Source organism: Sturnus vulgaris, chromosome 2 (assembly GCF_052056855.1).
Source record: "Sturnus vulgaris isolate bStuVul1 chromosome 2, bStuVul1.hap1, whole genome shotgun sequence".
Lineage (NCBI taxonomy): Eukaryota > Metazoa > Chordata > Aves > Passeriformes > Sturnidae > Sturnus > Sturnus vulgaris.
This window is the reverse complement of record NC_142244.1, coordinates 57,047,330-57,167,520: the sequence shown is the minus strand read 5'-3', so window position 1 is coordinate 57,167,520 and position 120,191 is coordinate 57,047,330. Positions and strand designations below refer to the sequence as shown.

Below are 120,191 nucleotides of genomic sequence, written 5' to 3'. Positions count from 1 at the left end.
TTCATCTACTGGAAACATAAGGTATTCCTTTATGTGCTTTAATGGGTACTTATATTTATTGTATGCTGGCTTTACCATTACTTCAGGAAACATCTTAGGAAAAGAATATGGAACATGCAAGGAACTGCACGGTTAGTCCAATAAAAGCAAATTCCACTACCCTTTGAAATCCTACCTGCAGCTTTCTTTCATCTGCTAACAGCAATAGTTATCACTGCCAACAACCTTTGAACAAAATTGTTATGTGACTTTTTTGCGCATATCCTTGATTTAACAAGAAAGATGGGGAACATCTGTGGGCAACTTCCACTGGGTATTTTTTCAGAAGCAGGAGATGTGAACTTCAATCTCAGGCTTCTAATACCCAGGTTTTCTGTTTCATGGAAGAGTCCCCTTACCTTGAGATTGTTTCAGCTAGTTTCTTAAAACTCTTCTGAGGGATTTTAGCAAGTTGACAGTATTAGACCAGCATTGTTCTGTCCCCATTTTTCCCATTCCCCCTTTTCAATAATAGTATGTAGCCTTACCCTCTTGTTTCTGCCAGCTGTTCCAAGACATCTGATCACTAATTTTTTTAATGTGTTCTAAGAGTGAGAAAAAGTCCTCCACAGCAGTCTGGCTTTCTTGGCATCATGCTAGTTTTCTGTGCTGTAGTAGAAAACTAATTGTCACATCAGTTTGTCTAGCACTGTTACAGCTATGGATTTTCATCCACAAATTCAATTCCTTAAATGAAGATGAGGTGTTATAACCTTGGCCATACCTGATGCAGAAAGAGATAACTTCTATATTGTTTATCTCAGAGCAGAAGATCCTGTACCACTGTGACAGAGTTCCTTCTGGAATCCTTGTGTCACCCAATACTACATTTCATACAGTACCTACAGCATTCCATCACTACATAGATATACAGTGACCATTACAAGGGAGATTTTAGGTTCTCTTTACAAACTCTTTGAAAAGAACCAAACCGCCTAATAAGTGTCCTGCAATTATCAGCATGAGACATTAATTTCATTTTGAATAAGAACTTCTTCCATTTCTCAACATATGAGAAAACACAGACTGGAAGTATGCAGCTAGTTACATTGGTAGCAACTTAAAATACATACAAAAAAATCTTAAAGCAAAGCAAATATGATTAAAAATCACCCACGACTCTTGGTAAAACGGTACCTTGTTAAATAGCAGAAGCTTGTGTAGATGTGCCTGCAAGAGAGTCCTAGTCATTAAATAAGGCTGTACCTGGTTAGTTCACTGCCATCTTACAAACTTTAATGTTTTAAACCCCTGCATTCTTGACAGAACTTCATCTAAATTCTTTGCCTTAGTCAGGCTGTAAATGTGATATTCAAACATGCTAGTCTTAAGTTTTATCACAAGGATAAAGTACTGCTCTACATTTTTACTACAGCAATTTAAAAATAAATTTCTATAAAGGCATTAAGAAACTGTGTGCAGGCACTCTATTTAACCAAGCATTAAAATTTCTTATACATAAGAGATAAAACTTGATTCAAAGGTAATTTTTACAAGCACACACATTTTTCTTCTTCCCCCACTTTCTCTATTTGAGACATGGGATTGAAAAAAATTGCTTGCTGAATGCAACGAACAGCTGAATTCAAGCACAATTCCTTTCCAGAACCTCCACAGCAATTCAACCAACAGGGGGCTGTCTGGCTACACGATGTTATCAAATCTATAGTGAAATCCTTTTCCTGACTGTACAACCTACCATTCATGCACACTTCCTAAAATTAGTTGAAGAGCAAGTCATTTAACAGATTTCATACTTCCAAAACATTAGAGTTCTTGTCCATCTTTGTCTCACACTACTGAAAATCTCATATTTTTGATCTGAGAGTTCTAGTATAGATGGATAATATAGCTTTATTTATTGATGTGTCTGAAAACAGATATTGTTTGTTGGAAAAGGGAGAGACTTTCACATTGCCTTGATAATAAGAGGCGTATCACAGCTGCTTCCAGATGCTAAGAAGCTATATCTATATGAGCTTTCTTGTACTGGTTTCGTATGTTGATCTTTTGTACAAGAAACAAAATAGACCAAAATGTTTTTAGACCCTTTGATATTGCCTGTCTGTTCCCTAAATCAAAGTATGAGTGTAGTAGTGCCAAGAAAGGAAGAATAAGGTCCTGAATATTCCTTACAGTGATTTAAGCAATGTAAATGGACTTTAAAACTGGAGTGCCAGTCTCGGGAGTGAAGGGTATTTTCTCAGTGCTTACAGCAAGAACGTTCAGCTGGCTGAGCTTACCAAAAATGAACCTAAAGTCATTCAGTGAAACCATCAAACACATATGAGTGCTGGGGTAATAGTGAAGGAAACAACAAGACTCATTCCCAAACTTGTCTGGCTCAAGAATCACAAGCCTGTAGAACCACAGTCTTACATTATTGTTGACTATTGTAGCTGGTCAAATATAACTCCCGAAGCTCTTCCTTTGCCTTTATTTCAATAAAACATTAACAATTTATACATTTGAGACTATCTATGCTCTAATTTATGCCTTATATACTTCAAATTTTATAATACTTAAGGGTTTTTTGAGTATTTGTTGAGAGATTCCAAAATGTTTTGCTTTTAAAACCACTTAGAAACATAAAAGCTGCTGACAGAAGGTTCTTTTATGGGCAATAAAGCCACACACTTGCCCTGCAGAAGCATTGGGAAATGTGAAGCTTGCTATCCATGTCTGACTCCTATGGCTATAAACAGCAGAAGAAAACACCAGATATATTATTCCTATCTCTCAAGAGAAACTAAGCCTCTAACTACTATGCACTGTATACTTTAGATTGAAGATACAAACTAGATAAATGCTGCTATAATTAATATGTTAATTTCAGAACAATTTTGAACATATGGCTCAAATTTTACATTAAGCGGCAGAAGCAATACAAGTAATTTTATTTATTGACAAATACAGAGCAATTATAAGTGAATAAAACGTGGAAAAAAGTGACTTGCACCTGACAACCACTAAATAGCTTCTAACAAACCATTTAGAGTGAAAAAGAAGTGCTCCAATGATTATTATCCCCCTCACAGAAAGACAATCGATGTCACTCATGCCATTGCCTTTCCCTATCATTTTTTTCTTATTTCTCTTTATAGTTGAATATTTTATTGTGATACATACAACCGCCACCTTAGAAAGGAGATTTGCATATATCTCAGACATAAATTTTACTTCAAATACATTTAAAATGTTGTTTTTTACGTGAAGAGTTGCTGCTGCTGTTACACTGGTTCAATAGCAGCTCACCCCTTTGGACATATTTCTATCATTTGTTGCAACTTCTGTGACAGTAGGTTGCAATGAAGATAAAGGGAGTCAAAACACTTCAAATTCAACCATTACTGCTAATGTGACTACCTGATTAGAAGACACTTCCTCCAACACTTAAAAAGATACCATGACTAAGGGAAAAGCTGAAACACTTTCAGATTATTTTATCCAAATTTCTAGCACAGACCACTCTTTTAGCAAAGTGTGCCATAGGCAGTACCAAGAAAATTGCCTTTGAAATTTGAAGAAAATGGCTGTAGAAGTCCTAAATATTTAGGTCACTTTACACTTAAATCACTTACTTAGGTCACTTAAGTCACTTTACATTTTTAGAGATGCAGTGCTTACCACTGTACATTAAGAAATTGTTACAATTTAACTGGATCATCCTTTCCAGAAAAGAGATCTTCACAGGTAAATTTATTGTCAAATATGCTGAAGTTCAAACATGTACATTACCTTTAGCATATAGAAGATTTTGCAGAATGTTGATGAAACATACAAAGATGACAAGCAAAAAATGGCACACACAAGTCTTTAATAATGAATTATATTTGCAAAATGAATCGGTGACAAGACAGGACACAAATCAGAGTATTTTGGAGTTCACAGGACTGCAGAAATAGATCATGAACCAACAGCATGGAAACTCTGTTTCCCACTCTGAGCTGGTAACAAGGAAAGTTGATTGCAGATCTAGTCTTTAAAAGATGCATAGTACTCACCTCTTCCTCCGAAATCAGAATTAATAAATGCCATAGAAAATTCCATGAGGAAATGCATTACTGCAGTACAGCTACTAAACAAAAGTAGCCAACAGCCATCAATATATGTGCCCATTACCCCTATTATAAATGTGACACGGAGGCACAGAAACTATCATAGTATGCAACAGTTTGAAGTTCCCTTTAAGAAGACAGGAGACTGTCGGACATAACTTTACAGAGTATTTTAATTCAAATGACAACTTCTAAGAAGCTCAGCTACCAATGTGAAGCACAATGTTTCTTTCAGACATGAGTCTTAAATCAGACAACTCTAAAGTAAAGCACAATATACACACTACAGAACTAAGGGCCTGGTTACCTGTCCAGCATCACATGAGAATAAAGGCAGAAAAATAAACATCACATCCAATTCTTAGGAATTCTTACTTGGCATAACCATGAAGACATACGTGGTTTCCTGTACTTGCAGCCATTTGTTCCACTGCCTACAGAATTTTTTACTAATTTCTTATTAGCAGCACTTATAGCAACATCAGGTTTCTTCTTGCACAGTCCACAAACATCTTCCCTGGCCCAGCACCCCAACAGGCTGAACCTATCAATAGATTAAACATTCTGTGTGATCATGAAGATTGCTTCATAGTATACTGACACAAGGGGGCAAATGAAGATTGCAGAATCTTAGAGCTGGAGTTACCTAACTTCTTAATGTTTCATTTTGTGACCTTCTTGTTCTTTTTACAGTTATTAGCTTGTGCTTTCCCCCCGCCCTCAAAAAAATGTTTCCTCCTTTGAATTCTAATTTCCCTTATTAGAGGAAGCATTTTATTTACTTCCACAGAAACGATGACAGAACTGAAGAATCTTTCACATGAAGAAAGGCTGAGTGATCTGAGACTCCAGCCTGGAGAAGAAAAGGCTTGTGTTTGTGTGATCTCAGCAATGGTTCTAAATGCCTGCTGGTGGGGGTACGGGAGAGTAAAGAAGACATAGCCAGGCTCTTCTCAGCTGTGTCCAGAGATAGGGAAAGAGGCAACAAGTAAGAAATTAAGTGCATGAAATTCTAGCTGAACAGGACAGGCTGCAGAGTCTCCATCCTTGAATCTATTCAAAATTGACTGCACATAGCCTTAAAGAAATTACCATGTTTGAATTAGGGATCTCCCTTACAACCTCAACTACTATTACTTTGGGATTTCTTTTCAGGACCAAAATCCATGAAGTAGCTGAGGGTACTAACAGGCTTGCCCTCTTCTCTGTGGAATATGATGACAGAGATGAAATTGACCGTGATTTCCTATATGACAGCAAAAGCTACTACTTAACAGTCTGCATTCCCTTCTAGATCTGAAGTGCAGAGCACCCCAGTGAATGTTAGGAATCATGTGAGGAGCACAATCCCCTTTCCCTAAGCCTGACTCATTCTCTTTGCCTCAAGCTATATACCCTCATCAGGCTGCTGCTTCTTCCAATTGCAATAAACAAACAAACCCCCAAATCTTTGCCCAGTGTATTTCAATCCTTCTGATTTTCCAGTTAATCAAGTCTGTCCTTCCTGTATCTGTTCTCAACGCCAACCTTTTAACATCACATTTTTAGACATGCTCCTAACACTAGTTGTCTTCACTCATATAAAGCTACTAGTCTGGGTTTATTTTCAAGCAGGCCCATCTTTTCTTGCTTTTTTATGTGTACTAAGTATCTTTTCCCCATACAGTTCCTAAGCCTAGCAGAAAATAAGCACTTGAACTGAAAACAGTGAGCCTTCCTTTCTTACATCAGGCACCGTCCTTAGGACCCCAGAGCTGCAACACAAAGCGAGTTCTATCCAGCCATAGTCTCCGGCACCACCCATAGAGGCAAACCTCTGGACAATATAACCGCTAACATTAAATCACCTGTGAACCATGTGAGAAATGTAACATTCTTTTCAAAGGTTTAGGAACTGAATCATTTGCGTAGGGCCTTCATAAGCACTTGAAGTAGTATTCTTAATCCAGACTGGTTCCTCAGTTGAACTCTGGTTCTGCAAATGCTCAAACTGTGTTTTCACCATGTCACTGAACTATTCTAAGCCGCTAGGGCCACAAAACAAGGCACTCCAACCTTTGCCCTTCTGCTTCTTCCTGCTCCCTGCTATTTCCTGCCCTTGTGCCAGTGATAGGAGTTTGCATGGTGAACCAGAAGGAAGCACAGTCTGTTTCACTCTTTGCACAAAGGCTAACACGAGCACAATGAAGTAGTCAGGAACAGTTTGGCCACTGGACTTTGACAAAGCCATGCAAATAGACTTATTTGTTGTATACTCAAGTCTCTGATGAGCTCTTTAGATTCACATCTACTCATAGAAGTCCCTGGGAAAAATCCTGGGTACATTAAAATACTAGATCTACAAGAGCAACTGGATGGATGGCCTGCTGCAAGAACCAGTCTGGAGCATGCTGAAAAAAATATCAGTGACCTTAAAGGTCTTTCCAAGCATTTCTAGGTCTTCAAATGGCTGAAGTGTATGTGTAGGTCTTTAATATTTAGCAGTTACATAGTGCTATTTGAAGAAACTCAATGAGAAAGCTATACAACTTTGAGCCAGCTAAGAAATTTTTTCTAAGCAGACCACCTCGTTTTGGTCATGTACCTTAAGAGAAACGTAGTAGGTAAATGTGCACACATGTGTTCTTTATGAAAAGTTGTAGGCTATCTAATTCTGCATAGCTGTGCCATTGAAAATTGCTCAGGTCTGAACTAAATCAGAAATTTTAGCCATTAATAATTTTGCCAGTTCAAATCCATAGCAGTAGTAGACAGAGTGTGATTTTAACCAGTCTGAACTTCTGAAATATGGTCAAATCATGCAAAACTATGAATTGTAACAACTTGGATTCATATTTGTCTACATCGTGTTTGTACCTGTGCAACTGCACCAGCAGCAGGCCTGTGAAGGCTAAAATAAAAATAAATCTTGAGTGCAAGTAAGTTTTTTTTCCTCCTTTTAAAACATCTATATGATATATTAACTTGACTCTGTGAGCACCTATTTGAATAAGGTATGTGTATTTTAAATGGTAAAATACAACAGGGCTAATAAAATTAGATTAGCAAGTGATACTGAGTCATGATAGTGAAGAAAATAAATTCTTAAAAGGAAACACACTTTCAGATCTGTATCTAAAATTAGTGACATTTACATAACCATTAGTCTACATTTGACTCACCACACAGTTCTTGCATGCAGCTTTTAAAAGGAAAGGAGCCCAAGTAATTTCCATTCTCACTGCAGCAATTTCAATCATCTCAATGAAAGATTCTCCTGCAAGAGAAAAATCTTAGTGGAAGATGAGAAAAAAATTAGTAAATTCACAGTCAGACATACAGTTTAAACTTCTAACCATAGAACTGTTACCTGTATCTAGCCCAGTCGTTTAAGAAATGAAGTGGTTAATAAGTTTTGTTTAAAAAATTGGAAGGCACTTCTTTTTTATGAGTTCTCTTTGCTAAAATCATGACTAAAAACTTCTCAGTTCCACTAATTTAGAAAAGGTTGTAAAAATGAACACAATTTTAAGAGTTTTAATAAAGAAACGTGCTGACAATTAAAGTAATAATTTTTATAGTTTTTAAATATATAAACAAACACACTTACCAAAGCATTGTTAGACAGGTGTAGCTTGAGATGGCTCCTTTAAAAAGTTCAGTTTTCACATAAACCAAAGCAAAATTATATTTATATCTATTCTATATTTACCATCAGATACTATGAAGCTCTAAATACAGTTTCTGAATAAATGAAAATAAAAAAAAAAGCTAAGAAAGTGTTCATATACAAAGAAAATATAAATTATAGCAACAAAAAGGCATAGGAAACACATGCAATGTCCTGTTCCATGACTCGCGTGCAGAAGTGACTAGCCTTACTTCAGCAGCACAGTTAATACTGGAGATATTTACAGTCTTAACACCAATATTTACGTGCTGCTAAAGTATGACAGACATCAGCATCACAAGATTGACTAATTCATAAGTGGTATGTCTCTTCAGGGTGATGAAATCCTTGTATTTTTGAGGCAGCACAATATGGCCTGCACCTTTTCAAAACCCACAAACCATTATGTGCTGCTACGTTATGCCAAGGTGTCTACCATGCTTCAAGGAAACAGAAACATCCTCTCAGTGCTGAATGAAGAATTTTCTTATTGAACTTTAGCTTCCATTTAGTAAAATCAGTTGTATTAATGAACTACAAAATGTTTAGAAAACATCTGTCCATTGCCAAGCTGACTGTTTATTTACAGTGAAGCTCTAGTGTTATGTGCATAACACCTTAATGGGACATGAACCACAAACTGGACAACTGTGTGTCTGATTAGAGGAGCTAAAGATTATGCAGATGTTTCTTTCAAAAGAAAACAAAAAAATCTGGGCTATTTTCTAATCTAACCTTTTGTCATCTAGAAACTCAGATGTGAAAAGAAAACCCCAACAACGTTCATATGTAAGAGAGCAAGAATCTAATTTCAAAATAAGCTTCTGTCAACTATTCTATCAGTCCTCAAGCCATTTGTTAGATCTGCAGCTTACTCTTAATGCAATTTTTGGGCAGATGGACTCAAGAGAGTCTTAATTTCTGAGTGGAAAAAAATTTAAAAACCCACAACAGCTGTTAGCAAGAATAGTAACTTATCTGTTACTATGAGCAGGAGTTCATCTGCCCACAGCCTAAAATGACCATGCTGCTTTACTTGAAGTAGGCAAGAGATGTGAAGCTCACATCCCTGCTAGGTATCATTTTCTTAGACTAAAGAATTCCAGAGATTTAAGTGTGTGCAGCCCTTTCACTAGATATCTAGGCTGCCTAGATAACATGAATTACACTTTTTTATACTAAACTGTTAGGACAAAAGCTACTTACACAGCACAGACCCAAGCACGCCACTCCATTGCAATATGCCTTCTAGTCAGGTCATGACAGACAACTTCTGGAAATTAACAGGGCTATCTGGAAGCACAAAAAGAGATTTGGCAGGCCATGTTGGGGAAAGATTGGGGAGTTTTTCTTTTCTCCCTTCCTATTTTTGTTCTTACAGTAATACAGCAGGGCAGTATCTGCTAGAAGAGTCCATTGCCAAAAATGTGCCAATTAAAGTGAGATTGCTAGTGTAAATTTACAAGGTAACAGTAGCAACACGTTTTATGCAGTTTATCCAGGTAGGAATGCTAACTTTAGGAACTGCATCAAAGAGCCAATTCCAGTATATTTTATACATTCACAGCCATATTTACACTTATCCCCATCCCACCTCTTACTACCTATGTTTGTTTTTAAATCAGCTAAAATAGGCAAACTAAATTAAATAGGCACGACTTACCCAACTTACCATGGTGAATTAAAGCAGGAGTGCAAAGTCAAAATAAAACTATACTGTGAACGTATGCTCTGACAGTTGGTCTCTCCCCTGAAGAAACTGTGCTAGGCATAAACCAAGGGAAGAAAAGGACAAAATCTCCACCGTATATATATATATACACACATACATACATATATATGTGTAATATGGAAAGTTATATATAAAGATAGATGTGAGCAAAAATACTAGCCAGCAGTAAAGGATTTACTTCAATTTTTCTGGGAAAAGAGTATGAAAAATGTTCTCTAGCAAGAAAAAGATACTGCTTTGAACTTCTAGATTTACCTTAAAAGCCTGAAAGAAAATTACTTAAATAAGACAGCTGCAACATTTAATACCTTTGGAAGTGCATTTCTCATTCTTACATTCAGGCCAAATTCTTCATTTGAAACTCCATATGTTTAACTGATACTATTCTTTCAATTGCCTGGTTGATTTCAAATTCTAGCTTAAGTATGGAAGGTTTTTTTTTCCTGTTGCATAACTAAATCCCTCTGAAATTAACCTATACACACCATGAAATGAAGACTGCATGAATTACAGGATTCTGAGCTGTTTGAGTTTTTTTTGTTTGGTTGGTTTTTTTTTTTGTTTGTTTGTTTTAATGGTTTTGGAAGGTGATCTGTTGCCAGGTTTTTTTTAAACTTTACTACAAAATGCCCTGAAAGAAACCAACCAATCCAAGATTCAACACAATGTGACTGTATGTTTTCTACACTGCTATTAAAATAGATATAATCTTCAAAGAGAATAAGCAAATTATCACATAAAATTGAAGGCAGTGTATTTGAGAGAAGGGGTTGTGGAACAGGAAAAGGATGAAAGGAGGAAGTCTAAGATAAGCGTGCTCATAACTGAGCCAGGAATCTACTGAAATTCAGGAGTGTCTGTACAAAGCTATGTACCATGATGTTTTGGTGATAAAGTCAATATAGTTGTTGCTAAGAGTGCTTCTCTTACCTCCATCCTTGTGTCTTAAGTCTGTGGATGAGAAACAGACAAACAAAGGAGACCTCAACAAAAGCTAGGAATCATGTATGCAAGCAGCTCCACTATATTTCCCAAGTCCCTAAAAGCAAGAAGGATTCTGAAGATGTAAAACTGAAATTCCACAGAAGCAGCTCATATACACAAGTCAGGAATGGTCTTTGAAAAAAAATACTGGAACTGTTAAAAAAAAAAAAAGAGAAAGGAAAAAAGAGAGTGTGTATGTGTACATGTATTTGTGCTTGTTTTAGCAATTGGAGTGCTCCCAAGCAATGAAGGAGCCTTTCTTTGATTTCAGTATTTCTTAGCTAATTTATCAAAGACCAAGCCCAATATAAAATATCATTTTCGGTTTTTATTGTTTATACTTAGGAGTCTATGACAATACCAAGCTAAACTCGGCCTTTTCTGACCCTATGAACACCAGCTACAGGTCAATTTCTGGCTACTATACATACTAATAAACTCCTTAAATACTACTATAACTACTAATAAGCTCCTTAAACTTGTATGAAACTTGTATATCCAAAAAGTTACCACTAGGCCTGCAATCTGATAGGTCAGTGACTTGAAGTACACTACACCAATGCCTTTGTATTAAACACTGTATGCTGTCTCTAATACCCAAGAACATGATGCAAAATTAAACACTTACCCTGTGCCTTTTGGTCATACAAAAAAAGCACTCTCTTGATACTTCTTGGCCAAAACCTCTTCCTTATCAAGAATGTTATACACCATTGCTCACAACCATATTCCATTGCTTTTGTTCCTTACTCATTAATGCAAAACACAGATCCAATATGAAAGCAAGGCTATTGCTTCACTGTTTATTGTGACCCTTTCCCAATCTTATTTCAGATTAAAATTAGAAAACTGAATGTGAATCTGAAAGACTTAAGTGTTCTACACTGTAAATGCATTACATTTGTCCACCACAGCCCTGACATCAGCAATTACATGTCCATATCTCAGTTTTCCCAGGTTAGCTTAGTTTAACCAGAAATGAGACAGGGTTTGCACTGAGATGGCACAGCATGAAGTGTGGCATCTTTGACAAGTGTGTCCTGCTCTGTGCATTCCATTAATGGAGTAAGTTACTTCTATGTTAGACAGGACATTTTGCAGTGCAGCTTTTTGGACAACTGTTAGTGAATTTGCCAAATTTGCCATGCTCTCCTCTCACAGTTCAGCGCCACTAACATACCACTAAATATGAATAAACACCATGGCAGTTCAACACTGGAAAATACTTTTAGGTTTTATTGAATTAATCTGGGAAAAATAATTAGAGATAATCTCACTGTTCACTACCAAGGAAACACTTCCATTCTCTAAGATTTTAAAATCTAAAAGTGTATGTAGCTGTATCTTTCTCATACACTGTTTACACCCCTCCCTCCAAGTTAAAACAATAGTTTCATTTTACTTTTGTCATATGCTTACTCAACACTGCAGTATTTATACTGCAAACATAAATTTATAACTCTTGTTCATTCTTGCATCTAAGATTTAGAAATATATTATTTTACTCCTGCCTTCTAGTTTCTTTGTTAATGAACCATCTTTCCATCTAATTTGTGAGGTCAGCAGCCTTTAAAGTGATATGCATTTATTTTTTAAAAGAAGACGAGACTCCACTGAAATATATCAAAACATTAACTTTAAAGGCATCAGTGTATTTTCAGCTACTATTCCATTATTATTTGGTTCAGGCATAACCTACAAACTCAATTCTTCTTCCTCTGACCAGAAAGTAACCTTAATTAAGTTGAGTGAATTAACTAGGAGAATAAACTATATACCCTGATTGCTCTTCTACCAAAGTAACAGTGAGATTTTAAATTACTGTTTAAGACTGCAGTTCTAAAAATTAAAGAATTAAATAATTTTTAAAGAATCTGTCGCTAAACTAGCAATTTCATTGCACATGGGTTGTTTTTTACAATTAAATAACTAACACAATAAATTTGCCTCACTTCACCTCAAAGAGGTACAGTAATCTAGGACCAAGCTTATACACTCTCTCCATCTATAATAGATCCTCCCATACCTTCTAGCAAGCAGCTGAATATTTCTAAGACTATCAAAAAGTTGTGTAAAAAAAGAAAATCACAAATAATGCTTTAAACAATTCTCTGAACAAAAAGATTAATATTTGAAGAGATAACTAGCACTATTTTAGTTTTGGTAGCACAAACTTTGACTAAAAAAAAAAAATTTGCGTGTTCACTATTTCCTGATTATGCCAGCAATACTCCCCATATAACCATGGCAAAAGACTGGGAGAATTACATATTTTGCAACGTGAAGTATTAATAACTAAAGTAAAGCAGATGACTGCCGATTACTGAAATTTACTGCTACTAAATTTGGAGAATCTATATCATGTGTCCAGCCATTTCTCCAAGGATCATGAACAAACAGATTTAGACTAGCTGGAGAACTACTGCATAAGATAAACATGAAATAACAAAGCCAGCTAAAAATAAAAACCAGGAAGTAAAACCATTGAGAAATTCAGAAGTATAAAAATACCTGGAAATTTAGAAGTGCAGTTAAGGACTCTCAGCATCAAATTCTGTTTTACACCGTTTTTACTTAATCCAAGACTCCAACTACTGCTTGTACTAGCTAGACTCATGTACTAATTTGTATGAGGTGCACCCCCCCACCAACTGCACTCAGGAAGACAAACCAAAGTGAAGACTTTGCAATTTGATGCTTCTGCTGGAGTGATGAATAGCAAACAGAATGCAGTAGATTTCTGTGAAAGGCAACAAACCAAAGGTAGTCAGTTCTGACTTGAACAAGTCCAGTATGTCAAATTTTATAGCTTGTTAGCTAAAAAAGCACAATTATGGGAAGCTGATATAGCACACAAAAATTGTATCAATGTATAGTTTGGTATATTATCAGTGTACTTTAGAAACAACTGTAGCTTAAAAAAAAACCTGATAAGACCGACCCCTTCCACCTCTTTTCCCAGCTTCTAAAAAGTGTTTTGTCAGAAGCTGATGCATTAACTAGATTGCTATATGAAACACTTTACAGGGAACTTGTAAAGTGTATCAAGCTCCAAGTTCTAGCAGAGTTTGTAGAAGTTGCATTTCAGAAAAACTTTCCAGATCCCTCTTGATTGCACTGGTACAGCCTGCACACAACTTTTAAAAATCTGACTTTTCTGCACCTTTGGCAAGCACACAGGAAGAAAAACTGTGTGAACACTTTCAATCTGTACCAGCATTCTTTCTGCTTGAAAGAACACACACAAAATTAAGAAAAACGAAGAAGCTATTTTCTAAGTTCTACAAAGTAAGATGTTATATTTCATTACAGTAGTAATTAAAATGTTCTTTCCCCCCCCAGTTTTATCACAAAAAATATTAAAACTAAATATGGTGGATACATCAAAAAGAAAGCCAGATCTGTATTAAAATATAATCTTCAGTTTCTATATGAGTATTAAAAAAAATTTCTAACACCTTTTCAGATTAAAAAAAATTATTAAATAAGATAAATATTTTCAAGTTCTTCAATAAACATAGACGTAGGTTATTACACTATTATATTCAGAAAAGATTATCCTATTACTATAGCTAAAATTTCCAAAACCCGAAGTATATAGAATCATTGGTGACAAACCAGCTACATAATGTTAAAGTTATTAAGACAGGCAAACAGGTTCTCCTTTTAAATATATTGAATAAAAAAAAAACCCTTTAAAATCTATCAACTATTGGTTCTCTATTATATTCATTAATTTCTGTTTTTCTTACAAAAAAAAATTAGTTTTATGAAGTTCTCAGAAGACTCACTCATGTAACAGTCACAGGCCTCATGTAAAATTTTGTGCTCCCCTAAGCTGGCACAGCCTTTCATAAAAGAAAGCCATGCCAATATTGCTGTTTAAATCTTCTAACTATAGAAAACACAGCAAAGCATTTCTTTTCCTCAACAGAATATTCCAGTCACTTTTGCAGAAACCCTGGTGGTCTGTGCACAGGACCAATTTCCAAAGTACTTCTAGGAAATGGAAAAATATATTGGTCAGTATTAGCCAGACTGCCTTCCTAGTTGCTGTCTATCTCAAATTGGTAAATAATTACAAATCATAGGCCAATAACAGAGAAACATAATTTTTTTAATTGCCTTATATATAATAATTTAAACTATGCCAAACCACAAATTTTAAAATTGAGATTTTGTTACATCTCAGTATTGTATGGGACTATAATACCTAAAGATAAAAATCAGGCCCATAGCTCAGAACGAAACCCCACTTGTAAAGGGCTAAATTTGCTGCTTGTCTGCTTTCAAAGATTTAAGGTCAGAGCAACAATGCTATAAAATAAGGGTCAAAGCACAAAAAGACCAAGGCCACAGAACAAAGAGCTTTTCGTGTCCTGAAAGAAGTTGCTTTTTGTAAGCTTGCCTTCTGGCTCAGGCAGTAAATTTGTCTTTTTCTTAACATCATTACTACATGACTTCTATAAAATGCCAGACAACAGCATGACTTCTGAAAGGTGAGACTGACCTGTTTGAAGAAATCAACTCAACTGTTAAGGGAATCTACTAGTTAATAGCAGAGGAAGAGCTCCTAATATCTGCTACTTTTCCCGTCATTAGCTGTATTTCTATAACTTCAGTATTTAATTAGTCACTTCAGCAGAAGTTTCAGGTGTCCATAGCACCTTTGGGGTACAGATTCCTGGTTATATTATCTTATTGTTTATTCAGTGGTAGCTGGAGCAGCAATCTTTCCCCCATCTCTCCATGAAGCATTAATAGAATACTACAAATTTTAATAGATACAATCTAACACACACGTCTGTGTACTGCCTTTCAAAAACATTTCTTGATTGGTTCCCCCCCCACTTTCCATCAATGAGCCCCACTACTCACAGAACTGAGCTAATACAAAATAAAATGGTACTTTCTAAGGCTGACACAGATCAACAAGCAGTGAATTTCATTTTTCCAGCTAGAAAACAAACTTCATTTAGAATGTACTTTTCCAAAACAATAACAATGGTTTTGACAAATGAAAGCAACTTTACCGAGAAAAAAAAAAAAGACAAGAGATAAGGATGCTGGGTGCTTCTTATGGCTTTATATTAAGCTAGATTTTCAATATTTCACTAACAAGCTTAAAGAAAAACCATGCTGAATTAACTAGATGTTAATATATTAAGAAAAAAGATTTATAATCCAATACTTAACGTACACAAATAGTTAAAGAAAATATAATTGCACTCTCAAGCTAATAAATACCCACAAACTTAAAAGATGCTAAATCTCTGAAAACTAGCATCTGAATTTTTTTAAAGAAAAAGGTTACTTGACAGTATGCTCTTTGAGAAATATCAGTATTACAAGAAGTGCCTCTGCATCATACTCCAAAACTATATGAAAGAACAAGAATTATCTGCATTGTCTTTTATAGCAGGTCTAAAATAACACATTTTGAAAATACAGATCTTCCATACTTATTATTTTCCCCTTCAAAATAGATGGCTTCTGTCTTCAAAGTTACTATTATTTTCAGTCCTACTAACTTGCTTAAAAGCTGGAACTAGAGAGTCAGATATATGGAATTATATTAAAAAAATACACAAAAAAACCCCTTACCTTTTGACTCTGGAGATCTCTAACAGCCGAGTTTCAGTGCTAAAAAACCAGAAGTTTCATGAAACAAATTGCTTTGCTTTTGATCTACCTTAAGCTACAAATATCTGATTCCTACATTAATAATTAAATTTAACATTTAGTAAAATTATATTTTCTTTCTAAAAATTTAATATCATGAAAAATAGCTTAATATAGGAAAAGCCTAGTGTAACATACGAAAGGCCTACTCCAATCATCCTACACTCTTTTAAGGAAATTATTACTCCTCATCTCTCAAGAAGCACTGGTGCGAGTATACTGATTTTTCTTGTGGTGAATAGCAGCCCACAAGTTAAGGAACTGATGCAAACTGGCAGATTTCCCCTTCTAATTCTGAGTCATATGCGTCATCTTTTTGTCAAAAGCTGGGAAGAAAAAGAGTCTCTCTTCCAGCTTGCCACATGAAACCACCTGCTTAAAGACAGAACAGACCAATATTGCAATACTGGTCTGCACATTGCTGGTACTTACACATTTGTTCTTGCTTTGTTCAAATAAAATTCTGAAGACAGCTTTAATGTTAATGACAGAACTTATGTCTTTGATTTAGGGCAAAAAATCAAGCTGGTAAAAGGAAAAAAAAAAAGAGAAGAGTCATATTGGCATGAAAGTGGTTATTCTTAAAATTGTAGTGTCTCACTTGCAAAAGACTAAGGGTTCTGTTCCTTAAAAGCTTACATGCATGCTTGGTTTAATCACCTAGAATCAGATTTTGTAGAAATGCATTCCAAAACCAAGAGTTCATGTGTGTGATTAAGACCTCTGTATCACTGTACATGGCTGCCAACTGATTCCTCAAACCCACTCCCCCAATTAAACCAAAAGTCTCCCCTAAACCCCAGAGAACCTAACAATTTCTGTAGGTTAAATTTCACATGCTCCTTTCTTCCCCCCTGTTGGAGATTTTGCAAATCAAGAACCAAGTAAACGATTTTCTTCTTGAACAGACTGATTAAGGTCAGTCATTGTTGGACTATATATACTGTGTTATGACACAATATCTCTCTTTCAAAGGCACCAGCACCAGTTAAGGTTGGGCACATCATTGCCAGCAGATTACATATTTTCAAATTGAACAGAGTTGCTGATCAGACCTGCAGAAAACAGGTGTAAATATTTACTGCAACAATGCACTGCAGTATTTGTATTCATCTGTGGCACTGCCAGAGTGACTGCAAGTAAATTTTATTAAAAAAAACTTAAAAGCAGCTAAAGTAAATTTTAGACATTAATAGTAAGTTGTGAAAAAGAAGGCAATGAAAAAACAACTTGACAAACTGATCCAGAGTGTAGAAATAAACATGCCATTTTAATCATAGATCAACTTTTTTATATACAAGTACACAAAATATATATTATATATGTATGCACAAAGTTAGATAGAAAGACAGGTATAAACTTGCACACACACTCTGATATAAAATGCCCTTTGTTTTCAAATTTGTACTGTGCCACAAGCATTTACACGGCTGGGTGCATACATTTCAATATAATGAGAAAATTTGCATTGCTAAAATAAGAATACTAGAGTGCTTTTCAAGAACCACGACACCATCATTTGCATTACAGGTTATTATTTACAAGTATTTAAGATGTTCTGTAAATCTATAATGAACATTGCAACAGTGAAAACTGAAATTTATTATGTAATGCCTTGTTATATAAATTGTTTAAATTGTGTACAATATACACAGATGATCTCTTCCACTCAGTTAAATATTAAATACAACACTTGATTGCTCATCTTTAGCTATGTTTTTCTGTATTCTATATATTTTACTTGATAAAATTATAGCACAAAGTACCTGTCTGATGCCTTATCCTGGTTATGGTTGTGGTTTGGTTTTTGTATGTATTTTTTTAATATTAAATTATTTATTCATACTGCTGTCTTAATTCTACTAACTTTGCAGTACTTTGTAAGAAAATATTTTACTCACCATATATTCCATTTTCCTTGGTACTTAACAAAAGACATTTAAGCTTTTCTGCAACGTTACCTTACCCCCCAAAACCCAGTATCTTTCCAAGAGTTTGATGTAGCACGTGACAGCAAATAGAACCAAACCAAATCCACTGAGAAAAAACTGAGAAACTGAGAAAGTTATGCCTTTTTGAAAATGGCAAGAGTGAACAAGGCAAGACAATATGGAAGATGTTTCTTAACTTGTAATTCAGCAAAGCATAAGAACTGGCTTAACTTCTTTCTCATTCAGTGGAGCACTCTAAGATATGAAAAGTGAGTTAAATAAGTCATTTAGGAGGGTAATCACAAAGACCAGCTTTTGCCTGGGGGAGACCCTGGCAAAGTCTCCACTGGCTCCCTCTTTTTCATCGCAGGCACCCAGAACTGTTCTGGGGCAGGCTGCTCCTTTGAATTGCCCTCTAGTGTTAGCCGTCATTAATTCCTACCTCAATGACAAATCCTGTTCAGGTTTTTAATAACAGAAACTGGGTCAGCAACGTAAGTGATATTAAGCTAAAAAAATTAAACAAAAAATTTTGAACAGTGTTTAAAATTCATTTTGAGGTCAGAAGACTGTGAGGTTGACAAATTTAGTATTATATACCAAAGATACAGGAAGTCTATATACCTAAATGGCCAACCAAAAAAAACCCAAACCACAAGGACAACAAATTTATGAGAAAACTTATGAACATTGTATTTTACATTTCAGTCAGTTTCTTATGCAGTTTCACAAAAATATCAATTTCTGAAGCAAATACTCAATATTCACAGCCAAATTCACTGTCATTATGGTAGGATCAAAACATAAAAAAACCCCAAAAAACCAGAGGAGGTGCTGGTGTAAACAGAACACAGTTTAGCAGTACCAATACCCTGGAAGGAATTATTTTTTCACAACTAATTCAAGAGTCTCCTTGTTATACCCTAAACCCAGATGCAAGACAGGCATCATGAAGATCCAGATTTTAAACCTGGTAATACTAGGAAGAGAAGGCAAGCATTTGCCTCTGATTTTATTTCAAACCATGTTTTATCTGCTCTCAAATTGTTTAGAGAGGTCATGAATCTGGGACTTAAAGAAGTATGGAGAATATATTAGTAACACTTGCATGTCATACAAGCTATGGATTTCCACAAAGAATTAAAGATGAGCATAGGACCCTTTGTTTCAAAAATATTTTGGTCATACAGAACTACAATCCCTCAGTCTGAGAGCTGAAAAATATTTTTAGAATTAGGTGTTAACACATAAAGAAAAGTACAGATCTGAGTGCTGCTTTTATAACTCCTGTGCTTGGCATTAAAAGCAGCATTTTCCCTTCTCCTGAGAACCTGGAAAAATCTTTTGGTTTTAGGGAGTATAGGGACAGGGTAACCAGAACATAATCATTCTTTTGGATCAGGAGTTCTTTTTGCCTATGGAAAATGCTGACAATAAACTGTTACCATATCAAAAGGCAACTCTGTTCCACAACAAACTCTTCAATACATTTTCACTTAAAAAAGGACTTTCTTATAAGAGCCATTACAATGTTTCACAACAGATGGAGCATCTTCTTTGTTTAATTTTTGAGCTTGGCTAAAACATGGACTAACTTGCAATAAGAGAAAGCAAGGTGTTTTCAGAATAAAATTATAACATTCATAAGACCACAGTATTGACCCATTCTACCAAGAGAAAATTTTGCTCCAAAAGAATACAGAAATTATAAAACAAATATTTTCATTTATCAGATATACTGGAAGTCCTGTTAGATCTAGAAGTGACTTATATGATGTTATATCTATTTTGAAGTAGGAAATGATCAGTTAAATTTGGGAAGATCATAGTCATATTCATAACTACAATACTTTCTAAATATCTAAGTTAACTTCCACATGAGTACTAAAATCCATTTCCTTCTGTGGGAAGAAAAGGCAGTTTTTAAATTAAAAAAATTTTAAAAAATTTAATTGTTCTTCATGTCAACTAGGAAGTGGAAGCATAAAATCACAAAAATCTTTGATCAAGGGCTTATAAAAAAACCACCAACAAACCAAAGCAAATCAAACCATCCACAAAACAAAAAGCCCCATAGGACACTCACAGGAAGTAAAAAGCAAGCTCTTAAAATTTAGCGGGTTAAAGAAAAGATGCAAATATTGCAGATGTATTTGCACATTATTAAGATTTTTAAGTACCTCAAAAATTAAAAACAGTTATTGCTGACATCTAGCTTTGACTAGATTATCTTGATAATGTGTTTCAATAAAAAGGACTAATTCTCTTATAATAATGGTCTAAAATTTAGAATAACAAAACCCCCTTGTTTTCTGGGAAAAAAAAAGTAAAAATCACCATGAATATCCATGTGTTTGAAATAAATTCAAAATTAACAAAATTAACAAAGAGAGAAACAATGATTTATTCAAACACACTACTCAGTTAGCAACTGCATCTTCATACATGCTCTGCTTTTAGAGTGCAAACAGCAGTCTAAACCAACCAGGTCTATTAACAAGCCATCAATACACAATCATATGAACATTTAACAGCTTTGATTACATTTCTCTCTCGCCCACTGAAACCTTCAATGTATGGGTCTACATAAATTCCTCCTTAGACTTCTGTTGAAATTAAACAAAAATAACAATAAAAAAGGGAGCAATACCTTACTTATATATATTTGCATTTGAGTGAGTAGAAAAAGCATGTAAATATCCCAGTTAGCATATTTTAGCTATTTTTCCTAAACAATTTGCATGCCATTTACTTCTCTTTTTCTACTGCCTAGCAAGAACATTTTATCAACAGACAAGGAAAAACGATGTGTAAGTATGCCAGTCTTAAATCCCTCCTATATACATGCTTCATTGAATGTCTGAAGTAATAATAAAATTAATGTCTATTTAAATCTAATAGTATACAAAACTCCATTTTAAAATAATGTAGGGCTGGATTTAGTTTAAAGTAACATAGTCCAGAAAATTCAGTTGCTTCAGATTTAAAACTTAAAAGAGTCATGCCTAAGATATCAAACAATGGTTGATTTTACATGTGTTGTAATAACTAGGAATGGGTTGCATTTATAGCTACAGATCCCTTTCATGAAAATTACTTCAGTTGCCTTTGTAAAGCAAGAGAAGCCCTTAAAGAAATCATAAATTAATTGTAAAAATAATCTGCAACAGTTCCTTTTGGATGAGCAAAAAGCATGCAGTGTCAGCTTTCAAATTATGATTTAGTTAACAAGACTTGTAGAGCCTCAAGTGTTATACCTACAAAAAAAAGTAAAAGTGGCTGTGAAAAGTTCCACATCTGAAACACTTCAGTAGAGGAGTCTGCACATTTTTATCTTTTCAACCTCATTACAATTAGATATTGCAAAACAGTTTACAAAGTCAAGCACACAGTCTGCAATAGCCACACCAGCAATTTTTAAGGGGCAAGCACTGCAGTCCCTTAATTCAGGCCGAACTCCGAACAAAATCAGTGATTGTTTTGCTATGTAAGAACTATAACAGGAGAAGCTAACAGCAGGAAAATAAAACAAATGCACCCCACCACCTTTCTTGCAAGTTTCACCTACTCTTTAAGTCAAGAAACATTCATGTTGGCTACCAAATACAAAACAGCTCTAGAAAAAAAAAATAAAAATTAATATGGGCCAAAATTCAGCACAAAAATGTTCTAGAGCAAATCAACACCTTAAGTGGACTCTAATCACAACTGACAACTGCAGCACTCTTAAAAGATACTAGAGCTTGTAAATGGGTAAGTCTTAATTACTATATTACTGCAAAACACTTTGCACTTTCTAAAAAAACATATAGACTTGTCTTAAAGTTCTAAATACTTTAATATATACTAAATTTGTAAATGGAAAGTAAGTGGGCATCTAATGAGAATACCATTCTGCAAATCCTTATTCATGGTTGTGAGTCATTAGAACTACTTGTGTATATTAAAGTTTGTAGGATTAGGCCCTAAATGTAAAATCCCTTTGATTTACAGTTGTGAACCAGAAACCACTTTTTTTGCTGAATAAGAATCTATGAGAAATACTCTGAACCTGTGTCAGACCAAGGAACACTCCATCAAACTTTCACCTTTTAAATATCTCACAAGGGAGCCTTAGATACCTTTGCCTTGCAATATAATCCTGATTTTCATTAACAAGAATGTAACTGCTTTTGTACAGGAAAAAAATGAACAAACTCAAACTGTTCAGTGAAACTCTAAAATCCTTATTTTCCTAAGAAAGCTAGTAGAAAAAAAAGGGGGGGGAAGGAAAAAAAGTGGAAAAAAAAGAAAGAAAAAAAGAAACAACAGCAATTCAGTACCTTCAAAGCAGTTTCTGGACAGACCGAAATATTTATTTATTTGGGAGCATATTAGGCATGTTACCCAAACATGGTTACAGCATTAATAGAAGTACTTTCACTGTGTGTTTAATCACATAAAGAAAGGATTAAAACTGAAAGAACTACCCACTCACTAATCACAAACTTCAAAGCTTATATAAAGTTAAGGTTTACTTCCTATACTATCTGTATTCAAAGTTTTCTTACTCAAGTGATAATTTTCTCTAGGAGGCCTTAACTACCCTAAAATCATAGTATTGTATGAAAAATATATTCAGAACCCATCTGCCTCAAACACTTCTGTAACAGGAGGTGTATTACTGGTAAATTCCAGTAATTCTTCAGTTCTACCAGCCATTAGTTACAACAATGAGGAAATATGAAATTTACACCTCATTGGATTTGCTTGGTAGAAATTAGGAGTTACTGGGATAAACTGAAATTTTGGGTTTTTAAAACTTCTCATGATTTTATGGTACAATTACTTCCTATTAAAAAAAGGTGCTCTTGAAGACAGATTTGATTAAGAATAAAAACTGAACTCCAGCTGAAAGCTGGAATTGCTAAAGTCACAACATGTTCATAAAATTTGTAGTACTGTAATACATTCTGCTGAAGATAAAGTCTTACAGATTTTACTACTCCATTTAGTATTTAAACAAATTTACTCAATCCAAGACCAGTTACTATTTTAATTTCAATTGTCTGTGTAAATAGTTAGTTAAGACTATTCGTATATGAGTAGATAGGTTATGATTACTCTGAATGGATTTCTCAGTTTCAGCCAAATGAGTACTTTTAGTGCAAAGCAGGACTTGCAATATGAGTGTAGCACAGTCCATATTAATTCCTCTTAATTGTTCAGTGTTTTACTAAATAATATCTGTTTGCCAGCAAATAAGATAAATAAATAAAATCCCTAACTATTCTGGTACAGATGGAGGGCTCTGAAGTCCTGTTGTTTTTTTTTTTTCCTTTTTTCTGCTTCTTTGCTTGTCAGGTAGCTAGTTTATTAATGCCTTTAAAACCAAATTTTACACACTACATGGAAATACACTCAGCTAGCACTCTATTCTATTCTTTAACACACTGTCCCAACAAAAAAAAAAAAATAAAGTTATTGAAAAATAATTTTTTTATATCATCCATACTTTTTTTTGGATTAGCAACATTTCAGTTGGAGTAATTCCCAAGACAGGAATATGAGAATAATACTATATGGGGAATTTATATAGCTCAGATGGATCATGGCTGTTGCAAACTCAGCTTTTTATACATATTTTTGGCCACTTCATTTCCTTCTGAGCACAGCCTGTGTTAATACTTTTACTTAGTGTTTTATAATTTTACAGGAGCAGTGTAAAGAAGAATTATTTTAACAAATAATAAATTCTTGAACAATCCCATCAGAACTGGCCTATTTTGAATAATCTGAATAAGTTATACTACTGTGTGCATTTTTTAAAATAAAGAACATATGTAATAAGAGAAATGTTAATATAATATATACCATGCTCATGCTCCATCAACCTTCCAGAGAGTTTTTCAATCACAGGAGTAAGCCGTTCTCCAAAATCAGCTCTCTATTGAAAGGTCAAAACCTGCAATAAAAATGTCATGTATTATAACATATTTCCAACACCCACAGTTTCATGGTTGATCCCCAAACATAGATGTAGGTCATCAGCTTGACCCTCGTATTGTCTATGTTACAGGAAATCCTAATTTTAAAAATACTTTTTTTTTAAAACCAAACTGACTTGATTAGGAACACCTGTGATATGCCTCTTTATTATCAGAAGCCTCCTGAAACAAATCAGATTAGCATGTTTCTGCTTTCATTCTACCCGCAGCATTTTAAGATGAAAGTAAGAGGAAGAAGGAGGAGGAAAAAAAAAGAAAAAAAAAAAAAAAAAAGAGAAAAAAAGGAGTAAGGGGTGTAAGGGTGTTGTTCTCCCTTCCTAGCCACTACCAATCCCTCCCTCCACCCTCAAAAAAGCAAACGGGAAAAATTTTTTAGTAAGTAAACTACTTAATGAATGTGTGATTACTACTGTCACGTTTCCATATATCCTAAAATATGCTATTGACAGTTAAGTACTTAAATTCTAGTGTTTCACTTCAAGGAGTTCGAATTTTTTTTGCTCTTCCAGGCAGTACCATTATCGCCTTTATTAAAATTCAGCCTACAAATATCAGCTACTTCAAAATATATAATGGAAGAATTAGTCATATAATACATTCTGAGAGATGAAATAAAATTTTAAGACTTAAAAAAAAAACAAGCAAAAAAAAAAGGGGAAAAAAAAAAAAAAAAAAAAAAAAGAAAGCAGCCCTGATCAGGTAAGAACAAAGTATAACTTGACAGATGCAGTAACTATAGCCAAATAGCTACTGGAGGAAATATTACATTCACACTGACAAAATCTTAAATCTGTTTTGACTTTATTTGAATTTTTTCATTGTAGACACCATAACAAGACACATCCTATATATATCCACAGCCTAATAAATGAGTAGCTGATACCTAGATCAGGTCACCTGCTTACAAATACTTCCATACATTTGTTCTTTATTCTTTAAGAGTATTCCAGAAAACACTACAACCCCCTCACAGCTATGGACTTATTATAAGCACCCCGCTTTAACAAGAAAAAGGAGTTTGCATTTTCGTGTATTCTACACATCATCTATTTCACCTTTAAAAAAAAAGTTTTTGTTCTTAAACCAAATCTAAACCAAACCCACCAAAGTTGTGATCCCCTTCGTGCTTATGCTGAGATTTAACATACATGAAGATTATATTGAAACAGGACTTAAATAAAGCTATTTAAAATGAAAATACATGCCTAAGCCCTATATGAGGTGTAATTATCTTTTTCTCAGACCAAAACTTCAAGTTCATGCTACATAAAATAATTAGTTGCAACCAGATTAAAGGTTGAAAAGTTTATTAATAATCTATTTACTGCAGATACTCTCACTGCAGTGTCTGAAAACAAACTAAATAGTCACGGAGTGGGGGGGGTCCTATTTCTAACAGTGGTTTCCTTTAGACATTAATAACGATCACTGAAAGTCACTCCTATTTTTCAGTTTTGAGCAATATAACAATATCGCCTTCAGTTTTAGAAGGCATCTTAGGAAACCTTTAACAAAATAAAAGCTAAATGTACAGAATTTTCCTTTGCTACTGTTGTGTGCATATGGTATTAAATATGTGTGATGTCATCCTTATACACTAGCAAATGTTCATTATTGAGCTACGGAAAAGTGTTAAGAATTAAATAAAGTTTAAAAATTTAGTATTCACTGTAAAAATAAATTTTTTTGTTGTTTTTAATGATATTCTAAAAATATTATTGCATGCAAATATTAGAATTAAAAATTGACCAACTCTAAGTGTTAGCTGGACTAGAGCTCATGTTGTGCTCCCTCCTCTAACACTTATCCAAATCTTCTGAAGTTCTCACACAGCATTCAAAGCTAAGATCAGAACTATTCCTCAATTGTGGTAATATCAACTGTACCCCAAAGTTTCCTTATTAGAATAAGCATTTTTAAAACTTACAGGAAAGGGTTAAGAAAATAATTATTACAGACACTGCCTTATACCCTTATGGGCAGAAATTTTTATACCTAGCTTACTCTGAGTATTTCTGGAATTGTCCAGTATCCACAATGAAGACATTTTTCAACGAAGATTCCTTTTGAAATCTAACTTATGTATTAATACATCAGTAACCTAAAAATTCAACATAACTCCTGCCAATAATGCACAAAAAAAATTATAAATTGCAAATCAACTTTTTCACTGACTAAAAGAGGTTACTGGAAATCTGTGGCTACACCTCTCTACTCTGTCTGATGTCCCTTTTCTATTTGAGGGGTATATAAACTTTTTTTCCTATCTTTAAAATACAATATTAGTTCTATTAAAAAATAGATGGCTGTGAGAAGAGTCACAGAGGACCGAGTTCAAAAACAATTTGGGCAACCTGTTCAAACAAAATTTTCCAACTATTACTGATAATAAAAAACATAATTTTTGAGATCAGGTTCCAATGTTAGATATTAAGTGTTTAGAACTTACAATAATAAGTGAAAAAAAAAATCTTGGAGAACACTTATTGGTGTACACGAAGTTATTTTTAGTTTTAAAAACTTTCTGATAAAAATATTTTTATTTCTACACAAAAGCCTACAATTTCATTCCCTATTTCTTTCACAGACAGTCAAAACTAGTCCAAGATGCGCTCTACCCTTGACAGTTTGTAATGAATGTGAATTACTCAAATCACTTGCAATGGGCCTTTGGGTGTGGGTGGATGACTGCATCTACAAAGCAGAATACCTGCAGCATATTCGTAGAATACAGTGATAAGGGTCTTGGCTCTCCCTTACACATTCAGTATTTAATTGCTCCCCAGAGCAAATCACAAATCAGTAAGGTCCTGTAAAAGGACCACTAACTGCTAACGTGGCTACTTTTTCTGTAAAGAAAGCTCGTGTGCTTTTACATGTGTAAAAATGTATCAGAAAAGCAGTGATACACCTGTTAGCACGGCTTCTGACACTCCAGACGGGTGAGATGTGTACCTTCACACAGTGTGCACAGGCAGGGCATACAGAGCCAGGTAGTTTGCATGCAGTTCCAGTTGTACTTCACTGCAGAATCTGACTTATTAGTCATAAAAATAATTAAGGAATTAAAGACTCCAATTTATTTTTCCTTCCATGACATTACATTTTGGATGGAATAGTAATAGGTTCAGAAATCCAAAAGCTAAGTAAAAAACCCCCAAACAATTAACTAAACAGAAAAAGAACCCCCTAATACCTTGGTATCGTATATGCAGTCTGCCTTTAAAATGTTACTACAATAAGCTTCCTATGATGTACTAGCCTAACACATTAAAAAGCCACACAGACACACAGTCACACTTTCAAATTATTGTTATTTCTGAAAATTAAAAATTCTCAAGAGTTACTTCAAGCTTCAGTGGATTTATACCTATAAAATGAGAGGGTACCTCTTGGAAACTTTCAGTATAACTTTCGAGGAGAAAAAGAAAAAAAACCAAGCCCCAGCAAAATGAAGCTTATTTGGATGTTCTTCCTAAGAATCAAGATAAAGGATTAGAATCAAAAGAAACAAAGGAAAAAAAATGTTTAAAATGTAAAAAAAAAACCAACAACAAAAAAACCCCAAAAACCTCCCCAAAAAACCCAAAACACTATGCTACATGTTATACCTAAGCAAGGTTTAATTAGGCATAGAACTTTAGCTTTCACTTACTGACAAAATATAAATATATACATTTAGATATTTAAGTTCAATTGATACTTCCTCCAAATGTAACTTTTCCAGGGCCAAGTAATCCCAGTTAATGTTTGACATTTTAACTGAGGTAAAAAATGCAAGCAGCTCTACAAGGATCTATTTAAGCTACATGATTTTTTCCCCCATAAATATTTCAAAATAAGGAGTACACCAAATATAAGAAAGGAAAAGTTACTTAAAATACACTATATATTCATATTAGATAGCTGCTTTCATTTTAGCCACACCCACCTTTATGTAATTGTAAAATATGAGAACAGTGCAGCTGAGAAATAAGAAAGCTTAAAAGAACAGTTGGTTCAGTAGTCAAATATGTGCGAAGCACAGATTTTAATTAAAATGAAAAATAGGTATAAATTGCATGCTATTGAACATGACTATCGAATAGTGGGGAAAAATGCACACGCACCTGTACAATACTGAATTATAGGGGTTTTTTGTAAGTTAGCTATGAGTCAGGACAGTTATTTCATTGAAAGTGAAAGTCAGTATTTGTGAGTGCACTTCCACAGCGGAGTAGTGTAAATCCCTTCAAATCCTGATATTTCAAAGTATACACAGCTACAGTGAAACAGCTTTGTGCACATTCCCATACTGACTGTTAAAAACGTTTCTGAAAACACTCTGAAAGTAATGATGTAGAGCTGAAGAAGTGAGTGCTAAATCTCAATAGGATCTTACTAGTATCTCAATTTCAAGGATTAAGTGGAATTTTCTATCAGGGCACAAAGGTATGAATTGCAGAGACAAACTAAGCAGCTATTCCCAGGAAAAAAATAACTGAAAAAGTGCAATTTACGTACTGGATTAAAAGAATCCAGGGAAACTAGGGATTCGAGACAGAAAAATCTCCTTGAACTGTTGGATTTCTGCATTACACAGAAAATACCTTCAATCACAATCCAGTTGCCATGCTGGAAACGCTAAGTTTTGCATTTCACTTTAAGACTACACGCTCTCAGCCATGTACACAGAAATCTTTTGTACAGCACTTCTGCACCCCAACTCTTCTCTACGTCCCTCCTACGTCCCCCGGTTAACTCGTTATTTTCGGTGGCCGGGGTGCTAAGCGCAAGGCGGCCGCTTCTGGCTTTGAACGCGGCGGAGGGATGCACGGGGGGGGTAGCGGGGGGACGGGAGGGGGGGTAGCTTGGGGGGAGGAAGAGGAGCGGGGAAAGGCTGTGACCCGGTCCAACCTCCCAGCCCCAGCCCCGCGTCCCGGGCAGGCAACCAGGGGGGGCAGCAGCCGGTCCAGCCTCCGCTGAACGGGCGCCTTAACGGGGGGCCCGAAGCTGCATTCGCTGCGCATCCTGCGCGCTCGCCAGCTCGACGGCAGCCCCGGGCGCCCGCCGCTCACACGGCATCGGGGAAAATATCCATACGCCTTCCTGCCTCCGGAAAAAAAAAATTAAAATAATAACGATAAAATAAAAGGTCGGGAGGCCGAAAGTGAAGAGGGAAGTAGGAAGAGGAATAAAAAGTAACGCTTAGAAATTGTGGCTGGGAAGGAACCCGCTGGCCTGGCAGCGCCCGAGCTCCCTCTCTGCCCGGCCGCCGCACGGTGCTGTCTCCGCCGGCGCTCCCGCCACAAAAAGATGCCTTGTGAGCCTGTGTGCGCAACTCCGAAACGCGAGCGCCCACGCCAGAGCCGGCCCCGAGGGGGTTAAACGGCGTCGTGGAGAAAAAGGCACCGTGTCACATATAATGTGTGTGTGTGTGTGTGTGTGTGTGTGTGTGCGCGGAGGGGGAATCGCCCAGCGCTCAGGCTGCGATAGATCTCGGCGCCTATCACAATAAGCACGATCGCGTTCATACAGCTACGAGAGACCGAGAGCTTCTGGCCACCGAGAAATGACATAGAAACAACCACCAAAAAATAGCTAAGCCAATGACAAATAGCGACCCGGGTGACAGAGACAGAGAATTTTGTAGGCGGAGAAGAGGAGGTGAATGGCCAGCTCTGATCACAGTATTAGGCTGGGCTATCTATGGGGAGGGTATTTACTCGGTTTTGGGGTGTGTGGGAGGAGAGGAAAAACACCTACAAATAGCTGGCACGATTCAAATGGTCTCGGATTAGGTTTCCCCCCCTCCAGTCCAGGAAGGAAACTCGCGTTTTAACGCTGCGAGGGGGAAAAAATAGCTCTGTGCAATAGGGGATGAAGAGCACTTTGGTCATTCGTTAATACCCAAAGGGGCAGAGATGATAAATGTGACAGCATGTGGCAGCACGACCGTCACCCGGGTTCCTGCAAAAGGCGGCTCCGTATCGCGACACGGGAAATTAAGCGATTGAGTGGGAGGTGGAGAAAGCGCTTAAACGGAGAAGTTAATCTGCTAACATGGAGAGGAAACAAACGGAGGAAAAAAAGCCTGAAGGTTGTCCTCTATATATTTTTTTGGGGTGGGGGGGTGCGGGGGGAGAAAGGAAAGGGAAGAGAAAGAGCGAAGGGGCATTAATCCAGCTTACGAAAACACGGGGAGAGAGGAAGGAGAAGGCGGGGGGGGGAGGTTGAGGACGGCGGGGGAGAAAGGGAGATGTGCATGTAAGTGTGGAAGTCATCCTGGCTGCTGCTGCAGAGCCGGGAAGCAGGAGCCTCCGTGTCCCGGGCGCTGCCCCGAAATTTCCACGGCAGAGAGCGGGGGGGAGAAGGCGGCTGGGAGGGATCCGCTGGCAGGGGGGTGGTATGGAGCGGAAGGGAGATGAGGGGAAGCCTGTCCTGTCATGTCCAGTGAGCGCGGGGCACCGGGACCCTCAGGAGCTCCGGCTGTCCCGCGGCTCCCGCCCGCCCCCCCGCCCGCCTTCCCGTCGCTCTTCCCGGGCCGGGTGTAAGCGGCGCTCCCGGGATCCCCGCCCGGGCGCGGTGCCGCCGCGGGGGAGCAAGCGGGGTTACCTGCCGGAGGAGACGGCCGCTCCCGACCGCTGAGGCTGAGGGAAGCGAGTGACAGATCCGCCCAGGACCTGCCGCCGCCTCCCGAAGCCTCCCGCCCGCTGCCCGCCGGGCTCCCGACGTGACTTTTCCCGGCGGCGGGGTGCAGGTTGCCCCCATTTTCCAAAGACGCTCTTCCCCCGCCCGCCCAGATCCCTCTGCCCCAGCCGCGCCCGCTCCCTCTGGCTCTTACCGCCTGTGCCGGCGGCGGCAGCGGCGGCACCCGCTCCTAAGCGCGACGGTGAGGGTGGAAGCGGGATAGCGGAGAGGAAGGGAGGTGAGTTTCGCGGGGCGGGAGGGCGGGCGGCCCCCGCGCCTCCCCCGCGGCGGCGGCAGCAGCGATGCGATCGGGCATCACTCGAAAATGGCGCCGAAAGAGCGGAGGGCTCTTCATTCAAATTCGTTAGCGCCAGCCCCGCCGCCCCGGGGCATGCCGGGAACGGGGGGGGGCGCGCGGGGGCTGAGGCGGCAGCGCCGCACGGACACGGCGCTCGCTGTCAATGCCGCCCCTCCCCCCCCCCCGCTCCCGCCGCCCGCGCGCGCGCTCCACGCCCTCCCCGCTCACCGCGCGCTCCCGACCCAACCGCCGCTAATGGGGAAAGGGGGGTGGGGGGGGAAGAGAGGGAAGGAGGGAGGGAGGGAGAGAGAGGGAGAGAGAGAGGGAAATGTCACCCGGAGCCCGGGCCCGCGGGGGAGAGGTGGCGCGTTAGAGATGTGTGTGGGAGAGAGGGAGAGAGAGAGAGAGAGAGAGAGAGAGAGAGGGGGAGCGAGACCTCCGCTGGCCCCGCGAACTTGTCAAGGTAAAGGCGCCGGTGGAAGGGAGGGGGGTGGATAGGGGGGCACGACAGCAGATTTTGGGAAGGTAGGGAAAAGAAGCCCGCCTGGGGGAGGGGGATGTGCGCCAAGAGGACCTGAGGAAAATATGAACAGCGCCTCCCCCCCGCGCCCCCCCCGCGCCTCCAAGGACCCCCGCGGCTCCCGCTGCGCTCAGGTTGCAGCCTGACCCCCCTTGTCCCCCCCCATGGCCGCGCGCCCCGCCGCAGCCAGAGGAGGGTTCCGAGCGCTCGGCGCTTGCCCGCAGCGCGCGGGCCCGATCCCGATCCCGACTGGCAGCCGCCGCTCCCCATCCCCCTCCTGCTGCCGCACCGGCTCCGGGCGGCAGCGCCCCGGGGCGTCCCCCGGCCGCCCCCCGGCCGGGCCTGCGAGCAGTCCCCGAGCGGCGGAGCAGGGCTGCGTGGGCTCATCCCGGGGCAGAGCGGGCCCGGAGCGCACTACACTGGTCATTGCAAAAAAACCAAAAAACAAAAAGCAGCAACAACAAAACCCCTAAACCAACAAAAAAAACCCACACCAAAAAAAAAAAAAAAGCAAAAAAAAAAAAAAAAAAGCAAAAAGCCCTCTCGGAGGAACTTGACTGAGCGAGGTTCAACTCGGGCAGCGCTCCCGCCTCGGCTGCGCGCAGAGCGCTCGGAGAGAAGGCGAACTTTCATTTTCACGCCGCATCCTCGCCTCCGCCCCAAGCTGTGACTGATCGTAAGGTACCTGATGGCTGGGGTAGTGCTCCCACCCGCGTTTCAGGGATGGGGAAGCCGAGATGGAGGTTAGCGAGCTGCCGAAAGCCGCGGGGGGAAGGCAGGCTACAGTGCCGCCCGAGCCACTCGCTGCCTGCACTTGACTTGTGCCTCATGAAGGGTCCTTCCCTGGGAGCTCCGCGGACCCTGCCTCGGCTGAGAGACCCAGCGCATCTCTGCCAGCCGCTCCTCGCGCTTTCTGCCTTCAGTGTTTCGGGCTTTTTTCCTATTCTGATGCACTTTTTAGAAAGGGAAAGGAAAGCAGCGGCCTCAGACCTGCAAACTGTTGTTCTCATGACTTAGGGGAAGATTTTTCAAAAGTACATAATGAGAGTCTGGGAGCTCTGTTCCCACTGACTTTCAAAATCTTCCCTTCACGTCTGTGAGCAAGTCCTCTTGAACTCGGTTGGACTGCTGGCAGACGAGCGCTAGCAGGCTCAGGGCCTAATGCTTTTCATGATTCCACTGCTCCCTGCTAGAGCTGCACTGACAAAATATAGTTTTGAAAGGGAGAGGTAATTTCTCTCGCTCTTTTTTTTTTTTTTTTTTTTTTTTTTTATCTCTACCACTGCCACAGTACAAAACACCAAACTTTTGGGCTCAAAAGCCTAGACCATCATGGCTACGAAAACTACTGCTGCTGAGTGAGAGAGTATGTAATTCTGGAGTTCCTTAAGGAAAAAAGTACTGCAATGCAACATGTAAGTAATCACATAGCTAACATTATGCATTTATGATATTTTCCTCTGAATTGAAGTTTGGTGCTGCTAAAGAAACTGATTCCTAATTTTTTTAAACCAGGTTCTCAGTGAAAATGAGCCAGATGACAAAACTTCAGATTGTAAAGCCATTCTATTGAAAAGGAGGACATATAAATGACTTGCAGTATATTTACTTTTTTGCTCTTCTTTTATTAAAATTACACTGAGCAAAATTTTCAAAAAGTGTGCCTTTCAACTGAAAAGAATGATAGTACAAGTTTTCTAATTTTTTTCCTGAAGGCTATGTGCCTGTGAAAAGAAAACTTTGCAGTAGAAATAGCAGTGAAAACAGTAAAGAAAAATATAAAATTATGGTGTTGCTGATACCACTTCTCTGTACTTAGATTATGTGTAGTTTTGCCCTAAAATAATTCTAGCTATTATTTTTCACCCATTTTTACAACCCTAATATAAAAATAAGATGTAGGAAATAGTATGTCAATATTCTGTGATACACTGTTTCTATGATACATGGTATTCTCTAATATGAATAGGACACTACTGTCCTTTTGGGTATCATTCCTAAGATTTAATTAAGATTTTTAATGAAAGTGAATTTTTTACATCCCCTAATATCTACTACTTACTCTCAGGTTCCATTTTTAATACACATAGGCCCTAGTTCTGCACAGGCTGGAATGTATATTATTATATGTAAGCACACTGGGTAGTTCTCTACATTATTACACTCTTGTGTTTCAGACTTACAAAGCTAATAGTGACATTACACAATCATTATTCTCAGAATTACTTAGGACTGCATAAAGCTTAATCCTAATGTAATAATCTTAGTTTACACCTTTTATCCATATCTCTTAAATAATGCAGAATTATCATAATTTATGGATCAGAATGGGTAAATATTTAACTGATAATTAGAACAAGTAAGAAAGGCAATTGCTGTAGTGTAAAAATCCATGTAAGAGGAGGTGGCTATTGCATTCTTTAGCTGTAGCATCTGGGAGAGGATCATCAGTGTGTTTCCTCTGTGACTGGCCAAGCCAAAAAGTCACAGCAGGAACACAGCTGAGGACAGAAGGGAAAAAAAAGGATTCTGAGCCTCATCAAAAGTAATGTTGATCCTTTAGATCAAATTTCCATCCCAAACAAATTGGATTCATCAGGATGGTGGATGTCTTATCTGCTGTGGTAGCAGATATGAGGTTAAGCTGCAGTTTCTATAATCGACTCCTTTCTTCATGCAGTTCTCATAACAGCACTCTCTGAACACCTCCTCATAATGCCTGTCCTGTGTTACAGGTTCTTCTCCTCAGAGAGTGCCATTAAATGGTCAGAGAATCTCCTCATACAGTAATAAGTGACATGGCCAGCATTTGTCATATTATCTGTTCTTTTCTTGCCAAGGGAAGGAGCACGTGCAATTGAATGTTTTCAGTTTATTGTATCTGTCTTTTCTTCCATACCTGTTATGTCCTTATGTTACTGAGGTAAGGCTGAAGTAATATGTTTTGTTCTTCAAGCAAGGTGCAGTTAGATTTCTGATGGCCCTTAGCTCTTAGGCAGTTTCATTCCTTAGACTTTCATCAGCCCCAACAAAGTTCTGTCTGTAGAACTTTCAGCTTTTTTTCCCACTTCTTGCATAGGTCCTCTTATGTCAGATGAGGGAAACTATTGACAACTAGATCCACTGTAGAGACCTAGAAGGCACTTCTAGAGAAGTGCCCTGGAGAATCCTGAGACCCCTAATTTGTAAATTAAAAGTCTAGAGAAAATCAGTATAAAGAGAGGCTTATAATAACCTACATTGCTGAGATGACATCCCCCCAGCTTCCTGTACTTGGAGTTTCCTATATGCAGCAGGGTTCGTGCCTGGATATACTGGATTGCATAGATCCAGTTGAGAGGTGGCAAAACCAAAGCAAGACACTTGTCTGCTGAAATGACACAGAAGCTCATATCTAGGGATGGTTAGAAAGCTGGAGGCTCTCTTCTGGCTCAGGCATGCATTACTTTACAAATTACCTTGCTATGTGTTTTTAAGATTTATTTTACAACTATGAGGATTAGAGGAATTTGTTGTAATGAAAACTGGCATTGTGTCATTACTGTGTAGCTTTTTAGTTAGATTATTTGGCTTGCCTGGGTTCTTGCATGTTACTCCATTTCATCTGTAAAGTTCCTTGATCAGTTAGATCAATTTGGGATCACTAAGGTACACGTGTGATTATAATAATTGCACACCAACATATTGTTTTGGTATTCAGTGTTCGTATTGTATATGAGCACACAGCCAGTGGAAATTTGAATTTTTTTCCTACTTATTTTTCTAGTTTGAGCCCTGCCTTGCCCCCAGTGCTCATCCAGCCTTGTAGATCCTTGTTATAGGTTCATCTAAGCCTCCCTTCAGGCCTCCCCTGTAAATTTCCTATCACTTGAAGTTTAAAGTTTCAGTTTAATAACGTAGTAGCTGTGGTTGGGCATCCTCCTTCATGTGTGTTTTGCTTTCTGCTGTAGCCTTTCCATCTCTAATTTACCCTGACAAATACAGGATTTGGAATTCATTGCTTTTGCAATTTTAGTCGGCTTGCCATGATAGAGGTTGTAATCTAGAAAGGACTAAAGTAGACAGCGTGTGCTATTGTACAATGAAAACAGAGTTTTGAATTTGCCAGAATAAATCTGATCTAAAGATGCTTCTATAGACTGTAAGGACTGCCAGAAATATGAGCGTGAAAAATAAAACTAGCTTTTTTTCTTTTACCTCTTGATTTTTCAATCGCAAACCTTCAATTTAGATTTTTTTTTTTGAGCCACTAAAATGCTCAATATAGCATAAAGACTAGTGGTGTAGTCATCAAAAGGTTGGATTTCTATATTTTGTTAGCTTCTTACAGTGTTGACTCCAATATATCTGTAGGCCTGGCTCATAATAACAAACATATTCCTGATGATTTAAGAAAGGATTTGGTATTAAACTTAGGTTCTGTGGTAAAGTTTCGCTTAGATGCTCTAACTGTAACTTCTAAAAGTTTTAATATTTTTGTGGATTTAATGGTTGTGAAAAGTTCTGGTTTGGTATCTGTGAAAATTGAAGCCCATTCTTTTATTCATGGATTAATTGCAGTAGAACAGTGGCCAAGTGATCTTCTCCACAGCACCCATGAACTTCAACCTTGAACTGAAGAAGATTCATCAAATGGTGAGAAAAAAGTGTGTGTGGTTGTCATGACTGTTAAGTTAGGGATGCCCTATTATTTTTTCCTGATTAGCACTGATTCTGTTATTTTTTAGGTATTGAAGTTACATTTTTGTAGGGTAATTTCTGGGACCATAACCTAATTTCTCCTCCACACCCCATATTTCATCTGTTAATTTTTCAAACTTTGCTTTATTCTTTGCTGTCATTAATTTCAAAAATAATTGTTAGTGGTACACTGAATTAATTAGTTAATTTCTTTATTACTTTCTTTAACCTTAGTGCTTGGCTTAACTCTGTTCACATGAATAGTTTTATCTGTAGCACTACTTAGAAGAGTGAAGTTCAGGATATATGAAACTGTTTGAAAGACTGAAGTTTAAATTTTGTAGATGTGTATGCCTGCAACTAAATGAAATGTTACCTAAATGAATGCAGGAGTGAGGGATCTGAAAGTGCTTTTAATTAGTTTGTATGCTCTTTTGCTGCACAATTTGTTTCTTTTGAGACTGATGTAAGATGTTAATTTGCTTCTCCAGTTTCCCAGTTTCTGGGAAATTTTGAACTCTGAGCTTCATAACATTTATAAAATCTTAGTAGTGCTCATAATTCTCCTGGGAAGACCAAAACATTATTTTGTTTAGCCATTTTATGAAAAGGTGACTGAATATAGAGAAACTATTTCTCTCTTTATTTCACTGCCTTAATCAGGTTTTTAATTCTACTTATAAGAATAATTATGTAATGATTTTTATATGTATGGATTTAGTAAGCATAGATCTTAAAAACAAGGAGTTTCCTTTGTTTTAGAGATATAAATGAAGGATGGAATATTGGCAGCAGGGGATTGTTTGTGTAAGAACCTGGTTGTTAAGTGTTGTTATTGACTTCCTTTCATCCTTTAGATAGGTGACAGTTTAAAATAATGGTGCACGAAATGATCCATAGTTCAGGAGATGGATCACAGTGACCAGAAATTCAGAGAATCCTGAGATGCCCCAGACCTTTTTTGGTATCTCAACAAATCGGTCAATTTCTATTTTTCTTTAGTGACTGTATTGTAGAGTAAGGAGTAAAAGGGACAGAACCCTATTAGTGGCTTATGATTTCCAAAGTTTATCCTATTGGAATATGGGATATTAACCCTGTCTCAGCTGTTTACCAAACTGCGTTTGGAAGCACAAATGTGTTTAAATAGCCAAGAGAGATGCTGAGCCCTTTTTGCCAACATCTGAGCTACACCCTGTGTTAAGAATTACTTTAGTACTGTTATCAACCACTAAACTTAATCTTTTCCAGGGTTCTTTACCATTTCATGTTTTAAAAACAAGGTTTAATACTTAAACCAGAAAGAGGCAGCAGTTTTCAGGCACAGTGCATTGATATGTAACCCAGAGGTCATTTATTTTTAATATAGATTCAACAATCTGTTTCTTTGTTCTTTCTCAGACATTTTTCCTTTAGTTTTCTTTTAGTGAGCTGATTCTTTAATTAACTTTGAGCATTTAACTGTCTGCGTTCTCTTCATCAAACAATTAATCTTGCACATAAGTAAAAATGCTTGCATGAGTATGGGAGAGAAGAGCCTGAATCCACATTAGCCCCTTGCATCTTGTATTTGACTTTGCCTATCTGGTAACCAATGGTCTGGATCCCGGCTAGCACCAAAGTGTGAGTCTGAGTGTTATTAGGGTAAGGAGCTGAGACTCACTTTTGAATGTGTTTTTGATACTACAGACTTAATGAAAGGTAACAATAGGATGTAAATTGATTTCCAAATTTAAGCACTTCCTTAGTTGCTTAGCTGAGCAGAGTTTAGCTACTACAACTGCTTAAAGTTAAATGATTTTAAGGTTTTCTTAAGGCATATTTTGAATGGATGTAGTTCTTCCGCTTTGACAGAAGAAGAGGTAGGCCAATGTCAAACTGTTTTGAAAAGCTTGTTTTCATTACCCCACTTAGAATATAACTTTGTTTCTTTTGTTCCATCCCCTTTTGGTTGAATCACTTTCACTTCCCTAACTCTTCTTAGATCTGTTGTGTCCTGCTAACCTTTCCTCTAATGTCCAGTTTTCTATTAACTTTTCCACACTGATTATTCTTTGTCTGTCTTCTTTTTTTACTGGAGTTTTAGAGAGGTCATTTATACTTTTTCAATTTATTTCTTTCCTGGAATCCAGCAACAAATAAACTCTTGTGATTTCAAGTTTGCCTTTTTAGTGAGAAATACACAAGTTAAAAATGTAGTGCTATATCAATAGAAAGGGTAAACAGAGCATTGTGGATGTTATTTATAGAAAAGGAACCAGGTTTTAGATATTGTTAAAAACTATTGCCTAATTTGGGATATCAAGATCCAGGCAGTAAGATCAGGATTTTAAGGTGAGGCTTTAAAAATCACTATGTTTATTCTTAAAAAAAAGCCAAACAAAAAAACAACCAATCCAGCCCACCAAAAAAAAAAGCCCACAAAAGCACAGGTATACTGAATAGACTGATTAGACTTGATGTGGCTGTTTTATTGAACTGTGTATCATTGAACTTTTTTTAAGCCTTAGGAAAGACAGTATGGAGTTGAAGAGAAGCAATGATCTCCAATGATCTCCATGAAGGGCTGTCAGTTATAGTCGGCGTAAGTTAAAAAAAACTGTATTTCTGTTACATTTTCACCTTTATGAAGCAACCTATATTCAGGGCCCTGTTGACCTTGCAAAATGAAGCTAGTTTTATTGAAACAGTCTCTACAGTCTCTGGATTGGTTTATACTATCACTGTGTAACAATTGTGCTCTGTTGTATCTGACTTTGTGGTGTAACTCCTGAATGAAAACAATAAGTGACATAAAAGTCATTATTTTCACAGTGATTATGTTACAGTGTTTTCATGCCTAGGTTCTGAGCAAAACAAGAAATATAGGATTGTGTTATCTTTTAGTAAATTTCAAATCTACTGCTTAATTTCAGCTGCATTTGATATAGAGGTAAAGGTCACAAAGTCAAGTTTCTGCAATTTGAATTAAATTTAGCAGCTGTGAGTAGAGAAGGGACTTAAATTAGTGCCCCCAGGGTAGAAAAAGCTGCAGCACAAACTCAGAAATTTTCTGTTCTGTTCAACCTGTTGCCTTGCAGGTCGGCATGCTTGGTTGGTCTGCCAGCTGATATGTGTAGCTCAGACCTGGCCACAATGTGAGTTGCCTCCTGTTCTCCTAGACATCAGATGCTGAAATTCAGAGAAATCTCTGTAGAAGAGAATGGGAAAACAGCCAGGCTAACTTCAGCACAAGTATGTTGGTGGCACCTATAAACATGCAGGTAGGCAACTAGACTTCATTACTTCTGCTAGTCATGAAAAACCCTTGGTTTTGCCAGGGCCTTTTAATCTCCCAAAACACTTGTGAATCATTCCCTGATACAGTGTTTTATATATCTGGATTAGAAAAATGTTTTTCTTATCCATGTCAGAGAAGGGAACTGTTGAGACAGCTTCAGTATTTCACTTCTTTGGCTGTTTGGATATTAGCTCTGAGCTATTCCTTAGGCTGTCAAAATTGTAAAACTGTGTTTTCAGCTCTCTCCAGAAATTGACTGTAATTTAGACTGCAGCTATGTGTCTCTGACCCATCCTACAACCTACTCTTTTGGAACAGTGCAGAAAATATGCATTGTATTCCAATTAACTTCCTTTGTGAAGAAAGATGTGGAACTAGATACAGAGAGAGAAAACAATATTAAGATCAGGCTTCATCAAGTTACCACACTGCAGTGCAACTTGGGAAATGCTAAATCTGTAGCTGCATGATTTTGTCACCAAAATTGTACTGAAAGGTCTTGTCTGCCCATTCATCTCAGTCAGTGAGAAATGGGCAGATTACACTTGCTAGAAGTGCTGTGTCACTCACTGTACAGGCTCAGGTAAGCACACTAACTTGGCATATGTCTGATATTTTTAGATTTTCTGTGTAATGTTAGACAGGGGTCAAGATACAACACTCTTTAAACAGAATCTAGTACTGTAGCATATTATTTAAAAACTGTTGAATTTCTCAGAATAACAGAAGCCTCGTAGTCATGCATATGAAATGTAAAATTTGAAAGAAGTAACATGAGAAAAAACACTTCCAGTTCAGTGTCATAAGGTAACTGTCTTGAAATATCAAATTTTGTTTGCCCACTTGAAAAACATCAACCTGGCAAGAAGGAACAAAAGCTTGTGCTACTCTTTTCCATTTTCTGCTAATTTTAATGTTTTTTTTTTTCACAAAATCAAAGCCAAGAAGAGAACAATTAGTCATTACAAAACAAAAAACAAAACCTCAAATAAACTGCATTCCATTTTATGAAACTTTTGGGTTGTTAGATTTTTAAATCCTGTCATTTGGTCCCAGCTTTTTTGTTTATTTGTTTTTAAGTGTTGTTGTTTCTGCAGAGCTATCTGTATTAAAGGAATGAAGAAATGGGCTTTTTGCATGTTTCTAGGATCTATTGGTTCTTAAAACCTTTATCACCAGTAGTCTTGCCTAGTGTCAACAGTTAAATATTACTTGATGGAACCTATGTTTAACCAGCTTTTAAATGGTCATAATGTATAAAAATACTGTAATTTATAACATTTTCCTTTTAAAGATCAACATAAATGTGTTTTTAATAAGAAGAATAAGGTCAAGTAATGGATGTTAAGTTTGGTATAAGCAGCAAAGTGGTAGTGTGTTCTTGTTGAACACTATGCTGTGTGCTTCTTGTGTTTTAAATGGTGCTCATTAATTCCTTAAACTTAGCAAAGTTTTTCATAAGGATTTTTTGTTTTAAAAAGCTGCCACTCTTTGGTCTAAAAATGACTAATTCTGCTTTTCATTATGTATTTTTGAAGACTTTAGTAATGGATGCTTCTATATGTGGTCAGATACTTTCACAGTCATGAAGACCTCAGTAAATTCACTGGCCTATGCTGTGTCCCTAAAATGAATGTTGTGGGACAGATTTTGAAGGTTGAAGCACTAAAAAGTGACTTGCACAATGCAACCAAAGAAACTAGAATAATTAGTTTTTAAAAATGATAATTCAAAAATTAAATTTAAAATAATATCAGTAAAATATAAAAATCAATGTGCTGTCACTGCATGTAAAATTCATAAGCATTTTTAAGCCAACATTCTTTAAAGAAGGAGCTAAAAATTCCTATAAATAATATGCAACTTAAAGATGTCTGGAACTCCTTTATTATGTGCTAAATGCTGTAATAAAACAGGCTATCAGTAGGTTTTGCTGCATGTTACTAATTTAATTTTTTTTTAAATCTTGATATTTTTGCAGGTGTGTGGAGGAACAGGTCCTGTTCTCGCTGTTGTTACTCCCACATAGGCAGACTCTGTAATAGATTATGTGTGGGTAGGGCCCTATTGAAATTCAGGAGATTCTGCAGTAGTGCGGGGTTCTTTTTGTGAAAGTTCAGTTGCAAGATCAGGACCCTACTGTGCCTCCTTACTGTGCATTCTGTCACTGTCTCATTGATTGTACTGGAACCTGCCTATTGGGATAATGTAAGTCCTGCTTTTCCCCCACTTGTACTTTAGATGTGAATTAATCATAAAGCATTTCTAATTAGAAAATTAGTATAATTTACATACATTCTTTTAATTATGTTTTTTTGGCAGCACCAAATACTATATTCCTCAAAACTTCTTAATGGCACTGAGGCTTTGTGGATAGTTGGTCACATGATGGGAAAATTCAGCTGTAAGTACATCAAAATGATTGACTTTTTCAATAGTTAGTCTTTACTGATGTTGGCAAACTAATAGTGACAAAAATGTGAATCAAGAGGTTTGACTTATGTCAATTACTTCAGTACTTTTTAGAAAATATATACAGTACACCCATTAAGGATTTTATTATTCTTAGGTAATTCACCATGGGACCCTGAAGTTCTTCCCTACTGCTATTAGGTTGGGAGTTCTAAGTTTGTTTTCTTTACTTTCAGAGTGGTGTGTCTGCCTTGCTCTGTGTTTTGACCGATAAACTTTTTGAAATTTATAGATCTACAAAAACTGTTTATACCATTAATATTTGTATAGCTATTGCAAACTGATTTACTAACATAATTGTCTTGCTGGGTTGAATACTGAAATGTTAATAAATATACACTTACATTTGTGTCAGTGTACCTTGGTTAAATTAAACTGAGCTGGCATTATGAGTGAATTTGATCATACATGCTTATTAGCTATAGTCTTAGGCAAGAACTACATATTACCCATATCGTATGTCAGTGGATTCACCCAAAAATAGCTATAAATATCTATGCTGGGGTTAAGGAGGAAGTTATTTTCCTGTAGCTATGGGTACAGTCATTGCTTTGACTCCTATTTTTATATACAAATGAGCAAAAACTACATGTAGGTGTTTTCCCTGTATAACAAAAGGGACATTGTAAACTCTGTGCCCTTTTTTATGATGTTTTATTTCCTTTCTGGTATTTAAATTCAAGGATGTTTTCAGCTGTGTCTTAATACCAAAAAAATGGAAGAACTGGAAATGTTACTGAATTTGGGGATAATTATAAAGGGCCTGTAAAGGTCTGGAGGAATTGTGTGTAAAGACAATTAGAGATTCTTTCTCATGAAGCAAGGACACAGATAATAATTGATGAGTAAAGGTTAAGGAGCACAGGATTATTTTTATTGCTTGGCACAAGAGCAGCATGAAATGAAAGTAATTTGAAGAAAGAGCAAGACGAAAAAAGAAATCACACTCAGATCAGAAGTAGACTAGAGAGTCCAGTTAAAAAAACAAAAAATAAACCTACAAAGAAAAACCCCCCAAACAAAACCAAAACCCTTAATATGGGTTTGAAAAATACTCCTGAGAAGAGAACTAAATGGATAACTACTGGTATTTTTCATTGCACTGAATATATTTAAGTTTAAAACTTTCAGTAAATGCTTTTCTTGAAGTTTTTGGTTTTCTTCTGCTGGAGAGGATTATAAGAACTTTGAAGCCTTAAAGAAGACTCAGTGACTACTTGCGAATTACAATATGAATTGGGGATTCAAGATGACAGTTACTACTAAGAAGAGAAGACAATGGGTTGCTAAATGAAATTAGTGCCAAGCAGAAGCCATAATTTCTTGTTCAAACAAAAAACTTAATGATTTTGAAATGCATCACCTTCAACAGCGCTCAAACCACAATTTTATTATGTTCATTATGGGATGGATATTTTCAGAGTTCTCGTTTATAAACCTGAACACTTATTCTTTTGAGATTTTGCAATATAAAATGAAATTGAGGTTTTTCAATATGAAATGAAATAGTGGTTTCATTTCAGAGACGGAAATGTTTCAGCGCACTGAATGTTTCATTTTGCGTAAAAAAAAATCCTGATCAGCATATTTTCTTTTTAAAGTGTTTAGACCTGTATATGTGCTGTTTTCACCTTTTAGTTCTATTGGCCATATATATATTTACTTGCAGTAAGTTAGATGAAAGAAAGAAAAGCAGAAGGAGATTAGGTGATTGCAAAAAAAAACCCCTAAACACAGCCTTCTAGCTGAGCCTCTAGATCAGAAGTGCCTCAGAACAGCTCTAATTTCAGAGGAGAAAGAGAATGACATGCCAGTGAGTCGGGTATGAGGAGTCCTCTGCATGTTTCATCTGTATCTGAATTTTTCTCTCATCACCACTAAGAGGGAGATCACCTGGGTGTGACTGCTTCCCCTTCCTGTGATTGCTACTTCCCAGTACTTTGAGGGGCATAGCTCTGTTCTGCCTGCAGCAGTGCTGCTACAAATGTTTGAAAGGGAAGGAACTCTGAATTGTATCCTGCTGTAACCAGCTCTGCAGTACTCGCTGCTTCTTACCCCTGTTGTTGAGTACCTGATCTGATTGTTTCTTTCATTTAACTCATGCTGTGATGCTATAAATGACTGAAACCAGGACCAAAGCAAGAAAACAGATATCAAGAGAAGGAGATAATGTTTCGGAATGTAGGGAATGGGCATTTGCTGCACAGCTACACTTTGTCAGCTCTTCAGAATACCTCAAGAGCTGAGATGCCAAACTACAGCAACAGAGTAAGTTTCCTTCTGTGCACTGAGAAGGAAGAGCAAAGGAATGTGCCTGAACATTCAGCATGTTAGTTGTAAGTCTCTGAGAGCTCTTCCCCTACTGCTGTTTGCACTCCATTTGTATTGTGACTGTCCTGAATGTAGCATGTCTTTATTTGTGTCGAATGAGGCACTACTCACATTGTAACGTCGTGAACATTGTTTTTCTTCAACCCTTGAAAGTCAAAACATGGTAGCATAGATAGCTGTAACAAGTTATTAATAAATATGACACAAAAGAATTTTCTCATTTCACAGTATTTATAGGAAAAACAATGTTTTATGCGTTTCATATACCTCTTCTATTCCAATCCTAAGCAGATTTAATGCATGAAAATTTTCTTCAGCAATGTCCTCAGTTCTTTATTTCCAGTTACAACTATTGGTCTTTTGTTAGTAGTTTTTTTTGCATTTAGGTCGATGCCCTCACAAAACTTCTCTGAACCCTTTATGACCGATACCATCATGTTGTCATTTGTTTTGTCATCAAATCTAGTGTAAACATGCATTTTGGGAATCTTTTTCCAATCCTGAAAGGATGACCATTCTTCTCTGTAAGCAGATTTTTCATGGATCAAGTCTTTATTAGAAAATCTTTTACTTAGCTTTGACAAAATGCAGCCTTGCCTTGCTCATTAGCTAGTCAAAGTGCTGCTCTACTGTAAATACCATTTTCCAAACCTACTCCTTTGCTATTTTCAATTTCCTGCTTCATTTTAAAGTAATAAAGATAAGCTATCTGTCTTTATTTTCAAGGCTCATCAGGACTACTTCTACCTGATTCTACTCCTTCAGTATCAAGAGGTTGACTCTGGTTTTGATCAACATATGATGCCAACTTTCATCATTCGATCACTAAATTTTCAGACCACACTGAATATTTTCTCCTCAGCTGCCTCTCATGTATTGGTTGACTTCTTCATAAACAGAAGTGTTCACTATCTTCCCTCTATTTTTTTCTTAAAAGTTTTATGTACTGTGAAGCTTCAAGCAATCCAACCAGACAACAGTTATATTGCAGGTATATTAATGCCAATGCATATCACAGTAGTACTGTGTCATTGCATTTGCTGCCATAATCACTCTGTTGTCTCTGTATGTAGAATCTAAGCATACCTATATTTTGTTGTGTGTTTCTTCATGGCCCAACATAATGCAAAGTGGCCCACTGTGAGACCTTCCAAGATTTATGGTAGTACAGATAAATAATAATGAATATACACTGGATACTGCAGTGTAGCTGTTGGATTCTGTTGTGCCTAATGCCACGTCATAATTTAATGCAGAAAGAAGGTGCTCCAACCAGAGGCCTTGCAAAAGGAAAAGAAGTGAGTTGCAGCCAACAGAAAAAATGCAAGCCCCAGAGGCCTTCTCAGCTATCAAACTCAAGTCCATAGCTACTGGCATTGTGTCCTGAAAGTATCTCTCTCTTCTCCTCTCCACAGCAGTAAGAACAGATTCTCCCTTCTCATCTAAGGAAGTAAATGCAAATATCACAAAGGTCTGCCTGCAGTGTATGCAGAAGGACTTTTTAGACTTCTGTAGCATCCTTCATCTATTCCGTTCCTGACACAGCATCTCCTGGTACAGAATTCTTGAATAACCACAACTGTGTCATTCATCAGTCCTTTTTTCAAATGCAATTTGATCTCTGTTGGGAAGGAACCTACACTAGTTTTTATTTGGTATCTTGGCACATTCCTATCTCGTAGTGCTCTGCTTCCATTGTGCCTCAAAAGTAATGAGTCTTCAGAAAAGTGGTAAGGATGAATTCAATCGGGAATTCCCCAGGTATGTCACCCTCTTTCTGTAAGTGGGTCTGCATGTAACCCTTTTAAAGGCTCACTGAAATGTCAGTGTTTAGATCGTACAGAGATGATGGAATGTTGAGTGCATGGCTGATTACAGAGATGATAGATTGGACTGTGCAGACAAATGGTGCAGTATGTACCAAAGAAAATATAGTCCAATAGTTTAGTTTTATCATAATAAACCATAAAATGTAGTTCTGTATGGTTCTATGGCTAAATAGGAGGACTTTAGTAAGAGCTCTGGGCTAGTCGTTGAGATAGAGGCAATTGCTGTGAAATACTGTGGGAGACTGAGGAGTCTGTAGAACCCAAAAATTAGATCATAGCAACAGTTCTTGGTTATAGATGTATAGAATGGATAAACTTAATGTTAGGCCTCATTAGGCCATCATGCACAGACTGTGTATTTAGATATCACTGAGCACTAATTTTTGAGCAAACAAGATAGGGAATCCAGAAGGAGAAAGACAGCCCTTGATTTAATCTAGATCAACATTCAACAAATGACTGTGGAAGAACCATTCAGTAGTGAGATATCATACTCAAATTTATCATACTTGTAGGAGAAAAAAAGCTAAAAATAAAATTTTTAAAAAGTCCAGTCTTGTTTAAAAAAAGAACTGTATACTAATGAAGACACAGTTTAAATAAATATTAAAAATACATTGGGACTTTGTTTTCTAACCTGATTAAATAAGACTTTTCCAACACAGTTCAGCAGTAAAAGAAGCTACTAGAAATAAAAATAGGTTTTTAAAAAGCAAAATCCAAGCAAGCAAAGCAGAAAAGAGCACAATTTTGGCAAGTGTGGACCTAACATGAAGCAGAACAAAAGATTCTGAAATGCAATGGGCTAATATTCCAAAAGCCAAACCCCATCTTTTTCCAGTGTAAAGTTTGCTAGTAGGGAGGTGAGTTTAATAGATAGTTGTGGTTAAGGAGAAAGACAAAGCCATTACAGAAAGAAACTGAACTCCTTGCACTGGCAAGGTTTATGACAGGATGATTAGGGACATCCTCAAATAGTTGTTTTTTATAGTGAGTAGTTCAGATTTGGTATCTCAATAAAAGGTTTTTAAACAAATTTATTGAATAAACATTAATAAATTTCCCAATAACATACTTTTCATTCAGTAGTCATAGAAAAATTCAGAAATTAAATTGGTGAGCAAACCGTGAGCTATGTTGTGTAATCTGGTACTTAAATTAACCTTGATAATAGAGGAATGGAAAGTAAAAAATGTGACCCTAGTTTTAAAAAGGGTTTTAGGGATGGTCATGGACTAATAGACTAAAAAGTCAGGTTACCGTGACAGACAAAATGTCAGTGATTGTGATAAAATGTACAATTAATAGGAACATGGATAAGTGAAATAGCAACTATCATGGCTTTTGTACAACTAGTTTTGTCTTAGAGCTTTGCCAATTATTTGAAGGATGCACAGGAAAATGTGACCCAAAAGTTTTTAAAAAGTTCTGTAACTGAAGACTGTTAACAAAATGAAGTAGAGAGTCACTTATAATTCTTCATGGATTAGTAAAGGGCTAGAAGATAAGAAGCAGTATAGTGACTAATGGGCAGTTTTAACACTGCCCCCTCACGGAGGTTTCTACTGGCACCTTTGCTGGTCCACCTGTTCCTAAACAGTCTAAAAAAGTGCAATTGTAAAGATTGCAGATGATAGAAAGAAAATATTCACAGTTGGAGGCAGACCTAATGTTGACCCTGAAGAGCTGCAGAAGGATCTCACAGCAGGACCTGTGGTGATCCAGGAGCCATGGCTGTCACAGTGACCAGATATCGCTGACCCCAGTGTTCAGCTGAATCCATCATCAGAGAGGGGCAGTGGCTGTTGGATTACAGCAGCCGTCAGCCCGTAAATAGTGAGCTCAGCAGGCTGTGGCCAGTCCTGCCACTCAGGAAGGCAGGGACCTGTAGCTGTACTTTTTAACAGCAGGGGCTGCAAAGCGTAGAAAAGAGTCTTTCTCCCTGTTTTCTCAGCGTTTCATAATCCCAATGAACTTAAAGTACACTTTTTGCACTTGGAGTTCCTGCTTGCTACAGGGTTGGAATATCACTGTTAAAGTGATAGGTAACGTCTTACTGCTGTGAGAAGCCAGGGCTCTCAAGCCACCTTACTGATCTTTGCATGGATTTTTAGCAGCTTCTGTTAATTTCTTAAAATAATTCCGTAAATAAGAGTTTGTTGTCCTCATTGATTGATGATAATTTTTTAAACATGAATCAAGTGTATAATGTTCCCATTTTCTTAAATCTGTAGATTTTTTTATTGTTCTTTTTTCTAGCAGTAGAAATATTGTAGATGGGCAGATCAGTATTGTTCACAAACCTGTGGGCAACGGCAAATGCCAGTTTGCTGCTACTTCAGAAGCTAAAAGCAGTCACAGGCCCTAAAATTAATCCCAGGGGAAATCAGATAAAGCAGCAGAAATGTTTCACATGGCAAACAGAAAGTCTGGAGGGAGGGATGGAGTAGAAGATATCATTGTACCTTTGCAACAGCTGGAATGGTTTCCAAGCTGCTGTCTGCAAATCCCTAGTGGACTCCAAGGCTACGGTGAATTGAACATCTGTTTGACTAAACCATAACAATGGTTTAAATAATGTTTCCAATTAAAAGTTTGATCAGATGGGTGTGTGGTGGCGTTTGAAAATTGCTGAGGGCTGATAATGATCTGTTGCTCAAAACATAGTGTTTTGATGCAACAAAACACTCTGTTTTGTTGTTCTGGAGTGTATGAAAAAGTAGAGAACACTCCCTGCGTGCTCAGTTTAGGGTAAGTTGTGTGCCTCTCCACAAGAAGCAACAGCAAGAGAAAGGAGCCGGGAAAAGGAGTCTGGCCACATTAATCCTCCTGTCCCCATCACGCCTTCCTCAGTAACAGGAATATGGGGTTCTGAATCATTGTATTGTCCTTAAGTGTCCCTAAAATTCTTCATTAGTCCTACTTTTCATATATACTCGGAACTAATAGATTTAGTTTTCTGATATGTAAGTATGATTTTTCAAGTCTTGGGTCTTCATCTGACAAAAACAAACTTGTCAACTTCTTTAGATTACAATATCCTTCTTTGAATTAAATCCTGATTTCTCATTGCCAGAAAAACAGATTTTAGAATTTTCCATTCTGTCATTATTAACAGGCATAAACTTTCCTTACAATTATGAACGTCTTATTTGCTGTTTGTTACTTTTTCAAAAATCCCAGTTGTACTTGACCAACTTCTTTTAATTTATTTCCCTGAATGATAATTTTACATTGTAAAAAGCTTCTTTGTCCTCATATCATGTCTCTTATTGCTTTTTTCTTACTATTGAATATTTTCCAGTGTCATAAGATATTTATATTATCAGTGCCTTTAGTTGCCCTTGGCACAGTTTACTTCCCATAGTTTGCTTGTCCAGAGTACCATACAAGCACATCCACAAGTAATTTGTAGAGATGTTAGCTTCTCCAACCTTCTGTGCATATTTTTGTTAGGAATTGTGGTGGTGTCAAATTTGAAGTACACCAAACTATAAGCCATATTCAAGCAGTATAAATATATTTATCTTAAAGAAATATCTTAAAGAAATAATTTGTCTGATCTAAAATCACTATATTTTATGAAATTTAAACAAAATACTAGAAACAAATACTGACAATAGTTTTTTTAAAAGGATAAAGCAAGTTGACAGGTGCTCTGTTTAACCTTTTTGTGTTCCGTCTTTCTTACTCATGTCTTTTGATACAACTGTGGAAATGAGAGGGGTTGTGCTTATTTTTATATTATCTAGCTAAATACCTGTTGCTAGCTTACATGATTCTGATGTTGTCTTTGATCAGGCTTGAGATATAAGCTGAATAGGAGATGAAGGGAATCTTTGCCTTGTATCAGAAAGCAGCTTATAAGGAGGGGGAGAGTGACTTCGACTATAGTGTGGAAAAAGGTATACTGTGAGTGACAGGAGAGAGGGATTTATGAGTCCAGACAAGGCACATGGGTATAGAATCAATGATGGGGTATATTGTTAGGTCTGAGGATATGTGCACATGAATGAAGAATTTGGTATAGGTTTCAGAGAACAGGTTTCAATATGAGTTGGAAATATCACAGTTGGATAAATACACTGGGGTCAGTTGAAAGTCACTTTACTAGAGAACATGGCTACAGCTCTCTATCTGACTCTAGCTCATGCCACACTTGCCCTAGCTACACCCTTATCTATCTTCTGGAACCTCAGCTTTTTCTCCAGTTCCTGTACATGACCCTTTTAACTCGAAAACCTACTTTCCTGCTTACCCCAGGAACAATTACATGCAAAGATATAAATGGTCCTATAAATCTTTTATATCTAAAGCTTGTCTTCTGTTCCACTATAGTTTCTTCAGCCTCCTCTCTGTGGTGTTCTGCACTGCAGATGCAGACAGACAAATGAATCACAGAATAGAATCATTTAGATTGGAAAAGGCCCTTAAGATCATCAAGTTAACTATAGACCTGACAGTAAAAGTCCATCACTAAACTGTGTCCCTAAGTTCTGTGCCCACATGTCTTTTAAATGCCCTGTACAGCCTGTTCTAGAGCTTAACAACCCTCTCAGTGAAGAAATGTTTCCTAATATCCAGTCTAAACCTTATCTGGAACAACTTGAGGTAATTTCTTCTTGTCCTGTCACTTGTTACCTGGGAGAAGAGACTGACCCACACCTGCCTCCACCCTCCTTTCAGGCAGCTGTAGAAAGAGATAAGGTCCCCCCTGAGCCTCCTTTTCTCCAGGCTGAACAATCTCAGCTCCTTCAGCTGCTCCTCAGAGGACTTGAGATCCAGACCCTTCCCCAGCTCTGTTGCCCTTCTCTGATGCTACAGCACCTCAGAGTCCTTCTTGTAGTGAGGAGCCCCAGACTGAACACAGTGCTGGCAGCATGGCCTCACCGGTGAATACAAAAGGATTCAAATGAGATGCTGTGGAAAGCTGGCTGCACAATAGTAATGCTTCTCCTTTACAATGTACAGGTGGCATCTTCTCCAAGTGGGACGTGTCCCACCATTTAAAATCTGCTGAGTGCAGATGAATTAATTTATTCCTTTCCCCCCTTCCTGTAGCACCCATAAGAATGTGATGGAGTTTTCTCCACACGATGAATTATGACTTTTAAGTAATGTTTGTCTTACTAAACAGAGGAAAAAAAAATCTTGAATTTCCAAAGCCTGGTCTCTTTGATTTGCATTTTTCTGTGATCTGTGACCTTCCTGAAAATAAATTAATCCAGTGATTGTTACACCGACTGGCATTAAATTGAAATTTATGGACAGTGGGATTGCTTTTCTTAATTATTATTTTGCAGATCCCTGAAACATTGTTTATGAAGATTAGAGTCTGCAGAAAGACTGAAAGCAACGTCATAGGACGTCCCCTTAAATGAAAGGGGTTTTTTAAAATGCAGTGAGGTTTTTTTGGCACAGATCTTTTCATTAGTCTTAAGCTTTTATTTAACAGTTTTCCTTCTCAATATTGATTATGATTGCATACTTATGTCTGTGACTAAACACAGCTAACGAGGTACATGATTTCTGCTCAAGTTTGGAACTCAGTAATTAATAATCCTGTCAGCACATGACTATACAAATAAATTATGTACCAAGATCACCATAACAATAGTTTAAAAAAAGCATACTTTTGGGGTGGGAGTGTTGGTTGGTTTGGTTTTTTTTCTAACAGGGTATGCTGTTTTAAAAGGAAACTATTTTTGTGTTTCTCTCTTGGTGAGATTTCTATGCTGGATATAGAGATCATTCTTTTAAGTTAGTCAACGTTGGTCCCTACAAATTTGCTTCACTTTTATTGTTTGTCATATGTAATTTTATTTTTAAAGACTGACGGAGTTCTTGATTCCTGAGAAGTAACACCTTGAAGTTCTGGCACTATCCTCTCCAAAGTAAATTACACTGAGCTGGCTTCCTGTTACTGTGTCAATGAGTCATCAAATGTTGATACTATGTGTGAAACAACATTTGATATTATGGCTATTAAGCTACTTGAAAAAATACTATACAGATGGATTTTGTGTTTACAAGACCTGGCATTTAAAAATATATGTCATGGATGCAGGTAGTAAATGTTGTTTATGAATTGTTACAGGAGAGAAGAAACTTCTATTTGTGTACAATATGCTAGTCTTAGCTCCCGTTATTTTTATCTGCTAAATATTTTATAATTAGGTGGTTGTACATATTTAAAAATATGAATAATTTCATTTGTTGAAGTATTGTGTGCATCATTTAGAATGGCTACTAAAGGAGAGAAGTGGACATGCCCTTCTCATAACAGCTAAACATGAAAATAAGGTGTCAGAGATAATGATATAGTTCAAATTTACAAAAATCATTATGTTTTGCTGTATCAGCATAGCTCTTTACAGAATGGTGATCTCATTCTAAGGTTACAGTTATCTAAATAGATTAATTGCTGAACTTCATTCTAGTGTTTTTATCTTTGCTGGAAATAAGAGAACACAAACACTTAAATTTTAAGTTACTGGTCTTCAGCCATGCTAAAGCTTTCAGAACTCTTTATTTAACCCCAGGATTGGGTCCATAGCTCTTTTAAATTCTGGAATTCCAGAAACTGTGCAGGTGAGTAGGAAAAAGAAAAAGAAGAAACTGAAATGGGGAGAAGGAAAGATGAAAAAAAAAATTAATGAGCATAGGAGAAATAATAGGATGAAAGAGAGGAGTCAGGTGAGTATTTACAGTAATATTTCTCACAGAGTGCTCCAGTATGTTATGCTTTGTGCTTGCATGGAAAACAGAGTGAGACTTCAGCTTTCTAACTACTGTTCTGAGCTGTTCTTTACTCACTGTGCATTTTTATTTTAGCATAGCCACTTCTAAGGGAGGCTTTAAATTGACTTTCAGGGCCAACCTGAATCACAGAATTCATTATTCTGCTGAAATAATGACTACCTTAATGTTTGTCTTCCCAAGTTAGCTCTTAAAAAACCCACGATTAGACATGAAATAAATCAAAACCATTTTGAAAATATATATTTTTGTTAATTCTAGTCACTAGCGTTTGAGAAAAGGCACAAGCAGGTATGCAATAACAGTTAAGAGTGTCAGAATTTCTAATAAAACCTAATTGTAATAGTACTGAAATTGAAAATATAAACTGCTAATTAACTGTTGCTCAGCAGAACTAGGTAAAGTCAATCAATTCACAACCAAATGTAACTGTAGAACAATGGATTACTTACATTGGCACTCACTACGGGTTAGACATCATTGTGGATTTCATCTATAAGCTGTAATAAAAGAAAATAAATTAGGAAATGGCAAAAAAAAAGTTTCATTCAGTAATTTTTTCATGGATGTGCTTAGTTTCTCCATGATTCCCATAAGTATATATAGTAATATAGCAAGAGTAAATATTTAGGGAATTCCCACACTTTTTAAGCTGAGCAATTAACAAATATTCATACAGTGATTATAACTGGTCTTCATGAATTACGATGCAAAAAACCCATTTAACTACAGATATAAAGATCTCCCGTTTTTGTACATTCTCTCAGTGGTACGTGTGAAACATTTTAACGGTTCACCTGAGCAACACTTCAATATAACTGAGTCCTGAGCTGATGTATGGCATAATAACATCTCCTCTAAAAGGGGACAGAGAGTGAAAATGGGTGGGGCAGGAGAGGTCTTATGGTGCCAGTTCACTATTAATTTTGGAATGGTAACATCTACTTTTTGGAATGTAGTGTATTAATTTCTGCTGATAGAGATAGATCTGCATAAGAACTATGCTATAAATTGCTATGTGATAGGGTTCCCATTCCTGGGTCTGTGTCATTGGGCAGCAGTTTTTAAGGGCATCCACTAAAGATATTAATACAGAAAAAATAACATAACTGTACTTCTCATGTTCATTTTAAAAGCAAAATGAAATTAAATGCAGATAAAACTTCTAGAAGTTCTAAATAAGAGACTTTTTGGTCTATTTCATAGTTAATCTCTTGCTATTACGTTGTTTTGCATTGATGTTACATTATTTCATGTTACATGATTCTAGAATGGTTTAGATAATGTAAATTGTTCAGTGCAAAATCCCATTTCAAGTATATTTAGATTTTATAGATGTCTTTATAATCAGACTGTAACTGACAACTCTATGTTGTCCTCATGTAATAGGCAGTATCAAGATGACTGTATTCTGAAATAGTCTTTAGTGAAAGACCTCTCCAGTCCCCAATGTCAATTTCCATATTGACAAGGAAGTGCCAACTGTGAGCTGACCCTTTGGTGTCTTCCAGTCCCCAGATCACTGCCGAGGAGGAAATCTCACTTTCCAACCCCTTCTCTGATTATTTATGCTTTGGTAGTGCTGTTCTCTAAGTACACAGTCTTGGCTTTGCATCTGGGCTGGCAAGCTGTGAAGATGGTATGGAGAGGTTGTTTCCACAGACCAGTTCCACACTGAAGTTTCCTGCACAGACTGGGCTGTATACCAACTTTAAAACCAGCCCTTCATCCATGACTCTTCTATTTAATTATAGTTCATCAGCATTTTTTCACTGCAGTATTTACTGTATTTAGTAACAAATTATTGTGAATTTAATGAATTGTATCTTAAAGTTTGAATAGAGAATCCCAGTGATGTTAAGCTTAAATTTTTATTTACAGCAGATGAACTTAAAGCCCAGTAGTGCATAATTAGTTCTAACAGAAAAGCAAACTTCCTTTTATTTGGGTCAGACTTCATTTTTGTACTCAGTGTAGTGCACAAGTACTGTTCAATAGTAAAAAATATTATGCAGCACAAACATATTGGATGTTCTGTGCAGATGAAAGTCAGTAAAGTCAGTAAATTTTCTTTGTTCAGATTAAAGAAAGTTGAAAATATGATGAATCACTTATTATTTTAATCCAGCTGTTGTTATCCATAAATATTCATCTTGAAGATAAGATGCTAGCTTCATAAATACCTAGTGAGCTTCACAAAATTAATTACATTTCAAATATGAAATTCAGAGTCTAAGATTCAGACCTTAGGATGGGACGAATCACCCTCTAGAGGTGCCCATTTTAGTTTGCTGACTTCACAGGAATCCTGCTCTGAATTAACTAGTTCAAACTCAAAGTTAAGTGACTGGCCTGTCACCTTCATTGAGAAATAACTGAGCATGTCATACCATAGTCGATCTTTTCTTTAGACTTCTCTAAGAATGACTGCCTTATTCTTCACCTTTTCTGTCAGTGTTCTTGTACTGTTTCTAATATGAATAAACATGATTGTTGCTGTTGCCATTTCCTGTGTATTGTTTTTTCCTGTCCCTTTCAATCTTATCTTATCTTTCCCTGGTCTGTGGGTTTTTTTGTTTTTTTTTTTTTTCTGACTCTTTACAGCTGCCATCCTTTCTGAAGCTTTTCACTTGGTACCTCTCTGGCAATCCTACTTTCCATGTTGAAAGTATTGTCCTAACTTTTGATGTGGAAGATTGCTGACCCTTCCTTTGATATTGATACCAGTATTTTCTTGACTGATAGTATTGTAGTGAAGACATAGAAAAAGAAGACTATGGCACTCATTAATTATTTTATGGTTTGAGTAGTCAAAAAATATTGTTCTTCTGCCTTCATATAAAATGTATTGGTTTCCTAATGTAATTGTAACTTAAAGGTGTCTGTAGAAATGTAAAATGAAATGTAAAGAGTATAAAATCCATATTAAAGACATAAAAGTTTAATAAAATACATAGCATTAGTCTTTATTTTAACAACTGAGTCCTACATGGCTCACTTGCAAAAAGTGGAGTAAACTTACAAAGTTGTGTACTGGTAAAGTCCGACTTAGTAAAAGGTGAAACTTCTCTTCAGTAATTATTAAATGGTCAAATTATTTTCTTTCTCCCTCTGATAATATTTTCTTGGTTTATACCTGTTAAAGATCTCTCCTTCTCTTGAGTTCTGTCTTCTCCCTTTTTTTTTGTTCCTTTTGTTAACCTAAGTTTGTGGTTCCTTTGTACACGGTTCTCTCCTAACTCTTTTGGTTAATACTGATCCCTTTTTTTCTCATATGTTTGCATCCATTTGCCTAGAATATTGCCTTCAGCATGACCATATATACTCAAGAATATATTTACTTCTAAATGGTGGATGGATCTGCTATTGTAGGACTTCCAGTAAAGCAGAGAAGAAACTTAACAATTCATAACTGCATTTTAGGGTGTTTTTATGATACATGTGCCTTCAGAGGATCAAAGTACATTGCCTCCTACATCAATGGAATAGTAACTATAGACAGAGATAAACATTCCTGTAAAAATAAAGACTTATTGTACATGTTCAATATAGGAAGGCTAACTTAAAAAGAGCATCTGAATGAAACCATGCTGTGTTCATAAATGGTGTGGCAAACGTTTTCAGTTTTGTTTGCATATAAAGAAAAATGCTATTGGAAAGAGTGCTTTGTACTGATAGCAATATAAGGAGATAGAAGTTTTTGAAAAAGACAACTAAAAGGTATACCTGCATAAAATCGGGCAAATTTTTGAAAATTGTGCTCTGCTGTAGCAGAAATACTGAATAATAGTTAATAATTTTTATGGGATAGATACCTACATATTTTATTAGGTATACTAAAAGTTCTTTAGATAATCTAAATTATTTGGATTGCAGTCAAAGGATGCCATGATAAAACATAAGCAGTGATGTTCAGAACTTTTGCTTTATGCGCATAAAATATTATTCTGTAGCCTCTTCTGATACCTACAATAATTGGCAATAATAATAGCACTAATAATAGCAATATACTAGAAAATTATTGGAGGTGTGAGTGAGATTGTCATTTATGGTGCCTAAAAGTTTTTAACTAGTTGTAGTTACCTGCAGAACTTTGCATAATTTTGAGGTCATTAACAAAGAACCTTTGCCAGATGTGTGTACTGAGCATGAGGATAACATTACAGACAATGTTTAAAAAGTAGAGGAAATTTGGAATCTCTAGAATGGTTACACCAATAAGGAGTTTGTGTTGAACTGTAGAAGCAGTAATTTTTTTTGCTAAAATTAAGTTGCATTGACTGCAACTAAGTTTATAAAGAAAAACTACATGAAAATTATCCATAGAAAACAAAAGAATATTAAAACCCATATAAAACCTGATGGGGCTTTCTGCAGTATATCTTCAAATGATGCACATTCACAATATACAGTTAGTTAAGTCACTACTGGTTGCTGAAGATTTGTCCTTTCTATTAACAATATAAGGCAATACAGATCCTGAAACAATCTGTGACTTAATACTTGTATTCATTTTACAGCAGAGTTGTTATGGACTAAGGCCTTGCTTACCATGAAAAATAATACAATTCTAACAATGGCATATTATTGTAAGAAGGAAGTACATCAAACTGATTTAGCACAGTTTTAGAAAATTAGTTTTGAGAGTACTGTATTGGTAGCTTAAGTTACAAAACTATTGCTTTTTTGATAATACTACTAATCTAAATTTCAGACTTGCAGTTTGATGATAATATTTTTTTACATGTAACTTTTTGTATTTTTGATTTTTAGTTTTTGAGTGATAAAATCTCGGTTTAAAAAACCAGTTAAAATGTCTTTATTTTTAAATCTATTAGGAACAGTAAGGAAAACGTAGCTTGAAATACTAACAAAACAGGAAAGATATTTCAGCAAATGAATAAATGTAACCATAGGGAAACATTTGCCAGAGGAGAATAAAGTTGAGTGAATTACTACATTGAGATGTGAAAACATACTTAATCTATGAAGTCCTGCAGAAAATACTGATGAAAAAATAGGTCTTTCTGTTCATAAATACAACTTAGGTACAGGTGGTCTTGAGAGATGCAACACCACTACAAATTCCAGGAATTGTTCTTTGATTGCATTAGAAACAGAATTGGCTAAGATGTAAATAGAATATAACTATCTGTAACTATATAAGGAATATAAGGTGAGGGAAACATAATTTGTGAAACAACCACGCTGTTTGCAGATTCTGCAGATCACATGGCCAGCAGACACAGAAATAATTTCAAAAATGAAAATGGAAGAAGCAAAATCCATGAAGATTGTATTGAAGGTTTGATTTGTTTGACTTCCTCTAGGTTTATGAGGGTGTCCATGATTATCATACATATATATATATATACAGACATTTTATATTCATCTTATACATACATATATTGCTATATGTATGGAAATGTATGAGAAGCTGTAAAAGAAGAATCTGAGTTACATGCAAGATGTGCTTCAAAATAGGCTACAGAATTTTTGTATAGTACTTAAAACAACTGGAAGAAGTAATGAGAGTTAATTCACTACTGGATCTGATAGTGATGTGGAAAAAAGGAGATACTAGATCTTAAATTAAGACCGTATGACTGTACAAAATTTCTAGTTTAATAATAAGACCAGAAAAAGTGTAGACATACTGTGAAAATTATTGACAGAAAGATAATGAGTTTGAAGTGTAATAACAAAAAGCTGGTTCAGAGTAACATTGCAATAGAATAAGAGAGATTCCACTGTAAAAAAAATGTTTAGTGAAGTATAAAATTGGAGAAAGGGAAACAGAACTGAAAAGGAGAACTTTAAACTTGCCATCATGCAAAGAAAGAACAGAAAGAGAGCTCAGACCATGTGATGCTATCTAAGAAAGCCTAATTATCCACCAAATTAGTATAGTTTTGCTAATATATTCTTAAAGTATGTGAAAATCTTAAAGGAACACAAGAAAACAGATTTTTTAAAGTCTTTTGAGCAGTAAATTTTTTTCTTTTTTCCCCATAGAATAATACTGAATAAAAGGAAGTCTTAAGACTGCTGTTTACAAATCGGATCATTTATTTGAAAAGATAGTTGAAGAAACAGCGAACAAAAATGGTAATTGAGAATATAGAAAAGTGCCTGAAATTATGAAGGGTTCCAGATTCTGTACCCTGTTCTGCCTGCTGGAGGTAGCACAAGGTAGCTAAGATCCATTCCTACTCACAGGCTGAGAATTTGCCTGCCCTGGGGGAATCACAGTCAGCCAAATGCTGATCTGTCCTTCTCCCATACCAACAGCTCACGTCCTCTGTGAAGGTTTGGGACTGGCATCATATGAAGATATCTCTCTACCAGTTTTTGGCTGCATTTAATTTCTTAGTTCACATAGAAAAGATAATGGACCACAACCCAGTCAAGAGCTGGTAGCAAACTACAGCTCACATTTGCCTGGCAAACCCACCTGCTCTCCTGAGCCAGGGTAGCCTCATTTGTACTGCCTATTAGAAGATTGTGTAACCCATGCTATTCCTCAAATCCTGCAGTATTTCACCTGAGTGCTTGTTGGCCTTGGCCAAAAGCATACCAAAGAGCAGGCTAACAGTTAAAGGCCGTGGATTATCACACAGTAGAGCTCAAGTATGTGCCTGAGCCCTCTTCAGCTCAGTAACATAGATGTAACCTTAGGAACTACATCCAGTTGGCAGTAATTACAACTGTATTAGCTTGCTCTAAATCAAAAATGTAATGGCATGAAAACCAGTCATCTTACAGACTACTATTTCTTGACCAGAAATGTCAATTAATACATCACATTAATATGTAATACATATTTTGTATGTATAATATGTATGGATGGATATAATATGTGACGATTAAAAGGGAAGGAACTATAGAAAATCTGAAAAATGGGCAATTTAAGAAAGTCACAGGACAATAGAGGGGAAAACAGTACTTCTCTGATGTGGAAGTATTTTAACATGAAAACTTGAAATTCCATTAGATGACTGAATGTTCTTTTCAAGGTAAGCAAGGTTATAATAGAGAACTCAGCATAGGACCATTTGGGTAAATAGTTCATTATTAAAATGCCGTTTGGGTCCCATCTACCTTGTAGGATAAAAGCCTAAAATATGCTTGTGGTATTTTATTCTGAGACTTTTGAGAAAGTCCTGATGTTGAAGTGGGCATGCTTCAATATAAAATAGTCACCTCATCATGCACAACATGGGATAAGGGCTCTACTGAATATTTATACAGTTTTCAGAAAAAAACGATATGCAGTAATGTCTTGGAATGAGTGCAATCTCTGTGTTACTTGGACAGGTGTTCAGTATGTGATATAATTACCATTAGGTTCCAGGTCACCTTTTGACCTGTGAGGTCACCAGTTATTTCCATGATAATTTCTAATTTTACAGGTTGTAGAAAACTATGTGCAGGAAAAGCTGCACAAAAAGGGAAAATGAAATTAATAGGCTGATTTCATAGACTGCTTGTGACCTGGGATTAACTGCTTAAGTCTGAAGACAGAAAATAAAAAATGAAAGGAAAATGTGGCACATCAGACAATGCTGGAACATGATCAGTTACCATTCAGCTGAGCATTGTCTTTTAAGTCACTTAGAGGTAAAGAGAGGAAATAAACTGCTCAAATAAAAACAAATACAGGTTCTGGAAGTGGTCAGCTACTCTGGTGAGTGCTGAGGACATAAAGTACATAAATGAAAGAAACTGGGCAAAATTGTAGGATGCTATAGATCAAAGGAAAACAGCCAAGAGTTTGAGAAGTAGGATTAGGAGCAGGGATTTGGAAACAGTTCCTAATATGAAATTATTCTTAATGGAACACGGGTTAGAAAATAGACCATCATAACAACGATTCAGCATAAATTTGCCTGTAGATTTAACATTTGGAGAATCTGTTCTGTGGAAATGCAGGCAGCTTTTCTGGAGGAACAAACAGGCTATTCTGGCTTTACCTTATTGCTGTTAACCGGATGTGCAACACAGTAGGGAACTGCATAATGAAAAATCCCTTTTGTAGTATAAATGTATGGATCTGTACATTTGGATTGCTTTACATCAGTAGGATTATGTTTTTGCCAGTACTACAAACTACATTAAAAGAAGGAAGAGAATATCAGTGAAGAATATAAGAAACTGGAATTAGACGTACATAGATACAGAATAGCATAAAGCAAATCTGTCACAGATATTACATACCTAGCTGAATAAAAATAAGTGTTCTTTCTTATAATGACCTTGTATTTTGGAAATGCAGGTGAATTATATAAAATTACAATACTGTAATGCCCTTGAGTATAGTTTTAGAAAATTACATGAAACAGCCAAACAAAATATTTGAAGTTATCCACTTCTCTCTGGAGTACATTATATATGCTAAACCTAATTCTGAACTGCCAGAACTGGTAGTTCTTGTTTTGAGGAAGAAAGTTGCTTCAAGACTTCAGCAAAAAGAGATTCTGAAAAATCTTACAGCAGATAGGACAGGTCTGCTAGGTAAGTCTTAATAGACTGCTTCTCTCTACATTGTGATTACATTCTATGCCCATCACTCCTGATTAAATAATCACTTGTTGAAGGATTGCCTATGTTTCCTGAGGAAGTGGGGGAACACAGTTTTTAGGAGCTGCTGGAAGCTGGTATGGGAAGAAGATAACTGCGTTCAGAAGTTTGGTTGAAAGGGTAGAGGCTTTTCTGGAGATGAGATTGGATGGCTCTGAGCAGGAAATGTAGTGCTGTGAGGAGTCCTTCGGTCTATTTACTCATTTAGCCTGTTGAGAACACACCTAGGGATGTTTTGCCCATTGATAGATTAACTAGATTACAAAGAACAACTCTTACATTTCAGAAATTCATTATGAAAGTACCCTATGAATAAACCATGTGAATAATAAAAAGCAAAACCAAACTGTAGAAACCACTTCTGAGAAAAACTTTCATATGTGATTATGTGCATAGTCTGCACAAGTGAAGTAAAGCAAAGAAATGGAAAATCTGGGCTAAATGTCATAAACTGCTCTGCAGTTTATCCCTTCTTCTCCCCCTCCCCTTGCCTCCTCCCCCCTGCCGCCTTCTTTCCAAGGAAATAATTTGAAAATTCCTGGAATAAACTATCTGTGGTTAGAAAAAAAGTAAAGAGTTTGGATTCTCTAAAGGCAAGCATTTGGGAATAAATGTGAATAGAGATAGTTGCTGCAGAAATTGATCTGTTATTATCCTAAATCCTTTGTTTTACTTTTCTTGGTCCACAATATTTCTTCTTCATTCAGGCAAAACTCATTGAAAATAATACAAAATGTGGCAGGTTTTTACCACAAACTAGTAGTTGTGTAATCGTCAAAAAGAGATTCCTAATGTACTTCAACTACCAACATCCTTCTAACTGTGTTTCAGCAGACATTACTAATTTTGAGACAATAGAGAGAGATACAGGCTGTGAGTCAAATCTCCCTTCTATTATGCTTGATTCTCAAAGAACTGGATTTATGCCTGTCTGTCCATCCATCCGTCTGCTTATTTATTAAGAATATTATAATTCTTGTTTTAGCTGTTAAATGCAAAACTAAGAAGATATACAAAATCCCAGTTTTTTTAAGTAATGGAAAAAATAAGAAAAAGTGACTTACTTTGTATTCAAAGAAAATTTTCCTTACTGATTTCCAAAAAAGTTACTGAAGAGATCTAGAGGTGTATTTTGTTTCAAGGATCTGTGGGGCCTACTGCTCTACAGTTCCATAAAATTTCAAGTAACATGGATACTACCTAGTTTTGCAGATGAAGCAAAATCAAAGAACATGCATGCAAAATGGCCAGAATAAAAATCAGTGAATAAAGTTATTTGATCTCTATGTTAAAATAAAGTCTAAAAAAGGAAAATTAGTTCAATTTTCAGGCAAAGGGGAATCCATAGGAAAAAACAGGAGTGAAAAGGTTTTTGGGAAGCAAGATTTATAAAACATATTTCAAAAAAGTTGTATTTGTTTAGTCTAAAGAAGAGAAGACTGGGGAAATAGTAGGACATCTGAAGATTATGGGGAAGAAGATGGTCACCAATCGTCTTTTATACCCACTTGAGGAAGGACAAGAAAAAATTATCTTAACTTGCAGTCAAAAAGAACAGGCTACATATTTGGAAAATTCTTTTAAGTACAAGGGTAATTAAGGACTGGAACCAAGTTACCTGGTGATGCTGCAGCATCTTCCTCACTGACAAATTAGAAGAGATTAGACAATCGTTTCTATCATAATAATGCTCTTACATCTATTTTCTTCCATAATTATTGGGTCCACACAATAGACAACCCAGAATATTAAGTTGTAACTTGAAAAATAAATTTAGAATGTGGAGATAAAATTGTATAGTCTGAACACATGATAAATTATCATAAATGCAGGTTTCTTTTTTTCTTTCTAATAGATGTGTTCTCTAATTTTGCTTGCCTTTGTGTATTTTAATTTTCACTTATTTAGTTTTAAAGTTTATTTATATATAATTTCTATTTATAGATCGTCAGTAAGGGTAAAGCATGTTACCTGTTCATGCATGCAGTGCTATTATTCTCCTTGTACTGCTTGGGTTCTCTGGTCAAGAAGCTGATTACAGCATTGCCAATGGCCTTTTTTCTTGTCTTCTAGTTCTTTCTAGCACATGCTCTTCAGGTATGTATAGCTTTGTAGGTTTTACAGGGAAATATTCTGAATTCAAAACACATGTAGTTTGTTTTAAGTCACGTATAGATAACTAGGTTTTACTACTTAACAGAATATCTGAAAAAGTCTGATTCCTAAACAAAACCAGAACTTTGATGGTGAATTTTACTTTCTGTGGTTAACAGGCTATTTTTACAGTGATAAATAAAGTCTGTTAGTAATAAAAATGAAACCTAGTATCTATGCTGTGATAATGGAACCCTAACGTGAAATTAGTTACTGATATTAGAAAGTATCACTTGTATTTCTGCTCCAAACCTCAAGTTATTTTATTTCCCTGTACTCAAAAATAATATTAAAGAAAATGTATGGTTCATGTTACCAACATTCATGGCCTTGATTAAAATGGGAATAATCCATGTATATGCTTTTGTTAGAGCATAAAATATGTAACATAAGAACAAGAATATTGAAGGATGAAGATCATTTGACTATTCAGAATACTGTCAAAATTCAGTCTATTCAGAATACTGGCTATCATGTCTGTTCTCTCTTAGAAATTCAACTTGAAGGATGATGAGCAAAGTATTAATAATTATTACTCTGTTGTACTCTGTTAGATGCTTGAGGACTTATGTGTTTATATCAAAGAGTAATTAAAGTCTTCAAATTAAAGTGTTCATCTTCCAGTGGTTTTTCTTGTATTGGGTCTCCAACAGGAAGGACTGTGAACATTTGCAAATGAACATTTTATTCTACCTTCTTCCCTCAAAGTGTGTTAGAAAAGTTTCAATTATTAGAAGCAGCTGTATTAAAAATGTGAGGATTGTACAGAGAATCAAATAGCTTTCACTCAGTTAACACCTCAGAGAGAAAAAAAGAAAAGAAGCACCTCTTCACTTTTGTAGCTCATTGTATCTTCTCATCTTGATTAGGAACCAAGGAGTTCCAGTATGAGTTTTTTGTTTAATGAATGCACCTGAACCATTTAGATTTACTTGGCTTTGGTTTATGGTTTGTTGGTTGGTTTTTTTGTTTTTTCTTTTTGAAGTAGGAGGCATCTGTTTATGCTACTTGAGAATTAACTTAGAAAGAGACCACCAACGTTTTAAAACCTTTATGATACAAGCCCATTTGAAGAAAGATTGTTTTCAGCTTGAATAGAATTATTCAAAATTATGACTCACATAACATTGCATCTTTATATTAATACAGTTTATATAAAAGAAAAACAGTGTAGGACAGAGAAGTTTTTAGAGGAAAATGTCTAGCAAATAACTTTAGAATGCTTAACTTATAGTTTTTTACAAGGATAGGAAAATAGAATTCCTGGATAGAAGTGAATACTGCCTTTAAAAGGCCTCTGAAAATTATGTGACTTGACTTCTCATGTAAGTCAGAAAAGTAATTTCTGATCCAAGGTGTTTCCTGAAGAGAGAATAATGGTTTTAAATTGCAAGATGCCTTAATCAATTAAACAATTAAAAAAACCCCAAACAACTAAAGCTCCTTTTATTTACAATTGAAACCTACAGTTGTCTGGTTTTACTTGTGAGAACTTGTTTCTCAGCTCGTGTATTAATTTAAGAATTTTTGTAATGGAACATTCTATTTTACAGTTTGAAGTTGCAAATGGTATTTTTTAAGCTTTCCCATGTAATATTTTATTGAACAGTTAAAAAAAAAATGCTGACTAAAGAAAGTATTTATGTAACTAGAGGGGATTTATTAGGATGAGAAATTTAGTTTTCCTGCATAAGGCCCAGTGCAACTACTACAGAAATCAGTCCCCAGCAAGATGAATGTATCTATTTTGAATAGTATGGTACTCAGAAACATCTACAGTTAATACTGTATGGATGGATCTAACCCCCATTTTGAAAGTTATTAATGAAATTATTATTTAATAATTACGAAAATATTACTTACAGATTAAATATGGACATCCAAACCCAGAATAATTAAAGGGTGGTGAGGAAGAAAAAATATATGCAGTTTGATTAAGTGAGGTAAACAGCCACATACAAGGAAACTGGAATGGTATAATATTTATTTAAGTTGACAGAAGAATAAATGATTGGAGGTAGAATAGGTAGAACATGGTGTGTAGTTATTCTGAGTTATTCTATTTAACAGATTTAATGATGCAATGTAATCCTCTTATTCAACGTGACTGCAGTTGGACTGATCAAAGTTGTATAAACCACACATCAGAAAGATCTAGGTTGGAAAGTGTTAATATTTAGGAGTGTTAATGTTTTTTGGCCAGTTTTGAGAAATAAATAAGAAAATATCAGAATTAAGAAAAAATATTATATTTGGAGAACTAGAAATTGCATTTCTATCCAGTTTTGGGCCCTTCAGACTAGTAGTGTGAGGTACAGCAACAGCATAAAGAGATAGTTACTTTATTAATTCAGTATGTGTGTGTGTTAATTTATATAGCTCAGTTTTCCATCTAAGTTGGCCAAAACACAGACAGCTACTTTAATTGCCTAGTTTTTATAAAGAATGTGAATAACTTTTCTGGGATGCTCTTGGATGCTTCTTTGAGTGGTTGTGTAGATGTGTTTCCTTGTTGGTGTGCATGTGCCCATGAGTGCAAGGACAAATTATTTGAATAAAAAGGTCCATTAAATGCTATCAGCAGATACTTGAAGGACCCTCATGTCCACTGACCTCAGGGCATTAAATAGCCATGTGAATACAAACATGGTTTAATTATTTCCATCATACCACAGAGGTGGAAATCATGCAATACATGTACTGTGTGATTCACTTAACTTTCGTTGTAATAGTATAATTAATTTCATACAATAAATTAAGGCCCCTAATGACCATTAACAAAATACAGTTTGAGTTAACAAACCAGATATACCTCTTTGTATATGGATAAAGGAGGCATAGGTTACTGGTGTTTAAGATTTTCCCTAGTGTGATTCTTTGGAGAACAACATACTGCATAGTAACATTTCCTCTTTGATGGAACAAAGAGCAGGGAAGGGAGGGAGGGGAGAATACTTCCCTTAAACACAGGTCAGTTTATTTCTAAATTCTACAAGTAAAGCTATAGTTATGATTTAAGACATTGTCTCTTGTTCAGTGTACTAAAAGCTGGGACTCTGATCTTCTGGGACATATCCATTAACACTAAAATCCACTTGTATTGGCAGGGAAGTCTGATGGAGGCAAGAGGAACATGATTCTCAGTACAAGCTGCTGCCCATGCATGTAGAAGGGATAAAATATTCCTCAGCAATATGGCGTGTCTTTGGTTCATGTATTTTAAAGTTCAGGTCCTGAAAAGACTAATTTTACTACTTGCATACTCTGTGCAGGGACCTTGGTAGTAGTTGGCTTTGTGTTAAGTGCTTTATGTATTTATAGCCCCAATAGTAGTGATTGTCTTTGTATTTCAGCACAGTGTCATACATAGAGCGGAGTGACTTGTTGGCCTCGTGGCTTTTCTCTCTCATTCTCTAACAAGCTGTCCAGCTTATTAGGAACAATAAACACCAAAACCAGGGTGCCTTCTATGACTGATTGCAGAAGGAAAAGTCCCATTCCAAGTTATTGACAGAGCCTTCTGTCTCTACAGGAAGGGTGAGGGGGCTAGCAGTTCAGCGTCAACTACAGTGCCTCAGCAATTTCATTTGCTATTTCAAATTCAGATTGGAGTAGTATCCATAATCTCCTAACCAATCACTAATCCTCAGGGATTTTGAACTGCCAGCCTGCAAGATGTCTATTTTTACGTAGGAATCCATGCAGCAGAGAAAAGACATTAGGTTCCTTATAGGAACTCTGGATTACATTACAGAGTGCTACCCTGGAGTCCTTGCTGTGAACCAAACAGGAATTCCAACAGGAATGTTGACTTGGTGTTCACTCTGCCTCCTCGCAGAAAAAGTAGCCATCACCATAGCCTGCTTCAGAAGATAAAGCATTGAGGTGTAGTACCACAACAGGTCATTGATTCAGTTGACAAAGGTCTAAAACTATATCATCAACAGTTCTCAGACTTAGAGAAACAACATCAATTTAAAACATTTTGTTGTGGTTTTACTGTTATACATCATATTATCAGGAGCTTTTTACTTCCTGGAGGAGAGATTGTAGAGAGCAACAGGTCAATTAAATCAGACTCTAGGTCATCTTTCAAGATCAGTAAAAACCTCTCAGCATTTATAATCTCTCCCAAAACATTTTGTACTTTTGCTGCATTCTGAAAGCACAACCTTGCAATGACCTGGTACTTGCTGCATCAGGTGTCTGGGGTACACAAAGGAGTCCTCTCCTCATTAAACTTTGAACGAACTATACTCATTACAGTGTTGCCTTCATACCTTGAAGTACCAAGGATCTGGGGGACAGACAGATCTATTCAGAGACAGGGATTTGCTCACATTCAAAATCTTCGTGATGTTCAGGAGATGCCTGCTCTCCATAAAAATATTTCAGTCAGTACTCTCTGCCTTGAACTATAAATAAATTTGGGTTTGTTTTTCAGGGACTTCCCAAACAAGTGCCACTAGTCAACATGATAATTCATCATATATTTTTGTCAACAAGCCAGTGAGGGACAAGACCATCCTCATGAGCTTATATGTGACATACAGCTCTAAATTAAGCCAGTCAGAGCTAGGAAACATTTGGATTAGAGCTGATAACGTTAGAGCCTTGAGCCTTTCTAACCTTCAGCGTATCTAGCCATCGTAGCAGGGAGTCAATAGCACTGACCTGTCTTCCAGTCACATTTTTCAATTGGAGACTTCTAAATGTGTGCTTGTTCATAACAGATACAAATAGATGTCCTGTTCTAACTATGCTGAGACTTCCTGACAAAATGTTTTGTTTACCTGTTATATGTATAACACCACTCTGTGTGCCTTTGTTTTTCATTTTTCTTTGTGTCTTGTGAAACTTTCAGTACGTTCTCTTTACCTGCTTAGCCAGACATACCCTTCTGAAATAATCAGCTCCTGCAGCCAAACCCGGTATGATTATAGCTGATAGACAGGGCGTTGCCTAAGTGAAATCTGCTGACAGAAACTATTTTGCAACAGTACAGATCATTTTGTGTCAAATAGAGTCAATTTAACTAGACTTACTCACAAACTTGAATGAAAAGACTTTCTGTTTGAGTATCAGTCAGTCTCCCTTAACCTCTTCTACTTCAATAGTACGGGACTGTTTTAATAATTTTGACACTAAGTGGAGTTTATATAATTTCTCTAAAAGTGCATTTTTCTGCAATAGCTGCTTATCTTCTTCTGTACAGTGATACAATATACCTTAACTTGTAGTAAGATTTAGGAAAGGCTTTCGTTTATATTTTTACCTAACAATAGAGACCTGTCTTACCTGTCTGTATAATTTTTTACTAATAGAAATTGTGCTTCCCTATTTGCCTGAGAAATATTTGTATGTCATGTAAAACACATGGCAGGGAAAATGAGAGAATACTGCATGAGTTAAGAATCTCCTTCTGAAATAATAGGAAACTCTCACAATTTTCTGCGGCTTTCATTATGATGTTAACTATGCCCACTTAAGGTCTACTCTAGAAACAATGTCTTTCTCCTTTAGAGGACGCTTGAACTACTTTAGCTTCAGTTTTCTGCTTCAGATTTTAGATAAAGTTTATATTGATTCCTTGAGCTTTAGTTATTAGCAAGTAATTTTCTTGGAACGGGGCTGATTTCTGTGGAGTGGCAAATTTTCTTCTCTTTATTTCCACTCCCTACGATCCTTTTAGATTCTGCTTGCAGAAAGACCAGCAGGGTTTTACGAGCACAATATGCATGACTGCATCTTTTTCTCTAATGCATCTTCTCTAGCAGTGGAAAAGAATGGCTCTCTCAGAATGTGCTCATCTAGGCTTCCAGCTCCCCAGGATCTTGGAAGGACTTCTTTGCAATAGCAGCATCAGCATCTGCCACAGATAGCAGGCAGACTGGTGGTTGATTGGCAGAGCTAAGAAGAAATAGATTTCCAGCCCTGGGGCAATGCAGTCTTCTTCAGAGTCTGTAACTACAGCACCTCTCTAACAAGCAGCAAAATTTGCCTTTTCAAAACAGCAATGAATGTTTTGAAGTCACAAACAAGGGATGGGCAGGGATCAACTTTTCACCTTCTCTATCAATAAAAATATAAGGGTGCATCAGAGGACAGCACTAGGCCTGTTCAAAGTAAATAATACAATGAATTCTATTACTTTATATGTTCATGGGTGTTATACTCACAACATTTTTTTACTAATAGTATAGTTCAACAAAATTCTCAGCAATCTAAGGAGAGACTGCACAAGGCCCTGGAAGAGATATCTAGTGAAGGTCACCGACTGGACAAACCACATCAGGCTCAGGAAACCCTCCAAGCTAAAACAAAGTTGGATGCTGGAATGTATAGGCATTATTAAATGTGCTTGTCCTGGTCCTGCTGTTCACTGAGGGAATATTTGGATAAGAATTGGCTTTTGTCAGCTGTTAGAGATGGGTAAATGGGCCAAGTGTATGCCTGGCCTAAAACAGTCTGACCTCTCTAGTATTCTTAAACCAAAGTTTATTTATAAATCATGACCTACTCACAGTCTTTGCAAAAATGAAACAAAATACTTTCAGGACTTTCCCCTCTTTAAATTCAATCAACTGGAGTCAGCTCTAGTCATCCTTATTCCTTCTACTGCACTCTCAACTTTGCTAACTTCCCAGTCCCTAGTATTTCAAAGATTATATAACATATGTTAATGAAATGCCTCTACCTCTCATTTCTTCTCATCTAATCTTGCCATTTCTTAAATCAAACTTTATTCATCTTTCTCTCTCTAGAAACTTGTTGCTACCGTTATAATTCTGAGGAGTGACTTTTCTTGTTCCTTATACTGGCTTTCAAATTCTCTTTAGTACAGAGAAGAAATATTTGGTCCTGGCAATGAAAAGAGCAAGAAAAAGAATAGAAAATCCACGGATAGTGTTGTTTCCATCACAGTAATTTGGGAGGAAGAGGAGGGATTTCATTCTGATCCATCTCAAGTGAATAGATCAAATCTACAGATCTGCGATAACAAATCTGTAAATCATATTCCAAAATGCAGCAAGCCAGGATCACAACTATAGGAAATTCTCAGAAATAACTTTCCTTTCCCTTTAAACTTGGGAAATTGTCCTGACAGTAGGTTTATCCTTCTAAGTCACTTTGCAAGGACAAGGAAATTTAAGAGGAAGTCCTATTTTTAGCGGAGATTAAGATGGTGAATTCTTATGTTCAATTCCCTGGGTAGCCCGAAGTCTGTTCAGTTTTCAGTAGATAGGCATAGATGCAGATATAGCTTGAGGAGGAGAAGAATGAATGGAGAAACAGAGAAGGATCTAGAGCTCTTCATGGCATCCTTTCACCCTTTCCTTCCTGCTGCTGGTAAATCTGTACCTGAACAGCCAGTGCATTAAAGAAAAAGCCTATCCTGTTTGGCTTCTTACTTGTAATGCCTCAGGTATTGAGGAAATGAAGCAAACTTCTGTTCCAGGGCTCTAACTCTTTAACTTTGTATATACACCAACAGGCACAGTAGGGACCTGTGCTGCTTTGAACATATTACAGTCTAAATGTCTATAAGAGAAAGGAGGGAAATCACATTTTCTGTTACTTGTGTGGCCTCCTGGAATGACTAATAAGTGTTTAATGAGTTCTCTATGTATGCTTTCTTTAAATTAAAAGTTTATTTTTTTAACAAGACCACTTAAAATTATTTATGAAATTAGGGCAGTCAGTACTAAGGTTAAATTTACTATAGTATGTTAAAATAATACAATAAAAATACCGTGACACCCATTTTTTACACCAAAGTTTTAGATAAAGTCAAACTGCTGAAGAGGTGGAAGTCACTGGCAGAGCATTTGGAATGATAACGTGCAGAATGTGGAACCAGCTTCTGAGAGCTTTTCTTTTTCTATTTTAATGTACTCATCTACTTTATATTAACAACTCGTATGTTCAAAATGGAAAAATCCACTGGGAGATGAAAAAGCAGGTAATTTCATTTTTTCTCATTAGGCCCATGAATGAAATCTGTAAGAGGATGAAGTGTACTAGTTGAACAGTCTTAAATGCCGTGCTAACGAGAAACAATCAAGTTTACCAACTAGCACTGATTCATCTTTGTTGAATAAATCAGTTTTTAATACGGTATATTCTGATAAGTTTTTTTTTTCTTACACGTTGTGTAAAGCTGCAACTGTTTAATTTAACTGAGAAAAAATGAAGGGCTCTTTAGGTACATTTTAATTAAATTCCATTTTCCATCTATATACACACTTTTATAAATTATGATTGGAAGACAAAGTCATGGTAAAGAGAAGTGATTAAATTTTCTATTATAAGATGTAAAAATTAATAATAAGAAGTTGCTTATATAGGTGATTAAATACAAATTGTGAAGGCATGAAATCACAATCTAGATAGCAAAAAGAATAATATTTTATAAAGAGGATATATTTAATTAAATAAGGGTCTTTAAAGAAAAAAAAAAAAAGAAATATAAAACTGGACCAAAATAGACTGCATAAGACAAGGCTATTGTCTTTTCTGTTTTAAAAGGTAGCTAGAATTGGTAATTGAACTCAGAGACACAAACCAATTCACCCAGTATGCTGATAACATGCACTTGTAGTTCTGGGTCCTAAACAAACACAATATGGGCTTTGCAAGTGCTTTAGAAAGCCCTGGTTAATAACCAGTTGTCCAGGAGTCCCCTCTGACCCGCACGGGCCCTCCTTCCCTCGGAACAAAACCCCAGCATCTGTTGCCTGTTGGAGCCATCGTGGTGCAGGAGCCGAGCCCCTGTCACTGCCGTGCGGAGAGGGAAACCTGCATCTGCAGCTTGCCTTCAGAGCAAATTAAAGAAAGCTGGGCAGCCGAGCTGCTGAGACCTGCCTCACTGTAAGGTAGAGGGAGATGACCTGGGGTTAGATGACCCCGACTATCAAGTGTGTTGTCTTGACAAACAGTAATTGCTTGACAATTGCTCTAGGCTTGGAAAACACACGTTATCATGTTCATGCGGTATCCACTGATAGAGATTGTTTTCATTACATGTACTGGATATTTCTAACTCCACTGAACCTACTGACATGTGAAAACATAGATAAGTTCAAACTAGAGGTCTGAAACTTGAATGTCTGAATCTTGAAAGTCTCTTCTTTGTTCAAGTTACTCCTTTTGGCTACCAGATATCTGTCTTTAACTTAAGAATCAGTGTATGTCCAGCACGTCCAGAATCTAGAGTGGTCCTTGGAATGCTGGGTTGGTTTTTTTTCTTTTTTTTTTTTTTTCTTTTTTTTTTTTTTTTTTTTTGAATGCTGCCTTTGTTAGAGCTGGAGGAGTTTCAGTGAAAGAATATCTCAGTTTTGTGTTTGGTGAATGCTATTGTCATAATTATTTCCCTGTATAGGTTTCAGCATTAAGGCTGTTGGACACATTAAAGAGCAGTCTACACTCCCAGCTCAGTATTTAAGGCATATGCAGAAGGTCAGCGTTAATTACATATCTTATACTTGGTAAGAAGAAGTTAATTTTTTGGTCTATGCTGTAACAGAACTTCATTTTGAACTACTGTCTACAGTTTCCTTACTGTTTTCTCCCCTTTCGGCAGAAGTTTTACTGGTAATAGAAACGTGAGCCTCTTCCAATTGAAAACAATCTTATTTTATTTGAAATACAGTATTCCTTTTTCTGAAAACTTGCTGAGTCTCTCCCTGAAATAATCTTATCTTCTTACATTTTTCTTTATTCCCTAACATGTCTGCTTAAGTATTGAGAAACTTCTCAGTACAAAAAAGTTTGTAGAGAAACACACGAGATTAGAGGAAATTTTTTGTGGGGTTTAGATTGCTAAAATAAAAGAAGGGAAAAGTAGGAAGCGTGTAATGCATAGCGCTCATAGGGGCTCAAGTGGTTAGGGAGGTGTATTAAAGGAAAGGCGGCAGGAGTCTGTCAGGGGTCAGTACATGGTCACTCATGACCTCAGGGGCATAAAGACGTAGAATCCTTGTGACATGATTTGCAAGAGAATGTGAGGGCTTTGATTCACTCATTTACACAGCATCAGAAAGTAAATAAGAGGCTGCTTTCTTATTTGATGAAGACTTCAGTCATCCAGATCAGCATCTTCCATTAAACTTCTTATCTTTCCTTCCATTTTCATGTGCCTCTTGCATATTTCCAGCAGGCTCTCCCTCTAGAATGATGACTAATGCATAAGAAAAGGACAGTTTTGCTATTACTTGTAGATTTATTGTCATATGATACAATCTGTCATTGTTTTCATTCTTGCTTTCAAATGAAATATCTCCCAGTCTGTATGTTGAAATTGTGTTTCATTAACGACTACAATTGTAGTATCTAGATATAGTATAAAGTTTTTTTTCCATAGACCTCAAGCTTCTTTTAAGCTTGGAATGAGATTTTGTTCCTTTAAAATTCTCAGAGCTCAGGTAATAGTGGCTGAGGCAAGACTAAACAGGATTTATTCCTTCTCTCTGTTAGGCCACTTGACAGATTGATACAGCTCTTCTAGCCTCCGAGTGCCAGTGTCTCAGCCCAGCATTTATGCAGTGCTTTGTGCAGACTCTTTCTCCCAGTGCAAAACTTGTGCTATTCCAACAGGAGGTGGCTTATGGCTTCCTTCCACAGCTCCTGCTAGAGGATCCCTGGGTGAACTATGAGGTTTTTAGTGTCCTTTCTCAGTCAGATCTTCGTATCTAATGTGAAGAGAGTGGAAGCTGGTGAGGATTTCAATTACTGTAATTTTGGGTTTATTTTTTTCACGTGGAGATATGATATGGCATGGGAACTCCTCTTAAGAGACACCTTCATAGGTGGATTAGCCTCTTGACATGCATTAGGCATTGCTGACTAGGCACCTTGCCTTGGGAACTGCAAGTTTTATATTTTGAAAAAGACAAAAAATGTACAAGTAAACAAAATGTTGCTGAACACTTATTTCAGATCTTAGATTATTTTAGACTTTTATAACCCTGGTATGTGTAGCATTTGCACATCCTGTAAGCATTACTTTATCTCTTAGATTCAGTGAGATGTAGGACAGTTTTAACTGTCCCTCTCTTTGAATGAAAAAGCCATTGGTGAAATTCTAAGTCAAGGACAGGATTATGGCCCTTGTTTAGCAGTTTCATTTAACTTGAGGTGTCTATAGGAACAGTAAACAGAAATCTGTGCTCAGACGGTAGGATAAAAGACAGACCAATTATATTCCTTAATGTGTTAATCAATCCTGTTTATTTAAGCATATTCAGGAAATTATGGTAAGTTGCTTAACCTCTCTTTTAATTTATTTACAGGTCTACTTTGCCTGTAGTGCTGAGCTATTGTGATAGTTTGATTTTTATGATTTGCATTAAGCGTGAAGCTTTCAAAGCCATGTGTCAAAGGTAAGTTATTTCAATAATACTGTTATTTGTGTATGTCCCTAAAAATATTGTAGGTTTATGGGAGAAGTTTTCATCACTTTATTGAAGACTCAGCTCTGTTGAGAAGACAAGTCCTGAGTAAAGGATGTTATGAAGCAGTAGGAACTCCTGCAGGGAGCTCTGAGAGAGATTTTCTCCCGGTGCTTGCCAATATAGTGAGGAAGTGTTCGTACTGCACCAGCTTTTAAAATAGTGCAACCTGATCCTTTCTTTACAGCTCAGAGGGTGGGGGTGGGGAGTGAAGGTGAAAGAATAGGAGTCCATATCCTCCTCCTCATTTTGGGTCTGGTTTTCTGTATTGAGCAAAGAGAGCATTAATTGTGCATGACTATTATGAGAAATGACCCTTTGCTCTCACTCTTCACATTTCTTGTGACATAGGCCAGGTTTAATCTAGTCCGTGTTAGGAGAAACTAAGAACACTTTGCAGTGTCATAATGAGATTCCCCCTCATTTTCATTTTCCCTCAATGATATGTAAATCATTGCTTGTAAGGGATAAAAATCTGTAGGAGTTATGAAACCAATGTGGAACTCCTTCTAGTTAGCCTGCAGTGTTTATCACTCTCCTTAGTGTAATAAAACTAAGATGAAATACACTTCAAAACAAAAGAGACCATCTAATTTTTCTCTGTCTAACTAATAAAAGTAAAATTGACAAACTAATGTAAATTACTAACCAAATCTTTAAAAACAAGGAAGGATGATGTGTAAGTCAGGAAATTGTTTTGTTGAGAGTTTCATTTGTGTGTAGGGTTTTAAAAGTTATCCAGATACAGGAGTTTATAGATTTAACTTAGACTACCAAAATTAATATTTAGTCCGTAGTTGTGACAGCCAATCAGTACAGTGTTGTACAGTAGATTCTTTGTGAAATTTATTGTTTTACAAAAAAGGATGTTCATGCAAATAACACATTCAGACAGAAATGAGGATACTAGGAGTCCTTAAAAAGTACAATGGTCTCGATAATCTGTTTTTCTAGCTAGTGTTGCCAAGTTTTTAGCATTTTAAGGTTTTACTTCTTTGTGGAGTCTAAAGGCGTATTTCTCATCTGGTGAACTACTACTGAATTCGTAGTTTCCATTCATCAAAGTATTTTTACTTGTAATCCAATAACACTTTTTTTAGTCTGTGCTAGGTGTATCTTGTGTACACATTATGTACACATTTTGAAGTGATGCCCTGACTAGCTAATACCATCTATTCATATGTTGTATTCAGAATGCTAACTGTATGTATGAAAAAATACTGATGAAAACTACTACAGTACTTAAAAATATTCATAAGAATATGCTACTTTTTATGAGGCATTAATGCCAAACTTTAAAACTGATCTATTAGGCATCCATCAATACAGTTAGAGGGTAAGACCCAGAATCTAAAAATAGGTTCAAGAGAAGGAGCTGAGGAAAACAATACTGCTTATTTCCAGATACTAGAAATTAAATCTGTATAAGGGTTTATCCAAGAATGCTATCAGTCTTTAGTTAGAAGTATCATGCCATCACTGGCTAACTGCTGGAAGGAAGAGAGAGTTTTTCTTTCTTAACCACTTCCCATAAAACACCAGTTACTATAAAAGGATAGCTGGAGCTGTTCTTCTTTCTTCCTGTGCCTCAGGCTCCATTTTTTAAAACTTTTTTTCCTCCCCCTGTATCTTATCCATTGTAAATAACTACTGCACTTTCCTGCTGTTAGTAGTAATGTCATGGGCTGCAGCAACATAAAATGGACATTTTGGATAACATAAGATCTGGGTAGAGGCTTCTAAAAAGCAGTAACTGGACTTGCAGTCTTGTTAGTTATGCATGGCTGCTGCTTGTTAAAGTGCTACTGTGCAAAAGCTGAAACACTGGAACTGCCTGCTTGCAGAACCAGGAAGACTGTGCTGTCTGAATCAGTCAGACTAATTTCCAAATGTAAGTTAGTAACACCCTTTACAAATTTAAAGATGGAAATGTGTCTAGAGTTTTAAACGAAAGCTGTAGAAATCCATAGCATAGGCCTTCATGATGATCAGAGAAAACTGCTTGTTATCATTAGGAATTATAGGGCTGCATAAAAAAAAATACCTGATATCTTATGTACATAAGAATAAGACTATAAAAAAATTTCAAGTATCAGACATCAATTGGTACAGACAGCCTGGTCACATATACAGTAATACAGCAGTAGTTGACTGATAATCTTTTTCAAGTGTGAAAATAGGAAAGGAAGGGTCATTCAGCTGATCATTTGCTAAATTACTCATTTATGTACTTCAGGTATCAAAAGAAAAGCAGAGTTAGATAAATTAATAACAAACAAGCCTTATTTTTTATAAACACGAAAAATTATCTTGACCTTGGAGACTTAAAAAGCCTTCATACTGTAACATAAAACTGAATATAAACTACATACTGTACATATTAAAATACAGGTCTCAACCCTGGTGAATTAATACAAATTCACTCTTCTTTGAACTCTAGTAACCCAACTCTAATCTCCAATGGGTTTTGAAAGTTAAACCAGAAAGGACTGTCAGTGTGAGGAGGTATGTATGTGTGTGTGCATACACAAACACACGTATATACCTTGTTCCCTAATTGATAAATTTAAGATATTCATATCTTAAAAGAGAAAATAGGTTGATATCTAATACCTTTATGTGTGGGATATTGAATTAACATTTGTTTATTATCTCTGAGAGTGTGACAGATCTGTGGAACAACTAATACCAATTCAAGGCCAGAATTTCAGGGCAAAGTGGGTTTGAGGTACACAGAAACTTAGCTCATGGTGATGGGAGTTGGCTCCAGTTTCTGTGTCTCAGTCATTAAGCCACGTCCCTACCCAAGCTGCTTTTCCTATCCACCTAGTACATCTAGCCACCTTTTGTTTTCAGAGAGCAGGCTTGCTTTGTACTGTTGCCACTTTAATTCTCTCTGTGACAAGCTGCAGAGCCACAGAAGCAGCCTGGCAGCAGCACTCGAGCTCCAAGTGCAGCAGAAGTAGGGAGCCCTGGAGGAGCCAGTCACAGCTCTCAGTCACTGGCCAGCCCATTGCTTGTAGAAGTTAGCATGCTTAAGTTGACATTGATCCCTCAAGGGACTAGCTACCAGCTAAACAAAACTGGAGCACAGGGCTAGCCAAGCATAGATTCTCTGTGACCCTGTGTCAGGACCTGTCATCCTGTTGTAAAAGCCAGCTATGTTACCTCCTTGCCCTCTGAGACTCCCAGGGAATCCCCAAGTAAATGAAGAGGGGAGTTATTTACATCTCCTTCATGTCTCCAGCCCAATCTTTCTTTTTTTTTTCCCTTAACTCCCCCCCCCCCCGAAAAAAACCAACAAAACCAACCAAAACCCCAAGAGATAATGGAGTACTTTAAAAAGGCATATTTGCTCCCTTATGAAGGCTTACTACAACAAAGCAAGAATAATTTGGTCAATTAATTATATATAACGGAAAATGTGGAAGTATCTCTGTGGTTAAAGAAGTGAGCATACTGTCACTGATGGTATCATGACTGTCGTATAAAGCTGGGAAAGGCAGACACATTGGATTATTACTGGTAGTTTAGAATATTTAGAAGCCGGGAGTTCTATTAAGTCTATTAAATATGCCGAGGGTGGAAATGCTCACTTGCTTTTGCAGAGGAAATAGAGCAAAGATACACCACAGCAGAGAAAGTAGCAGGACAAAGGAGATACTATTGACTCATTCCAGACTGCCGACTTAGCAGCTCAACTTTGTTTCCTTTTAACTTTTGTAACAGTAAGAGCTCAAAGCTTCTCAGTCTATTTTCTGCACAAATAGAAACACCCAGACTTCAAAAAGTAATGTGCTTTGAAGAAACCCAAACCATTAACACATTAAAAACTGTGTGTACTATTAAACAGGGCTTCGTGGTTACTTGAATTTTGAAGCAAGTAGTTGCTGGTGTTTCGGTAATAATTTTTACACTGCTGCATTCTGGCAGACAATTCTAGAGAAATATAAATTTGTAGAGCACTTTTTGTTGGTTTTAGTGTGATGCAGTTTTATTGACTTTGCAGTGGGTAAGTACTGCTTCAATATTTTCACAGGCTGAGTAAACCCCACAGACACTGTTTCCCAACCCAGCAGCATATTGCAACAAGTTTCTAACCCTATAACATTACACTTGTAACACTGGGGAAAGCATATGATGTGTGAAATGTAGATTTTGTCCTCGGTACTTAAGTCTATATCCCTTAAAAAAAAAAAAAACAAAACAAAGTAATATTTTTATTGTCCACTCTGGACAATGGAATGTCCAGGGCCATCGATATGACAGCTTCTGCGCTGACGGCGTCCCTGTCTCAAAGTGCCATCAGGACCGTGCTCCCTGGCAAGAGAGCGGCCCCCGCTCGCTCCCGGAGGGAGCGGTGTAACTTCACAGACACCCCACGAGTGCAAATGCACCTCGCCTTTCTCACGAGCAATCCCTTGCACAGCGTGCGCTTCAAGCGTCACAGAACGTCACGAACCCGACCTGCTCGGCACCGCGTAAGACACGCCGGTGCTGGAGCGTGCGAGTTGGATGTGACTCGGGGAGCGCTTAGCCGCGGGCTCGGCGGGGCCCTGCAGCCCCCGCGGAGCCGCTCCCGGCGCCGGTCCCGCGGGGCGCGGGGGGGCCGTGGCGGGCGGGGCGGCCCCGCTCTGCCCCCGTGGCGTCGGGGGGCCGCGCCCCCCCCCCGTTGGCGCGGCGGGCTGTCACTCAGGCGACGTCACAATACGCCTGTGTGAGCGCTGTAAACACTCGGGCGGGCGTGTGTGTGTGTGTGTGTGTGTGTGTGTGTGTGTATGAGTGAGTGAGTGAGTGACGCGGGGGCGCGCCTCCCCGCCCCCCAGCTCCCCCCCGCCGCCCCCAGGGTAGCACCGAGCCGGCCGGGAGCGGAGGGGGTGAGGCGCGCCCCCGGTTGTTTCCCTGCGCGCATGGTAGCGGCACGAAAGGTAGCATCACTGGAGCTGGGGATGATGTAATTCTCCCTCCGGCCAGTGACTGCCTGCGCTTGCACCGATCCGACTCGCAAACCGGAGGGGGGTGGTTGTTTTACGCGTGATCGTATCAGCATCTCCTGACGGCGCACCCCCCCTCCCCAACGCCGCTTTAAACCCCGCTCCGCTCATCCCTCCCCTCCCCGGGGCACGGAGGAGGGATGGGGTTGGGGGGAGGAGGGGAGCCCCGCGCCGTGTGTGCAGGGTAAACACGCTAGTGAGCGCCGCGCCGAGCGGTAAACAAGTCTGAGGTGCCCTCCGCCGCACGGCAACTTGCTGCGGGCGGGGTGTCCCCCCCGCACACACACACGCACGCACCCACACTCACTTCCCCCTAACAAAAGCCCGTTTAATATCAGCGTCAGCTTTTGTTCGGCGGGCGGCAGCAGCCGTCCCCTCTCCCGATCACCTTATTTCACCGGTCGCCCCCCCCCGGCCAAATCCACGGGTCCCCCACGCCCCGTCCCCCCTGCGCGCATCCCCGCTCGCTCCGCGGCGCTGTCCCCTCACCGCCTCCAAAGCTCCCACCGCTTCCCCGGAGCTCCCGGTCCGTGCTGCCCGCTCTCTAGGGCAGCAGGCAGGTCAGAAAGCAGGCGGCCCCCCAAACCCCGAAAAGGCAGTAGCTAAATGGCACTTACTGTCAGAAGAGAGGGTGACGGGGGGAAGCTCTTCTCTCGGTGCAAAAGCAAAATAGCCACTCGCAGGACGTTGCCAGCATAGGAGGCAGCAAGGGAAAATAAAAAAGATCTTCCAGTAGCGAGGGGGTGGGGGGAGGGGAGAGAGGGAGGAGGAGGAGGATTCGCCTTTTAACTGGAGAAAAATAAAATCAAAAAATAACCGCGTGTGTGTCCCCCCCCGGTTGCCTTTTTTGTGCAGTTTCAGCAAAGCTGCGAGGAAGTTGGTCCTTTTGTTCCACTATTTATAGATTGCGTCAACATTGCGAAAAGGAGAAGGCGGAGCGGTGGCACTTACTCCTCGCCGAGGGGTGGTGGGGGAAGATATCGGGGTGGAGGGGCGGGGCGGGGGGGGGACGTACAAACCCGGCGAGTACAAGCGACTTCAGCGCTCTCCCTCACCCGCCACCGCCGCGACCACGGGGGGAACCGGGCCGTGCAGCAGCAGCAGCAGCAGAAGCAGCGGCGGCGGGGAGAACGGCGGGGAGAACCGCGCCGCTTCCCCGCTGCTTCCCCGCCCGGCTGCCGCCGCACAGCACCGCCCCGCGGGCGGCGAGACGAGGCGCGCCGAGCCGAGCGGCGGGGCCACGGGGAGGGGGGGACCCGCCGCTCGGTTGGGCGCTGATCGGCTCGCCCGTACCCTCCGTCTCCCGGCAGAACCTGTTGCGACCCTCTCGGCTGGGAGCTCCGAGGGCAGGTGCACGCACCACCCGGCTCCGTTTTCTTTACGAGGTAGTGCCGAAGGGTTAATTTGGGGAGCCGAGGGGAAAACATTTTAAAAGCTGGGGGTCGTGAAACTTAAGTGTTTTCTCCGCCACCGAAGAAGAGACAGGGGGAGGGGGGACAGAATTGGGGGGGTGGAGAGAAGGGGAACCGTCGCTTTTCTGGCTGAAGGCCAATGTTTCTAAACTGAATGTAAACAAAGAAAACTGCAAACACCAGAGGAGGGCCTTCCACCGCCGCTAAGGCTGGGGGGACGTGTTCCTGAAGGGGTGCCGAGCTTTGCCCACGCCTCGTTTCCCTCCGAGTCCTGAACGCCCACGGTCACCCCGGCCACCGCCCTCGGGTGCCGCGGGACGGGGGGGGGAACTTTCTGCTGGCGGGAACGGCGCAGGATAGCGAGCCTGGAAAAAAAACAAAACACCAAAACAAGTGTGTTCCTTTTTGTTGTTGTTTTGTTTGTTTCCTTTCAACTTGTTTTTTGTGTGTTTTTGTTGTTTTTGTTGCTGTTTTCTTTTGTTGTTTTTGCTTTTGCTGCCTTTTTTTTTTTTTTTTTTTTTTTTTTTTTAAGAGCGAGGGCTCGTCCCTCCCGCCCCAGGAGGCAGAGCCGCTGTGCCCCGGGCGGGCGGAGGCCGGGACCGGGCTTGCCCGAGCCTGCCGAGCGCTCCCGGCTGTGGCCTCGGGGCTCCGGGGAGCTGCTGGTGCTGTTACTTGTAACATGCTCGGGGAAACATCCACGGGGCTCCTGCTCGGTTGAGCAAATTTTTCTGTTTAGACGGGAAAATCCTTCCTTGCTATCACACAGGCCGGTGGGTTGTCACCTCGGGGTTAGAGAGGAGCTGAAGGGAAGGAGGAAGGCTGGAGACGTGCGTGACCGTGACGCCAGTGATCGCCCTAAAAATACCTCTGATGGACCCGCGGGCGATTCTTGCCCAGCAGAAGCACAGCCGTCGAACTAGGCGACTTTTGGGGGTTTTTCCCCCGCTCCTTGTTTTCGTGAGTTCTATGGGCGGATGAGTTCTAATGCGTCGGACAACAGATGCCTTCGCGATGATGATTTTCTGGGGGAGCCTACTATTCCCTCTGAACTCTCCCCCTCCTGCTCCGCCCAACCCACGCACGGTCCCTGCTTGCGGGGGAGCTCCCTGCAGAGCGGGGAGCGCAGGTAATGCCTGAGGAAAGCTCCGAGCGAATAAAATAAATTCCGTTAGTGTGGTGCCTTTCCTGAAGCGTCCCCTGAATGCCGGGCTTTCCTCTCCTCTACAACTTCGCCGCCAGATCTCCGTCCCACATCGCTGCTCTTGCGATAGAACACCGTGCTTGCTCATCTTCCGTGGGCTCTCTGTGGGGACTGCGGCTACTCTTTGCTCCTGCTGTGGTTGCAGGGAAAAAAAAAAAAAAAAAAAAAAAAAAAAAAAAAAAAAAAGGGAGAGAGAAAAGAAAATACTAAAGGGGAAAGGAAAAAAATATTAACGAAAATTACGTAGTTCGAAGACGGACGGTGTTGAGTGTTGGATTAGTTTTTTGCGTACAAAACCCCTGGCACAAGTGAGCTCTTTTAACAGCCTTTTAAGTGATGGTGCAAAAATTGACTGGTGGTGGAAAGTAGTAAATAGTGGAAATAAAGGATAGATCCAAACTGTGAACCGTGAATAAGCCTTCTTGGAAAGAACTGAAGTGGGTAGAGTAGGTAGGCAATTCTCTCGCTTCTGTTCTGAAAAAGGAGTGCGACGCGTTGGCACTTTTTTTTTTTTTTTTTTTTTAACCTTCTGAGAGAAAAGAGTAAAGAGAGACAAACAGCGTTGTGGTAGAAATGGGATGATAAAAGCGAGATGTAAAAGGCATAAGTACCGAAGTGGGTATGCCCGCCCCGGGCGCTGCCCTGCCTCAGTCCGGTGGCTCGGAGCCGGCGGCTGAGCTTCAGCAGAAGCCACGGCGCTCAGAGATGTTGCAACAGCACTTTGGAAGTCTCTAAAGAAAAGCTGAATTGTTGGAACTTAGGTAACTTAAGGAAACTCGTTATGACCTACATTGCTGTTCTGAGTCAGCAGCTGCAGCCCCAGCCGCGGCGGGTCCCGCCGCCGCCGCGCACCCCGCACCCCTTGGGCGGAACCGCCCCCCCGCCGCCGCCCGGGCTCGCTGCTTCCCGGGTTTACAAACAAACTCGCCAGGATCGAGACGGTTTCACTTCTGCTCTAAGGAATGCCTGCGCCGCTTTCTTTTTTTTTTTTTTTTTTTTTTTTTTTTCCCTCCCAGGTTTGCGGACAGAGCAGCTTGACTGCCTCAGTGCTGTTTTGCCGGCTGTTTTTTTGAGGGGGAAAGAGCTTAAGCGGAGGACAAGCTCTTTCCCCCGAGTTTTTAAGAGCTGTACTTTATTTTCCGAAGGGATACTGATTGTTTTCTGCACCGGGAAATAGATGCCTTATAGGGAAAAGTTACTACATGTTGCACACTACTTTGCTCTTACGATAGAGAAGGAAACTCTAAAGTTGCAATCAAAAACTTACCAAACAACTTTCCATATTTCTTCTGTAATGTAAAGTAAAAGTAGCAACGATTAAACTCCAAATGTCCACCCTATCAAGATTCATAGCTGAATCCAGTTTGCAGCGAGCTCGAATAGTTGCGCCGGGCATTTGTTAAACGCACGGTCAGCGTCAAGGGAAGAACCCAGAATGTTTTAACACCTTGATTAAAGTAATCTGTGCGCGAAGGTACTGCAACACCCCATCCAGGCGAGGGACGAGGAAAATCATCCAGTCAGCTTTCTTTGATATTCAAAATGACGAAAGACTCGAGATGAAATGACCTCAGAAAACTCCGCCTTTGGAAAACTGCGCTTGCCGCCTCTCCCTTGCCCCCCGCCGTTCACCCTCAATTCTCACTTTTTGTTTATCGACACGTCGTTGCCACCAGCAGGAGAACTGAAACGACAAAACTTAGCTCCAAACGCCTTGGTTTTCCGGTCAGGCGTTTACCGGGTTTGTGCACCGCTTCGAGCGCTGCTTTTGGTATTATTGTCAATATTACTGATCTATTTTTATAAACTTTTAGAGTTTTATTGGTCGAGTACGGCAACTTACTGCATTTAATAATAGGACAGAAAAATCTAATTTATTTTCCTTTATTTATTTTTTTAAAGAAAATCTCACAGCAGTGATAGAGACTTGATTCGACGCTCTTTAGTAACAACTTGTAGCAGCTGTGAGTTTGTTGCAACAGTGATAGTTCAGTGTCTCCTCTTAAGAAACCAGCGAAATTCGGAGACGGAGACTGAAAGCAGCTCCCCGTGACCCTAAGCAGGGAAGGGGGCAGAAAAATACTTCCTCTAGTTTTGGGTGTGGGGAAAGAGTCGTTTCTCGGTGTGGTGGTGGCGGCACCTTCCCCAAGCCCCGTTTCCCAGCAGATGGGTTTGCAGCTGGACACGGGGGTCGGTCCCTGATGCCTCACCGTGGGGATGAGCCACTGTCGCTCAGCCACCTCCAGCTCTGCGCTCGGCGGGTGCTGCCAACCAAATACAGTCAACGCCTTCGCCTGCCTGATTTTTAATTTTTCAAAGAACCCCTAAAATTCCCCCGTGGTGTCATGGAAAGAGAGAGCTCTTCTTGCTCATAAGCCTCAAATGTCAAGGGCAAAGGGGAGAAGATATTTGCGCTTAAGGGAGGAAAAAGTGAAAAAAAAACAACAAAAACCAAACCCAAACCAAAAAAACCGAAATCCAAGCCCAACAATAAAAGCCCCAGATATATAGGTGGGGAGGAGAGAGTAGTGAAGGAAGAGGGAATGAGAAGGGGGGGCTTCAGCTGTACCGGGACGGACACGGTGCGTCTGCACTTCTAGCGAAGCGGGAGCGACTCCGGCATCCCGCTTTCTTCCTCGGCGTTTTTCTTGGGAATTCTGCGGGAGCACCGCGGTTTCTCCCGGGCTGCACTTCCCGGGATCTGCGAAGCAGCCCCAGGACCCCATGACCTCCCCTTGCCCCAGAGGGCTTGGGCAGCCCCGCGGCGGGACGAGGGCGAGCGGCGGAGCCCCCTCCGCTCCCCCAAATCGCTCTCCGTACGGCCAAGCCCACAGAATGGGCTGGAAAGGCGAGATTTTGGGAAACCTGTGGAGAGAATGGACGTGATCTGCGTGTCGAAGCAAAGCTGAAGGATCAGTAAGCCGCAGTTAACACCGGTCACTTCTACCAAGATTTTTGGGGCGCTTTCTTTTTTTCGGTCTGATTTTTTTTTTTTTTTGTGGGGGGTAGGGGGGTGTTTAGACCCGCGTAATTTCGCAATCATTTTTCAGTCACCGTTGTCGATGTCCAGGCGTGTGTGACCACGTTGTCAAAGACTGGGCGATTTTTGTTCATACAAGCTGGATCTCCGCGAGGTTTAATTTAACCCCATGCGGCTCATCAGGTTTCTTTCCCCGAAAAAAGTACCTTTCTGGAGAGCCTGCCGTCATCTCGGTACTGCTCTCCATTGCGGGACCGAAAAGGTACGATGCAATGTATGCAAAGTGACTGTAGCCTTTCAGGATGTTACTGAGGTTAAATCAAAGTCCCGGGACGGTAAGAGCAAAAACCTGGTAGCCGTCCAAGAACAAAATCGTTATTTTCAATTGAGTCGAGGTTTGGGGTTTTTGTTGTTTGTTTTTTTCTTCTTTTTTTTTTTCCCCTCCCCCCTCCTTTATTCTTCTTCTTTCCTAGCATAGCTGGAAAGTGTCTTTGTTCTTTGTAAATTAGTGGGGTCTTTAACACGTTCTCGTCGCAATTGATTGTTGGGACTATATATATATAGCAAAAATGACAGCGCTTAGCAAAAGAAATGCAGTAACCTGGGTTTGGATGACCGGTGACTGGTGTCCCAGCGAGCTTTTTTTTTTTTTTTTTTTTTTAACTTCCGTGATTTCAGAACTGTGGCCATGAGCAGGGGGTGTAATTTCATAAATGTCCCCCATGGCAGCCTAGCCGCCTCTGGCCGGAGAGGAGCTGCCAGGCACCGGGACCGTGGGCATGGGGACATCACTTCTCCCTTCTGCAAACGTTAAGTTTCTCGCTCCTTTTCGTTCCCCAGTCCAAAGATTTCTCTGATGATAACCAAATATCTGTGTAATGGCTCGCTTTTGTGCCAGGCTCAGCATCCTGCTCATCCCCTCGATGCCAGCTTTCTCAGCTTCCCATTTTCGAGCACCCCTTCCCGCAGAGATGTCCCCACGCTCGTATTTTTGTGTCCCTTGTCCCTCTCCCGCCCCAGTGACGCTGAGGCGGGGTTTCGTCTCTTGTCAAACTTGGCACAAACGTGGGTGTAAATTCAGGTATTTGAGCTCTACAGACGACTATGTTATCTTTCTATTTGGCGTAATTAAATTATGGGATTTAAAATCTCGTCGTAAAAATACCAAATGCAAATACTCGGCACCATGGGTGTCTGGTGGTACTTTTATTTCTCTTGGCACATCAGGAATTATTTAACATGTAGAAAAAAGTGAAGGATCACATCTTTTTAGCAGAAGGTCAAACGGTGCAATTAAGCAAAGAAGTTCAGAGAGTTGGGAAAAGTTAGAATGCCGCTATTAAAAAAAAAAAAAAAAAAATCGAAAAAGCAGCAACAACTGTTTAGGGTTTCCTCCCCTCCCACACCTCCCTCCAAATGCGACCTTTTGGAGTTGAGTTAGCTGCTGATTCTGGGTTATTTACTCGTTCGGGGAGTCGAGCTGCTGAGGTACCCGATTCTGGTCTCGGGGCAGTTCCTCAGTGAGATGGTGGTGGAGCCAAGGGCCGGGGAGTCCTGGAAGTGCAGCCGTCCTTACCATCACCTCTTGGTCAGGCGAAGCGAGGCGAAGAGCAGCTGCCAGCCTGCTGCAGATCTGGTTCCCAGGCTAGTTTTGGTTTCCGGGGAAAAGAGTGGCTGCCGTAAAATGCTCAAATTGCTCGGATGGAAACTTTCCGGTGTGTTGGAACGACAATGACACCGCTTCGAAACGTAACTTTTGACTCCTCAGAAAGCCTTCAGGACCTGGTGAATGTGAATGACAGTCATTTCCATACCACTCCGCTGAAACTGAAACGTGTGTTCTTGGGGGAGTTTTAGACTTTACTTTTCCATCACCTCTGGAGAGTGGGGGAGTCCTTTATCACCGCCTGTCCTACCATCCATGCTACGGGGCGCCTTGTCCATTTCCCGCCGGTTTCCCAGTGGGGTCTCCCTGCCGCCAGGATTCATTTTCCCCGCTCCCCCTTGCCGCCTTTGGCTGGCCTGTGCAGGACAGAGGGATAGCTTACACCGGTCGCTGCACCGCCACCACCACCCGCTGCCACCTGCCCTGCTCGCCCCGGCCGGGGACCGTGGCTCTGCAGCTACTTCCAAATGATTAATGTTTTGTTATTCTTTTTCCCCCCTAAATAGTTTTTGGTTTTTATTGCTTTTGTTTCTCTGCACCAGCCTCTTACCTTTTCTCGCAGACACTCGAGCCAGTGAAGGAAGTGGGCGTGCAGGCAGCTGCGGCAGCCCGGAGATGTCACCTTTCTCCTCTGTACGCTGCCGTTAACACGCTGGCAGTGTTGGTGATCCGGCTCCAGCTGCTGCTGCTACTGCTGGTCAGTATTTACCACCAGACAGTAGTTCATCTCCCGCGTTCAGCTTATTGGTTTTATTTCCGGGAAGAAAACGCAAAAAAAAAAAAAAAAAAAAAAAAAAAAAGAAAAAAAAAAGAAAAAAAAAGAAAGTATCTTCGGCCATTTTCTGCAAACTTGACACCTCGAGCTGCTGGTTTGTCCGTGCTCGGACTTTTTTGGGGAGCTGAAGCGTTGCTGATCTTTTCCTGAGCACAGTAACTGCAAACACCACAGCAAAGTAGCTTGTAGGTCCCATCGGCAGAGCCACCGGCTCCTTTTCCAGTGCTTATCTCTCTACTAGTGACCATGTGCTATCCTGGGGCACAATTAAAGCTTCCCGTGGCCCTGGAACAGTCACCGAGGGCTGCACTCGCTAAGTTCCTTTGCTCCGTGCCGCCTGGCCGGTACACGAGGGACAAGCCCCCTAGGGCACCCGGGGGACAGGTGGGATGGGTACCCGCGGAGGAGCTGTGGCAGTGCCAGGACAGTTCTGGAACTCTGTTGGGACAGTTCACGACAGTTCATTGGGAAAGTCTGGGACAGTCTGTGACTGTGATCGGGCAGTGCTGGGACAGCTGGGGCGATGCTCGGACAGTCGGGTAGAGTATTGGAGAAGTTGCGATAGTGCTGGGACATCCTAGAACGGTGCTGGGACAAAGCTGGGTCAGACTGGAACTGCCCTGGCACCGTTCGAGACAGTGCTGGAGCATCTGGGGCAGTGCTGGTACAGTCTGCAACTGCCCTGGGACAGTCTGGCACAGTCTGGGACAGGGCTGGAATAGTGCTGGAACAGTTAGGACGGTGCTGGTACCTCCTGGGACGGTGCCGGGACAGCGGGAGCAGTCCGTGCTGCCAGAGGGCAGCGCCGGGAGGCGCCGGGTCGGGCGGAGGCCGAGCCGGGCAGGACATGCGGGGAGGAGGGAGCTGCCTGTGGCCCCGCCGCCACTCCGGGGCCGGGCCGCCGAGGGGCCGAGCCTCGGCCTCGGTTTGTGCCGCTCACAGCGGAGACCGCCCCGGGACACCCGCGGCTCGGCCCCGGCCCGGCTCGGCCTCTCTGCAGCCGCGGCGAGGGGTCCGTACGGGGAAGGGGTGGCCTGCAGAGCCGGCCCCGAGCTCTCCGCTCAGCTCGCCCAAGGCTCCTCACAGTTGGCCACCGCCTCCCCCCCGGTCTCTTCGGTAACTCGGGGCTGCCGAGATGCGGCATTCAAAGTGTCCGCATTCCGCATCTCTGCCCTGTTAAAACAGATAGTGAGCCCAAAGCTCGAAAAGGCTGTTGATAACATCCATCTCTTCTGGCTCCTGTACAGCTGCACCAATACACCTTGTGGTTTCCCCCCTCGTTAGATTTTTCTCTGGCCTCCCCTCTTGGAGACCCCGAGCAGCCGCCCCTACCGCGGGCCGCCCGTGCGGGTCACCCGGGGCTATTCCCCGCCAGTGCGGTGGAGCCCTTCCACCGACACTCCTCTATTGAAATTGCAAATGATCCGCCCTCTCAAAAGCTAGTGGCTCTGAAAAGATGTCTTCGTCATTACTTTTTCTTAGAGATGTAAAATGCAGGGGGTTTTTTTTGGCCATAATAATTTAGTGGACCAAATTCATTAAAGAGGTTTGCATTCTACAATCCCGTGGGACCATTTTAATCGATGATGAAATATTATTTGACTTGGCAGTGTAACAGTGGGGATTTGACTCATCAAGATGTAAATTAAGAGTAAACAGAGAAAAAATGTTTCCCTGCATACACCTGAATGTATATTTCCTCCTTTTAATAGATAAATTAATATTACTTCTCAGTCATAAATTAGTGTTACAGAATGAACTGAAAGAAGAGTAACCAAAATGATTAGTGTTTTAAATGGCTAATGTATGGAGAAACTTTCAGTATCTCTAATCTATATCTGCATAGATAGTAATGAAAGTATTTGGGTGATGAAATGTGTGTGCTTGTGGCTTTGGAGATTTGCAATGTGCAAATGTAATAGTACTGCTCCTGCTGAAGTGCTCACTCACACTAGCAATGCTCAGTGCTTCAGGACGATGCTAAGTGCTGGTCTAGAATTGAAACTAGTTTTGAATAGGTGCTTCAAGGTATGCAAACTCCAGAGAGAAATGAGATTTCAGCAGCTTCACGTCTGGCCTATTGTATTACCAGACTCTACATGGTTTAATGTGCAACTGTGTATTTATCACTCTTCTGAGAGTCCAGATTTTCTCATGTATTTCACAGCAAACTGAAGCACTTGATTAGGAAGTATGTATCTTACCTTAGAGGCCAGATCCCTGATCTGTCAATATCTAGCTAAAGGTAAAAATGTTATATGAAAAAGAAGTCTTGTCAATATAAAATGGTTTTCAGAAAGTATTTGCTAATCAAAAGCTAGTTACATAATTTTGGTAAATACAGCTTGACTTTTTTTTTTTTTTTAACAGGTCAAGTGAGTGGCTCAGCAATGTGTAACACTACAAAAACTGTAAGTTAACACAATCAACACAATGGTTTACACACAACCATTTCTGGTACACTTTGGCTGTCTGTAATACAGATCTCAGAAAACAGACCAGCAATACCTAGTTCACTTCCCAGAAGTATATTTAGTTCAGAAACTTTAGCAAACTTTTCCACATGAGACTTTTATTCACCCGAGAACATCTTGAGTTGTTTGGTGCTTGGGTAGCGCAGATGGGACCATAGGCCTGGATCCCCAAAGGTCATCTGGGGTCCTTAGGCATCTGACTCCTATTTAAATACTTTTTGATGGGCAGTAGGAGGTAAGTATCTGAATAGCTTTAGATTTTGAGCCTCATTTTTTTTTTCTTAGACTTTACCTCAGAGATCTCTCATTGCACCTGTACATGTACACTTGCTAGGAAATAACCCTGGACATGAATATTCTACTTCTAATGAACAGATTTCATCTCTTCTGCTCTAGTGGCCTGCACTGCACTGTTGGAGAACTGAGCTCCATTTTATAATTGGCAGGAGGTGAGAATATTTAATCAGTAAATCTCTTTGCTTTTGAGAACAGGAGAGAAGCAAAGTCTACTGAAAAGGAGGCTCAAAGGTTAATTCCATACGTCTTAATTTGGAAGGAAAAAAGAGAAATCGCAGAAACAGTGGAAGAAAGTATGGAGAGAAAGTGAAAAAAAATTCAGTGCAAGGGCACAGCAAGAATGAGAAAAGGGAGGCATATGTTTGAGATATCCAGGGACATATATAAATCAATATATAGCTAGACAACTTACATAATGTTCTCAAAACTTGTGTTATAAATACAAGAATAGAGAGAATCATAGTTGGGGAATATTCTCCTGAATATGGGTAGGTGAAGCTTAATAGAAGCTAGTTCCAACTGCAGTAGAACCATTCAGTGCCACTCTGAAGGACTTATCTGAGAGCAGTTATTATGTCTTTATAACAATAATTTTGAGGAATAAATGAATTTTCATTTTTGTAATTAAAATAGATGATTTTATTATATCCTTTCATTTATTTCTAAATTTGGATGACAACTGCAGGAACAGGTATAGTACATAACATATGTCTGACTGATTGGCCTATCTCCATATCCCAGCTGCTTGCCCTACCTCATGCCAAGTTTGAGTGAAGTAATGGGTCTTATGTGGTCTCCCAAAGCTCAACAGATTGTGGGTCAGTCAAGGGATTCCTATCAGGCATGAAGGATGCACAGGAGCCTTCCCATAACAATGAATTCTAGCCCAGAAACTCTCACTAAGGAACTGTAATTCACAGTACTCTGCCTGAATGTGTTTTATCATGAAGAAGGCATTTACATGGAGATGGTTTAAAATATATGGGTTATTGATATCACATGGTTATGCACACTAATTGTATTGGCTGGATGAAGAAACAAGACAGGGCTAATTAGCAAAATTTATTTTTTTAACACTAGCCCTGAATGTTGTCCTGCCCAGGATCATTGCCCTCTCAGAGCTCTCTAGAACACATACATGCACTTTCCACCTTACTGTGAAAGTCATCTACTGGGAAAGTTTGTGATTGTCTCTACTCCTTCCTTTTGGAGCCCTAGGTCTCTGAGGAAGGAAAATAAGCATGTCATATGAAAACCCCCTAAAGTTTGTGCTTGATATTTTAACTTCCCTTTGCAAGGCAGCTGCTGCTTTTGCACGTGTGGGAATCTGGTGAGCTGTACAATCTTAGGCTGAGGATTTCTATTCACTAGGGATTAGCTGAACTGTTTTCCTAAATCAGTCACCAGATCTGGATTCCAAATTAACAAAGTGGTGCTGAGCAATAATGTAGACTGTAGGTAGCAGCTGTGCAAATTTATTCACTGAAGGCATTATAAAAGCAGGCTGTCTAACTGCCTTAGCTTTAGTGCAGTGAACTCTGAGCAGTAGCAGACTTACTGAATTTATAACGAGTAAAAAGCTCAGGTTCATTCAGCTCCAAGGATGTTGAATGAGAAATGCTGGTCTTTGCACAATTACGCTAAACACAACTGTTCACAACGAAAAGTTTAGAAGATGCAGAATGATTGCATCCTAGAAAATAGAGGTGAAAGGGACCCCAGAGATCATTGAACCTCTGCCTATGCACTGATGATCTGCTACCCTTTGTCTTTTCCACTTGTCTAGCCTGTTCCTAAAGATATCCACGGATGGAGATTTCACACAGTCCTCATGCAATCTATGCCAGTGTTTAACCACCTCTCATGCTGGAAGTGTTTTCTTGGCGCGTCTTCTGTAGTCATCTGCAGACTAAACTGTGCCAGTCCTTTTGCCTTTTCTTCACTGGTGTGCTGGGGTTTTTTTTACCTCTCACAATTCTTCTCTTTCTCTTTTCTGAACTCTGTCCAATTTCTCTTTTGCTGTATCTCAAATCAGGCTCACTATTCCATCTAGGACCTTGCCACAGTTCAAGACTCCCAGGGCTATCTTACTCTTTACTATCCCACTGTGGGGTTTACTCTTTTAAGTTTGCCACCTATTTTTAAGACTATTTCTCCTACTTGTCAAGATAATATGAATTTCAGTCCTATTTTCCAATGAGCTGGCAGTCTCTATGGGATTATCTGCAGTAATGAATAAGTGCATTTTATCTTCCTTCATTCAGGTTGTTAATGGAAATATTGAGAAACCCCAAATTTAGCATGGGTTCCTGAAGAATTCCACTCTATATACACTTCCATTTCAATAACTAACCGCTGATAAATGCTTCTAGTGAATGATTTCCCTGCCAGTTTGTACTCGTCCTATATCAGTTTCCTTTAAACTGTGTTTCTATGTCTGAGGTAGAAGAATAATACATGTCAGTGTCAAAACCAGTCCAGATATGACACCTCCTGCTTCTCCCATCTGTTATCCTGCCACAGAAGGAAACTAGATTCCACCTAGTCTTATCCAGAAAATGCCATATAGGCTTAATTCAAGTCTTCATGAGGCCTGGAGCACCAGTTCCCAGACTGTGGCCTCAGGTGAAAGCTGGGCCTTTCAGGGATGCACCAACCTGCTTGAAATGAGACTGTAGAAGTGGGGCTCACAGGCTGAAGTACATCTGCCAGGGTTACTGTGGTGTCACAGTCTCAGCAGAGGGACTGCTAGGGCAATCTGATGTGAGACAATGCCCTTGAGCATTTTCCATCTGTCTTTTCTACAGGTGAGCATGGTGTCTTAAAACGCCAGTGTTCAAGCATACAAATGCTGTTTGTAGCAGAATAGTTGGATCATTGGAACACACCAAAAAACCCACCAACATTGAAATATGACTTTCATTCAGATATGAAATGAAAATGCACAGAAGATGACCTGCAGAGGAGAAGGGGAGATACAGCTTGGAGCCAGAGATCTGAAACCTGCAGTCGTTAACTTGATCGTCATTAGGGGGGCATGCCAAGATCAAATAAATATTAGGGAAAACTTGATACACATTAATGTAGTTTACAGTGTGTACCATGTCACATTACACTTCATTACGGTCAGCAGAGAGAAGTAGGTACTTTGAATGTATAACTCATCTAGTCTGTTTTAGAGAGGACACACACCCATAAATACCCAATTGTGCAGAGCATGATCTGACAGGTAAGATGTAGACATATGTATTTTATGTGTCTAATGTTAAGTTCTGCAGGGTTTTTTTTTGTTTTCTTTGTGCTGGGTGAATAACAAATCACTTCTGTTCTCTCAATTCCTACGGAAAGAGGGGCAATATCTCCACATTTGGAATGTGCCATTAGTTTGAATTTTAGGAAAGCTTGATAGCAACAGGACACTATTTAAATATAGAATATATAAATGATCTGATTGTAAAACTGAATTCTTCTTGTCAGCTTGATGGATCATTTCTTTCATAGCTGCCATCATTCCTCTGGTTGCCTCATTAAGAACTGCAGATTTAGATCAAGTCTCTTCTGGCTGAAAAATTCTTAAGAAAGAGGATGGCTTCATGGCTCACATTAGAGAGTTCTTTTTAAGAAACTGCCACTGTGTTTTCTATGAGACATGGAAGTTAATTAATTTCTAATGCAGATTTACTGAATAGTAATAAGCACCTGTGCAGATACTTAGAGTGTAAATCAAATATATAGTTCACTTCGTTTGGTTGATTCAGATTAGTTTTCTCAAAGTGCCTTGTCCAGACGAATATTGAGTGTGTCTTTGATCTGCTAACAGAGATAAAAAAAAAAATAAACTGCCAGTGCTACATTATCTGTGGATCTGGGTGGCAATTGTCCCTGGTGGAATTCTAGAGGACAGTGCCTCTTCCAGAGCCACTGGCTTCTACATTGCTGCTTGAGGGGTTATAGAAGCAAAATAATGGCATTGGAATTTTATTGTAATCTGATAGATCTGGTGACTTTTTTAATATATAGGGTCACAATATTAGAAGTTGGTAGCATGTTTTCTACTTTTTTAAGCTTGGCATATAAATGACCAAAATGCTGAACAGCAGTTTTTAAGAGGGTTTTGTTAAGGCACAGAGAAGAGACATATGTATCAATGGATACATTTTATGTATCCATTTACATCTGCATGCAGAGTAAGAGACACCATTTCTGAGTGAATTTCCCCTGGTGTTCTGTGATGCAAATAAGATTGTCTGTCCTGAAACTGAACTGGGAAATTCAATTCAATTGTAAAATTTGGTAAAAACTCCTAAGAAACAGATAACTCCTAAGAAATAGATAACAATGATATTAGTTTCAGGAATGAAGAAGCAGGAAGGAAGTTCTTTTAAGTTTGTGGCAGGTGAAGCTTGCTTTAAATGCTTGGCTTTAAAATGCTAATTGCCATGTTCATACTTCTCCCCTCAAACATCACTTTGTTGGAAGGCACTGTATTATTGCTGTAGAACCTCACAGAAGTGGCGGGTGTATGCTTGGACTATTTAGAACAAATGACAAAGTAATTGTATGACAAAGTTGTAGTGAACATATGCATACAATTCATACATACATACAAAATTGTATGACAAATTGTAATGACAAAGTAATGACCCTATCCCTTTAGCCCTAGGGATAAGGTCAGTAAAGTATAATGCCAGAAAATTACCTTAACTCAGTGCAAATGGACTGCATGTTTCTGAGAAGGCATAGGGTATTAACAGTTATGTTAGAGGATTATGAAATTGCAGTTTTCATGGTGACCCCTCCAACCCATCTCTTTTGACAAAGTCAAAGAGTGAGGTCATATTTCTGGGTCTGTGACAATATATTTTAAAGGGAAGTTTACTTCTGAAGAAAATGAAAGTGATGTTTGCATATGACAGTCTTCATAGTTTTCTTTGGTGTCTTTGTTTCAGGCATTTTACAGGGAACTTAAAAAGGTGCAAAAGTACTGCACGACATTGCATGCTCAGCTTTATATCTGCTACATAATATGTTTATTGTGCTATGTAATTGATGTGGCTGTAAATGTGAGTGTGATTTTTTAGACATAGCACTGATGAAATTGCTCAGTTTGTATTTAAAGATTCAACAATAATGTAGTTATGCACTTCTTTAAATTTGCAAGGGTTACACCAAAACCCCTGCCCCGACAAATAGGAAGACTAGTGACAGAAGACATTGAGAAGGTTCAGTTACTCCTCTACTTTTTTTTTTTGGCTCAGTTTCCAATGGTAATGTTCATTTCCACATCTCTCTAAACCCTGAACTTCAAGATAGGGACTGGGGCAGCAAAGTCCCTCCCTCTATTAAGAGAAGAGTGGGTTCCTAACCACCTGAGGAACTGAACACAAGCTTGTGGGACCTGATGAGGTGCATCCCACAGTCCTGAGAAAATTGATTGATGTAGTTGCCAAACTGCTTTCCATCATTCTTGAACAGTTACGGCAATCATGTGAGGTCACCAGTGACTGGAAAAAGGAAACATCACCCCCATTTTTAAAGTGGTAAAAAGAAGGATGCTGGCAGTTACCAACCAGTTCTGGACTCCCCAGTACAGGACAAGACCCACTGGAGTGGGTCCAGAGGAGGGTCACGAAAAAGATCAGAGGGGTGGAAAACCTCTGCTATGAGGAAGGAGTGAGAGAGTTGGGGTTGCTCAGTCTGGAGAAGAGAAGGCTCTGGATAGACCTTATTTTGGCCTTCCAGTACAGAAAGAGAACTTCAAAGAAACAGAGGGACTATAGTGACAAGGAAAAAGGGCAGTGGTTTTAAACTGACAGAGGACAGGTTGAGATTAGACATAAAGAAGAAATTTTTTACAAAAGGTGGTGAGATATTGGCACAGGTTTCCCTTAGAAGCTGTGGATGCACTATCATTGGAAGTGTTCAAGGTCATGTTGCATGGGGCCTTTGAGCAACTTAATCTAGTAAAAGAAGCCCCTGCTCATGACAGAGAGATTGGACTAGATGGTCTTTGGAGATCCTTTCCAGTCCAAACTATTGTATGATTTTATGTGGATGTTTAAAAGCGGCTTTTTTTTTTTTTTGTCTGAAGAATAGGTCAATATTACTGGCTGGTGTGATTTAAAAGAAGCAGAAAAGATAGAGTGTTCTAATCCTGGATTTGACACAGTGCTGCAGTCAAAGACAAGTCTCTAAAGTGACTTGTTACCACAGAATTACAGAAAGCAGTGCTAGAGGTCATCTACTCCTTCCTTCTGATCAAGACACATTAAATATCCTATGCTCTCTGGAACAGATATTTGGCTAACCTGCTTTATAAGACCTCCAGGGATAGAGATTCCAGAACCTCTCAAGGTAGTTAAATCCAGTGTTTAATAATTTTAGAAAACTGTCTTTTTAGGCTTGTGTAAATTACACATACAAACCTGATCTGCAACCTGAGTCTCTTTTGCTATACGTTAAGCCCATTGCTACCTTTTCTGGATCTTGATTTGAAAATGATTGAGGATAACTTATTTTTCTTGACCTCCAGCCATTCTTGTAGATTTACTTTTATTTTCCACCTTTCCTCATGCATTCCTAGGTGCAGTATAACCTGGTACAAACAGAATGAAGGATGGCTTCATATGGCCTGTCAGATGTACATCCCATCATATTATGACTGTTTCGTTTTTTATAGCCAATTGACACTGTTGATTATTGTTCAGTTGATTAATTTTTTTTCCCCAGAATTGCTCCTTAGCCTAATATAATCACTAAGCTAGTCTGGAATCTCACCTATCTGTCAGTGAGAGCTGTGAGGCCTGGTAGAGATGTTAGATGTTTACCTTTTGGGTAACTCTAGATGTCCACACTTGAGTGTCTAAGTGCCCTTTGTAGCCATATAATCATACATCACAGAATCATTAAGGTTGGGAAAGACCTGCAAGATCACGTCCAACATTAGATCTAATATCACTATGCCCACTAAACCATATCATAAAGTGCCACTTGCAGTCATTTTTTGAGCACTTCCAGGGATGGTGACTCCTCTACTTCTCTGGGCAGCCTGGTGCAATGCTTAACCTGTCTTTCAGTGAAGAAGTCTTTCCTAATAGCTGACCTTAACCTCCCCTGAGGTAGTTAGACTAGTCAATAGAGTCAGTGGAGCTTAGAGACAGTTTATCTCACTCTTATTTAGAAATCTACATTTGGTCAGCTGAACAGATCATTCATTTTACCCTTTAACTAATGTTAATTCAGTGTAAACACATCAAAGGAAGACTTTAGGTCTACTCTAGCTTGCAAGACATTATAACAAAACATCATAAAGCTCTCTTAGAAAGACATTATAGCAATTTTATAGCTTGAGCAGTAGGAACTGGAAGTAGGAGCCCCAATTATGCCTTTGTTTCTCTTCTCTTTGTTCACATGGAACAGCTCTGCCTCTCACCTGCCTACTCCTAGTTTTTAATCATGAAAATATTATAGAGGAATCTTGTTATAGACCAAGATTAAAAGCTGATTTTTTTCTTTGAGTCTGTTAAATCACAGAATGTACACTTTTTCTACAAAGACTCTATGCAAAGGTGAAAACCAGCCCCAAACTTGACAAATCTTTCCTACTTTGTTCCTTGGCAAAGTCGTAGATCACTCCTAGTGTTTGCTTGGATATATTAATTAGGGATAGTTTTTTATTACTGTAATTCGTAGTTACTATATGTTTTTGTCATAGGCGTTTTTCTGTGTTTCTTGGCAAATAAATAAAATAGTAGTGGATATATGTGCAATTTCCTTTAATGGTCAACATTATGAAATTCTAAAGCTTTAAGCCATATGTGAAAGATGTATGACATGATGGATATAATCTATGTTTCCCTCTTGAGAAACAGGCCACATTCCTCTCAAATATGCAGTTTGACATTCTTTATGAATGCTCAAAGAAGACTTGGGAGTCAAAATTTTAGTCTTTGTGATGTGTAAGACTACAATGATAAAATCGCCTCTTAGGTGCATTTGCGCCATAAGGCTCCAACGTTTTCCTCTTCTGAAATGCAGATGTCTGAGGTGTGTTTCTTCTAATCTAATTGTAGATGTCCAGCATGAATGTTTGCATCTAAGCACATCACCTTAGGAGAGGAGTGGGTACTTCTGGGGAATTATTCATCTTACCTATTTTTGACATTTCCTTTTTGGTGGGAAGAGCCACGTTAAAAGTGTCTATTTCTGTCTTCTTGTGTCCTGTTAATGAGAGGGCTGAGGCCACTCACTGCCATCAGCTGCACTCCAGACCAATGTTTCCAGAAGGCCCACAGAGAAAGGGGGGGTCGTCTCTGGGCTAGGCTTTGAATCACCCTCACTGACACCAAACACTGAGGCAGTGCATTACAGCTGGCAGTGGAGTTGAAATCTCAGAAGCAAAAGAATAACTAATTTTCGTTTCTAGATTTTCAGTATCTTCTCAGTCATTGATAAAACTCTCATCTTCAAAGAACACAATGACTCAATATTTGGGACACTTTTATAACTACATCTTCCTCTTTGGCCCTGATGGTATTGATATTCTTGGATGACATCCCTGGACTAGATTCACTCTAGAAGTGCAAACAAACCCACATTTTCAAGGAGAAAGTGTTCTCTTTGTCTTTTCATTTGGCCACAGGAAGTATTTTTCATCATAGGTTGTAGTGGAGAACTAGAATCCAGCCAATCTCTCTGGTGCCTTTGTTGTCAGGAAAAAATGATCTATCAAAGCCTGTTTAGTGGGAACTTTAGCCAGACACTTATGAGTGCTGATTCTTTGTTATTTTCTCGTTATGTGGTTCCTAAGTTTCTAAAGGTCATGACATACATTTTCTACCAATAAGAAAAAAATCCCTCCTCATGAGATTTAAGTATGTTGCTTTTATCTTTAATGGAGCCATGTTTGAGCGTCTGTCATCATGTTCACTAAATCATCTGTCAATGAAATCCACATTTTTAGTAGCCATTACCTCAGCTCGGGGATAAATGACGTTCTAGCTTTCATGTTTAATCCTCCATATTATTTTCAGGTGGATAGGGTAACACTGAGGCCACATCTTAAATTTATTCTAAAGGTGGTTTCAAATTTCTTATTAATCGGTATATCTACTTACCAATATTTTTTCCCATGACCTAGATCACCAGCAGAAGGATCAAAATGTTGATCCTTTGTGAGCACACTGCCATAGGCAGACAAAGCTCTTCTACAAACCCGTGATGTTCTTTGGTCTTAAACAGCCTTTGTTGTTCAGGATCAAATCTAAGAAAATGTAGCATCAACTTCAGGCTCATTCACAGTGAGTTAGCAGACTTCATCAGAGGCACATTTGATGCTGTCAGACCCACCAACCCATCCCAAGGCAGGTACAACTAGAGCACAAGACACTGCCACAGCCTGTGCTGGCAGAGTTGCAGAAGCTGAGGGCTGTAGAGACATCGTGCAGTCACTGATACTCATATTTACAAAATGTTACCTGTGCTGGTAGCCCAAAGGCTTGAGGGACACCAGTTCTTCAGTCTTTGTAACAATGACTGGCTTTCATTTACTGGCCACAGCATTCCCAATGAAACACCCAGAAAGAGATTCGCAGGTGCCAGAATTTGAAGGAAGAAGAGGGGTTGCTTCTGTCACCGTTCTTCGATGCATTCTTTGTACATAGCTCCCACAGCTGGCCCTTCTGTTCCAGGGCAGGAAGGCTTGTCATGTGCACTGAGAGCTGACATGGTGATATCTGTTTATGTGCTTGTGGGATGGAGAGCAGAGCTGAGCAGGTAATGCAGACACCTCGCTGGGGCACAAAACAACATTAGAAACATTTCAATTCTTATGCAGAAGAGATTTCCATTTAGAGTGGGTCTTAAAGCACCCTGAAGTATCATAGCTACTACAAGGTTAGTGATGCTCTGTATTATTCCTTAGAAAACACTTGATGGGAAACACTGTGCTGTATCTTCGCCAGGTATTCTCATTGTTATTATTACAAGCAGCAAACAATGTATGTTTGCTAATATTATTACTATGACTTTTTTCATAGGAATTGGACTTTGTTAGAAATCAGAAGCAGGATTTGTTCTGTGTACTGATAAATTATTAATCGCAGTAATACATTGCAAGATTACATGCCAACCCACAGAAATCCTTCAGAGTTGTTATTTTAAACCTGTGTCAATGAACAGTTTATTCTGAAGCATTTCAAATGTGTATGCATTATATATATATACATATATATATATATAGGTAGTGACAAAGCAAGTAGTTTAATACATTTTATGGCTCCAGCCTGGAGTTCTGCATACAGGAACCTGTGTGTGGTCAAGGAGGCTTGCATACTTTTGAACTCTAAGCTGGCCTAATAAAAGATATCATACTACAGTGCTTGCTTTGTCAATCCTGTTTTGCTGGCTCAAAATGACTTGCAAGATTAATTTTCAATTTTTAACATAAAACCCAAGAAAAAGAAGTGGCTACTTACTGCAAGGAGTTGATTCCATGTTAATGACCCTGAAGGAGGCTTGTACAGAAGGTATAGATTGTTGCCAATTTGATATATATTCATTTTACAGAATATGCAAATGAGAAGTTATACCATCTTGTGGATTTTGTTTTTATAAGTTAAAAAAGCTTTTAAGTAATCATACTGTGTGTTTGATGGTGGAAATTAGTATGAATGTTTCTGGCAGTGGAATGATGTGATGTGGTTATGCATTTCTGTTTTCACTGCCTGCTCAACATTGGCCTTTTACAAATACAGATTACCATGTCGATGGAAGGAATTTACAGCTTTGGCCCCCTTGTCTCACTCTGTGTTACAGCACCCTTTTTCGTACTTTATGTTACATATCCTCCCAACTGCCTTTTTGTGACAGAAATAAGAAATGTCTGAGGACTGAGATCCTGAAAATGTGAGAGCTTTACTATATAATTGAATGAAATGAGTATTATTTCTCTCTTACCTTGATTTCCTGTGGGGTGAAATCTTGCCCCTCTGAAGCTAGCAACTAGCAACTGCTGTGTATGACAGGATGGAGAGTCCATCAGTGATCCTTTACCGGCTAGTGACATTGCATACTGGAAGCTCAGAAAAAAACAACCCTTAATAATAATATTGATAGAAAGAACACTCTTTAAAAAGTCAAAATTTAGGACTGTGAATAAAAGCCAAGCTGAATACGAAAACTGTATGTATGATGTATTTAACATTGTTAGTTTTGGGGCCTTACAAGCCAGATAGAACTGCAAGCTCCGTTTGTGTTCTGTAGGCTGTTACACTGCATCTCTTACTTACCTCATCTTGTGGGCAAGGAGCTGCTTGCTCTGACTTCATGGAAGTGCAGCTGTATTTGTGGAGTGCTCTTGTCCTTTGGCACTGCCTCCCCTTAATACAGTTTAGATACACCAGCGTTTTCTCTGGAAGCAAACTTCAAAATTTGTCTTTAATCCTGATGCAATGCATATTCAGAGTTTTTTACTTTCCTGGAGTTTAGTTCCAGAGGAAAACATACTTGACTGGTGCTCCCACCAGCCAGCTGTGGTTTATAATGACAATGATTAACAGCAAGATACTGCAGCAGAAAAATGGGGAGCAGAGAAATGCAGTCCAGCAACTTCAGAGATATGATTTTGTTCACTTCCAAGGATTCCTAAGTGCTTTAGAAACAATATTACAGGCAGAATGGGTAGCTGTGGCCATTGTGAAGGTCTTCTAGTGCTTCCTGTTTCAATATTCTGTGGTGGGTTGCTTTTTTTTTTTTTTTTTTTTTTAATTTTTTTTATTTTTCCAGAGCTCTGCCAATGTGAATGTATTTAGGCTAAATTTATTTTTATCCAATGCCAGTCTCCAGTTTTTTAAGTTTTTGAATTGAAAAGTTGTTGAATTATTTATAAGAATAAGGCTAGATTTTTGCTTTTTTAGAAAAATAATATCTGCCCCCTATATTTTTGAGCAAAGACAGGCCTTTCTCTGCCTTTGAATCGGGTATGTGCCTTTTGCCATCCTCATAAAGCCTTTCAAGTTTGGTCGACTGTTTCAAGACATGGAAAAAAACACAGTTACCAAATATCCCATGGAGGTTTACTAAAGCCTAACAGCAAATATTTCCAGAGATTTCATCTCCTCCACCTCTCCCAGCTCCTTCCCATGATCAGACTTTCCATACAGGATGACTGAACAGTCACTAGCTGGGGGCACTAGAGGCCAAAACGGAGCCAACCCCTGCACTGCTGTCCCTGGGCGTTACTTGGAAGCGCAGCCACGCTTTGCAGTGGAACCAGGAGTAGGGAGCCAGTCTCTTCTGAGCTGGAATGCATCTTAGGGCTCCCAAATTGTAGTTTGTATGCTGCTGGCAAACCTCCAGCATAGTTGCTTTTTGCCACTAGCCTGAACACACATAGAGAGTTGGACAACCTCAACAAGACCCTGAGCAACCACATCTAATAATGAGATGAGTCCTGCTTTGAGCAGGGGGTGGGAGTGGACAACATCCTCAGGGTCCTTCCCAGCTTGAGTGAGTCTGTGGTTTGTGATTCTTTACTGACCATTTCTCCATGAGTGTGTGTAGGCCTACAGGCAGCATCCTGGTTGGTGGGTTTTGGTAGGTATGATGCACATAGTGGAAATAGTATTTAGTATTTATTACTTTATTACTTTATTTTTAAACACAAACACCTCATTAAGATAATATTCAAGATGCATGGAGAGGTATCCTAAAATTAAGATTAAAAAAATGTTGTCTGCAACCTCAGTACACTTCTAACATGCATTTGTGTGTAAACATTGACTCTAGTTTTGTGATTGCACTGTGTTTTCACTCATATGGCTTCATCTCTGTTTCTAGCATGGATCTGCTCTGGAGATGAAGCAGCACTGAGAAGGATTGATGGATGCAGAACTCTAGCCCACTTCTTGAGAAGGTGCAAGGTGTTTTCTGATTGAAACAAGTTTAGGTATTTGAAGTCTGTTCTGGAGAGCTGGACAGTATCCTTGTCTCTTCTACTGTCTTCCTTTATGGTAGTGGGCAGACATTTCCCCAGTGGCTATTAATTGCCAAAAGAGCCTTTCTGCTTGTTCCAGTAGTATCTGGAACAAGATGATTGTGCAAATGTCATCCAGCAATCACGACTCTTTCTTTGGTAATGTTATCTATGATGTTTCATCTATGATGTTCTTTCATCAGGTCAGGTTAGGCAATTATTACCACCTTATATCTGTTTATCATCTGAGGTTCACCTTCTATTTATATTTCTACTTTATACTTATAAATATTTATAAGTAATTATTTATCAATGAATTGGGCAAACTATATTAAAAATCTCTGAAATTCAGAGAAATATTTAGGCAGCATATGAGATTGTTTTTCAAACCTCAGCAGGGTTAATTAGATCCTACAGTTCTTTCATTTGCACTGTAGTCAATTGGAATCTTACTTGTGGAAAGTCTGCAACACCAAAAATTATGCCCAATGGGCACATAGCTCTGTAGTAGAAAATGTCAGCTCTGGATGGTAGTATTTCTGACTTCTCATCGGTTAGACTCTACTTCCACACTTTTTCTCTCTTTCTTAATTAGCTTTTCTTGCATTTTTATGTGAGTTTTTTTTTTAATGGTCCTTAGAACTTGCTGTATATATGATACACATTTTCATTTACACATCACTGAAACGAATATGCAGATAAATAGATAAGCATTTCTGAACTTGTAAAATATGTAGCATAATATAAAACCCTCTTCTAAGTCTGTTTTGTCAAATGTATCAAATTATATTTTAAAAATTATATTTCTGGAATGTATTTTCAGCATTTCTTATTGCTGTTCTTGATCTATGTTTGACAGTCCCTTAATCTGTCTGATATAACCTGAATGAATAGCAGCATTTAAAAATATGGCTTCAGGGACTTCTCAGGAGGTTTCTTTGTGAGTCTACATTTACTAGTTCATCTGTAAATTTATTTTATGAGGTGTTTAAACCTCAAGAAAACAGAAAAGCATAATATTAAAGCCTGGTTTACATCTACTGAAGTCAATAGGAACTTTGCAATTGACTTTAATGGCAGCCTATGCCCTCTAATTATGAAAGTGGCAAGGATGATATACACAAAACCACAAGGAGAATTTTCTCTTTCACCCTATCCTAATTCTGTTTGCAGATGTATTTGCAAAGTACAATGCAGTTTGTTCTTAAGTTAAACAATTCAGTGTTTAGACCTAATCCTGAACCATGTTGATACTTTAGGTTATGTTTTCCTTCTCGAAAAATCGCAGACTGCTCATTTTCTCCAGGGTTCATGGAGGTGGCAAGGTAAGAAATCCAGCCAAATGTTCAAATTTTCAAAAGGCTTTTGAAAATTACACTTTTGGTTTTGATCTTTCATCTGCCCTGTGGTGTGAATAATGGAAGAACTTGATGAAGCAGTTTTCTTCCTAATTGTTTTGTTTTTTTCATGTGATCCATTTTGACAAGGTTCCTGGAAACGCACGTAATATCTGTAGCACATATGTACATGTTTTCCCTTAAGGTTCACTGCAGTGTAGTAGAAAGTTTCCACCACGCTATTGTAATTCCAGGCATCATTTTTTTATTATGTTAGTGAAAGTGAGTGAAAGTACACCACCACCACCACAACAACAACAACAACAACAAAAGACTCCCAGAATTCAGCTTTTTTTGTGTTAGCGTAATAAGCACAGCAGTCTGAACTGGCTAGATATGGTAAGTGATTTGTAGTAGTTAATAATGCTAGACAAAAGTTCCCACAAGCTTCTTGCTGAGTCTGTTTCAGATATTACTCATTTGGTGGCTTAAATACCGGTCTTGCTTCACACTTTTGATACTTGTGAAAGATTTAGATATTTTGTTGGTTACTGGAGTTGGTAGAGCTGCAGATAAGAGTTTGCCACAAGTATTTGGTTGGGGCCATGCACGGTTGAGAAATGCCACTTGTGCAGGGTAGAAATGCTGTCCATGGGGTGCGTCAGCTCCACTGAAGAGAAAACTCAGAACTGCTGCCTGGCCCCCACTGCTCCCCACAGCCAGCCCTGGGCTCTTTGCTGGGCTGATCAGATTGATGGCATGGTAATAAATAACGAAATGGATAAAGTCACCTCTTCCCTCCAGCCCCCAAGTCTCCCCTACCCTAGCATAGCCCCCTCCCACCTTGTCTGTGCATTGGGCTGGCAGCTCTCTGGCTTCCTCCCCTTGCCCCCTGCCAGACTGGTGGCAGATCAGACCTTTGTGGTCTGCTCCTCAAGCCTACTGAGTCGTCAGGCTGCTGCCCCTTCTGGTTATCCTGCACAGGACTTCATTGGAGACTGATTTACTGGAGGTGTCCCAGTTTGAGAGCAGTCAGAAGTCCAGCAGCCCTGGAGATTTTGCTGCCCAGTGATGCAATTGCTTTGGGAATGACATGGAAATATTGTATACTGTCTTTCTCAAAAAACCCAGTGTGTCATAAATTCTTCCTCAGAAGAAAAAAAAAGAAAACAACAAACCACCCAAAAAAATATTATTAGTATTTATTGCTGGCCTAAGACAAATTTTTTATGCGTCAAAACTACTTTGGTATAAGTTAGTAAAAGAGAATCTGTAGAAATCATTCCAGATGGCTGATGTAGCCCTTAGTTCATCTTTATAGGCTAGACATGGACAGAGATCTCTTTAGTATAATTACAGAAATAAATGACAACTGGAAATGATGTGTCTAAGTGAAACTTAGACTTGCTAGATGGAGGTTGGAGAAAGGTGTGCAGAAGTTGGGATCTATTTCTTAAGGAACCTATGAGCATGGTAGATGAAATACTTCTCCAAATGACCTCTCACCCAATCCTGTTTTGCATTAGTTGTGAGAACTAATGTGGCTTCTATGGAAGAATAAAAATGAAAGAAATTTCAAGTGTTCACAGGTCTACTGTGTTTACACTAAATATCAGACTAAATAGAAACAGGATTGCAATTAAGGCTCCTGATTTTGAAGAGGCAAATTTTCATAAACAATATGTTTTAATTACTCAACTCATTCAGATTGAGGAGCCTCAGGGTTGAAATGTGGATGAGATGTAAAGTTTTAAAAGTTTCAGATGTGAAAGCTACCTAGAACTTAAATCCCAAACAAAAGACAGTTGGGAAAAGCACCTTGTCTAATTTGATGTGTAATCATCACAGAAAAGATGTTGGTAGGTAGTGCAAGGACAGAGGGAAAAGAGGGTTCAGAATATAAAGTTGTATCTCAGAGGAAGGATATGCGGGAATAAAGTAAAAACAAGTGAGAGGAGAAAAATATTCAGGCAGCATTTGAAAAAAAAATGCTATTATCTAGAAAAAATGTGCGAAAGGGAAAGAGAAAAACTCTTGTGCTGTGAAGAGGAACTATAATCTGTGTGGGATAAAGGAATGATGATCTAGCAACAAGGCAAAGTCTGGAGGCTTACTGAGGGTATGGAAATGGCAAATAACCAGCTAAAGAAGGAACGAAACTTAAGACAACCAGTTAGGGTAGTAGAATAATTGTTGCTCAAACCTTAGAGAGAAGAGATTTATGAAACCATATGTGTGAATATCTCATGAAGAAGAAAGGGACCATGTGACAAGACAATTCCTCTGTGTATGAAGGGAGGAAAGATTGGTGTGAAGATTGGCCTATTATTCTGACCTTAGGGGTGCAAAGCTTTAAAAGAGATACTGGAGGAAAGAAATTTCTCTATAGTAAATACAGGGTTTGAGGGAGAAAATTAATTTTAAAAAAGCCCCCACCTTGTACATGGTATGCAAATCTGGTGCTTTGATTTACTGGAAAAGTGACATCTTGTAAAAGCTAACCTTTCTGGATCTCAGTGAAGAGTTTCTGTGGAACAGGAACATATTTGATATATCCCCATAAAATAGATCTCTGAGAAGAAGGAGACAAATATGGATGTAGGGGAAGTGTAAGGTGGAGAAAAGTAGGAAATATCAATTCTCTGATTCAGTTTATCTGCTGGTTGTCAGGACTGACATTATATCCTGTGTAGTCTGCAGTGTTTATCAGTCTTGTGCAGATGCAGAAGGTACTTACAGTGTGGATTCTCTCTTGCTTTGCTCTTACCAGAGTTTAAAATATATGACATTTTGGCTGAAAGTATTTGTCTTTAGATGGAGAACTGTAAGTGTCATTCTGGTGTTCAGGGTAGGATTGTAAAATGACAAACAACTCTGTGAAAGGGAAATAGTGTGGAAAGGAAAAAAAACAATACAAAAAGCAGAAATACAAAAATATGCAACACTCAGGAACGTTTCAACTTCCACTTTGCAGGGAACTGTTGAGATTCTGGATCTGTATCACTTTCGGCAGTCAAACTCCCATATAGCACTAACAATTCCCGAAGGAAACAGTGGTGTACACCTCCTCTGCTGCCCTATGGTCTGGACAGGGAGACTTTGCCCAGCAAAAAGCACAGTGGGCTTTCCTCAGGAGTGGTGAGGGTAGCACATACTTGTGTCTGCAGTCAGACCTGACCCACAAACAGACGTGCAGACGGACGGGTTGGTTCAGGTTTCCTGGAGCTCTGGTTCTTTACACAGTATTTCACTTCCCAGTGCTGCCCCTGCATCCCCTTGCACGCTGGAGACTCCCAGTGCTCACCAGCCTTTAGAACTCTGAAGAAATGGACTCACTTCTCCAGTTGTAAAACTGGGTCTTCCAGACCTCTTCAGGTCAATATAGAGTGACATTCCCAAAACTTAGATGTTACCTGGTATTCATCCTTGTGGAACAAATACCTGATCACTGAGAAGTGTCTGCACAGTGTCTGTGCAGCCCAAGAAGTTACTGCACCCTACAGATAAACAGTTCCCTCTGACTTGACTGCAAAGGACTATGGTTGCAAGGAAACAAATTTCTCTGAGGCAAATTCAAAAGTGCATGCTGATAAAGATCTATAAAAATAAATAAGTTATGTGGGTAAGACAAGTAAAGAAAGCTTGAGACAAAATAGAGGAAGGTAAGGACATTTTTTGAGGGGAACAAAGTACTCTTAGAAGTAGAACCAACTAAAGTTGGAGGAAGTTGGTTACAGGGGGAAGAAAAGTGTGTACATTGGGCAGAAGAAAAGCTAGACATGCAAAATCAGTGAGAAAATGAAGCCATGGTATTATATGCAGTTTTGTCTTGTTCAGTGTGTATCAGTTTGAAGTAATGTTTAACTTTGATGTTAGAGGTCACTTCTGCAGAGCCTGTGGCTGTCCCTGAGGAGGTCAGCTGGAGCCAGGATGCCTTTGAGGAAGAGCTTCTTGGTCATAGTGTGGTTTAGCAGCTAAGGGAGTTTGGATGAGCTGTGACTCATCAAGGGGCATATGCTGCTTAGTGGGGGAAGGGATGGAAGGACTTCTATGGGAAATAATGCTGGAAACACATTACCAGAAGTGATGACAGTGCTTAAAAACATTGCAGCTGCAGTGCTCTGGTCCAAACCAGTTTCCCAATAGCTGCTGAATAAGAAGTTGGAGGGATCTATAGCAGTCACGAACATTTAATGCATCATCTCAGAGAGCAAGAGTTAAAGGATTGAAGTTGAGAGTGTCCCAGGTGAAATAAAGAGAACGAGGCATGAAAGTATTCCCAACTCGAAGTTTATTCCATGTGAGTTCGATAGGTAGAGAGTAGAGAGGAGAAAAATGTGACCAAATTCAGAGCTTATCCTTGTGCAGAGGCTTATTTGAATCCCAGGCTATTTGTATCCTGTGCATGCATTTCATGCATTTTCACAGATGGGAGAATTGAAGGAAGTTACCTGTTCAAAGCTGTAAAGGAGGCCAATGATAAATCCAGGCTTAGAAGCCAAGTCTCCTAAATTGCCATCTAATGCCACTAACAAGCAAATGTAATCTAAAGAAAGTTTGCTTTCTGATGTTACAATGAGCTATGCAATAACAACACCTAGGTATTTATCCAAGGGGAACACTTGAATGTGTATATTTGCCTATGGTCTTGTAAATACTTTAAAAGATTTATTTGAATTCTAGTACTGAATTTACTATATAGTAGTTTTCTTTATAACTGTATTTTCCCCCCCACAACAATTTCATCATAAGTTGTTTTTAAAACATACAGTTTAGAGTCCAAATTCAGAGTCTTCTTCAGGGTCCCGAGGACCTTTCACTTCAGCTTGCCTTTGCAGAAGACAGTAGATGGTTTGCAGCTCAGAAAAAGGAAATAGTTATATATGGTTCTTAGCATTGGAAATCACTTTTAGAAATATTGCTGTAAATGTGTTGAAAGTCTCAAAAGCTGAGGTCTGACTCTGGTTTAGCTGTAGAGGAGGCTGTGGCAACAGACCCAGCAGCAGAGGATCTGTGAGTGTGGAAGCCCAATCCAGAGCCTAACGCTGCCTGGTGCATTGAGCAGTATCTGTCACAGTTTTGGCAAAAGCACATATTGATTTCTGCCTCTCTGAGCTGTGTCCTCCCATACTGAGTCAGGAACATATGCACAATACTTGACTTTGAGATCTAATCTTTTGGGATGATAAGCACAAATTGTTGCACTAGCAGCTGGTTTTACTTGCAGCTGAGAGTTTGAAGCAGTCCAGCAGCTTTTTGCATTGGGTAGGGAGGGTTTCCTTCTGGCTGTTACCGTAGTCTGACAGAATGATGCTTTGGGCTTCCCAAAACAGGGATAGTGTCCAGCACTGAAACACCATGGAAGCACTGTCTTAGTAGAAGGTAGACTTGTGGTTTATTGAGAGCAAATATTAAATCATATTGGAAAATAATATTACTTCTAAAACAAACTCCTTATAGCACCTTTACAGTTTCGAAATCTTTATTTTCCACAGTTGGCCTACATACAGGTGATGAGCATGCTCAGATAGTATGTCTGGTTAGCAACAATCAAACCTCTAAAATATCTGCAATTCATCCATGCTTCTCCCACCAGCAGGTGTCATTCTGGAAAAAGGAAAATATTGTAAATTCCTGAACTGGAGAATTTGGCTGTGACAAAGAAGAAGAAGAAGAAAAAAATCGTTGCTTAAAATATAGCTTTTGAAGGATACTTTACTCCAAACTAAAACCAAGAGCAAGCTAGTTGGTCTGCATTTTTTAACAATCTTTGTGCAGTATGTAATCTTGATCTACAAATAGCAAAGGGCAGACAGTTGGTAAGGCAAACCAATGTCTACTTAAATCTGTCTTCTGCTTTTTACTGTTTTCTGTGACGTGTTTACCATTGCTTACTCACTGCTCCCCTCCATGACTATGAAATCGACAATATTAATCAATCTTCCCACAAGAAACAAAGAATTAAGGTGTTGAATCCAGATCTCATTTACTTCAAGGTAAATTTGAAGTAATCTCATTGAAGCAACTGAAAGCAGAAATGTTTGGAATTTAGTCTGAAATAACCAAAGTAGTATTTAACTTTCCATTCCATAAATAAGCCTCAAGCAGAAAATAATCTCATAATAATTTTAATGTCTCTTATAATGTTTATGTTTTCCTTTAAGTGTTCATCTGGGTATTAGCTGCAACCTCCTTTAATATGCAGAGACTGGTTTTGATGTCTCATGATCACAGTGGGAAAGTTGTGACAGAGTTGTAAAGAACCAAGACTTTGCTGGTTCATTGCTGAGAGCTCCTGGTCTATCAAGTCTAGTCTTTGGCTGCTAAAACCAAACTTACTGTGAAATCCATGCAGGAGCTGCCTTCACCACCCTATATGGTATTGGAAGTTTGATCCAATCCATCACAGCTCTGATGACCGTAAATATTTTTTTCTCTCTCTCTGTCTTTTGCATTTATCCACATCCCTTGTGTCTCTATTGTCCTTTTACATTGAATAGTTTTTCCCTACCATTTACAGTGGCATGGAGCTGAGAGATTTGGGCCTGAGCAACCTAGCCTGAACAAACACAATTTGCATTGTTTTCTTCCAGAAGCTTAGGTTTCCAACCCCCTGGCATTACTTTAAGTTAAATTGATCTACTTTAAACAAAAGCATACAGAAGTGTGCACCCGTTCTTGCTGCCTTGCATGCAACATTAATGCAACAGCTTCCATGCCCCTCTAGAAATACTTCACCTGCTGCATGTTAGCCCTGTATCTAATTTGTTTCTTGTTAGTTCATCACAATCATCTTCCCTTTGACTAGTCCAGCCAGCTTTACCTTGTCAGCCATTTCTAGAAGGACTACAAAGGACTGTGTGCTACTGTGATATGATGGCCCACCACAACTCTTCTGGAATCAAAGGGAAATTTGCTTGAGGGAAAACATGAAAAGAAGTTCCAAGGCTTGGCTGCAAGGAGCACATTAAAGTGGGAATTGATTTTACATTTTTAGAATTTTTATTTGCAATGAAGAGATGTAAAATGTCCTTTTCCAACATGTTATTTAATTACAAATGTAACAACACTTTTCTTAAGAACAGTATTAAGCACTCAGTTGCTGAGTGAGAAAAAATAGTATATAAACATAGAATTAAAAGCTTCACTCCAAAATAGCTAAAAGCTGTATTCTTGGGTTTGCATGAAGCCTGTATTAATGTTTTCTGACTTTTAAAGTATTTAACTTTGAAAATGTGTGATATTCTAAAATTTGAAGTTGGAAAGTATAAAAGTATTATAATATGACTAGTTCATCATGACCTTTATAGGATCAAGATAACAAGTGATGATTATCTCCAGTTTTTGTACAGTAAAGGATGAGATTTAGATAAAGTTATTTCTTTAAAGTTTTTGCTACTTTCCCCAGTTTTTTTATTAAGTGAAATCGTATAAAATTATGTTTAATCTCTTTTGGTTTTTAATTTTAGTGGTTTATTTTACTAGTTTTAGAAAAAACTCCTGTGCCTAAACATAGGCCTGTGCATTTGAGAGCCTGTAGGAATTCCATCTGGCCTGTCACTGCCAGTTTAAAGGTGTGGGATTTTGTCAAAGGTCAAAAGTCTCCTGTAGGTCCCACAACAAGCCAGGCCTGCACAAATATCCTGGGTACTCCAGGGTATCCTAGTAGGCATTAGGTACCTTCTTTCAGGAACCTGAATTTCCCCTTTAGAAAACTGCTTTAAAAGGTAATATGCCTCTGCAAATGCTTAAGAAAATTAAAGGTATCACATTTGGGAAGGTAATTCCCTCTAAGGTGTTTTATTTCAGGTTCACAAGGCATAGAGGCAGGAGAGTACTTTCATATCTAACAAGGACAGAGTTGCTGTATTCAATGGGATGCTGTCAAGGGTGTGTTTTGAATTCCAGTGGCTGAACTGAACCTGTGTGTGTGAGTTGGGAGTGGCTCTTGTTGAGCAAATGCCCCAGTCCAGGAGCCTGGGGCTTCTCGTCAGGACTGCAGTGGTTTGAGGTTCAAAACTCTTGGGAATCTGGCTAAAGGAAGCTTAATTCCCAGTTTGGAGCATGATGCAGCAAACTAATTTTCCTGCAAAAATTGGTAATTTCAGGTAGCAAACTCGGATAGACACATGAAATATTTATTTACTTAAAAAAAAAACTTTTTAAATTAAAGAAATTAAATTAAAGAATGCATTAATTACAGACACAATTAGAAACATGTTAATCAGGTCAATTTTGATGGTCTGTTGAATAAGAGGGAAATTAAAGATCTTGACTATACTAGTCAGTATAGTTATATATAAATTACACAATGTGGGGTTGAGCATTTCTGAATTATTTTATAACAACAGCAATTTGTTGTATATAATGCATGAAAATTATATATTGTACATGTATAAAATACATAAGTCATCCTAAAATAAAATTAAAGCTAATGGAAAGTAGTGAGTTCTGGATAAAATCCACCACAGGCATTAATTAGGATTATGTAGACAGAGAGCACTTTCCTGGGAACTTTTAAAAATCACTCACTAGCATTATGATTGATATGAGTTTGGACTACTTTTGTAGGAGTTAAAGAAATGAAATTGTTACAGAAAAAGTCATGATGGATGGTGACTTACAAAGCAATCATAACATCTGATTTAGTGATGTACAATATTAATTTTATAGTTTGGGAGTGAAAGAGAGAACTGTTTCCATGTACTCTGTTGTGGTTTTTTTTAAAGTATTTATCAATCTTTTTCAGGATGGATTCCCAAGGCATGGCTGCAATCGTTGTTTGAAACAAGAAACAGATACCCTGTTGGTGTCATTCATCTCTGATCACTGGGAATGGGAGCTTGAATGAAGGTGAAAGAAAACTCCTACAGAGAACTGGGAATGGTTTGTCTCTTAAGAGGGGTATAATGACATTTTTAAAGCTTTTACCAAATATCAGGACATGTCATAAGAGTTTAAGGATCGGGAATTAATTGAAAGATTCTGAAATGGGAAAGAATTCACATTATGGGAAACGTTGGAGAGCTACAACCTAAGCACTCTGAAATTTGTGACCAAGTCCACAGAATATCTCGAGGTGATGGAACTATCTCAGATGACTGTTGTTTTAAAATATAATTTGCAAGCCCCTGTACCCTTCCCCAGACAGACCAGGAAAATGCATTCCTTTTATTAATATTACTCCAGGGAACTGGAGGGTATCCTAGGCAGTGAAACATACAGTTTATGGGATTTGCTACAGAATTCAGATTAAGAAAAGAAAGAAAAAAAAAAAAGGCAGTGCTAATTTGTACCTGGGAGTTGGTATCTGTTTTAAAACATGCTGTTCTAAATATATATATTTTTACATATTTATATGTATTAAATAACACATTTATATGATGAAACATGAAATGTATCATTAAAACAATGGCTATAAGTATAGAACTGTGTAAATACTACTTAAATAATGTGTGTAAACATTAAATAAACGGTTTAATTTAATAGAGGTTACAGAAAACACTTTAAGATTTTATACAGTCTTTCCACCTCTCCTCCCACTAATTTTTAATATAATTGCAGTTTTAGAGCTAATCCATGCATTAGCTTTTTAACATTTGCAGTTGTGTTAAATTTTACTGAGGAACAATTTAGTTTGGGGAAACCGTTGAATCTGTGGTTTGTGTTGTTTGAACAAGAAGTCCCTGAATATTTATCCCAAATACCAATATTTTTCCTACACTGGCAGCTATAAATTTGTGGTCACCTGATGGGAATGCATGCAAAGACCCTGTGCAGCAGCAGTGCCTCTCACAGGGAATACCAGGAGGGAGACCAGAAGTGATCAATGCACACAGAATTTGCTCTTGTTGGTGAAGGTCTCATGTAGGCAGCACTTGAATGACACTTTATGTTTCTGAATAAGGTGAAGGTAAGCAATAGAAACCATTTGCAAGCCATTGCTTATGTTCCCTGGAATGGGCTGGAAGGAAAAACTCTTCTGAGACACAGCTCTACACTGAACATATGCAGAGCGGTGTCATCTGCAATTCTGAAAATGTATTCACAATAGTTGGGGAAAATACTTAGTCACCATTTAAATATGTTAGCTCATGCACACATTTTAGATGTCTACTGCACTTAGCATTTGCAATAACTGGTTTCATTAAGATTTTTAGTGATACAAATTAATAACAAAAGTCAGTTAATACAGAGTGCAGTTATGAGACCAAAATACACGTGCTTTAAATTTAGAGTTAAATGTGAGCATTTCCCTATAGAGAAAGGTTATTTGGGCAGTGGTATACTGACATTATCACCACCCACAGAGAAGGGTACCTGTTGATCATATTGGTTAAGCAGAAATTCAAAAAAGGAAAACTGTAGGTCTAGAGGCTTTGCCTGTGAATCACACAGGAAAAATGCTGATACCCAGGATTGCTGTAGTGACTTTCTTTGATGGTTAGAAAGAGAAATAAGCACGGGATATTTTTGTCAAGTTAGAGGGTTTAGATTGCTGCTTGCTAGGTAAAATTTGTCTTAGTTATTAATATAGTGGAAAGTTAAGTGATGATCATGGAAATATGGTAATAAGTGCTGTTGGAAATCAGAGAGAAATTATTTTCTGTGTCCATTTTAAATATTCCAGTGTGTTAACAGTTGGGTTGAAGGGGTGTTAAGAACAAGAATGTGGAAAATATAGGAAAGCTTCTGTCAAGAAGGTGTTTCTGGACATTGCCATGCTGTTTCTGGCAAATCATATCTGATAAGATACAGGTAGAAAACCAGCATTCATTTAGCAGAAAACAGTGCTGTCTGTTTGTCTGGATTTCTGTTTGAAAAAGCCTTTATAATAATTCTATTTGACCTAGCTAGAAACAAATGTAATAATAAAAAAATTACTAATTGGCTACTACTTAATGTTAGTTTAATCTGACAACTCTGTCTATAAGCTTCCTCTATTATTCCTGGAAGAAAACGACATAAAATTGGGTGTGTTTGGGTAGTTTTTGTACAGACACGGGACTGCACAGAAAAGCCAGGTATCAGCATCACTGCATGTAGGGAGATTTTGTCTCTGACCCTCAGTCAGTCAGCTTGAACACAGGCTGAACTACCCCAGGCTACCAGTCCTGTGCACTTCGGCTTTTGAAACTTTCCGTGTGAGATATAGTTTCAACATGAAAAGTCAAAATACAGCGGTTTGCAATCAGTTTTGCTTTGAAGCTAAAACTCAAAACAAAACTCCTGGAGTATAGAAATGTATGAAGCAGAACATAAGAAAGTTAACACAAAAACTCTGCAAACTGAGCAAGCTAGTTTCACTCATCTCTTGAAATAACCCTTTTCTGCAAGTTCACTTTTCAATTGCACATGTGTGAGATGTCAAAACTGAGTTGGTTTCACAACCCCATGGCAGAGATAAACGCCACAACTCTAAAGCTTCACCTTCTGTTCGAGCAAGGTCTCACTCTCATTCTCTGTCTTGGCTTATACTTTTGACATCTGCCAGGAGATGAAATTCTCTCAATTCTAGGTTAGTTACATTGAGCTTGTGTTTATCTGTAAAACAAGGAATTTGTGGTAAGACCCAAATTCATTCTGTATGTTTTTGATAGTTGTATCCAGCACTGAGAACTTATTTCCCAAATCTTAATCTTTATCAATGCTCGAAATGGCTTCTAGTCCCGAAATGAGAGTGGACACTTCACTGCTTGGAGGTCATGCAAGCATTCATGTGCTGTAAGTTCAAAACCTGGTATTTCAGGGGTGCTGAACACCTGCTGCTCTTCCTAGCTGGTGTGGGAGCTGCAGGAACTCATGCTCTTGTGAACATCAGACCCCTCATCTCGAGGTGCTCTTATTCACAGTGGGGCAGTGAGCAGTCCTCTGCTCTGTTTTCAGTTTCTGTAGAATTTTAGTGTAACTCAACAAACTGATGCTGCACTGATATTGAAATGTTTTCATGTGGCTGGGGTGGTGCTGTGTTTTGGATTTAGTATGAGAATTATGTTGATAACACACTGATGTTTTAGTTGTTGCTAAGTAGTGCTTACTCTGAATCAAGGGCTTTTCACTGCCTCATGCTCTGCCGGTGTGCAAATGCAGAAGAATCTGAAGGGAGCATGGCCAGGACAGGTGATCTGAGGTAGCCAAAGGGATATTCCATACCACAGAACATCATGCCCAGTATATAAACTGCTGGAGTTTGGCCGGGAGCTGCTATCAGTGCTTGGGGGGTGGGCTGAGCAGTGTGTGGTGACCAAATGTATTGAGCATCACTTGTTTCTTCTGGGTTTTATTTACACATCCCCTAGCTCCCCAATGTATTTTCATTGCAATTGTCTTAATATTTTCTTTTGTTTCAATTGTTGCTCATCTCAACACAAAAGGTTTACTTTTTCTTCAAATTTACCTCCCCATCGGTGCAGGTGGGGAAGTGAGCAAGTGGCTGTGTGGTACTTGATTGCCATCTGGGGTTAAACTGTGAAAGATAGAGACAGTTTCAACACAGCATTGCTGACTACTTATGAGCTCAGAAAGGTCAGAACTCCTTTGTTTGCTGGGCAGCTGCAAATTTTTCTTTCCCCAAAAATACTGACAGACTGAACTCCTGCGTTTTCTAAATTTTCACTGGTGGAGAAGCAAGACCTCTGCAGCAGTGGGGCTAAGGTACTTAGCTTCTAGATGTAGTTCTCACACTTTGGCAGAAGAGCTAGAGTGATGCTCAAAAAAAAATTAATATCAAATTATCAGTGATCATGTGTGCATGTATTTTGGTTATTCATGTGTCAAATTTTCCTGGTGAACTGATATAGAAAAGTGCAAGGGGAATGGCTGAATACAAAGTTTTAAGGGTGTCTTGAAATATAGCTCACTTGAGACTTGAGCTACACAAGAGTTATTGTGAGTGGAATTTACAATATAATGGCTCATCTTTGCACGAGAGTGAATTTTATATAGTAGGATCATATGTTACCAAAAAAAGCCCCAAAACCTTGGACTGTTGGTGGAACACAAATATTATGTGACTCTGAATCTCACTTGGTACTTAAAACCATGAGAGTTTAGATCTGAGTCATCATAACTTGCAAGTAGGATATGTGTATATATATATATATATATATATATATATATATATATATATATATATATATATATATATATGTATATGTACATATGCATGTATAGCATGCAGGCTACAAACAAGGCTTCTGTCTTAGGGTCATTTTCCCTGCAAATTTCAGATTTCATTCTCTGTTACTGTAAATCATTTTAGCCTCAATCAAAAGTCAGAAGTTTCTTCTCTGTGTCACCCTTTTGATTTTCAGAGCCCTTGGGCAGGCCATCAGACCACTTTACACTTTTCTTACACGTCTGCTTCTCCACGGTGCTTCCTGCATGGAGCTGGTGTTAGAATTTGCCCAACCTCTAATTTGTCCTGGCAGAGCACTCTAATCTTGCATTAGAAGCAGAAACATTGTTAGCAGTGCTAAAATAGCATCTTTAACCCAAGATCTTTATTGGACAACTCCTGTAGTTAGAGCAATAGCTGGAGAAGATGGCACATGAGTGCCTGCTAGCAGCCCCAGGGGCACATGTGGGGAAAAGTTATTTTTCTTCCTTTTTACCTTTTAATTCATCATTTGACTTTAAACATGCAGCTAGCCAGGCTATGCAAAGAGTGATTTGCTGAACAGAAGACTGTAAGGTAGGATTAGAGGCTCTGTTTAAGAGAAAATCTGCTTCAGTCTAGAGAGCAATCCCACCACAAAATAAAATTAACTTTAAAAGTAATGAGATTTTCCACTCTTAACTTAATAGCAGAAAACCACATGTTCTAAACAATGTTCTGATTTTTTTTTTTTTTTTTGTATAAGGACTCATTTTTAGTAACAAACTCCAGACTATTAGCCCTGCCATTTTTCCACTGCTGGAGGAAAACGTGGACTCTTGCTGAGCTGTATGGTAAATAACTTGAATATATCTGAATCTACCACCAGTAAAAAGGCTTCTAAAATGCTAGCATGGAGGAACCAGTTTAAGGTACAGGAAATGGAAAAAGATGGGAAAAAGAGGAAACATCTCTTTGGATTTTAGTTCTGTTATTTTTTTAGATTATATTTCTTCTGGGCTCCCAAAATCTTCAGTAACAAACAAGTTTTCTTTTAAAAAGTATTAAGTTATCAAAACATTTGCCAGGTCCTAATATTAAATCCTAGCAGTCAGCAATGTTTAAGTTCAGCCATATAATTTTGCTGAGTAAGTCATGTTAAAACTTAAAGTTTTCCCCTCAAAATGGTCTTTCCAAATGAGATTGATATTGTGAGAAAAAAAGAAAAAAGAGAAGAATGCCTTCATCATGAGGAATTATGGAATTAATTTTCTTTATATACTCTGTTTGCACAAGACATTTTTGTTAACTCTTAATAAAAATACCATTCAGCTGCTACTTTCATTGTTTTTATCCTGGGACCAATACAACATTGTCATTATTGGATATAAAGTGCTGTAAAAACAAATCTAATTTGTTAAGTTTATTTTGATAAGAAATAAATATAAAGGTAGTGCATAGTTTGTACAGTGCTGCTATCATAGGACTCCTGGGTATAATTTATATAAAGAAAATAAAAAAGCATACATAACTTTCTAGTTGATTTCCTTTAACAGGGCTAATTGAAAACAGTTTCTGTTATTTAAAAGTAATTTATTTTAAATATGCTTTTTAAAACAAAGTTCTTATTGATATCCATTTTAAGTATATTATCTCAGTGTGGGATACAAGTAAAAGGTCAAATCTTGTAGGAGTATTTTCTGTATGACTCAGTTCTGATCATAGATAAACTTATCAGGGAAACCAAATTAGTTAACCTTTTCACTACCAAAAGCTTATTTTAACAGGCTACCATGGTTTCTTTCACAAATACAGGACTTCAAAGCTCATACTTCTCTTCTTAAACACGAAAGAAAGAATGCAAATGTCTCTTTTCTCTCTCTGATAAAAGGCAAAGTTTTG

General features: G+C 38.6%; 1 protein-coding gene and 2 long non-coding RNA genes across 42 annotated transcripts; 2 read left to right on the top strand and 1 right to left on the bottom strand.

The window, feature by feature from the left end:
* Window positions 1-4,252: 4,252 nt before the first annotated feature.
* LOC106848733 (uncharacterized) lies at window positions 4,253-80,836 on the bottom strand. 14 transcript variants are annotated; one of them, XR_001402510.2, is made up of 8 exons: window positions 80,696-80,836; window positions 53,353-53,400; window positions 23,929-24,019; window positions 16,577-16,669; window positions 16,067-16,105; window positions 8,953-10,517; window positions 7,259-7,353; window positions 4,253-5,054 (listed from the first exon to the last, which is right to left on the bottom strand). It is a non-coding gene; the product is annotated as an uncharacterized LOC106848733 (long non-coding RNA). The 14 variants fall into 14 exon arrangements; XR_015801454.1 differs by having other exon boundaries at window positions 4,253-7,353; window positions 8,953-9,039; window positions 9,410-10,517; XR_015801457.1 differs by having other exon boundaries at window positions 4,253-7,368; window positions 8,953-9,039; window positions 9,419-10,517.
* LOC106848735 (uncharacterized) lies at window positions 29,105-116,090 on the top strand. 27 transcript variants are annotated; one of them, XR_015801434.1, is made up of 15 exons: window positions 31,328-31,492; window positions 32,841-32,964; window positions 36,110-36,184; window positions 38,734-38,813; window positions 39,310-39,492; window positions 41,491-41,717; window positions 41,832-41,913; window positions 44,113-44,249; window positions 45,039-45,303; window positions 74,926-75,015; window positions 90,483-90,523; window positions 93,691-100,657; window positions 103,721-103,796; window positions 105,116-105,181; window positions 113,943-116,090. XR_015801434.1 is itself a non-coding variant. In XM_088159664.1 (12 exons), the coding sequence occupies exons 8-11, from the start codon at window positions 44,170-44,172 to the stop codon at window positions 90,508-90,510; spliced, it is 252 nt and encodes an 83-aa protein (XP_088015790.1). In that variant the 5' UTR covers window positions 31,347-31,492; window positions 32,841-32,964; window positions 36,110-36,184; window positions 38,734-38,813; window positions 39,310-39,492; window positions 41,491-41,717; window positions 41,832-41,913; window positions 44,113-44,169; the 3' UTR covers window positions 90,511-90,523; window positions 113,943-116,090. The 27 variants fall into 27 exon arrangements, 10 of the variants coding, with proteins under 10 accessions (XP_088015781.1, XP_088015790.1, XP_088015783.1 ...); XR_015801436.1 differs by having other exon boundaries at window positions 103,721-103,829; XR_015801435.1 differs by having other exon boundaries at window positions 31,331-31,492; window positions 93,691-94,112; window positions 103,721-103,829; window positions 113,943-114,695.
* Window positions 81,328-82,661, top strand: LOC148224798 (uncharacterized). The gene is made up of 2 exons (XR_015801462.1): window positions 81,328-81,463; window positions 82,257-82,661. It is a non-coding gene; the product is annotated as an uncharacterized LOC148224798 (long non-coding RNA).
* Window positions 116,091-120,191: the final 4,101 nt, after the last annotated feature.

Bases quoted from the DNA above. Each gene is read 5' to 3' on its own strand.
- LOC106848735 (XM_088159655.1), top strand. From the start codon at position 44,170: ATGGGCATTTGCTGCACAGCTACACTTTGTCAGCTCTTCAGAATACCT. The intron at 45,304-74,925 runs GTATATTAATGC...ATTTATTTACAG, and splicing joins AGACAACAGTTATATTGCAG to GTCTACTTTGCCTGTAGTGC. The intron at 75,016-79,336 runs GTAAGTTATTTC...TGGAATGTCCAG, and splicing joins TTCAAAGCCATGTGTCAAAG to GGCCATCGATATGACAGCTT.